At 44.4% G+C, this 144,179-nt stretch overlaps 1 pseudogene; it reads right to left on the reverse strand.

Moving 5' to 3' along the window:
• Positions 1-10,598: 10,598 nt before the first annotated feature.
• Positions 10,599-119,304, reverse strand: LOC144102492 (uncharacterized; annotated as a pseudogene).
• Positions 119,305-144,179: the final 24,875 nt, after the last annotated feature.

Here is a 144,179-nt window from a genome sequence, read left to right on the forward strand (position 1 = left end):
ATATTATGTTTGATTTTTGCGGTGGAAAACTGACAGGCTGTCTTCATAAAAACCTCAATATATTATTTAGGTTGAAAAATATTCCATTTCAATTAAACAACAAATGGTGCATTCCATACATAACCATTTTTGTTGCAAAAACTACAGTGTAACTGTGAGCTAACACTGCCCAACAAAGTGAAAACATCGATGCCAGTTAAACATTTATCGTGTGCATACAAATCGAGCTACACTCTAGTCATACCACATTGCATTTGTCCACAAATTTTTCACACAGGAGTAACGCAACCAGATCATGGGGAATAATTTTTAATTGTGCGGTTCTGGTTGCTGCTCATATAAATGTTAATTACCCTAACTTACGTAAACGACTACTGAAGTACAGAATGAACACTTGGCATATTTCTCCAAACCAACAAACAAAACATCTGCCCACTGTTGTGACACTAGTGAGGGAATGCAACTACACAGAGTAGTACTCTTGAAGGCAAAGCGCTGAACAGTGCAACAAGTGATGCCAGAAATCATTTTCTGGGGGGTGGGGGTGCTAAAAGTCACACAAATGGCAAACGAAGGAGTGCCAGTGCTATGGAGTTTTAAAGTACAGAAACAAATAAAGGGCATTAGTACTACAACAAACAGTCAGTATGTCAAGACCTGTTTTTGGCAGCAGGTTTAACAAAATACTCATGGGAAGCAACCAACAACACACAGGAAGAAATAGAATGGAATCTGAAAACACACTGAAAGATTTCTCGCCACAGTGCAGTGAATGTTTCTAAAAGCACATCAGCTGAACAGCTTATTATGAATCGCAGCAATTACAACACTGACATCAGTGGTGACAGACCCAATAGCCTTCTTGTCATTAAAACCCAATGAAAATATGACAAGGCTAGGTTCAGTAACATGTGCAGCTTACAAAGAAGCTAACTCAAACCACAATTTCAGCACAAGTGCTATTCTGACAAAATGGCTGAATATAGTGAGGACACAATATTCCACAAAATATGCCATTTGCATGCAACACAGGAACAGTGATCTGTCAAGTGACACCAGTTCTTCAAATTTTTTGTTCAAAAAACGTAATTCTTAAAGCCTAAATACAAAAGCAAGCCACGTAATCTCGAGGCTCAACTTTTGTTCTCCCCTCTCATACGTTTTGCTAGCAGTATTCCAATGCCAAATTGAAAACTCAACACATCCGCAGTTTTCAATTTTGACAGTAAGCAAACAAAGCTGCAGTGATATACGGCAGCACTCCAAAACCATTTTTAAAAATTTCGGGGCAATCAATTGGGCTGATGTGGAGGGCATGTGATAGCCTTTGCTTTTTCATTCTCCAATGTATTCCATTAATAATAATAATAATTGGTTTTTTGAAGAAAGGAAATGGCACAGTATCTGTCTCATATATCGGACACCTGAACTGCGCCCTAAGGGAAGGGATAACGGAGGGAGTGAAAGAAGAAAGGAAGAAAGAGGTGCCGTAGTGGAGGGCTCCGGAATAATTTCGACCAGCTGGGGATATTTAATGTGCACTGACATCGCACAGCACACAGGCGCCTTAGCGTTTTGCCACCATAAAAACGCAGCCGCCGCGGTTGGGTTCGAACCCGGGAACTTTGGATCAGTAGCCGAGCACCCTAACCACTGAGGCACCGCGGCGGGGCAATGTATTCCATTCCGACTCTATTTTTTCACTCACCAACACTCCAATTCTGATTACATTCCAATTACGCACAATCTGCCAATATTATATTGCAGCAATGCCATCTCTTTAAAAACACAAGTACACTTGGGACAATAAAATTCAACAGACAGTCAGGCCACCCTCTTTTTTCCCCATCTTCATCATTAGCCTGAGAACTAGTACCAGCAATAAATATATTAGACACACTGCCGCTGAATGCCTTTCTTCAATGGGAAGTGATGCCACCCCATATGTCAGATTATTTTTTTTTTCGTTGACGTAAGTCTGCAAGTCCAATATACTTGTGGCTCTGGAAGAAGAAATGAAATAGCCCAGCACCAGTGCAGTACAAGGGCATGTCAGCGTCCCATTCCGGCAAGGAGCGCGTCAACATTAAAGAATTGCCGCAAATAAAACTAGCTACCGACATAGCTTAAAAAGGAACACTTGTCACAGGTCACCTAGCTAGCATGCTGCCAGCTGGTTGTCGACAGGACCGCTACCAAAATGCGTTCCAAAGGGCACCAGGGAACTCAGCTGTTCCGTTAGTGTCCTGGCTCTTTGTGGTGTTTTAAACTGCACTTAACTGAGAACGCCTTAGAGCACAAGTCACAATGGAATGGTTTTTCATGCCTGTGGGACCGCACGTGCACCATAAGGGTTAGCTTTTGTTCAAAGGCCATGGGGCACAACTGGCACTAGAAAGACTTCTCACCAGTGTGAATGCAGACGTGTCTTACCAAGTTATCTTTTCTAGAAAAGGCACTGTCACAAAAGCTGCAACGGTATGGACGATCACCTGTATGGGTGCACAGGTGTCTGACCAGGCTGTTCCTTGTTGCGAACGCGCTATCACAGTTACTGCAATGATACGGGCGATCGCCTGTGTGGGTGCGAATATGCGCTACGAGGTCAGATCTCTTCTGGAAAATCTTGCCGCAGTGGGTGCACTGTTGAATCTGCGTGCCTGTGGGCTTGTCCCGGTGAGTACCATTGCTTGTACTAATGGATGGCACACTGTGGTTGTAAGGGTGCTTTTCATCAGGTGGACTATGTCCAGGAAACACGCCAACGTTGTGGTCTGCCATGACTGATCCTGCATTTCAAAACCAGAGTACTTTCATCAAAACCTCAGGCCCAAGATGCCACAGCTTGCTTGCAACTAGAGAACAAAAGCCATATTTAGTATGCAGAGTCTAGGCCCTTCAGTCGAGAAGAACTGTCCAGTGGAAGTAAATCTTCAAACTTTTTGGATTCATGTAAGGGACATGGCAACATAGCAAAGAAATAATTCCCCCCAACTTAGATGCCCACTTATTAGGAGTCTGCGAATATTTAAATTGCAAATATGAATAAAATTTTTTAAGATAAAAAAACAAACATTGCACAGACTTCTTTTTGAAAAAAAAAGTGTATATCCTTTGCAACCAAAAGATAAAACACTATACTGACTCAGCACTATACAATATAAAATGGTGTGCACAGAAGTGTATATTGTATGATTAGACAGCATTAACCCAGGTTTTTAGTAATTTCGTGATTTCTAGCTCTGATCCTTTTTATATGTAAAGGAGGAGAGATCGAGCTAACGGAAACAGTACTTAAAAGTATGCCACAGGTGGAGAAACAAAATGAGAAACAAAATGAAATCAATGAATTCATATGAAGCAACAATTAAAGGTAACATTATGGGTAGCAATACCTAATTAATTTGAATTTCCAGGGACTGGAAGAAACTACCGATTTATCCAACGGGTGAGTTTTAAAACGCCCCCTCCCACATTACTGATAAAAAAAATTGCGGTAAATCCTTGTGAGGAGGCTCACAGTGCAAACAGTGATAAGCCCGTGACAAATGTGCAGTTTCGGCGTACTGGAAGAACAACACAGACACAATGTTTCCCTAATTTCCTCACAAATCAGTTTTCCTTTTCCATATTATTAATATGTTAAGTTGCAGAAGTATTTCTCACATGTTGCGAGGCATATTTTGGGAATATTTTCTGGATGCAATAACTGCTAGGACCTGATTCGTCCAATCTGTTGGTCCAGTTGGATCCAGCGAGGTTGAATTGGTCGGGTGGCTAAAAACACAGCTAGAACCAATTCGAAGATCCAAATGAAACCAGTTCGAATGTCCAATTGGATCCAAAAAAAAATTCCCAAACTTTTTTTTTCTGACTGTGGTTAGTGTAGCAGGGGGTGGTAGAAAGTTAGATGGCCTGATGAGATACAGAAGTTTGCGGGCATACAGTGGACACAGCTGGCAAAAGACAGGGATAATTGGAGAGACACGGCAGAGGCCTTTGGCCTGCAGTGGGCGTAGTCAGGCTGCTGCTGCTGATGATTAAAAGATGTGTTCTCATTCTGTGATAGTTTGAAGCAGGTGGTCACCCATCATGCTCTCAGCTCGTGTGATGTGACCAGCCCACCTGCCGAAATTTGCTAAACATCCAAGAAAATTGGTGCCTGGGTGATAACAGTCGACCTGATGAATGACAGAAACAAATGTCATTGTACAGTTTACCTGACACCTTAAACTTAATGTTTGGATAATTTGTCCAGATATTTTGGTTCTGCCATGAATGGATTAATGAAAGTCAGCACAATAATCAATTCCTGCTAACTAAATATTTCAAAACTTTCGAAAATAAAAAACTCAGATACTAAATTCTCGAACTGAGTACGAGCCGAATAACAAACATGTTCAATTCGATACAGGAATTTCGAATATTTACACTCCCATCCTTATTTTCAATATCGACATCCTCTCATAAGTCTGTATCTGACACAACTTCAAGGCCTCAAACCGTTCCGACTCATTCCTGTCACTAGAGTACCATTTTAGAACTAAGGTATCAAAACAAGCAAATGAAAGCACACATGAAGTACTCTTGGCAGAGCTATTATAAATATTATTAATGAAGATGGTTTATGGTATAGGGGAGTTTAACATCCAAAAGCAACTCAGGCTATCAGGGACACTCTAGTGAAGGGCTTCGGAAATATCGACCACCTGGGGTTCTTTAACGTGCACTGACATCGCATAGTACACATATTAATAAACAAGAGGCATACACCAAAAACTTTTTCGTTAATTTTAAATGACTGGCTTGGGACGGTTCTCGCAGCCATCTGTAGAGGGTTCCATATATGTAGGTAGCAGCCATTATCAGCAAAAAAATTCACGGGAGTAGGAAAAACAGACACAAATTCAATGTGCACAGATGAATGAACTGTGACTGGAGGGATTAAAAAGTGCACACTTGTGAAGTGAAATTTACTTCTTTGATTTCTGCATACAGTTCGCATTTCACCTGGCAAAAAGCTCATGTTACCGGGAGACCGTAAGAGTGCAAAACCCTCCTATCTCAAAGCTGGTTCATACCTCGTCGCATACCAAACTAACATACACTTAGTAATAGACATAAACATAGTTTCCATGTTCAGACAAAACTTTTTTAAAATAACACGTAAAGATAAGGAAGATTTTTAAAAATTACAGGTAAAGATGAGGAAGCTACAGTTCATTCTGCAAACAGACACGTGCTGTTAACACAAACCGAAAAACGGAATTGACGTCAAGGTTTGAGTTAAACTCATGTAGCAACAGATACTGTTTAGCCAGCTAGTGTCAGCAGTGTCATACACATAAAAAATATCATCAGACTTTTATGTGCACTTCGAATAAGCAACCATTTATGGCTTTCGCTCGAGAGCAGGTAAAACAGAACTGGTTAAAGTTCAACACCGAAAATCTGCTTGAACAGTAATAAAAGCTGTTGCTGTAGCTTTGGTAGAGATACTTCATCATACGGTCTCAGACATGACTAAAGCAAAAACAAGAAACAGCAGAGAAAATAAACAAAATAATCAGAAATGTGCATGGTACTATAACAACAAAGTCAAGTAAGGCAAGACATTTCCAAAAACTAAAAGCCCTTTAGCACCACAAGCCAGATCAAGGATGGTTCACCACACATACATCCATTCAATGGCTCATCATTGCACAGAATGTATTACTTTTACTGCACCTTATTAATTCAGCAAAAATCTTGAAATATTGCGGAAAAAAAAATATTCTGCTTGCTCTATCAAATGACAACAAGGTGACCTGCATATTTATATCCTTATTTATGCTTAGGCCATCTTGCCCATGGTATCTTAAAACAATAACCGTTATTGATGTCTCGGCATCTGTGCTCTCAATAAACGTGTTATTATCTACCCCACTTTGTCCGTATAGACCATGAACTAAGGTCTGTAAACAAGCTTTTTTACAGGCTATGAACATCAGGCAATTGAGTCTATGAGGGTTGGGAAGATTTGTAATTGCAGGTTTCTTCATCTGGTAGCATATATTCCTTGGCTCGTTGATATTACCCTGCAAAATTAACAGAGAAAAGCAGCGGAAGTAAAATAAAAACTGTAATGCCCAAAGCAGCAATGTTAATATGCTTCCTTTATATATGACTGCACTTTGGACAACACATAAAAAAAACACGGGACCATTCATTACTTACACAGTCAAAAGATATGGAAGAATCTGGACAAGAAAAATATGCAAACAGGCACTGTGCTTAACATACAACTACCTAGCCTATAGTATGGTTTGGTTTAAAGGGGTTTAACGTCCCAAAGCAACTCAGGCTATGAGAGACGCCGTAGTGAAAGGCTCCGGAAATTTCGACCACCTGGGGTTCTTTAACGTGCACTGTCATCGCACAGTACACGGGCCTCTAGAATTTCGCCTCCATCGAAATTCCACCGCTGCCGCGGGGATCGAACCCGCGTCTTTCAGTCCGGCAGCCAAATGCCATAACCACTTAGCCGTCGCGGCGGCCCATACTATGATTGGAAATCAGTGCCTAGAGCCGCCCTAGGCCGCACCTCACTTTTGAAGGTCAGTGGCTGCAAATTGGGATCTTGGAGCTGGGAAACAGTGAGGCTTCGTTTCTGCCAAAACATGGTACCTATTAGTTTCAAATAATTTGTCACGTGGGGTTCTTTGATGTGCATTGACACCACACAGCACATAACTTCTTTGCATTCAACTTCTGTCGAAATGCAGCCGTAGTAGCCAGGATTTTATTCCACAACATTGCACTCGGTAGCCAAACGCCACAGCCACTTAGCCATCGCGACAGTTTGCATGAATATGTACGTTTTATCGCATACCACACCATCTCTAACAAGGTGCATACTAGCATAGCAGGAAGACAGGACACTATGAACAAACATGTACGGCATGAACAGAGCGAAACAAGTCAAATGTGTTTCTTCGTTGCATCCAGTCCTCTTCGCGCAAGTACGTACCTTATTAGAAATGAACCTGCTCACCTAAACAGAAGTATTAAAGGGGCTGTGAAGGGTGCTCTAATAAAGTTGTGGCATGCATGGGATATTGAAGCGCGTCACTGCATGAATAGCGTTTCGCAAGGCATATTTAAATGCGCTTTGTAGGGGCTGAGTTATCTGTAGTTAAAATTCGAATTTCAGCACCTTGGCGCCTTTCCCTCTCCTCTCGTCACTTTTTGCACGCTGGAAGGTAGGCGCTCCTTCGCCGACCCCCTCTGGGAGCGAAGCTTCCCGACACACAGGAGCAAAGCGGCTTATTGGCCGTGGCCACTGTAGCTGCCTGAAGTCTGCAAGAATCTAACCAATGGCCACCTCTCACCTTGTCTACGCAGATGCGGGGGACGCAGGAGGGTGCTAGGATGAAAAAGTCGCCGGGAAGGGCTCGCCAACTTTTAAGCGTGATTGTGGGTCGCCTGCTGCGTGTAGAAGAGCAGTATTTGGCTCGTGTTTTCATGACAACACAGTGGAGTCATTAAGCGAGTTAATGTGCTCTCCTCGGAAGACGTTTCGGAGCCCCTTTAATACCACACCAATACCCAAAAAAAATGACCAGATCTTCTATTTAGCTTAAAGAATAGTGTGAATAGCATATCTTGCCTCAAAAGATAACACAGTGTTAAGGTGATGACTAGAAGGATGTGAAGTGAATCATTTGAAAAATTGTAGGAAACTGGTCACAATGTACTCAGCATGTCAGGCAAGCATTGTCAGATTTTTTTTGTGCAGGGAATAAAGTTTTCCACAGTAATCATTTGAAACTGAATGGGAATCAATGCACAAAGTATTGAGGAATTTTCAAAACATAGTTCAAATTTTGTCAAGCAGAAATGGGAGATGCTTAAACATAGAAAAATGGTGAAGCATAAAGTGCCACAATAATGATCTGGTATCTCTCCGTTTCCTATTTTTTATCCCTGTCTGCTACAAAGTGGAATAGCAACTCGCTCTAAAATACACTTTAACCTTCCGACACGTTAAGGGCACGATTGCGTATAAAGCGAACTCTTAGCTTTTGCAGAGAGTGGGCAGCATCTAACAGTGACTTCTTTGTTTCAGGTGAATTTCGAATCCTTCAAGTTACAAATAAGCTAGATTGTTTATGCCACATAGTGAATGCAGTAAATATTATTTCACAAAACAGTGAGTGTGGTAGGAAGCCATTTGCCATTTTTCTACGTACATATTTTGTGGGCAGTTGTAAAACGATTTGTTTACTCTCAATGTCAAGCGTAATGTGCACTTTTGAAAAAGAAATTACTTCCTTAACAATTCGGATGTTTACTTCACAAATCGCAGCTTATCTACGTTGCTGTTTTCAATTACGACACTTTGTCTACAATTTCTCACATTTCCGCAATAAACACCCAGTGCTTTGCGCAGAAAAACTAACAAATTGTCTTTCTTAGGACATGAACATACTATTTAGGCTGAAAAATATATAATTCTGATGAAAACAAGAAATAGCACACCAAAGGGACACATGAGACAATTTGAAGCCGACCCAAATAGATATATCACCACACTCTACCGACATGAAAAATAGGTGTCACTACTAGCAGCCGTCTTTGCAAGCAAACATGCAGTGCATCAAGAAAATTTTTTTCATGTGGATCGCTGAGGATACACTGCCATTCACTTATGAAAAGAAACGGCGGATCTGTTTTGATCCTGATATCTTGAGTTTGGATCAGGTGGAGGGAACATTTTTCATCCAATTTTCTTGGCAATAAATGCATTTTTTTCCTCGTGGAGAAACATCAGTACAGCAAGAAAAAGCCACATAACCATTTTTATTGCAAACAATACAGCGCAACTGTGAGCTAAACTTGCCCGATAAAAGAAAGACAATTATGCCAGATGAACCTTTATGACCAGCATACATGTCAAACAAGATTAGAGCTCCACTCTAGAAATGCCGCACTGTGTTTCTCGACAAGTGTTTCAGACAACAGTAATGCAACCACTTAGGGAATAGTTTTTAAGTAGGCAGTTTATAATTGCTGCCCATTCAATTGTTACCAATCCTAACTCATGTAAATGACTCCTGATGCAAAGAATGAAAGCATCTTTCTCCAAGCCAACCAACAAAACAATTGTTCACTGTTGTGTCAGTAGTGAGGGAATGCAACCACACAGAGTAGTAATCTTGCAGGCACAGAGCTGAATAATGCAGCTAGTGATGCCACAAATCATGGGGAGGGCTAAAACCTACACAGATGGGAAACCAAAGAGTACCAATGGTTTTCAGTTTTAAAGTACAGAGCATAAATAAAGGAAAAAAGCACTGCAAACAGCCAAAATGTTGAGACCACTTTTTGACACCAGGTGCAACAAAATATTCATACGAAGGAACAAAGAACACACAAGAAGAAATAAAACGCAATCTGAAGACACACCGATAGACTTCTCGCTGCCACGAAGTGATTGTTTCTACAAGCACATCGGCTGAACAGCCTATGATGAATCAAAGAAATTACAGCAACACTGGCATCAGTGGTGACAAACCCAATAGCCTTCTTGTCATAAATACCTTGAGAAAATGCAACAAGGCTAGCTTCCGTAATATGTATGCCTTACGAAGAAGCTAACTCAAAGCACAATTCCAGCACTACAGCTACTCCGACAAAAAGGCTGAAAATAGGCCACGATATTCCACAAAATATGCCATTTGCACGCCGCACAGAAAGAGCAATCTGACAAGTGATACCAGTGCAGTGAACCTCTTTCAATGTTTTTGGTTAAAAAAAAGTAGTTCTTAAAACCTAAAAACAAAAGCTAGCCATGCAATCTTTTGTTCTCTTCTCTCATACATTCTGCTAGAACTAGAATGCCGCACTGAAAAAATCACACAGCAGCATGTTTTCTTTTGACGTTATGCAAATAGAGCTGCTGCAATAGGAATCTGTAAAGTGATAAAACATTTATTTAACACAAGTGTGCTTAGGGATAAATCTCAATAAACAATAAGGCCAGATTTTCTTCTTCTGATCTTCATCAGAAAGTTGGGAACACGAGGTATAAATCCTGGATACATTATCACTGAAAACCTTTCTTTAATGGGAAGTGATGTCATCCCTATGTGTCACAATTACCTCTACTCCACACATGTCTGGAAGCATAGTAGGCTAGTGGTTCCAAAAGAAGATACGGACTAGCCCAGTGCCAGTGTAGTGTCAGCATTAAAGAATGCTTGCAAATTAAATTAACTACGGACATAAGGTATCATTTGGTTTATGGAGTTTAACATCCCAAAGCGACTCACGCTATGAGCGACGCTGTAGTTAAGGGCTCTGGTATTTTCGACCACCTGGGGTCCTTTAAACATGCACCGACATTGCACAGTACACATGCCTTCAACATTTCGCCTCCACTGAAATGCGGCTGTCGCAGCTGGGATCGAACCCGCATGTTTCGGGACAGTAGTCGAGTACCATGTTAGGATAGAACACTTCTCATAGGTCACTTAGCTAGCATGCTGTTATCTGTTTGCCAACAGGATAGCTACCAAAACGTGTTCCAAAGGGCACCATGGAACAATGCTATTCCTTTAGTGTCTTGTCTCTTTGTGGTGTTTTAACTTCCACTTAACTGAGAACGCCTTTGAGCACGAGTCACACTGGAATGGTTTTTCACCCTTGTGGGACCGCACGTGTGCCACAAGGGTTTCCTTTTTTGCAAATGCCATGGGGCACAGCTGGCACTGGTATGGCTTCTCACCAGTATGGATGCGGACGTGCTTTACCAGGTGGCTCCTTTGTACAAATGCACTGCCACAGTGGTCACAACGGTACGGACGATCACCCGTATGGGTGCGCACGTGATTGTCCAAACTGCTCTTTACTGAAAATTTTCTGTCACAGTGGTCACAACGGTACGGTCGATCACCCGTATGCGTGCGCTGGTGTTTGTCCAAACTGCTCTTTACTGAAAATGTGCTGTCACAGTGGTCACAACGGTACGGTCGATCACCCGTATGCGTGCGCAGGTGTCTGACCAGGCTGTCCTTATAAGCGAATGTGCTATCACAGTCACTGCAATGATACGGGCGGTCGCCTGTGTGGGTGCGAATGTGCTGCACTAGGTATGATCTCTTCTTGAAAACGTTGCCGCAGTGGGTGCACTGGTAAATCTGCTTGCCTGTGGGCTTGTCCCGGTGAGTATTCACGCTTGTACTAGTGGATGGCACACTGTGGTTGAGAAGGCGCTGTTCATCAGGTGGACTTTGTCCAGGAAACACGCCAAAGTTGTGGTCTGCCATGACTGATCCTGCATTTCAAAACCAGAGCATTTTCAATAAAACCTAAGGCCCAAGATGAAAGAGCTTGTTTATATAACAAAGGAACAAACGCCAAATTTAGTATTAACCAAATAAAATCATATTTATTTTTCAGCAAACATCTGGATGCCGAGTTTAGGCCCTTCGGTCGAGAATAACTGTCCAGTGGAAGTAAATCTTTAAACTTTTTGGATTTCTGCTAGAAACATGGCAACATGGCAAAGAAATAATTCCCACCAACCCAAATGCGCAATTATTAGGAGTCTGCAAATATTGAATATGAATAAAAAGTTTTTATGAAATATTATTAACAAACATTAGCCAGAGTTCTTTTTCAAAAAAAGTGTAAGGCCTTTGCAAACAAAATATAGAACACTATACTGACTCAGCATGATACAAAATAAAATGGTGTGCACAGAAATGTAGTGTTTGATTAGATAGCATTAACCTAGTTTTTTATTAATTTCTGTGTAATTTACAGCTCTGAACTTTTTATATGTAAAAGAGGAGATGAAAGTTATGGACACAGTGAAAAAAAATAAATTGAATTTTTTTAAATGAAAATTTCCGCTTTTTGACTCACATCTCCCCTTAGCAATCTGCAACAGGTGATTTGATCATGAAAAATATCAACAGAAAGACGCATCAAAAATACCAACACACATCTATGTCCAACCACAATAAAACAGATTATAATGTGCACTTTGAATTAGCAACCAATTATGGCTTTCACTCAATATCAGGTAAAACAGAACAGGTTAAAATTCAACACCAAATATCTGGCTGAGCACTAATAAAAGCTGTTACTGCAGCTTTGGTACAGATTCTTTGCTCATAAAGCCTCAAACATGATTGAAGCAAAAAAATAAAACAAGAAACAACAGATTAAATAAACAAAATAATGAGAAATGCACTCACATGACATTGTAACAAGAAAGTCAAGACATTTCCAAAAACTGAAGGCCCTTTAGCACCAGAAGCGAGATCTCAAGGATGGTTGACCAAAGGCACATGCATTCAATGGCTACTCACTACTCAGAATGTATTACTTTTGCTGCACCTTATTCTTTCAGCAAATATCTTGAAAGATTATGGGAAAAAAAATGTTCTGCATGCACTGTGCTCCATCAAATGATAACAAGGTGACCTGCAGACGTATACCCTTCTTTATGCTTAGACAATGCTGCCCATGGTATCATAAACAATAACCATCACTGATGTCCCAGTATCTGTGCTCTCGATAGATGGGGCAATATGCACCCCATTTTGTCCATATACACCATGCACAGAGGTGCATGCAACAAGCTATTTTACAGACTATGAACATCAGGCCATTGAGTCTATGAGGAAAGGTATTGAAGATTTCTTCTTGTGGTAGCATGTATCCCTTGGCTCGTTGATATTAGCCTGCAAAATTAAGCAGAGAAAAGCAGTGTAAGTAAAATACAAACTGCAGTACTGCAAAAATGCTTGCTTTAGAAATGACTGCACAACAAACAACACGCAAAAACTACTCTGGATTCACCATTAGTTCTCGATGGAAAAAGATAGGAAAGATAACGGACAATAAAAAAAGTACTACAGGCGTCTTGCTTATGATATGCCTACGTAGCTTTGACGATAACAATTGCTGTATGCTTAAGTGCAATGCCACATATTGCATCTTCTACAATGCTCGTAATTTAGGCCTTAGTGATTGGGGACGTTGGATATGAAGACCGATTTGGTTTTCCTCCAGTTTCACCTCTTTGGATCACTGAATATACTCTTCTACAGAATGTGAGCAATAAGCTATATGCATTTGCGTATAGGTTGACTGCAGTTGATCTGAAACATTCTTCTAGCATCTTGTCTTCTCAGCATTGGTTATAATGCCTGCAAAATAAAGAACAGCAAAATAGCTCATGCAGAAGCAAAGCTTCAAAGCCATAGCAGCATTCTTTGTGTATTCCAATACTCAAGTTCATAGTGAACTTGGAAGAAGAAGGGATCTTTCTGTACTCATGGTTCAAAAAAGACAAGGCCTGATGTACTGTGCTTTGCATGCAAACACAAGGCAATGATTACCCAGGATGTATTTGAATGGCCAAGAACACTGAAACACTTAGAAATGTTAATGTTCACAAAAGTTGTTCGGAAAGGTGCTTTGCCGACAGCAGGTGCTTCTTGGCTTGTCTGCACTGTTTTGTAAAATAGGCAGAGCAAAGCAGCATAAGCCTCACACATTGCCACAAGCAGAGGTGCTTCCAGCATAAACAATCAATTTTTTAGTCATGTCCAAGAGATTCGGTACAAGCATATTCATTTGGTAGAGAGGAACTCTTCACTTTCAAAACCGCTCAGTGACAGACTGAAACCTGTGCCCGGTTTTAATGTTTTTCAGTGTCAACACCTGATTGGCGCTGTATTCTTCCAAGTAGAGACTGCTGACAATAAAGCATTACCAAAACAACACTTATGGTACACAGTGTATCACAGTTCTTCCTCGAAATCAGACCACTCTATCGAATTCTGCCCTGCAGTCCCTCTGCTTCCTGATCTAGAGTTTCAGCGCACGCACAGTAACATAACTCAAGAAGGTATTTACAGGAAAGACGAAGTGTGGGTGGGATGCATGCATTTAGAAAAAAAAAGTCTCCAGCTTTTCCACCTGCAGGCGAGAAGATGACAGTGATATTAACCCCAGAGCCCAATTGCAGCCACTAAAATCACTGGATGTCTGAGGTTCATACATCCAACACGAGTGCTTATAGACTGCAGTGTTCAAATAGTGCCACTTCATGGTGCATAACTTGCTTGGTTTACCTAGAAAGAAGTCAAGTGCAATGCCAACTGCAACAATGCCAGTGAAGAGACTCATACTCTCATTCTGCTCATAAATAAGGAGCACTGGCAGCTACAAAGAAGGCCCTTAATTGAATCCCCTGCACGGTGGTTGTTCTGCCTTTCCAGCCATAAGTGGTTCACCTTTCTTTCTGTGTACATTAATCAGTGGTGAGGCCAATACGGTACTTTAGTTGAATGCAGTAAAACTGCTAAGGCACCAGCATGAAAACAACATTGCAGTAGCCCTCGCAGTCTTACTCTAAACTTGAAACAGCTCCACTGTCTTTAAGGAAAGAGTGCATACACCAGTGGAAAGGTACACATGTAGACAGGACACACTCACTGTCAGGCCAATGAGGCCACTTTGTTGCCTCCTCAACACTTTTCTTGCAAGAAACGCCTTTGAGAGGCACCCATAGATTTAAAGCAAGGGGTTTCTTTGCTAGAGCGTTGGTACTCATTTCATGCCAGCAGCTAAGCTGGAAAAGAAGTCAGAACTAATTAGAGAAGTGGATGCACATTGTGACCAAATTAAAAGGTACAAAACACCGGTAGCAGACCAACAGAGCACCAGTGTGTGAGGTAAGGCCAGAAAAAAAGAGGAAATTTTTATGCAAGCCGTCTGCCACCTATACACTACCGTAGCGCATATGTTCATTCCTGAATTCACTCTGCAATGTCAACAGGACTGGTATTAAATCAATTCATGTAAGCAAAGCATCTGCTTCTGTGCACCACAGTGCGTGCCCCAAAACAATAACTTAAGCCAAAATTTTGGACTGCCTAGAGCAACAAGTTCTACCCGCAAAGCAAGCAAGCAGGTCTGCAGGAGCACCAGAGAAAGCTTGAAAAGGGTACTTTCTTTAGGTGTCATCACATTAATACAAAAAACACAGCCTGGCTTGAACAAGAATGACACATCGTGAGTGACAATTACATCACCTTTCAGTGTTTGACAAAACCAGTAAAAAAAAAAGGGTAACACTTTATTTGCATGGCAACTTAAATGTGTAATACAAAACACAAGGAAAAAAATTCCAACTACAGAGCATGGAACGACAACACTCTTAATAAGACCGACAACTAAATTTTAGGCATCAAATTTTTTTTCACCACAACAAAAAGCTTACTGTCTAAGCTGTTCGACTACGCAATGGTTTTGCAACAAATGCGATAAAAACTTTTTACCAAGAATTTTTCAAACAGTTGATGAGCGTGTTTCATGTGCCTCTATGCTAAAAACCATGATCAGCAAGCGTGAGAATTGCACACCTGAAAAAAAATTATGAACTAAAGCTGACATAGTTACAGCCAAAAAAACATTAATTAGGCACTTTTAGTATAGCATAGCGACCATTTCAGTCCCCACAGCCAGAGCTGTTATGGTATAGTGATGTGTACCTCGTTGTTGGAAATTTCAGTGGAACATGGTTACCATGTCAACCAAGAAATATAGAGCACTGTGGCACCATCTAGGAATAAAAGTTGAAAGCACAACATTAGTGATGCAAAAATTGAAAACTGAAAAATGGTTTCTGAGGAAACGAAATGCACAGTTATTGTCTCACTTATGTCATGGGCACCCAGACCACACCACAAGGGAAGGGAAGAATGTGGGAGTGAAAGAAGAAAGAGCTGCCATAGTCCTCTCCAGAATAATTTTGACCACTCGGCGATCTTTAATGTGCACTGACATTGCACAGTACACGGGCACTTCTGCCTTTCACTTCCATGGAAATGTGGCTGCTGCAGCGAGGTTCGATCCCGGGAACGGCGGCTTAACCAGTTTTTTCACATCTTCAATACGCCAACACGTTATTGAGGAGAGTTTGCTCACAACTGAAATGCCAAGCCTTCTTGAGTCAAGTGGTCTATTGTACAATGGTTCTGCTTCACAGAACTTCCTGACAACTATGCACGACTCTCAGTCAGACACTCTATGGGCAAAATTTTCTATGAGAATGACATCTTCACTGATTCGGCAGCAGCCGTCATTAGGTCTCAAGCTCAAAGTGAAGGATTGAAACCTGATTCCTTTGTACTGTGGGAGTCTACAGCTTGAAGGAGAGTTCCCACATCATCATTTTCGAGCAAGAATTCCCTTGGCCGCCTTTCAAAGTAACTTTGCTGTGCTTTTGAGGCACGTTTTTCCTCTAAGCGATTATATATCTGATTCAATGCACGACCAGGTTTACGAAGAAGTTTTTTGATTGCCTGTATGTTCTTCTCAAAAGAAAATGCAGGAAAAGAGTCAAGCGTTCCATACAAACGAACGTCTGCTGCTAGATGCAACAAACAGTGAACGTTGTACGATACCTCCTCCTGTTCATTAAGTCTACCAAAGCATTTCACAAAATGCTGAAGAAGTGTTTCTGCAGAGTCTGCATACTGTTGGCAAAGTGATGGAGTGCTGAGAATTGTTGCAGCTGCATGCAAAGTCAGAAAATTCAAAAGCATGGGACTTGGCAGTGACTCCCTTAGCACTAGTGGGCCAGTGTAATGCAGAAAAAGCCTACACTCTGTAGCCTTCCAGCGGTCTTTCTCATCCAGAGTCCTAGGTTTCCTAGCGAACTCAAGTGGAACACAACCCTCAAGGGCGACACCTTTGGCTATTTCTTTACGATCTGTGGGACCAAGGTGGACTGTCAGTGGCCTCGCAAACCACAAGTTTATCAACTTACGAACTACACCAAGGTACAGCAGATGCATGGGATCAAGTGGCACGTTGCTCACACAGTCAATAGGAAGTTCCGTCAACAATGACACACCGTGGTGGTGCTCAAAATCTTCCTGTTTCCGGAATGATTTATCCGTTCTTAGCATTGATTCTGAGGTAGGAAAAAACATCTTCTCATTGAAACTGCCTTCTGCAGTACATTTAGGGCACACTGCGTAGCCAGCATGTAATTTTGTCAAGAATATAAATGCGTGCGCAGGTGCGTCGCAGATAAAGCTTCTCATTTCAACCTTAACCAGTTTGCCAGAGATCATTAGACCTACCCGAGCTAAATTTTTTAGCTTGAGAACAAAAGGGTGAAGGAATTCATGCGCAGAGTTTGGATTTGCAGGGCCCAGAAAAGCACCAACGATCACTGGCTCTGGTAATTTAAGGGTGGCACTAAGTTGAATCTGGCATTGAATTGGCCAGAGCTGCAGACGGGAGCTCTTTGACAAAGGCATGCCATCTATGTTGAAAGAAAGGCCAAACAACTGTGGCGGGTGCTTTGCGGGACACAGAACATATCCTCCAAGCCTTTCTTAAGCCCGAAATTGCAGTAGTGTCCAGGAGGCAATTCAGTAACGCCAGCTATAACTGCAGTTCTACGAGGAGTTTTAAGTCGCGTTCGTGCGTCTGTTGGCAAATCAGAAAAGCAGCTGTGACCTCTCAAAAGACGCAGCAAGTCCGTTAGAGAGCGATGGGATATGTTGTGTTCAAGTGGCGCCCAACCAACCAGCCGAGAACGAAACTCGTCAACCGTTCCAACGCTTTCAATTGTCGGGACGTCGTGTCCCAATTCTTGGGAAGCAGCGACCAGTGTACACTGAGAACTGCCACTCGCCACACTGCTCATTATGTCGGCATCGCTAGAGTCACTTAATTGAGCCTGCAGTGTGCTCCGAAGGCAAGTCGAGGGGAGCGTACGTACGAAGAATCAGCAGCTTGCTCAAAAACGCTGGCGCAAGGGTCGTCTGTCGAACCGCTGGCACCGCTTGCATTGTCGCAAGGGAGTGCAAATTAAGTAGTCGGCATCACTCGCTTCGCGCCGAGTTTCGCCATAAGGTTCACCTGAATGACTCGGAATTGAGCTCGTAAAGCGAACCCGCAAAGAGCTCGGCACTTCCGATGCTTGGAAAAGCGCCTGAACTTCTAACCGGGCTTTGTTCCGAACAGACCGCGCTTTGCTTAGTTTTGGCATCGCAACAAAACCGTGCTACTCAGCAGACACACCAATTATCCTTTGTGGGCATCTAAAATCAACCTACACCGCTACATAAAGACAAGGATAGTCTTAAATAGTGCAGCACAAATCGTCCGATGCTGCAACAAAAAAGCAAGGTCTAAGCCTTTTCAATCAAACGTTAGACAACTCACAGCAAACGGCGGCACGGCATGCCGAACACATGGAAAGAAACCGCTATGCAAACGGGGCCATTACACATACTTTTGATGGATGTCGAGCCATATGTGGAGTGCAGAAACGGTACAACACGCAAAAATATTGTGTGGTAAACCGCCAGAACCCAACAAACCGACAACTTCAGCGCTACCGCTGGCAAAGCTAAAGCAGCTGAAGCTGAGCTACCACGCCGAGTCGAAGACCGCGCTACCACGCAATATGCGGAGCCGCGAGTACTACTGGTACTACTATGTGCCGATAGGTGCCGTTAGGTGAGGCTGGCATGAGTTTTTCCTGTTTCCTGTTGTGGCTTTTTGTGTGCTCATACATAACCTTTCAGGCCAGAAAATATGTTTGTGTTGTCTTTCTCATGCACCATTTATGCAAAAAAAGAGTGATTGAAGTTTTTTTTTTTCGTGTCTGTGTGGACACGTGACAAACTCGCGCGCCCACGGGTGCCGAATGGCCTGCGCATGTCGCGGCCAGGCCCGTCGTCTGCTACGGTATGCACATCGCTCAACACGCCTTTCGATAACTGCCTTCACTGTAAAGCTGTTTGTCTAGATTGCCTATTTCGAACAACTCAGTTTGCAAGCAAATGCACCGCACGTATGCTTAAGAATTTTGGAATACGCAGGAATTAAGCTTCCGATTCGCCAGAAATGCACAGGTAACAGTATACTTTACAACTTAATAGCAAAGCGGCGGAAGACCCGTTAATAGCGCAGTAGCACTACTAGCCGCATTCCCGCATATTCAGCCTCATGACCGAGTGTATGTTTTGCCGAAACCAATAATTAAGGAGGAAGTTTAGGAAAGGAAAAGTGTGCGCGAGCGCCGCTCTAGAACACGTGCGGCGTAGCACGTGACTTTTTTTGCATGCCTCTCGCGCTTTCCTCTAGGTCACCCGGTCACAACACCGCCACTACCTCGTGGTTACATCACAAACGATGGGAATGTTTCGCATTATCAATGTTCCGCATTATCGCCAAAAAGCTCTTTAATTGCCCATGGAAAACCTTAATAAATTAATTCCATATGACATGCGTCTTAGGATTCGGGCTTTTCTTATGTTCGAATGCGGCACTAAAGCTGCCAGAGATATATGGGATATATTAATTGATAGTTTGTGCGTCCAATATCTGTGTTTGTTGGACATACATTAGAACATAACTTGCGCATCGAATGAATGAATGAAAAACTTTATTGGTTCCTTTAGGAAGTAGCGGTAGAGGACGAAGTCTTCATCTTGAAGCTTGGGTCCTCCTTGGCCGTGGGTGGGCCCCTAGTCCAGGGCTCCACTGAGTCAGGCCACCTCGCTTGCGTGTGCTATCAGGGCCCTTTGGACCCCTAGCTCGCAGCTGGTGAGCCGGCTCTCCCATTGCTCCGCACTTGGTGTTTTGTGTTTGTGGAATGCTTGATTTCTTCCGCACTCCCATGTGACATGATATAGTGTTGGTTTTGCTCCGCAACACGGACAGGTGGCGCTATACTGTGTGGGGAACATCTTGTTTAATATGTATAAGATTGGGAAGGAGCCTATTTGCAGTCTTCGCCATCCTGTGGCTTCCTCCTTGGATAATGCTTTATGTGGTGGGGGATATTGGAATCTTAGCCCCTTATATAGGTTTAATAATTCCGAATAGCTGTCCCCGCAATTAATCTGGGGCCCCTCCGGGGGTAATGACGTTCCTGTCCGGCTGGGCATTCCTCGAGCTAGGTTGTCTGCCCCTTCGTTGCCCCTGATCCCTGCGTGACTCGGTATCCAGATTATGTTGTGTATTGGTCGTCCCTCAGGGAGCAGAGCTCTACTGAGGATCTTGAGTGCCGTGCTGCTAATTCTGCCTCTAGTATAGTTCCGGCACGCCTCTTGTGAATCCGTTAAGATGTTAAGGGATCTCCCTGTCCTATATCCTTCATTCGCGTCCAGGGCGACAGCAATCTCCTCTGCCTCCGTTATGTTAGATACTTCGGCTGTGAGGCTTGTGATGTGTTCTCCGTGGTAATTTACAACTACTGCTACCGCGCATTTTTGTGTGCTTGGGGGTATAGGGAGGCATCAGTGTAGACTGTGTTGTCCCGATGCCCCATGTTCCTCTCATAAAATTCTGCCCTAACCTGTCTCCTGTTAGCATGGATGTTTGGATCCATGTTTCGGGGGATAGGTTGTATGCATAGCTTCTTTCTTAGCGGGTCCGGTATTGCGGCCCTGCTATTTTGTGGCTTTTCTATTTCCCGACCTAGCTTTGTCAGGAGCGCCCTTCCAGTCGTTGTGTTGCTAAGTCTTCGTATTTGTGCCTTGAGCTGGCATTCTCTTAATTCTTCGAAGGTGTTACTGATTACGAGTTGCATGAGCTTGTCGTTGGATGTATTTCTTGGGGGATGAAGAGCTGTTTTGTATGCCTTCCGGAATATTGTCTCCGCTTGCTCCTTCTCTGCTTTGATAGTCACATGGTACGGTAATGAATATGTTACCCGGATGACCACTAGGCTGTTGACTAGCCTGAGTGTGTCCTCCTCCATCATGCCATACCTCTTGTGCGCTACTCTGCTGATCATCCGGCTTACTTGTCCTGCCGCTTTGCTTAGCAGTCTGAGTTTATGACTGCACTTCCGGCTTTTTTGCAGCCACATGCAGAGGATTCTGATCATCTTTTGTTCCGGGATGTTCCGGCCCTCTAGTTTTATTTCGAGTGGAGCATCCGTAGGGTGCCTACCCACTCTGAGGAGCTCAGATTTTTCCGTGGAGCATTTAAGTCCTCTTTGTTTTGTGTATTCGTCAATGCAGGTGGCAGCCTCTTGTAGCGCCTCCTGCTTCTCCCCCAGTGAGCCTTGGGTGGTCCAGATGGTGAAATCGTCTGCGTACATTGCATGACTAATCCCCTGGACTTGGCTGAGTTTCTTGGCGAGGTTGACCATCGCTATGTTAAAGAGTATTGGCGACATTACTGAGCCTTGCGGAGTGCCCTTGCATGGCGTTTGAAAGGTGTCACTCCGCAGGTCTCCTAGGCCTACCGTCGCTGTTCTGTCCATGAGGAAGCTTCTAACGTAGTCATGGACCTTCTTCCCGCAGTTGGTGGTGTTAAGTCCTTCCATAATGGCGGCATGGGATACGTTGTCAAAGGCCTCTTTAATATCGATGGCCATGACAACGTTCTCCCCGTTCTTTGGCATTGTTTCGAGTACCTCTTCTTTTAGTTGTAGCAAGATGTCTTGGGTTGATAAATTTGCCCCGAATCCGAACATGGTGTTGGGGTACCATTCTCCGTCTTCTAAATGCGTTTGTATTCGTCGGGTTACTATTCTCTCGTACAGCTTGCCTAGGCATGATGTTAGCGAGATTGGTCTGAGATTTTCAATTTGGAGTTTCTTGCCGGGCTTGGGGATCATGACGACTACGGCGTGTTTCCACTCCGCTGGGACCGTCCCTTCTTCCCATTGTTTGTTTAGGTATAGGGTGAGTTGGCTGATTGCTTCGTCGCTTAAATTTCGGATTAACGAGTTATGAATCTTGTCCGCCCCTGCTGCCGAATTTTTCCTTGTTGCCCTTATGGCCTCGACGACCTCTTCTCTTGTGATGGGTCTGTCCGTGGTTGGGTTTTCTTCGCCCTGGTAGTCGCCTTGGTAGCCGTCTACCTGGTCCTACCCGTAGCAATTCTCTCGTACTGCCTGAAGCAGCTGTTCTTCTGTACCTTCGTACTGGTGAATTAGCCTTTGGATGGATTTGCTGCTTTCCGCCTTGCTTTTGCTCGGATCTATGAGTGTTCTGAGGATCTGCCACGTTCTAGCCGTGCTGAGGGTGCCATTCAGCGAGGTGCTTGCTGCCACCCTTGTCTTGCCAGCTGCGTTGCATATTCCTCTGCTTGCCTGGTGATTTCGGCAATCTTCTTCTTTAGCTTTCTGTTTAGCTTTTGGTGCTTCCACCACTTGGTCAGGCCTCGTCTTGCCTCCCAGAACCTGAGAAGTCGCTTGTCCACTTCTGGTGCTTGTTCTGCTCGATCCCTTCTTTTGTGTAGAGATCCCCGATTTGTCTAAGCTGTTGGCTCCAATCTTCTGCCGAAGTTATGTCGTCCTTAAGTTGTTTGCAGTAGGTGCGGAAGGCATCCCATGGAGTCAGTTAAGTTTGCCTTGCCGTTCTTCCTTTTGATGCTTTCTGCCTCTGTGCTGACCCTAATGATGTAGTGGTCGCTGCCGAGATTTTCTTGCAGGTTCTCCCATTCGACTTGCTTAGCGCCCCTGACAAAGGTTCGGTCGGGACATGTGTCCACGCTTACGCTATTACCCTGTCTAGTAGGCTGACTTTCATCTGTGAGTAACTCGCAGCCTATGTTTTCCGCTGCTGTGCAGATGCCGCGCCCCTTTTTATCTTCGATCCTGCTGCCCCATTGTGGGCTTTTCGCATTAAGGTACCCTGCTATTATTAGGGTATTCTGCCCTGCAAGCTTCTTTGCTTCCGCAAAAAACTTAATGAAGTCTCCTTTATTTTTAGGTGGGCTGTACAAATTTACTATAAAAGTGCTTTTAGCTTTTCTTTTTCTCTTGGGAATAACTTCAGTTATTATGTGTTCAAGCTGTGTGTCTTCAAACTCGTTATGAGCTATGCTTGTGATTTTGTTCCTAATGAGAGTTGCTGTTCTTCCGTTCTCCTGACATGAGTGTCCTTTTAGGGTTGGGGTGCAATTTGTCTCTTGTAGAAGTATTAGATCTGGTGGGTTTCCTCTAGTGTTAATGAATTGCTGTAGGAGCCCTTGCTTACGCCTGTAGCTCCGGCAATTCCACTGCCATATCTCTAGTTGTTGTTGTCCTGCCATGTTATCGTATTGGTACTGTTGTTTGTTCCCTGGGATTCTGATCCAAACCTGCGCTCATTGTAGAGGCGGTCCCTAGCGTCATTTACTGTCTTCCGTGTGTTTTGACTCTTTACATAGTTGCGGAAGCTCTGATCTTGCAGGGCTATCTTTTGATTTAGTTGCTGTATCTGCTGCTGCATCTGCTGCATTTGCTGCTGCATGAATGTCTTTAGATCGTCTATTGTTGAGTTTCCTCCTTCATTAGTTTGTAAACTTTCTACACTCTGTTGTGGGGGTGAGGGTGCCCTGACAGGCGAGCAGCCTGCCTTTCGCATCTCTTGCATTTCCGCTATTAATTCGCTTATTTGTTTCTTAAGCTGTCCGTTTTCCTCTCGGGTCTGCTCTTGTTCCTTCCTGATGTTATTAATTTCGGCAGTAAGCCTTTTTTCATTTTCTGTTCGTGTGTTTGTGTTGTTGTTGTGCGGAGCAAAAAGCGCCTTGGGAGGGCCGGCTCCCCAGGTCACCTTGACTCCGCCGCTCTTCTTCTGTTGCTGCTTCGGCTTCACCCAGGACTGCTGGCCGCCCAGGGGTGGGTAGGACTCGTCCCGCTCTCGGCTCCGGCCCTGGCCCTCGCTGCTGCTGCGCCCCCGGCTGCGACTCCTGGATTCGCTCCGGTAGTCACCTTGCCGCTCCTGGTCCTCGTTCCGGAACCAGCGCGGTCTCCGTGCCCCGCCTCTGCTTCGGCTGCGGCCGCGTCGCTGCTGGCTCTGGGGTCCCCATCGCAGTTCGTTGATTGGCTTCAGTCGTTGTGCACAGTCCTTCGTGCCCGCCGCGTGGGAGCCCCCGCATAGCAGGCACTTGGGTGTACATTGATGTCGTTCTTCCGGATCTTTCTGGCCGCATTGTCTGCATGCCTTGATTCCCGGGTTCGGACAGTCGTCCGATCGATGTCCGTGTTGGCAACAAACGTAGCATATTTGCCGCGTCGGCCTATAGGGGTAGCACCACATCTCTCGATCCCCCGTATAGTACAAGACTTGCTTGGGGAGGATGGGGCCATCAAAGGTGATGACGACTGTGCTCGATCGGCCTAGCATCCTTGCCGCCAGGATCTTCACCCCTTGTGAGCGGGTTCGTAAATTCGCCTTGAGTTCTTCGGCCGGAGACCCCGGGTCCACTCCGTGGATGACCCCGCGCAGCGTTCCCTCCGGCGCCGCCACGTGTGCGTTGATTCCGTAGCTATGCTCTCCAAACTTCAGTTGCGTGATGCGCCTGATATGTTGAGCAGCGCTTTCGTTATCGGTACTGATTATTATGATATTCGAGCCGGTGCGCAGTCGGATGATGAGATCTTCTGCCTTGCATCCGTGTCCGGTAGCCGCGACCACCGCCCGCGCCACTTGGTGCGTCTGCAGGTTCTTCACTGCCAGTCCTTTCGGCCGAAGTACTACCTTTAAATCATCCCTGGGAAGCGGAGGCAGCCTTCTCCTCGGCGCTCCTTTCCCTCTCCTTGTTTAGGTGCAGTTGGCGTGCCACCTGTGCTCTTCGCCACGCCTAGGGAATTTTCGTTCCCTAGTGCTTTTCCCGTCAAATCTCCTGCTTGGCATCCACGTTGGCGTTTCTTTTGCCGCTTGGACATGGCTATCTCCCAGTCCGCGTCCAAAACGTTCTTCTGACTTGCCTGTAGCGTTGTTGTCGCTGGGGTGCTGCTTTTTAGGGCTTGAAAGGCTGTCGTTGGTCCGTGGGCGAAGGTCTCCCCGGTAGCGTCTTGATAGTCTTCGTCCATATTTTCTTGGGTTTCCGCCATAAAATTCGTCTGGTCTTTTAGCGGTGCGCGATATACGCTGGGATTTAGTGCATGGGTCATCGCTCCGTCGCTTCTACCGCTGGCCGAGGCCGGGAGGACCGCAGAGCCCCGCTACTGTGTTAGGCCTAATAGGCCTAGCTGCGGTCGGCCACGTGGGAGATCTTCAAAACCGTATAAATCCAAAAATATTGGACCCAGTAATTTGAAAGAGGTGTCCTCGTGGCCCGCTTCGCTTTCGACGTCGTCTCCCACCAAAAGTTTGGCAGTCCAGTCGAGTTAACCGGGTCAAAAGTCCCGAAAACTGCAGAGCGCATGTGAAGTGCGTCCGCTCTCCTCGGCTGCTCGCAGCGCCACTGAGTGTTCACGCTTGGTGGACATGTACTAGATTATATATTAGGCATCTAGTGTCCACGCTTTGCGGACGTGCTCTAGATATAAAAACAATCATATTATTGACGTCCTATCAACGTGTAGCACGTCCAAATGATGATCCTTATGATGTACATCTAGTAGACGCTCCTTTCATCACATGACGTTTGGATCTTTCCGGCACGTCGAATGGATATTTGTGGTTTACTGGGTGGTGAGAACACACAGCTTTAATCGTAGCAAGCGCCAACAAGCCCAGCAACAAAGCACTGCATTATACAGAACTTATATGAGAAACATAGACTCACGTTAGTATACAAACTGTTACTATGAGCTCATGCTTATATATACTCCCTCATTAAGGGCATCCCACAAGTGTTAGTGGGGAACAGTTAATAAACATAGTTTTCTCATTAAATTTCACCACTATTTTTGCAATTTACAGCACAAAAACACAAACAAATTTAAGTGAAAAATTTTCTTAATTGAGAAATAACATTGGAACATAAACAACAGCAAAAAGTTGTCAATCGAACAACAATAAGCTCTCTGTAGAAGCCAGTAGGTTCCACTTCAGAACCAGAAGCCCAGCAGGTACCAGAAGAGGCTCCTTACAGGGACCATTTCAACCAGCAGCGCAAACCAGAAGGCTTCCTTCTGGGACCAGTAGACAGCACAAAGCCCGAAGGCTTCCTTCTGAAACCAGTAGACCCCAGCACAAAACCAGAAGGCATTCCTTCTGGGACCAGTAGATCAAAGCAAAAAACAAGTTGGTGCACTACAGGGACCGTTTCAGCCATCGGCAAACCGTAGAAAAAAAAAGCAGGTGCTCATAAAGCTTGCGTTCTGCACAGTTGCATACAGGACAGTGTCCTCGGGACAAAAGCGCTGGCATACGGGCTTTGCAGAAAAGGTGGCTCGAGCCACACAATTTCTTTATGATCGGCTGCTGAGAAAAATGTGTTCTATATAACAAACAAAAAATGGCTTGAAATTTGCAAGAAATAGAAAACAAAAAGTTGTATCCGTAGTCCACAAGTTTAAAACATTGCAAACCTTGCAGGGAGCAACATATATGCAAAGGAAACTTAGAATCTATTCCAGTACTGGCGCAATTCTTTAAAAAGGTCTGGAACGTGGTAGAATATGTTCTCTCACTGCTTCAATATCGCCGCTTTCTCCTTTCTTTCACTCTGTCCCTCCGCCCCAACCCGAGTTTTTCCCCTTCAGTCTCCTTTTTTCCCTCTCTCTGATTTCTGATCGTTCTACTTTTTCCTTATGCCCTGAAGCTCTTGCTGTCATTTCTCAGGAACCCTTGGCTTCAGCAATAATTCCCTCCCCCTTCCTCTCACAATTCATCTAATCTCGCCCCCACTCTATCTCTTTTCCTCTAATTCCTTCTTTTTTTGTTCTCCCGCATTTCACTCTGCCACGCTGCTTCATTGTTTCATCATATTCTTTTCGTTTTACAGGTCAACGAAGCCAGTCGTGTCACGGTGCACCTGTTGCAGCTGGACACAAAGCCTCCACGTTCGCCACATCTCTCCACCCCCGTATGCCTTTCTGTTGAGCCGGCCTTTTTATTTCAAGCCGCTGTAGCAGCCACCAAGCCTGGACAAGATTCACCCTCCCCATTCTATAACACCCTTCCCACCTTTTCCCCCTCACTGGGCCTTTTTCCTCGGAGGCAAGGCGATACTCCACGCCATTGACGAATGCTTTACCCACACGACGACAACTCCTCTAGTTGAAACGTTGGCAAGCACTCCGAGGCTTTCCCCTCCCTTGATGGAAGCCAACAGTCACCGAAAACAAGGAGCGTGTTTTTTTTTACATTGTGGTGTTCAGTAATAGGAGATTCATAGGGTAATTATTTAAAGATAATTGTTTCGAAGCAGAAGGCCTTCTTCACTTTGTGAGTGCAAAGACACCATCTGCACACCCTCTCTCCACCATGTAAACATAAATGTTGCCGCATTACGTTCCACCTTCGCGTTGTTGTCGATCTACTCAGCGACCTCACAGTTGCAGGTTAGCAGTGGACGTGGTTCCTCTAGGACTGCAGTCGACCACGTGGTCTCCTGCCGTGCCCGAGGGGTTAACCATCACGCAGGGACCTTCGGCTGCCCAGGGATCCAGGGACAATCTGCGTGTGAGAGACGTACCTGATGAAGACGATTAGAGCGAAGCCGGCGAGAAGAGGAGAACGGCGTCCGGCGGCCTGCCGTGTTGCCCCTAAGAGCCGCATTTACTTGACATCTGTTCCGCGCCGTGTTCCCTGCTCCATATAAAACCTGTCCACTTAACACTATATAAAAATGTTTCTTTCATGCAGTTTGGTATCAGCAGTGAAGTGGTGTAACATGTAAATTTAGTGCTCCCGTCACATATGTACAAAGAGCTACAATAACTCCCTCGCGGTTTTATTAACCTGTGTCTCTTAACCGTACTAGCCTTCCCCATGAGCCGGAATGCGAGCGACCGAACAAACAGCTATGTCTTCGTGACCTCAATCACAGTCTGTTTACCGGGTACCTATAGTTGATTACCACGTAGTTATCTATATTTGCCAATGTATGAGAAAATGCGAAACACAAATTTTGTTCCTTCCCCTTTAAAGGTGCAGTTGTGGAGTTTTGGAGGCCCGCTCAAGCCGATTTAATATAGCCTTTTCCTTGACTCCTATTGGAAATGAATATTATTTATGTACAACATTTTCGAGTTAAAAACAATGAAGAATATCTACTTTAGCTGATTTTTCTTTCATTTCTACTGCACACGTGTATACGCTCTCATTATAGCCTGATATGTGCGGAGATAGGTGCTATTATGTCTAAATTACTGCGATCTTTTTCTTCGTGCAGTTAAGTGCAATGCGCCCATGCTTTTGAATAACGCTATCCTTGTTGCATACGCTGCACTGAAGTTCAACAAGGCGGCTTGATTGTACTTCTGAGTTCACTCATACTTTTACATTGACTAGAACGAAGTGTGCCCACTTTGTCGGTGAGCTAGCCGTCCATGCTTCGCAATCACGCAGCTCGCGCATCCATCGGCTGACATGTATAACCGGTGGCTGTAGGATCCTTAACAATGCAACGTTCGCTGCATTGTGTGCAGGGAGCCGCCGCCAAGTCTGAGCTGATCCAGTTGTGCTTTATTTTCCCTCTTCCACAAGCTGAAAGAAAACACTACAGTCACCTCGCAGACGAAAACTCCTTTCAGTGGTCGACAGCGTGCGTTTGCGTGACGCACTCTGCAGCTGGAAGACGTCAAGCTGAACGAAACAATTCCCAGCACGGTTTGAAGGGCGTGTTTGTAGTACTCATCTGCCAAAAGCACCTATTGGGGTTGGGAGAGTAAAGTCGTGGGTGCTATAAACGCGTATTCAAAAGTGGCGCTGCGAGGCACGGAGAGTCCACGGCAGCAGAAAGACGGCGCGGCACAAACTTCAGTTTCGGTTTCGGTTATTTTTCTTCTAGCTAGCACGGCTTGTTCATGCTTTGCCAAAGGCTGACATCCGGGACATGCTGCCCAACTTCAGGTGGCTTCACTTTCGGGCGCCCGATGCGGCATCCCAGTGGTTCTGCCGCCTCTAAAAAGGCACCTAGGCAAGGATAACGTGCGCAGCGCTCCAAGCGGAAATTACCTTTATTTTTTACCTAGATTTTGATACACAGGCGGCATAGGCGTTTGACACCCTCTCTTCTAGTTCACTTTACCCGCGCACCACACTCGACACGACCACCGACGACCACACGACGACCACACGAGACCCTCGAAAGAACGCAACGGCTGCCACGCCGCTGCTAACACAAGAAGGCAAAAACAACATTCGATCATGCCGCTGCCGCCGCTGCTGAAGCGGCGCTGTAAGCGGTTTTGAGATTAATTAATATTCTACAGGAAATATATCGAAAGAATAAAGTTGAAATACATGAGAAGGAATTAAGGGTACATCAACTGTCCAGGTACAAAAAAAAAATTAAGGCAAGGTTGTTCTCTATCACCGCTGCTGTTCATGCTTTATATGATAAGTATGGAGAGAAGGCTACAAGGAAGCAATCTAGGTTATGATCTTTGCCGGGTTCGAAGCCGACCGCGGCGGCTGCGTTTTTATGGAGGAAAAACGCTAAGGCGCCCGTGTGCTGTGCGATGTCAGTGCACGTTAAAGATCCCCAGGTGATCGGACGAGAACCGGCGTATTCAGCATGGTGTGGCCGATACCAGGTGGTCAAAATTATTCCGGAGCCCTCCACTACGGCACCTCTTCTTCCTTTCTTCTTTCACTCCCTCCTTTATCCCTTCCCTTACGGCGCGGTACAGGTGTCCAACGCTATATGAGACAGATACTGCGCCATTTCCTTCCCCCCAAAACCAGTTATTATTATTAGGTCATGATCTGTCATACACATTAGGCGGAAAGGTTGTTGAGCAACGACTACCGGGTTTAATGTATGCGGACGATATTGTACTGTTAGCGAATAACCAGAAAGATTTGCAAACTTTGGTGAACTTCTGTGGAGACGAAGGAGACAGTCTAGGTTTCAGTTTTAGCGCAACTAGGTCAGGTGTGATGGTTTTCAACGGCACAACTGATCAGGAGCTTACAATACAGGGCCATGAAATACCCAGAGTGGCCGAATACAAATATCTCGGGGTACGGGAAAAAAGGGCATATGTACACGGAAAAACACGAACAGTCTCTCATAGCAAAAGGGCGAAGAGATGCCGGGATGATGAAACATGGGGCCTTGTGGGGGTACAACAGGTATGAAGTCCTCAGAGGTATTTGGAAAAGAATAATGGTGCCGGGGCTTACTTTCGGGAATGCGGTTCTATGCTTAAGAGCTGAAGTTCAGTTGCGATTAGAAGTAAATCGGAGAACTGTTGGAAGATTAGCACTAGGTGCCCACGGGAAAACCACAAACGAGGCAGTACAGGGGGATATGGACTTGGCAATGTTCGAAGCACGGGAAGCTCAGAGTAAAGTACTATACGAAGAACGCCTGGGGAAATTGGACGATAACAGTTGGGCAGATAATGTATTTAAATACCTGTACAGAAAGAGCGATGAAACACAGTGGCGGAAACGAACTAGAAAGCTGACCAGTAAGTTTGCGAGGGACGAGGAAGGAGAAAGAAAGAGCATTAAACGGCAGGTTAAAAACGTCGAAGGTAAAAATTTGACACGTTCAATGAAAAAGAAGCATAGTGTAGAACTATATCGATGCTGGAAAAGGCAGATCAGGAAGGAAACGTTTTATGATAAGTCGAGGGGCAGGGCCCTCCTCTTTGAAGTTAGGTCAGGGAGTCTTAGAACGTTCAGCTACAAAAAGAAATTTAACGAAGAAGATGACACATGTGCTGTGTGTGGTAAATCTGTAGAAACAGACCACTTTTATTAAAACGTGGGGCCCAATACGCCGCAGCTCACATACTGCTAGGGCTGTGAGATTGTGACTGTAGACAACTGTGCTATGCAATAGCTGCGTTACTTGAGTAAAGCTAAAATTTCATATGTAGAGCTTAATCCCTTCAGTCAAGAACAACCGTCCACTAGAATTAAATTTTAGTTTTTAGATTTCTATAAGGAACATATCCAACAGCTCAGAAAAAATTCCCACCGTCGCAGATACCTTGATGTGTGAATATTTAAATTTTCAAATGCGAATAATAAGAAAAAAATACCTTGCAATATCGAATAGAGTGTACGTTTTCTAAAAAAAACAATTTAAAAATATAAACGTGCAAACATTGTTCCAAGTTCTTTTTCAATATAGTATCCCGCCTTTCGAACGAAAATATACAAAACTATACTGACTCTACCATACTAAAAAAAACAAGTCCTTAGAAATGTATATTGCTTGATTGAACAGCATTAACTGCATGCAATAGGTGATGTAGACATGCAGAATGAGTAACCATATGAAAACATGAATTCATACAATGCAACATTTAAAGGTAAGAGGATGGATAGTAAAACCTCATGAATTCAGACATCAAGGGACCGGAAGAAATTCCCAAATTATCCGAAGGTTGAGTTATGAATAGCCCCTTGCCTCCATTCTTCTCGAAGCTGGTTCATAGTTCATACCACAGTCATGGATTGTGTAACAAACACATACATCATGAGCAACAGACAAAAACAAGGTTTCCATTTTTGGACAGAAAATTCTAAATAATTACATGTAAATATAATATTGTTACACTTCATTCAGCAAAAAGTCACCTTCTGTTACCGCAAACATAAAAATAGAATAGACGTCATGGTGCGGGTTAAACCCACGTAGCAACAGATACTGTTCAGCCAGCCGGTGTGAGCTGTGTTATACACATGAAAAATAATGACAAGCTCCAATGCCCAGCCATGACACACCACACTGCACTGTGTACATTGAATTAGCAACTGCAGTGAAATGCACATTAAATGTGGCTTTCATTTCAGAGCAGTCGACATATAACGGATTAAATTGCCACCCTGAATGTCTGGCTGAACAGTAATAAAAGCTGTTGCTGCAGATTTGGTAGAGATGCTTCATCATAATGTCCCAAATGTGACTAAAGCAAAAACAAGAAACAGCAGAGAAAATAAACAAAATAATGAGAAATGCACTCGCATGGTACTGTAACAAGAAAGACAAGTAAGGCTAGACATTTCTTAAAGTTCCTATAGCACCAGAATGGAGATTAAGGATGGCCCACCAATAGCCCATTCATCCAATGGCTACTTATTGCACGGAATGTATTTTTGTTTCCAACAGTTTGCTCCATGAAGTCTTGAAAAATTGGGGAAAAATATTCTGCTTGCACTGTGCTCTACCAAATGATAACAAGGTGTCCTGTATACTCATACCCTTCTTTATGCTTATACCATGTTGCCCCATGATATCTTCAATAATAACCCTCATCGATGCTTAAAGTATCTGTGCTTTTCTTGGATGGGGCATTATGCACACCATTTCGTCCATGGACACCAGGCACTAAGGTCTATAAACAAGTTAATTCACAGGCTATGAACATCAGGACAAAGCATCCATGAAGGCAAGGATTTATATTGAAGGCTTCTTCCTGTGGTAGCATGTATTCCTTTGGCTTGTCAGTATTAGCCTGCAAAATTAACAGAGAAAAGCAGTGTAAGTGAATAAAAACTGCACTGCCATAAACAGCGATGCTTAAATTTTTTCTTTATAAATGACTGCATGTTGGACAACACACAAAAAGTACCCAGAACCATCCATGAGTTACAGAGAAAAAAGGATATGAAAGAATGTGGACAAGAAAGAAATATCAACAGACATTATGCTTATGATACAACTATTTAGCTTATACTATGGCTGGAAATCAATGCCTTGTGCAGCCCTAGGTTGCAGCTCACTTATGGAGGTCAGTGGTTGTAGCTCTGGACATGTGAGATGGGAAGCAGGGGGCTTGGCTTATGCCAAAACATGGTGACAATTTCGAAAAATTTCGATCAAATGAGGGTCTTTAATGCGCTCTGACACCGTATACCACATGGGTGTGCTTGCATCTAACTTCCATCGAAATGTAGTGACCGTTGCCAGGATTTCATTCGACAACATTGCACTCAGCAGCCAAACAAAAAAGCCATTGAACCAGTACAGCAGTTTGCATCAATATCCATGTTTCACATGTTGCCAGGTTGCTGCTTCTATTTGTTCACTTGTGAGAAAAGCGTTTCTGGCCTTGCAATGAAATAGGTACCGGATGTTGCATACACATTTGAAGATTTGCATGCACTGGAATGTTTGGCTCAGGTGTGTTCATGAAAGTCGACAGTTGTGCATAACATTGAAGTAATTGCAATCAAACTCCTCCCGAGCACGGGAGCTGGCTACAAATAAGGACATTTTTTGAAGCTCCTGGCTGCGCGGAGCTACATGTTGATTGCAGTTATGGCTAAACATGGTTGACAAAACACTGAAATAACCTGTTTCGTTACATCTGCAGAAAATTGCATTGTGTTGCATTTCAGAGGGTCTTATGTCTCCCAATTTCCTAGTGGCTGTTTCACCATATGGAAGTTATGTTTCATTTGCTTGTTTTGGAATCTGTTTCACATTGTGGAATTCCTTGAAAACACTCTCTAAAGCAAGGCCTGGTAGAATTCCAAGCACACTCTGAAGGCCTCAAATGCTCTATAGAGATATCTGTATATTTATGCAATGGATTGGGTCTAGTAGTAAGCTCCTCTAGTGCTGCATACAGCTCTGGGCAGACAAAGGAGTTGACAGGTACCGTTTACTTGATCTGTGTTTTCTACTTGCCATTACAGTGTGTGAAAGGCCCAACAATGGGAAGTTTTGTGGGGCGATAATTTTCTACAAAAGTGAGTAGCGCTTTCTGCTCTACCTGGTCCTGTGGAAACAATGCGCTGGTGTTAACGTGACCAGCAATGACGACCAAACAGGAAATTGTCATGTGCGTGTAACAGTACTATCCTCTCTCGTGCAAGTATCGCTAATCTCTCCCCTCAGTTTCCACCAATTGGCCCATTCTATGAAATGAAAAGTCTTCCAGACACAAGTACAAGGCTGACGTGACATGCAAGTTTAATACACTTGGCATTCCACGCCATCTCTAATCAGGTACGTACTTGTGCAAAGAGAATAGGTCACAGCGAAACTCGTCCAAACAATAGTAATAATACCATACCAATAACAGAGAAAAATGACTAGATCTTTTCTTTCAGTGTAATGAATCTCAGTGTGAACAGCAGATCCCACCTCAAAAGATAACACATAGTTAAGGTGATGACAAGAAGGATAGAAAGTGAACCATTTGAAAAGTTTCCGCAAAAAACTGAATATACCCTGTATGTCAGGCAAGCATTGCCAGATATTTTTTTTTCAGGGGATAAATTTCTGCAGAGTAATAATCTGGCACTGAAAGAGAAGAAATTCCCCAAGTATTTAGGAATTTCCGAAACAAAATTGAAACTTTGTAAAGCAGAAATGGGAGACGCTTAAACATACAAAAATGGTAAAGTAAAAAGCGCCTCAGTAGTGATCTGGTATCTCTCTGTATCCTCTTTCTTATCCATCTGCTGCAGAGTACAATAGCAATCACCCCAAAACACACCTTAACCCTTCGACACGTTATGTAACAGCACATAAAGCAAACTCGCAGATTTTTCCGAGAGTGGGCTGCATCTAGTAGCCTTTCTTTGTATTGAGGTGAACTTCACATCCTTCATAATGCAAATGCGCTAGATTTTTTTTATGCCATACAGTGAATGCAGTGAATATTTTGTGAAACAGTGAGCGGTATAGCATATCGTCCGCCATTCTTCTGCAAAAATATTTTGCCACCATTTTAGCATAACTCTTTGCCTCAATGTCAAATGTAATGCTCACCTTCGAAATAGAAATTATTTTCATGGACCTTCGGGAGTTTACCTTCTAAGCCAAAGCATATTTATGTCGCTATTTTAGTCAATTAGGACACTACAAAAATTCGCACCTTCCTGCCATAATATGTTCTAGAATTTTGCGCTGGAAAACTGACAGGCTGTCTTCATAAAAACCTGAATATATTATTTAGGCTGAAAAACGTTCCATTTTGATGAAACAAGAAATGGTGCATTCCATACATAACCATTTTCGTTGCAAACAATACAGTGTAACTGTGAGCTAACACTGCCCAACAAATTGAAAACATCGATGCCAGTTAAACATTTATCGTGTGCATACAAATCGAGCTGCACTCTAGTAATACCACATTGCATTTGTCAAATTTTTCACACAGCAGTAATGCAACCAGATCATGGGGAATAATTTTTAAGTGTGCAGTTTTGGTTGCTGCTCATATAAATGTTAATTACCCTAACTTACGTAAACGACTACTGATATACAAAATGAACACTTGGCATATTTCTCCGAACCAACCAACAAAACATCTGTCCTCTATTGTGACACTAGTGAGGGAATGCAACCACACACAGTAGTACTCTTGAAGGTACAATGCTGAGCAGTGCAACAAGTGATGCCAGAAATATTTTCTGGGGGTGGGGGTGCTAAAACTCACACAAATGGCAAACAAAAGAGTGCCAGTACTATGGGGTTTAGAGTACAGAACACAAATAAAGGGCATTAGAACTACAACAAACAGTCAGTATGTCAATACCACTTTTCGGCAGCAGGTGTAACAAAATAGTCATGGGAAGCAACCAACAACGCACAGGAATAAATAAAATGGAATCTGAAAACACACTGAAAGATTTCTCACCACAGTGCAGTGAATGTTTCTAAAAGCACATCAGCTGAACAGCTTATAATGAATTGCAGCAATTACAACACTGACATCAGTGGTGACAGACCGAATAGACTTCTTATCATTAACACCCAATGTAAATATGACAAGGCTAGCTTCAGTAACATGTGCAGCTTACAAAGAAGCTTACTCAAACCACAATTTCAGAACAAGTGCTATTAAAACATAATTCTTAAAGCCTAAAAACAAAAGCAAGCCACGTAATCTTGAGGCTCAAGTTTTTTTCTTCCCCCTCATACGTTTTCCTAGCACTATTAAAATGCCAAATTGAAAACACAACACATCCGAAGTTTTCAATTTTGACGCTAAGCAAACAAAGCTGCAGTGATAAATGGCAGTACTCCAAAACCATTTTTAAAAATTTAGGGGTCATCAATTGGACTGATGTGGAGGGCATGTGATAGCCTTTGCGTTTCATTCACCAATGTATTACATTAATAATAATAATAATTTGTTTTCGAAAGAAAGGAAATGGCACAGTATCTGTCTGCAGTATCTGTCCCGTATATCTTTGAAAACCTTAACTGTGCCGTAAGGAAAGGGATAAAGGAGGGAGTGAAAGAAGAAAGGAAGAAAGATGTGCCGTAGTGGAGGGCTCCGGAATAATTTCGACCACCTGGGGATCTTTAACGTGCACTGAGATCGCACAGCACACGGGCACCTTAGCGTTTTGCCTCCATAAAAACGCAGCTGCCGCGGTCGGGTTCGAAGCCCGGAACTCCGGTTCAGTAGCCGAGCGCCCCAAACACTGAGCCGCTGCGGCACGGCAATGTATTCAATTCCGATTCTATTTTTTCACTCACCAACACTCCAATCATGATTACATTCCAATTATGCAAAATCTGTCACAATATTATATTGCAGAAATGCCATCTCTAAAAATACAAGTACACTTGGGACAACAAAATTCAACAGAGAGTCAGGCCACATTTTTTTCCCCATCTTCATCATAAACCTGAGAACTAGTACCAGCAATAAATATATTAGACACACTGCCGCTGAATGCTTTTCTTCAATGGGAAGTGATGCCACCCCATATGTCAGATTATTTTTTTTTCGTTCACGCAAGTCTGGAAGTCCAATATACTTGTGGCTCTAGAAGAAGAAATGGAATAGCTCAGTACCAGTGCAGTACAAGAGCATGTGTCAGTGTCTCCTTCAGGCAAGGAGCGCGTCAACATCAAAGAATGGCTGCAAATCAAACTAGCTACCGACCTAGCTTAAAAAGGAACACTTGTCATAGGTCACCTAGTTAGCATGCTGCCAGCTGGTTGTCAACAGGACAGCTACCAAAATGCGTTCCAAAGGGCACCAGAGAACTCAGCTGTTCCTTTAGTGTCCTGGCTCTTTGTGGTGTTTTAAACTGCACTTAACTGAGAACGCCTTAGAGCACAAGTCACAATGGAATGGTTTTTCATGCCTATGGGACCGCACGTGCACCATAAGGGTTACCTTTTGTTCAAAGGCCATGGGGCACAGCTGGCACTAGAAAGGCTTCTCACCAGTGTGAATGCAGACGTGTCTTACCAAAGTATCTTTTCTAGAAAAGGCACTGTCACGAAAACTGCAACGGTATGGACGATCACTTGTATGGGTGCGCAGGTGTCTGACCAGGCTGTCCCTTGTTGCGAACGCGCTATCCCAGTTACTGCAATGATACGGGCGTTCGCCTGTGTGGGTGCGAATATGCGCTACGAGGTCAGATCTCTCCTGGAAAATCTTGCCGCAGTGGGTGCACTGGTGAATTTGCTTGCCTGTGGGCTTGTCCTGGTGAGTACTCATGCTTGTACTAATGGATGGCACACTGTGGTTGACAGGATGCTTTTCATCAGGTGGACTTTGTCCAGGAAACATGCAAACGTTGTGGTCTCCCATGACTGATCCTGCATTTCAAAACCACAGCACTTTCATCAAAACCTTGCGCCCAAGATGCCACAGCTTGCTTAAAACTAGTGAAGAAAAGCCATATTTAGTATGCAGAGTCTAGGCCCCTCAGTCGAGAAGAACTGTCCAGTGAAAGTAAATCTTCAAACTTTTTGGGTTTATGTCAGGGACATGGCAACATAGCAAAGAAATAATTCCCACCAACTTTGATGCCCAATTATTAGGAGTCTGCAAATATTTAAATTGCAAATATGAACAAAAAATTTTAAGATATAAATAAGCAAACATTGCACAGACTTCTTTTTAAAAAAAAAAGTGTATAGCCTTTGCAACCAGAAGATAAAACACTATACTGACTCAGCACTACACAATATAAAATGGTGTGCACAGAACTGTATATTGTGTGATTAGAAAGCATTAACCAAGGTTTTTAAATATTTCATGATTTCCAGCTCTGATCCTTTTTATGTGTAAAGGAGGAGAGATCAAGCTAACAGAAACAGTACTTAAAAGGATACCATAGGTGATGTGATCACGCAACATGAGAAACAAAATGAAATCAATGAATTCATATGAAGCAACAATTAAAGGTAACATGATGGGTAGCAAAACATAATTCGAATTTCCAGGGATTGGAAGATACTACCAATTTATCCAAAGCTGGAGTTATAAAATGCCCTCTCCCACATCACTGATAAAAAAATTGCGGTAAATCCTTGAGAGGAGGCTCACAGTGCAAACAGTGATAAGCCCGTGACAAATGTGCAGTTTCGGCATACTGGAAGAACAACACAGACAAAATTGTTTCCCTAAAGTCCTCACAAATCAGTTTTCCTTTTCCTATTAATAATATGTTAAGTTGCAGAGGTATTTCTCACATATTGTGAGGCATATTTTGGGAATATTTTCTGGATGCAATAATTGCTAGGGCCTGATACGTCCAATCTATTGGTTCAGTTGGATCCAGTGAGGTTCAAGTGGTCGGTTGGCTACAACACAACTGGAACCAATTCGAACATCCAAATGGAACCAGTTGGAATGTCCAATTTGTTCCAAACAAAATTCCCAAACTTTTTTTTTTTGACTGTGGATAGTGTAGCAGGGGGTGGTAGAAAGTTAGATGGCCTGATGAGATTCAGAAGTTTGCGGGCATACAGTCGGCACAGCTGGCAAAGGACAGGGATAATTGGAGAGGAATGGGAGAGGCCTTTGGCCTGCAATGGTCGTAGTCAGGCTGTTGCTGCTGCTGCTGATGATGAAAAGATGTGTTCTCATTCTGTGATAGTTTGAAGCAGGTGGTCACGCATCATGTTCACAGCTCGTGTGATGTGACCAACCCACCTGCAGAAATTTGCTAAACATCCAAGACAATCGGTGCCCGCGTGATAACGGTCGACCCGATGAATGACAGAAACAAATGCCTTTGTATAGTTTACCAGACACTTTAAACTTAATGTTTGGATAATTTGCTCAGATATTTTGGTTCTGCCATGAAACGAAAGTCAGCACAATATTCGATTGCTGCTGACTAAATATTTCAAAATTTTTGAAAATTAGAAACTCTCAGATACTAAATTCTCGAACTGAGTACGAGCCGAATAACAAACATGTTCAATTCGAAATAGAAATTCCGAATATTTACACTCCCACCCTTATTTTCAATATCGACATCCTCTCATAAGTCTGTATCTGACGCAACTTCAAGGCCTCAAACCGTTCCGACTCATTCCTGTCACTAGAGTACCATTTTAGAACTAAGGTATCAAAACAAGCAAATGAAAGCACACATGAAGTACTCTTGCCAGAGCTATTATTAATATTATTAAAGAAGATTATTAATGTATAGGGGAGTTTAACATCCCAAAGCAACTCAGGCTATCAGGGAGACTCTAGTGAAGGGCTTCAGAAATATCGACCACCTGGGGTTCTTTAACGTGCACTGACATCGCATAGTACACATATTAATAAACAAGAGGCATACATCAAACACTTTTCCGTTAATTTTATGACTGGCTTGAGACGGTTCTCAAAGCGTGCTGCAAAGGGTACCATATATATAGGTAGCAGCCATTTTCAGCAAAAAAATTCACAGCAGTAGTAAAAACAGACACAAATTTAATGTGCGCACATGAATGAACTGTGACTGGAGGGATTAAAAGGTGCACAGTTGTGAAGTGAAATTTCCTTCTTTTAATTCTGCATACAGTTCGCATTTCACCTGGCAAAAAGCGCATGTTACCGGCAGACCGTAAGAGTGCAAAACCCTCCTATCTCAAAGCTGGTTCATACCTCGTCGCATACCAAACTAACATACACTTAGTAATAGACGTAAACATAGTTTCCATGCTCAGACACAAACTTTTTAAAAATTACACTTAAGGATAAGGACAATTTATAAAATTACAGGTAAAGATGAGGACGCTACAGTTCATTCCGCAGACACGTGCTATTAACACAAACCGAAAAATGGAATTGACGTCAAGGTTTGAGTTAAACTCGTGTAGCAACACATACTGGTTACCCAGGTGGTGTTAGTAGTGCTATACACATAAGAATATCATCAGACTTCTATGTGCACTTTGAATTAGCAACCAATTATGGCTTTTGCTCAAGAGCAGGTAAAACAGAATAGGTTAAAGTTCCACACCGAAAATCTGCTTGAACAGTAATAAAAGTTGTTGCTGTAGCTTTGGTAGAGATACTTCATCATAAAGCCTCAGACATGACTCAAGCAAAAACAAAAAACAGCAGAGAAAATAAACAAAATAATCAGAAATGTGCATGGTACTGTAACAACAAAGTCAAGTAAGGCAAGACATTTCCAAAAACTAAAAGCCCTTTAGCACCAGAAGTGAGATCAAGGATGGTTCACCACACATGCATCCATTCAACGGCTACTCACTGCACAGAACGTATTACTTTTACTGCACCTTCTTAATTCAGCAAAAATCTTGAAATATTACGGAAAAAAATATTCTGCTTGCTCTATCAAATGACAACAAGGTGACCTGCATACTTATATCCTTATTTATGCTTAGCCCATCTTGCTCATGGTATCTTAAACAATAGCCATCATTGATCTCCCAGTATCTGTGCTCTCAAAAAATGGGGCATCATGCACTCCGCTTTGTCCGTATAGACAACGATCTGAGGCCTGTAAGCAAGCTCTTTTACAGACTATGAACATCAGGCCATTGAGGCTATGAGGGTTGGGAAGATTTGTAATTGCAGGCTTCTTCATCTGGTAGCATGTATTCCTTGGCTCATTGATATTAGCCTGCAAAGTTAAGAGAGAAAAGCAGGATAAGTAAAATAAAAACTGCAATGCCCTAAGCAGCGATTTTAATATGCTTTCTTTATATATGACTCCACATTGGACAACACATAAAAAGAACTCGGGACCATTCATTACTTAAAGAAGCAAAAGAAATGAAAGAATCTGGACAAGAAAAATATGCAAACAGGCACTGTGCTCAGCAACTACTCAGCTTATACTATGGTCACAAATCTGTGCCTAGAGCAGCCCTAGGCTGCAGCCAACATTTGGAGGTGTGTGGTTGTAACTCTAGACTTGGGAGATGGGGAGCAGTGGGGCTTAGTTTCTGCCAAAACAAGGTACCTATTAGTTTCCAATAATTTGTTACGTTGGTTTTCTTTGATGTGCACCGACACCACACAGCACATAATTTCTTTGTATTCAACTTCTTTCACAATGTAGCCACAGTAGCCAGGATTTAATTGCACTTGGCAGCCAAACGCCACAGCCACTTTGCCATCGCGGCAGTTTGCATATGTGTTTTATCGCATACCACACCACCTCTAATAAGGAACATACTAGCAGGAAGACAGGACACTATGAACAAACATGTACGACATGAACAGAGCGAAACATGCCAAATGTGTTTCTTTGTTGCATCCAGTTCTCTTCGTGCAAGTACGTATTTTAATAGAAATGTGCCCGCTCACCCAAACAGAAGTATTAAAGGGGCTGTGAAGGATGCTCTAATAAAGTTGTGGCATGCATGGGATATTGAAGCACGTCACTCCACGAATAGTGTTTAGCAAGGCATATTTAAATGTGCTTTGTAGAGGCTGAGTTATCTGTAGTTAAATTCGAATTTCAGCGCCTTTCCCCCTCCTCTCGTCACTTTTTGCACGCTGGAAGGTAGGCGCTCCTTCGCCGACCCCCCTCTGAGAGCGAAGCTTCCCGACACACAGGAGCAAAGCGGCTTATTGGCCGCCGCCACTGCCTGACGTCTGCAAGAATCTAGCCAATGGCCACCTCTCACCTTGTCTGCACAGATGCGGGGGACGCAGGAGGGTGCTAGGATGAAAATGTCGCCGGGAAGGGCTCGTCAATTTTGATGCGTGATTGTGGGTCGTCTGCTGCGTGTAGAAGAGCAGTATTTGGCTCGTGTTTTCATGGCAACACAGTGCAGTGATTAAGCGCGTTAATGTGCTCTCCTCGGAAGACGTTTCGGAGCCCCTTTAATACCACAGCAATACCCGGAAAAAATGACCAGATCTTCAATTTAGCTTAAAGAATAGTGTGAATAGCACATCTCGCCTCAAAAGATAACACAGTGTTAACGTGATGACTAGAAGGATGTGAAGTGAATGATTTGAAAAATTGTAGGAAACTGGTCACAATGTACTCAGCATGTCAGGCAAGCATTGTCAGATTTTTTTTTTCCGGGGAATAAATTTTTCCACACTAATCATTTGAAACTGAATGGGAATCAATGCACAAAGTATTGAGGAATTTCCGAAACATATTTGTTCAAATTTTGTCAAGCAGAAATGGGAAATGCTTAAACACTGAAAAATGGTGAAGCATAAAGTGCCACAATAATGATCTGGTATCTCTCCGTTTCCTATTTTTTATCCCTGTCTGCTACAAAGTGGAATAGCAACTCGCTCTAAAATACACTTTAACCTTCCGACACGTTAAGGGCACGATTGCGTATAAAGCGAACTCAGTTTTTTCAGAGAGTGGACAGCATCTAACAGCAATTTCTTTGTTTCAGGTGATTTTCGAATCCTTCAAGTTACAAATAAGCTAGATTGTTTATGCCACATAATGAATTATTTCACAAAACAGTGAGCGGGGTAGCAAGTCATCTGCCATTTTTCTGCGTACATATTTTGTGGCCAGTTGTAAAACGATTTGTTTACTCTCAACGTCAAGCGTAATGTGCACTTGCAAAAAAAATTTATTTACGCAACGCGTTGCATATTCACTTTATGAGTCGCGGCTTATGTGCGTTGCCGTTTTCATTAATTACGACAGTGTGTACACAACTTCCCACATTTCCGCAATAAAACATCCAGTGGTTTGCACTGAAGAACTAACAAATTGTCTTTCTTAAGGCATGAAAATACTATTGAGGCTGAAAATTACTTAATTTTGATGATAACAAGAAATAGCACACCAAAGGGACACATAAGACAATTTGAATCCGACACAAATCGATATATCACCACACTACCAACATAACATATAGGTGTCACCACTAGCAGCCGTCTTTGCAAGCAAACACGCAGCGCATCAAGACAATTTTTTTCATGTGGATCGCTGAGGGTACACTGCCATTCTCTTATAAGCAGTCACTGCGGATCTGTTTTGATCCTGATGTCTTGAGTATGGATCAGGTGGAGAGAACATTTTTCATCACATTTTCTTGGCAATAAATGCATTTTTTTTGCTGCTGGAGACACATCAGTATAGCAAGAAAGAGCCACATAACCCGTTTTATTACAAACAATACAGCGCAACTGTCAGCTAACACTGCCCAATAAAGTAAAGACAATGATGCTAGTTTATGACCAGCATACATGTCAAACAAGATTATAGCTGCACTCTACAAATGCTGCACTGTATTTCTCCACAAGTGTTTCAGACTACAGTAATGAAACCACAGTTTGGGGAGTAATTTTTAAGTACGCAGTTCTGATTGCTGCTCGTCCAAATGTTACCAACCCTAACTCAAGTAAATGACTGCTGATGGAAAGAATGAAAGCATCTTTCTCCAAGCCAACCAACAAAACAACTGTCCACTGTTGTGTCACTAGTGAGGGAATGCAACCACAGAGTAGTAATCTTGCAGGCATAGTGCTGACCAATGCAGCTAGTGACACCAGAAATCATGGGGAGGGCTAAAACTTACACAGATGGGAAACCAAAGAGTACTAATGCTTTTGAGTTTTAATGTACAGAGCACAAATAAGGAAATAAGCACTGCAAACAGCAAGAATGCCGAGACGACATTTGGCAGCAGGTGTAACAAAACACTCATACAAAGGAACCAAGAACACACAAGAAATAAAATGTAAACAGAAAACATGCTGAAAGACTTCTCGATGCTACGAAGTGATTGTTTCTACAAGCACATCAGCTGAACAGCCTATGATGATTCACAGCAATTACAGAAACACTGACATCAGTGGTGACAAACCGTATAGCCTTCTTGTCATAAACACCCAATGAAAATATGACAAGGCTAGCTTCAGTAACACAAACACCTTACGAAGAAGCTAACTCAAAGCACAATTCCAGCACAACTGCTATTCTGACAAAAAGGCTGAGAATAGGCTGCAATATTCCACAAAATATGCCATTTGCACGCAGCACAGAAAGAGCAATCTGACAAGTGACACCAGTGCAGTGAAACTTTTTCGTGCTTTTGGTTAAAAAGATTAGTTCTTAAAGCCTAAAAACTGAAGCAAGCCATGCAATCTTTTGTTCTCTTCTCTCATACATTCTGCTAGCACTACCAGAGTGCCACACTGAAAAAACAACACAGCAGATTTTCTTTTGACGTTATGTCAATAGAGCTGCTTCAATAGGAATCCGTAAAGTGATAAAACATCTAAGCAACACAAGTGTGCTGAGGGGAATAAATTTCAATAAACAATAAGGCCAGATTTTCTTCTGATCTTCATTGGAAAGCTGCGAACACGAGGTATAAATCCTGGACACATTATCACTGAAAACCTTTCTTTAATGGGAAGTGATGTCATCCCTATGTGTCACAATTTCCTCTACTCCACACATGTCTGGAAGCATAGTAGGCTAGTGGTTCCAAAAGAAGATACGAAATAGCCCAGTGCCAGTGTAGTGTCCGCATTAAAAATTAAACAATGCTTGCAAATTAAACTAACTACGGACATAGAGTATGATTTGGTTTATGGAGTTTAACATCCAAAAGCGACTCAGGCTACGAGCGACGCCGCAGTGAAGACTCCGGTAGCTTCGACTGCCTGGGGTCCTTTAAACGTGCACCGACATCGCACAATACACATGCGTTCAACATTTCGGCTCCATTGAAATGCGGCCATCACAGCCAGGATCAAACCCTGGTCTTTCGGGACAGCAGTCGAGCACCATGACAGCATAGCACGCTTCTCATAGGTCACCCAGATAGCATGCTGTTATCTGGTTACAACAGGATAGCTACCAAAACGCGTTCCAAAGGGCATCATGGAACACTGCTATTCCTTCAGTGTCTTGTCTCTTTGTGGTGTTTTAACTTCCACTTAACTGAGAACGCCTTTGAGCACAAGTCACACTGGAATGGTTTTTCACCCTTGTGCAACCGCACATGTGCCACAAGGGATCCCTTTTGTGCAAAGGCCATGGGGCACAGCTGACACTGGAATGGCTTCTCACCAGTGTGGATGCGGACGTGTGTTACGAGGTGGCCCTTTTCTACAAATGTGCTGCCACAGTGGTCACAACGGTATGGACGATCACCCGTATGCGTGCGCTGGTGTCTGTCCAAATTGCTCTTTATTGAAAATGTGCTGCCACAGTGGTCACAACGGTATGGACGATCACCCGTATGCGTGCGCTGGTGTCTGTCCAAATTGCTCTTTATTGAAAATGTGCTGCCACAGTGGTCACAACGGTATGGACGATCACCCGTATGGGTACGCAGGTGTCTGACCAGGCTGCCCCTAGAAACGAATGCGCTATCACAGTAACTGCAACGATACGGGCGGTCGCCTGCGTGGGTGCGAATGTGCTCCACCAGGTGTGATCTCTGCTTGAAAATGTTGCCGCAGTGGGTGCACTGGTGAATCTGCTTGCCTGTGGGCTTGTCCCGGTGAGTACGCATGCTTGTACTAATGAATGGCACACTGTAGTTGACCGGGCACTTTTCATCAGGTGGAATTTCTCCAGGAAACACACCAACGTTCTGGTCTGCCATGACTGATCCTGCATTTCAAAACAAGAGCACTTTCATTAAAACCTAGGGCCCAAGATGCCAGAGCTTGTTTATGACAAGGAAACAAAAGCCAAATTTAGTATCAAGTCATATCTTATTTTCCAGCAAACATCTGGATGCAGAGTTTGGGCCCTTCAGTTGAGAAGAACAGTCCAGTGGAAGTAAATCTTCCAACTTCTTGGATATATGTAAGGAACATGGCAAAGAAATAATTCCCACCAACCCAAATGCGCAATTATTAGTAGTCTGCAAATATTTAAATATTGAATATGAATAAAAGATGTTATGAAATATTAATAAGCAAACATTGCCCGGAGTTCTTTTTCAAAAAAGTTCAGGCCTTTGCAACCAAAATATAAAACACTATACTGACTCAACACTGTACAAAATACGATGGTGTGCACAGAAATGTATAGTGTTTTATTAGACAGCATTAACCGAGTGTTTTAATAATTTCTGGATGATTTCCAGCTCTGAACTTTTTATATGTAAAAGAGGAGAGATGAAAGTTAGACACAGTAAAAAAAATAAATTGAATTTTTAAAATGAAAATCGCCGCTTTTTGACAAACATGTCCCCTTAATAATACGCAACAGGTGATGTGATCATGCAATATGAGTAACAAAATGAAATCAGTGAATTCATATGATCCAACAATTGAAGGTAACATTATGGGTAGCAAAACCTCATTAATTCCAATTTCGAGGGACTGGAAGAAATTAGATTTATTCAAAGGTTGAGTTATAAAATGCCCCCTTCCACATCACTGACAAAAAAAATGCAGTGAAGCCTTGCAACGAAGCTCAATGTGCAGTGATAAGCCTGTGACAACTGTGCAGTTTCGGTGTACTGGAAGAACAAGAGACACAGTGTCTCTCTAATATAATCACAAATCAGTTTTTGTTTATCATATTCATAATATGTTAAGTTGTAGAAATATTTTGCACCTATTGTGAGGTATATTTCGTGAATATTTTCTGGATGCACTAACTGCTAGGGCCTAATGCATCCAATTTGTTGGTCCAGTTGGATTTAGCGAGGTTGATTGGTTGGTTGGATAAAAACACGACTGGAACCGATTGGAAGATCCAACTAAAACCAGTTGGAATGTCCAATCAGTTCCAACGGAAATTTCCATAGCTTTTTTTTTTTACTGTTGCTACAGTAGCAGGGGGCAGTAGAAAGTTAGGTGGGCTGATGAGATTCAGCAGCTTGCAGATATATCATGGGCACAGCCGGCAAAGGAGAGGGTTAATTCGAGAGACATGGGAGAGGCCTTTGGCCTGCAGTGGGCGTAGTCAGGCTGCTGCTGCTGGTGATGAAAAGATGTGTTCTCAATCTATGATAGTTTGAAGCAGGTGGTTACCCGTCATGTACTCAGTTCATGTGATGTGACCAACCCACCAGCAGAATTTTGCCTGATGTCCAAGCCAATCAGTGCCCACATGATAACGGTCCACCCGATGAAGGACAGAAACAAATTCCATTGCACAGTTTACCTGACAGACACCTTAAACTTAATATTCAGATAATTTGGCAATATTTTGGTTTTGCCATGAATGGATTAACGAAAGTCAGCATAGTATTCGATTTCTGCTAAGTATTTCAAAATTTTCCAACATTCAAAAACTGTTAGATACTAATTTCTTGAACTGAATATAAACCGAATAACATATTATATTTATAATAGAAATTTCAAATATTTACACAACCATTCCTATTTGCAATATCTACAGCTTCTCATATGTCTGTACCATGACTTAACTTCAAGGCCTCAAACTCATTCCTGTCACAAGATGAGTAACTATCTAAACAAATCACAATTTAGGCCTTTAGAGGACTAAAGGTAGCAAAACAAGCAAATGAAAGCACACAAAAAAGGCTGTGGTTATGGTCTGGATAAACCTGAAGTGACGTGATAGCTACAGCTGGCCGAGTGGAACTGGCTCAGTCGAATTGCAAAGTCAGTCCTTCGCTGCTCCGTTTCACTGGACACCAGACACCAAATATAATGTGCATATAAAAACGAACTGTGACTGGAGGGATTAAAGATAGCATAGTTGTGAAGCGAAATTTCCTTCTTTGAATTCTCCCTACAGTTGGCATTTGAGCCAGCAAAAAGCTCATGGTTACTAGCAGACCGTAAGAGTGCAAAACCCTCTCATCTCAAAGCTGGTTCATACTTTGTCACATATGAAACTAACATACACATTGTAATAGAAATAAGCACGGTTCATGTTAACACAAAAAATTTAATAAAAATGCATCTAAAGATAAGAATGCAACACTTCATTACACAAGCAGACACATATTGCCAAAAACCTAGAAATGAAATAAATGTCAAGGTTTGTGTTAAACGCATGTAGGAATAGATATTACTTAGCCAGCTAGTGTCAGCAATGTTATACAGATGAAAAATATCAACAGACTTCTATGTCCAACCACAAAAAAGCAGATTATATTGCAAACATTGAATTAGCAACCAATTATGGCTTTCAGGTAAAACAGAACAGGTTAAAATTCAACACCGAATTTCTGGCTGAGCAGCAATAAAAGCTGTTACTGCAGCTTTGGCAGAGATGCTCTGATCATAAAGCCTCAACCATGGCTAAAGGAAAAAAACAAGAAACAGCAGAGAAAATTAACAAAATAAAGAGAAATGCACACACATAGCACTGTAACACGAAAGACAAGGCGAGACATTTCGAAAAATTAAAGGCCCTTAAGCACCAGAAGCGAGATCTCAAGGATGGTTGACCAAAGGCACATGCATTCAATGGCTACTCACTGCACAGAATGTATTTCTTTTACTGAACCTTATTCTTTCAGCAAATATCTTGAAAGATTATGAAAAAAAAATGTTCTGCTTGCATTGTGCTCCATCAAATGACAACAAGGTGACCTGTATACGTATACCCTTCTTTATGCTTAGACCATGTTGCCCATAATATCTTAAACAATAACCATCGTTGATGTCCCAGTATCTGTGCTCTCGATAGAAAGGGCATCATGCACCCCATTTGTCCATATACACCACGCACTGAGGTCTGTAAACAAGCTATTTTACAGACTATGAACATCAGGCCATTGAGCCTATGAGGATAGGTATTGAAGATTTCTTCCTGTGGTAGCATATACCCCTTGGCTCGATATCAGCCTGCAAAATTAAGCAGAGAAGAACAGTGGAAGTAAAATACAAACTGCAGTGCCACAAGAAGAGATGTTTGAACACTTGCTTTAGAAATGACTGTACAACAAAACACAAAAAAATTACTCTGAACTAACCATTAGTTCTCAACGCAAAAAGATAGGAAAGATAATGGACAAGAAAAAAAAAGTACTATAGGCATCTTGCTTATGATATGCCTACGTAGGTTTGAACATGACATTTGCTGTATGCTTTAGTGCCATGCCACATAAGGTATCTTCTACAATGTTTGTAATTTAAGCCTTGGTGACTGGGCATGCTGGATTTGAAGACTGATTTGGTTTGCCTGCAGAGTTTCACTCCTTTGGATCACTGAATATGCTCTTCTACAGAATGTGAGCAATAAGCTATATGCATTTGCATACAGCTTGACCGCAGTTGATTTCAAAACATTCTTCCGCAAGCATCTTGTCTTCTCAGCATTGATTATAATGCTGCAAAATAAAGAACAGCAAATTAGCTCATGCAGAAGCAAAGCTTCAAAGCCATAGCAGCATTCTTTGTATGCATGCTTTGTGTATTCCAATACTCAAGTTCATATTGAACTTGGAAGGGGAAGGGATCTGGCTGTATTCATAGAGCAAAAAAGACAAGGCCTGATGTACTGTTTTGTGTGCAAACCCCAGACAATGATTGCCCAGACAATGCATTTGAACGGCCAAGAACACTGAAACACTTGGAAATGTTAATGTTCGCAAGAGTTGTTCAGAAAGGCGCATTGCCGACAGCAGGCGCTTCTTGGCGTGTCTGCACTGTCTTGTAAAATAGGCAGAGCAAAGCAGCATAAGCCTCACACGATGCCGCAAGCAGAGCTGCTTCCAGTATAAACAATGATAATATCTTAGTCATGTCCAATAGAAGTGGTAGAAGCATATTTCTTGTGGCATAATAGTGGATAACAAAACAAATTCATTTGGTAGAAAGGAACTCTTCACTTTCAAAACTGCTCAGTGGTAGACTGTAACCTGTGCCCGCTCTTAACGTTTTTCAGTGTCAACACCTGACTGGTGCTGCAAGTAGGGACTGCTGACAATAAAGCATTACCGAAACGACACTCATGGTACACACTGCATCAGACGGTTGTTCCTCAAAGTCACGCCACTCTATCGAATTCTGCTCTGCAGTCCCTATGCTTCCTGATCTACTAGAGTTTTAGCACACGCACAGTAACCTAACTCATGCAGATATTTACAGGACAGATTTGAAGTGTAGAAGCACGCATTTAAAAAAAAAAATTCTCCAACTTTCCCCATCTCCAGGGGAGAACATAACAGTGATATCCTAACCAAAGTCCCTTAGCAGCCACTTAAATCACTGGACAGCTGCCGTTCATACATCCAACACGAGTGCTTAATGACTGGAATGTTCGAATAGTGCCACTTCACGGTGCACAACTTGCTTGGTTTACCTAGAAAGAAGTCAAGTGCAATGCCAACTGCAACAATGCCAGCGAAGAGACTCATTTCTCATTGTGCACATAAATAAAGGGCACCAGCAGCTAGAAAGAAGGCCCTTAATTGAATCCCCTGCACGGTGGTTGTTCTGCCTTTCCAGTCATAAGTGGTTCACTGTTCCTTCTGCCACATGAATCAGTGGTGAGGCCAATACAGTACTTTAGTTGAATGCAGTAAAACTGCTAAGGCACCAGCATGAAAACAACAAACAATACAGGAGCCCTTGCAGTCTTACCGGAAACAGGAAACAGCTCCATTGCCTTTAAAGTGAGAGTGCATACACTAGAGGAAAGATACACAGGTAGAAAGGACGCACTCACTGTTAGGCCAATGAGGCCATTTTGTTGCCCCCTCAACACGTTTGTTGCAAGAAGGGAAGGCCTTTGAGTGGAACCCCGTTTTAAAGCAAGAGGTTTATTTGCTAGAGCGTTGGTACTTATCTGATGCCAGCAACTAAGCTGTAAAAGAACTCATAAGGAATTAGAGAAGTGGATGCACCTTGTAACCAAATTAAAAGGTACAAAACACCGGTAGCAGACCGACAGAGACCCAGTGTGGGGTAAGGCCCAAAAAAACCCAATTTTTATCCAATTCACCTGCAACCTATACACTACCGTAGCGCATATGTTCATTCCTGAATTCGCTCTGCAGTGTCATCAGGATTGGTATTAAACCAATTCATGTAAGCAAAGTATCTGTTTGTGTGCACCACATTATGTCCCCCAACACAATACCTTAAGCCAAAATTTCGGCCTGCCTAGAGCAAAAACTGGTAATGGCGCAAGAAACGGGGACACAGAAGGCACACAAAAGACAAGACTGACGCCAACTCAGACTTGAGTATCTTGCAGACGCGCCTGACGTGCCCCCAAGATGGCTGCAGAACTCCGAATAATGACTGAACCTCCAAAGGAACTATTTTCCGTTTCAAGCAGTAGGAGACCACTCGAGACTGGCACTTTGAGACGGCAATCAGGTTGAGACACGTAATGGCAGGTTTGGTGCGGAAGCTTCGAAAGAGGAAAGGGCCCATTGTAGGAGAAATATGGTCAAGTAAAACTCTAGTTTGGGCGAGTTGGTTCATGTTGAAAGAAACAACAAGTTCTACTAGCAACAAGTTCTACTAGCAAAGCAAGCAGATCTGCAGCACCACCAGAGAAAGCTTGAAAAAGGTACTTTCTTTAGGTGTCATCACATTAATACAAAAAACACAGCCTGGCTTGAACTAGAATGACACATTTTGAGTGACAATTACATTACCTTTCAGGGGTTTGACAAAACCAGTAAAAAAAGGTAACAGTTTATTTGCATTGAACAGAAAAATGTAGCCCATGGCAACTTAAATGTGTAATACAAAACACGAGGAAAAGAATTCCACCTACAGAGCATGGAAAGACAGACACTCTTAATAAGACCGACAGCTTAATTTTAGGCATCAATACTTTTTCACCACAACAAAAAGCTTACTGTCTAAGGTGTTCGACTCCACAATGATTTTGTGACAAATGCGATAAAAAGTTTTTACCAGGAATTTTTCAAACAGTCAATGAGCCTGTTTCATGTGCCCCTATGCTGGAAACAATGATCAGTGAGCATGACGACAATCATGCACCAGAAAAAAATAATGAACTAAAGCTGACACAGTTACAGCCGTCAAATATTAATTAGGCAGTGATGGTAGAGCATAGCGACCATTTCAGTCTCCACACCCAGAGTTGTTATGTACAGTGATGTGTACCTCCTTGGAAATTTCAGTGGAACATGGCTACCATGTCAACCAAGAAATGTAAAGCACTGTGGCACCATCTAGGAATGAAAGTTGAAAGCACATCATTAGTGATGCAAAAATTGAAAACTGAGAAATGGTTTCTGAGGAAAGGAAATGCACAGTAATTGTCTCACTTATGTCATGGACACCTAGGACCACACCACAAGGGAAGGAAGGAATGTGAGAGTGAAAGAAGAAAGAGAAAGAGCTGCCATAGTCCTGTCCAGAATAATTTTGACCACTCGGCGATCTTTAATGTGCACTGACATTGCACAGTACATGGGCACTCCTGCCTTTCACCTCCATCGAAACGTGGCTGCCGCAGCCAGGTTCGAAACCATGAACTTCGGCTCAGTAGCCGAGCGCCCTCACCACTAAGCCACCGTGGTGAAGGGAGCATTGCTCAAAAGGTGCATTGGAGAGAGCATAAATTATAATCAGATATGATGGACACATCTTATCCAGAAATAAGTAATAGTTTACAGAGGTGTGGTCATGTTATGGGATATACCGAAAACAGCAAGGTTTCACCACGGGATGGTGCTTCAGTAGGTATGATGCGTTCTCATCGCGACAGGGCTAAAGGCCCCGTTCACCCAAAAATCAATTATCTGTGCTGCCGGCGTTGTGAGCGAAAAGTCACGGGCATGGGTCTGCCAGGCAGTCCCCAGAAAATAACCTAGGAGACAGCTGGGCCACCTAGGTCATGTGACCTTATGGCATCATCACAACCTGCCCACTGGGTATTGAGAAAACTGCATACCATGGCACATGGCAGCTAAATTAATTATTGGTCACTCGGAAGGCAGAGCTTAAGTGTCCCCTACAATTTATTCCTATGCCAATTTTACACTACAGATCCTTATTTCTCTAATTACAGTGCTTAAGTTTTACAATATGAATAGAGATCTTTTAATTCCCATCATACTCTCATGATATGTTTTGTTTTTGGTGAGTTGTCGGTTCGTTTAACACGTTGCTGCCAATGCTACGGATACAATTAAACGTGCCGAGAGAACACAAGAAAAATTACAACCAGCAGTGTTTACACAGAATATTTACAAACACTAATCCCAAAACAAAATAAAATAAAGCATATATCCTATTCAGTAGCAGCAGAGAAAATGCTTCTGCTCCCAATGTATCACTCAATATTTGATTACAACTGTGAAACTCTTAGAGGGGCCATGACATGGTCGTTCTTCATATTGCAGCTTTATGCTTCAGTAACTAATACAAGAGCTTATGATTCAGTTTCTGAAATTTGGCGTTAATAATAGTAACGCAGTTATTCTTCGGAATAGGTATAGGGTCCGGCTACACTAGGCCGATGGGGCGGCGATCGGCGGTCGGTTGGCTGGTCGGTATGCAAATGTCATCACTGACGCACTGGTCTGTCAAGCTAAACCGACGACGACGCCAGCACGACAGACGACCCCGTATCGCAGTAGTGTAAGAGTGAACTTAGTGTGAACTGGCAGAGTGTGGTGGGGGACTAGCTGGTACGACATTATATAAACTTAAGAATTTTATAACTTATTGTACCTGATGCTAGCCGCGGCGACATATGCGATGTGCGTGCACCAGCAAAGATGTGCTTTCATTTGGCGCCTGCGCATAGAACATATCAGCGAGGCAATTGAGCGACACGGGCAGAAAACGCCGCACGACGGTGCCGCTCGTCGCCGTCGCCTGGGCTTGTGCGGCCGAGTGAAAGCTTCCCGCCCGGTGAATAGACGGCCAAAAAAAAAACTGCGCTTGTGCACCTTATCCTTATCGAAAAAAGCGAACCGAGCAGCTGCATTTCATATCTCCACACTTTCTTAGAATGGCCTGCTTACGAGCGAGGTGAGCAGGCATTGTTTTTTTAAAGGTGCGTCTCAGGCTCGATACGAGTGATGTGCCTGATGGATGCGGTACAGTGGAGACACTGCAGCACCTGCTACTTCGCATGGCCATGTTCGCTGACGCTCGTCGCGATATGCTCGCAACTACAGGGTGCTGGGCATACTCCCGGACTCGCTCAAGACGCTGTTGTGGCCGCAGGGCAGTGCGCGCACCCGTGAGCAAGCCTTGGTGAGCCTCTGAGCATTTCTCGAACAGACGGGCTTGACATCCCGTCTATTTTGCGCCACGTAGTGACGCGCACTGACCGAACCGAACCCTCCGCGTGCACTACCTAGGACGAGAAACAGCTGGGAGCCCCAACCCAGCTGTTGTGTGCAGTGTTGTGCGCGCGTTTTTATTTTTTCTTTCTTGACTGTACATGCGCACAACCTGGACAACTTTATTGTTACCCTTTGTAAATAGTGTCTCAATGACCACTCCCTATGTCATTTCTTGCTGTCCCCTCACTTCTTTCATCTCACTTCTTTATACAGCTGCCTGCTATCCTTTATTTCCGCTGCCCCAGCTCAGGTGCCATCAGCACAGTGATGGCAGATGCCAGGGTCACCAAAAATCTTTTAACTTCCATTTTTATTATTATTTTTAGAAAAGACTTACTACTACTTTCTTATTAATCAGTGGGGAACTCCTGCCAGATGCTTGAATTTTGGTCGACAGTGGACTGCCCGCACCTTTCGTGACGAGGCCTAGTGGGTACGGAGGATTCGTGTGTGCGATTTCGGCGATTGCGGACAGCGAATTCGCAAGCTTTAGCATCTGAAAATAGCTGTCAAGCGTAATTTTGGCCACAGAACCCTAAACGCAACGGCAGCCTACATCGCAGGGTGCAAGTACAATAAGGGGAAAGTGCCGATATGCGCTGAAGGCAGCCGGCAGCAGCCGTCGGCGTCGACTGTGGACAACAAATCTGGTTGTTTTCATTGATTCAAGTGATGTCCGAACGTATTTTTAGCTAAAGCGCTTTTAAATCAAATACTGACGACATAACAGGAAGCAGATACAATTTGCGGAAAGCGCCGGTACTACGCGAAGCGTTTCCCAGGCAGGCGATATAGCATCAGCGGTGCTTATTGCAGTGTTATCATAGCGTGTAAATGAGTAAAACTACAATTTGTGAGCAATACTATGTAATATTTAAGATAAGGAGAGCCCACCTTGCGTTTTATGCCAAGCAAACGAGCAGTAGTGTTTGCACACAGCTATGTAAACAACCCCAGCCCGGGGCTGCAGTTGTCGTGATCGTCGCATTCCTAGGCCACAATGTGCACGCACAGTAAACGCTAAATGATGTACTATTGTATTCAAGAGCTCATTTAGATGGTGGAGATTATTCATCGGCGCGGGCAGTGAAAGCATTCGAGTCGCTTAGGGTTTTGCAAGCGGCTTGGTTCCTGCAAAAGGGTTTTACGAGCCGAAAAGAATGTATGTTTGACTTACAAATGCACACATGCAGGGAGGAAGTTGTCTCATTCGGTACTTTTCTCTGCTCCTTTCGTGCCTCAAGGTTACTCTAGTGCCACCTTGTGATGATTCGAGTTTAATTATCGAGCCGAAGAATAGCGGACAAGAAATTGGGAGCCAGCTACAAAACGCAGCGGCTATCATGGCGCACATTGACGACGGCATGCACGACACATGCCGCTTTTCACATACAGGAGAGCTTGACTGCTCAAAAGAAACTACACTCATAACATAAAAATAACATGTTTATGAGCGTAAATAATACAGCAAGGGTCCACCGATTTCTCTTTCCTCAACAAACAGAAAAGGGGTGCCACGAGTAAGTCCGCTTTTTTAAGGATCACTCAGGTCGCGTACTAAGCTGAGGGCTACCAAAAAGAAAACACTGAAAATGCATTTTATTTCGATAAGCTAAAAAAGAGAAAAATTCCGAGCGACCGCCATGTACGGTGTGTATGCAAGCACCTCAACAGCACAACAGCACGCAGCAGACGACGCGGGATGGGTATGTCCTTGTGACGTGAGCAATCACAAGTTGCCAGACCAGCAAGCAGTTCGCTGAAGAAACGGCAAAAAATCATTTTAAAAATATTTACCCCACAGAATCAACTGAAACTTGGGAGAATTTTAATTTAACAAGTTGAGAATTAACTGTAGTAAGCAGGGTATGTGTGAAAATAGGCTGTCATGGCCCCTTTAATGTAATTCCATCATGACATATAGTCTCATCAGAAGGTTCCAAGGATGTTGTTAAGCTAAAAAGAAAACCAGAAACAAACAGCAGTGAAACAAGTTGGAGCTTGATCCCGGTACATGAGCAAAGACAGGATATGAGCAATACTAAAGGGTCTAATGAATAAAAGGCGAGGTCAAGAACAGCCTTAGCACATGTAGCTGCCCATTTCTCCTCTTTCAGGCAGAGTTCAAATAACAAGGATAAAAAAAGTACAACTGGCACTGTGCTTCAGGATATGATAACAAAGTTCTAAACATGATGTTTTTCTACGGGATCCAAATAATATCACGCATGGCATTTCTCAATCCCTGCCATGGCATTTTAGCCACGGTAATGCAATGCGAAGGCATGATAACCACTGGTCCTTAAAGGTAACAGTGGATTCCAAGACAACGCAAGTGTAGCAAAGGTCGGCAGAAAGTTAGGTGGGTGGTTGAGATTAACAAGCTTGCTGGCATACGGTGGCAGAAGCTGGCAAACAACAGGGTCAGTTGGAGAGGCATGCGACAGGCCTTTGCCCTGAAGTGGGTGCAATCAGGCTAATGATGATGATGAAGTAATCCTGCCCAAAGCGCCACCACATTTCTTGTTACACACTCATCTTTGCGCACGCAAATCACTGAATATGCAGCGATAAAGGATACGAGCAAAACGTTGTGGGACAGCGTAGTTGGCAGCAGTTGTTTTGGAGGACCTCCCTTAGGCTTCCTGTATTCCTTGAACTCTCGCTGTTGGCTACGATGCCTGCAAAGTGAAGCAAAGCATAGTCGCATATGCAGGTGAAAAGCCCCAAAGACACAAGGGCATTGTTCATCTGCAAACGCAGGTAATCGTGCATTGGAAAGGCATCATGAGGTAGTGCTAATGATGCAGGTGTGTGCATACACCACACATTACTGCAACTACAGATGTAAATTTACACGCCTTGAATATCAATGTACTCATAACAGAAAGGTCATTTCTCAACAGCTTGCGATAGTTTGCCTAGATTGGACTGTAAACTCAAGAACAAAGGCTAAAAAGTCTAATAAAACCCAAATTCCGTTCGCTCAGATGTTTACCTACTTTAAGAGCAAACGATGATAATATGGCAGAACTATGTTGATTTCAAGAGCGGATTAGTGAAGTTAAGATAGCCTTGGGTAATAACAGTTCTTCACAGTCAAGTATGTACTAGAGGGTCCCTGGAATGACTCTGATGGTCACATTCTAATGCAACAGATCTGTAGAGATGATCTTTGTGAGTATTCGAATCAAATTTATAAGCTCTGTGTGGACCTTATAATTTACAAATAGATTTTTTTAAATGTTTATCGCAGCAGCTCAGAACCGATTACGGCGACTGTTCACCACATATCCCCTACCTCAATGACGTTAAAGGGCAGTCTGGACAAGCCTACTGACGTCATCGGGCATGCTGAGAGAGCGTATGTGGGCGAGTGGGCAGGATGGGGTACAGAGGTAGAGTCAAAGCCTGTTTTTATTATCTTTTTTTTTCTGGAACATCGGCGTGTATGAATTGAGGGATACGAAGTGGAGCACCATTTTTAATCGCCGATACCTTCAGTTTTGGTTTGATCATAGAAGGTTGTGGCCAAGTACTACACCAGGGTGGCCAAATCCTGCTCTGGTGCGAGAATGCATTGTCGGTTCTGGTCACCGAGATCAGGCCGCACTCCAGGCCTGGTTATGCAATTCCATCGACACGCGGATTTTTTTTTTAGGATAGTGTTATTTGGAGACACATGGGAGAGGCCTTTGCCCTGCAGTGGGTGTAGTAAGGCTGGTGATGATGATGATGATGACCTTCAGTTTTAACGAAGGTGGCTTAAAAATATTTGCGGTGCGATGATGACTGATAGAATACCTATCACTCGTGCTTTTCTTAACCTCAGTATGTGTCATTTCATGGTCCCTTTAAGACGTAGAAATGAATTTGGTAGGAGACATGCATGATTTCTATGCCAAAGAGTTTTGTGGAATGCTGAAACTGCTTCCTTTTTACGCAACGGTTCGACAGGAACCAGTGGTTTGTGCTGCACATTTCTGAAGGACACCTGACCACAGAAGAGAATTGGGACAGTATACATTCAACACACACTAATTCGCTCATTTGTTTCCCGAAGAGGCCCTCTGTCTAATCGTGCCTTGCTAGAACTCTTGCTTCTCATGCAGATGGCTTATAGTTCATGAGGGTTTAACGCCCGAAGAGACTCAGGCTATGAGGTACGCCGTAGTGAAGGGCTTCTGAAATTTCGACCACCTGGGGTTATCTAATGTGCACTGACGTCGCACAGCACACGGGCCTCTATAATTTCGCCTCCATCGAAATTCAATTGCCGTGGCCGGCATTGAACCCACGTCTTTTGGGTCAGCAGCCAAGCGCCATAGCCACTGAGCCACCGCGGCGCTTTGCTTCTCATGCAGAGGTTCAGCACATGCATGCACAGTGGGTTAATGCGCACAGATACAAAGAGCAGAATCAGCCTTCAACTAGCTCGAGACAAGTTACTCCAGACCAGAACTCAAATAATTACAGGTGTTTCAACGAAGCTCGTCACTAATTTAATAAAATGGGTTTTTTGAGATATAAAGATGGCTTCTGCAGCATAGAAATAGTGTTGATAGACATAAGAAAACAAGCGAAGCATGTTGACTATGTCTACAGTGAAGCTTCGCCCCATTCAGGACCACCGCACGAAATTTCTCTATGACAAAAAAAATAGTCCGTAGTTAAAAGCTATCTTGTTACCTAAACAAGAAGCTAATCACAAGAAAAAGAAATTGTATGCTCGAGTGTTTTGATATCAGGTTCTTTAATGATAACAAACTTTAAAAAGCTCATTTCATGTATTGTTGTGATCGGTTAGCCAAGTAATATGTGATGGCACGGACCATGGCCAAGTGTTATTTTTTTTAGTTGTAGCATCGTACCATTGTACCAACTTCGTCAAATGATTCTAATTTATGATGGCTCATAGCTAACCTTTGAACTTTCCCGATTAGACATGTGGTTACGATGATTTGTGCCGGGCCGTTAGATCTGGCAAAAATGCAATCACCCTCAGCATTGTTGCTGAACAAATTTTGGCCACCTTGCGTCAAAGGATGCACGAATGCCATTAGAGTCACGAGTTGAAAACAACGCCCCTAGCATATGTAACTTTAGAGCAGAAGAGTGGTATATTGAGCGAGTTGGTAATCCATAACGAGCTTTTTTCAGTAGCACAGGACAGCAGGACAAAGAACGTGGAGACTAACACGGCACTGAACCTACAACTGGATTTTGAGAAGTTGTATTGTTCTGCCAGGTTTGCGTTCTTTTCCAAAGAAGTCTCGTGTTCTATGAGCCTGACAATGCGACGGCCTGTCTGGTTCATGTAAGCGAGGCTATAAACCAAAGGGAATATGATGTATTACGCCCACCTGCAGGAAACGAAATTATTCGCATGGTTTATATTGCAGGCGCTTTTTGTCTCAAATCTTCTCGCTTTCTCTTCCCCACCTTACCAAGTTTATTAGGAGCTGAGAAAAGTACATTTACATCATTTATGCCACTAGACCAGTAATTAAGAAATTCTATGACTCCAAAGAAAAAGACAGTGCTTTTAAGAACTGTCAGAAACGTAAAGGCACATCTGTTAGCATCAGCAATGACGATGCAAAAGATATTGTACAAGTTGTACAAGAAATTGTGGAAGACTGTTGCTGTCAAAAATTGAACGGACAAAAGGTATCGTTGGTTAACGATAAGCTAAGATCGATGACCATTTGTATTCTCTGGATGACACTCGAAACAAGCGTTTGCTTTGCCGGACCCAACGTAAGGGTGCTTGGAAAAACCATAACGAATCAGCAACAGCAGGTGACTACCATAATGAATCACTTTCCAAAAGTGAAAATAATTTGTAGCTCGGCATAGTTCTGCTGAATGCTGGCAGCATTCTTAACAAGGTAACAAAATTAGAATTTTTATTGTTCTCAGAGCAAGAAAAGACCGAGCCACTTTCCATATAAACAGCAGCACATGTGCATGAGTGGAACATTAAAAGGTAGCACATAAGACAAACTGCAGTCCAACGCTCCAAGCGCATACAAGAACTGGGTAGGCGCCCACAGAGCAAAAAACTAAAGCGCAAAGATGCTAAAATTTTAGGACCAGAATATAGCTTATCTAGCTGAGTCCCAGCATAAATACTGGTGCTAAGCATCCTTATGCTTTAGACATGCTGAACGGTCCTTCACCACAAAAACTGTAAGAAACGATCAAATGAAAGGAGTTATAAAGCTGTCACAATGAAAATACAGAGCACACTGTGCAACGAAATTCAAGGAGCCATCAGACCAGATGAAGATCCCAAATGATATCCAAGTCCATGCTTGTTTCAAAAAACAGCCTTTCTTAGGAAGCTTTAGACCCTTCGTACATGCACTACCAGAAATTATGCTGTGTGCAAAAGCGGCAAGGCTTTGTACAAACTTGCCTTTGTACGGCATCTTCACCAGTTTTTTCACATTTTCAATAGGCCAACACATTATTGAGGAGAGTTTGCTCACAACTGAAATGCCAACCCGTCTAGAGTCAAGCGGGCTTTTGTACAATGGTTCCGTTTCACAGAACTTCCTGCCAACTATGCACGGCTCTCCATCAGACACTCTATGGGCAAAATTTTCTATGAGAATGACATCTTCATTGATTTGGCAGCAGCCGTCATTAGGCCTCAAGGTCAGAGTGAAGGATTTAAACCGGCTTCCTTTGTACCGCGGGAGTGTACAGCTTAGAGGGAGAGTTCCCACATTATCATTTTCCAGCAAGAATTCCCTTGGCCGCCTTTCAAAGTAACTTTGCTGTGCTTTGGAGGTAACTTTGCTGTGCTTTGAAGCTGAAGCTCGCCCTGCGGGCGCTCAGGTCCCTGCTTCCAGAGGGATCAGAAGAACGCCGGGCCTGCTTAGAAGCTGCAGGCTTTCTTCGACAGGATGCCGAAAAGCATGGCTAGTCGCCGGGATCCACCACGGATCCCCACAATCCTTCAGTGGAACGTCTACTCTCTTGCAGCACGGTACTCTGAGCTCCGCATGTGAATCGCTGAAAGCACCGGAGGTTATCGCGCTGCAGGAGACATATGTGCGGGTCCACAATGGGGAGCCCCAACGACGGCTACCCGGCTATGTCGGCTACCATTCGGCAACGACTTGTGAGGAGATGTCCTGTGCTGAAGTGCCGTGTGGACTGCTCCCACGGGCCTGGGAAATTGCTGTGTGCGGTGTATGTGCGGCGGGATGTACAACTAACTCTCATCGGCTCAGCTGCGGCGACAACCGATGCCCAGGAGTGTGTTGTGGTGACAGTGCGCATCGGTGGTGTTGACATGTCGATGGCCTGCGTTTACGTGCGCCCAGCTGTCTCGTGGAACGCGCTATGTTTTCGTGCAGTGAATTCGTGCTGTGCCTCGCACCAAATCATCTGCGGTGACTTCACAGTGCGTGGGGCAGTGCGCGCCACTCTGCGCAAGGAGACGGCCTGCATGACGCAGCAACGCAGCTGGGACTCACTCCATTGAACACCAGCGAGCCCACCTTTCGACGACGCGGAACACCCAACTCCTGCATCAACGTTGCCTTTGCATCCAGAAGCATCGAGGTGACATGACATGGCACCAATCATCATCTCTTTGCGGCTCGGACCACTACTCAATTCTGATTGAACCCACTGCGGCGGAGGCGCACGCCACACACTCATACTCCATCGTCAACTGGAGTGCGTTCAGACAGGCTGTAGACCAGGTGGCCGCCTCAGACACCCCCTTTTTCAATAGTTTGGTCCAGAGCGCCCTTGCAGCCACCAGAAGAGCAGGGGTGAGAGCGGGGTAGTCCACACCAGACAACAAACTGCTCGAGCTGCGCGAGAAAAGGGACTGTGCTGAGCGAAGGGCGCGACGGACTGACAGAACTGCCAACTGGACGGTCTACAACCGCATGGACACGGCAGCGCGCCGCCACGCCAACAAACTACCGTCGGCAGTGGGCTTCATTATGCCAAAAGATGGAGGAAGACGCCAGATTGCGGATGCTGTTTGACACCATGCGGTGCATCCCAGAACCGAAGGCGAACCATCAACTGATTGCTGACCTGGCTATATCCAGAAGGCAAAGCTACGAAGACCTCGCAGAGCGGTTTGCCGACCGGTTCATGCCGCACAGCCCCGCAGGTGCAGCTAGCAAGGCTGCACCCGAGAGCCTCAGAAGCGGTGCCACTCCCTCTCCCGTCACCTTGGAAGGTCCCTGTGACGTGCCTTTCACCGTGACGGAACTGAACAACGTGCTGTAGCGCTGTCGCCGCCGATCGGCGACTGGACTGAACGGGGTGACCTACCAAATGCTGCGAAACCTGGATGCGGAGCAACGACAGATCCTCCTGCAGCAGATTAACGTGGTGTGGGAACGCCGGGAGCTACCGGAGGACTGGCGCACCGCTGTCGTCTGTCCTATTCGAAAGCCACGGCGCTCACCTACGGAACTGAACGGATACCGACCAGTGGCACTAACATCAGCGGCGGGTAAGCTCATGGAGCATATGGCGTTGCAGCGTTTGAACGAGTGAGCTGCAGATGGTTGGTTTGTTTGAGGAGCGGCAGACGGGTTTCCGTGGGATGCGGTGTACGGCTGATTCGATGTCGGACGTCACAGCGGTGGAGCACGCCAGGGTGGCAGGACAGGTCACGCTGCTGCTGCTACTGGACGTCTCGAGAGCTTTTGACAATGTCCACCGATCACCAATTCTCGCGGTGCTTGAGGGAGCCGGTGTGAACGGGAACCATTTGCAATATGCTCATGCTTCCTGAGCGGGCGCACCATGCGAGTACGAGTATGGGGTAAGTTCTCCGAGCCTCGTCTGGTGGAACTGGGCGTGCCGCAGGGCTCTGTCTTATCACCGTTTCTGTTTAATGTGGCCATGTCAGCGGTGCCGGCCTGCCTCCCCACGAGCGGCCGACACCATGTGTACATGTACACATACGTGGACAACATTGCTCTGTGGTGCCGGGGGCCGGCCACCGGGCGAGGCGCTCCATGTGCAGGAGTGCCTTCAGGGAGTGCTGGCAGCAAATGGCGCCTGCTTGCACGGCCTAGGTCTGTCGCTGGACGCGCACAGATCGGTAACCATGGCTTGCGTTTCGCGCTCGCGCGCGCACCTTACGCCACAGTCACTGGACGGGACTTCGATTCTTTGGCGTAAATCGGCGCGGTACCTTGGCCTGGCCATCGACCGGCGCCTTTCCTTCCGCCCCGCTGCAACCAAGTCCTCTTTGCAGATGAAGAGGATCACCGCCGCCGTGCACGAGCTTACCGCTCAAGGACAGGGCATCACCCAGCAAGCCGCGCTGCGACTGTACAACGCCGCAGGATTGGGGGCTGCACTCTACGTGCTACCGCTCGTCTTGGTGCGCAAACCCTGCTGGAGAAAACTGGAGCTCCAGCACTGCAAGTCCCTGCGCGTGTGAATCGGCGTGCTGAAAAATTCCTAGTGCACAGCAACACTGGCAAAGGCAGAAGCGTGGCCGCTCCAGCTCCAAGCAGCGTGAAGAACGTGGCATTACATAGACCGGCTCCCATGCGCACCAGACGGCGGCTCGCTACTGCAGTGGATGCGCACGCACCCACGCTCACATATGGCTGCGGCGCTGCAGGAATATGAGCGCCTAACAGAAGCCGCACCCCCCTACGGCCATTGCCCGCCCTGGCCTGCTGCATCGGAGATACAGCAAGAGATTGTCGGCATCACGGGAAAGTGGAGCAAACCCCTCCTGTGCAGCAGCTGACCAGAGCCGTCATACACGAGGAGCTTCATGACCATCTCCTCGTGTACACCGACGGCTCAGTGGGCCGTGACAGCCGCTCCTCGCAGTGGCGGCTACCATACACACCCTGCAGCTGCACAGCCAGCAACACGCAACCTTCCTGGGCTCCTACACTATGGCGGAATTCATGGGAATCTGGGTCGGGCTGGACATGCTGCTCTCCATCGTCCCTCCGCCACCCAGGAGTGCTCTGCTATGCGACTCCCGCACCACCCTCACCCGCCTGCAGTGCAATGGCCGTGGTACCCCACTAGTGGGTGGCGTTCGCACAAGCATCGAGTGCCCAGCACAGAGAAGGTACGTTGTGCGTGCACAGTGGGTGCCCGGCCACTGCGGCATCGCTGGCAATGAGGAGGCCAACCAACTCACGACCGTCGCGCACCAACTACTTCCAAGTGATCTCCCCCTTGTGCTGGAGGACGTGCGTGCGCTCATCCATGAACATCTCCGATGGCAGCACCCCGACCCACGCACCGCCGCAGGTGAGCGTATTACCAACATCAACGGCTGCCGAGCTCTTTCGCGGTCCCAACGCGTAATGATCCTCAGCGCGCGCATAGGCTGCGCGTGGCCTGGGGAACGAAGAGTGCGTCACGGGCTCGCGACGAGTGATATGTGTGATAGATGCAGTGCAGTGGAGACACTGGAGCACCTGCTCCTTTGCTGTGCCGCGTTTCGCCGACGCTCGTCGTGATATGCTCGCAGCCTACAGGGCACTGGGCATACTCCTGGACTCGCTCAATACGCTATTGTGGCCGCAGGGCAGTGTGCGCACCCGTGAGCGAACCTTGGTGAGCCTCTGTGCATTTCTTGAAGAGACGGGCTTGACGTCCCGTCTGTTTGCGCCAGGTAGTGACGTGCAGTGACCAAACGCTCCTGATACACTGCCTAGGACGATTAACAGCTGGGCACCCAACTTCAGGTGTTGCGGGCAAAGTGTTGTGCACGCGTTCTTATTTTTTCTTTCTTGACTGTACATACGCACAACCTGGACACCTTTATTGTTACCCTTTGTAAATAGTGTATATATGACCACTCCCTATGCCCTTTCTCGCTATCCCCTCACTTCTAACATTCAATTCCTTCATACTGCTTGCTATCCTTTATTTCCACTGCCCCAGCTCAGGTGCTGCCGCCACCGTGATGGCAGATACAGGGTAATAAACACTTACTACTACTTCCTTACTAATCAGTGGGGAAATCCTCCAGATGCTTGAATTTCGGCCAACGGTGGACCGCCAGCCCCTTTTGTGACGAGGCCTAGCGAGTAAACAGGATTCGTGTGTGCGATTTCGGTGATTGCGGAGAGCGAATTCGCAAGTTTTAGCGCCTGAAAAGAGCTGTCGAGCATAGTTTTGGCCACAGTGCCCTCAAAGCGACAACTGCCTACATCGCAGGGTGCGAGTACAATAAGGCGGAAGTGCCGATATGTAACCCAGTCTGTATAGCATGTGCTGAAAACCAGCCGGTAGCAGCCGCCGGCGACGACTGTGGACAACAAATCTGGTTGCTTAAATTAATTCAAGTAATGTCTGAACATAACTTTAGCAAAAGCGCATTAAAATCAAATATACTGATGACACAAAAGGATGCAGATACAATTTGCGGGAAGCGCCGGTCCTATGCGAAGCGTTTCCCAGGCAGGCGATATAGCATCAGCAGCACTTATTGCAGTGTTATCATAGCATGTAAATGAGTAAAACTACAATTTGTGAGCAATACTATGTAATATTTAAGATAAGGAGAGCCCACCTTGCGTTTTATGCCAAGCAAACGAGCCATACTATTTGCACACAGCTATGTAAACAACCCCAGCGCGGCACTGCAGTTGTCGTGATCGTCGCATTCCCAGGACACAATGCGCACGCACAGTAAACGCTAAATGATGTACTATTATTTCCAAGCACTCATTTAGACGGCGGAGATTATTCATCGGTGTGGGCAGTGAAAGCATTCAAGTTGCCTAGGGTTTTGCAAGCGACTTGGTTCCTGCAAAAGGGTTCTACGAGCCGAAGGGAATGTGTGTTCGACTTACAAATGCACACATGCAGAGGGAAGTCGTCTCATTCGGCACTTTCCTCTGCTCTTTTCGCGCCCCAAGGTTACTCTAGTGCCACCTTGTGATGATTTGAGCTTAATTATCGAGCCGATGCATAGCGGACAAGAAATTGGGAGCCAGCTACAAAACGCAGTGGCTTTCATGGCGCACATCGGCGACGGCATGCACGGCACATGCCGCTTTTCACATACAGGAGAGCTTGACTGCTCAAAAGAAACTACACTCATAACATAAAAATAACATGTTTATGAGCGTAAATAATACAGCAAGGGTCCACCGATTTCTCTTTCCTCAACAAACAGAAAAGGGGTGCCACGAGTAAGTCCGCTTTTTTAAGGATCACTCAGGTCGCGTACTAAGCTGAGGGCTACCAAAAAGAAAACACTGAAAATGCATTTTATTTCGATAAGCTAAAAAAGAGAAAAATTCCGAGCGACCGCCGTGTACGGTGTGTATGCAAGCACCTCAACAGCACAACAGCACGCAGCAGACGACGCGGGATGGGTATGTCCCTGTGACGTGAGCAATCACAAGTTCCCAGACCAGCAAGCAGTTCGCTGAAGAAACGGCAAAAATTCATTTTAAAAATATTTATCCCACAGAATCAACTGAAGCTTGGGGGAATTTTAAATTAACAAGTTGATAATTAAATGTAGTAAGCAGGGTATGTGTGAAAATAGGCTGTCATGGCCCCTTTAATGTAATTCCATCATGACATATAGTCACATCAGAAGGTTCCAAAGATGCTAAAAAGAAAACCAGAAACAAAAAGCAGTGAAACAAGATGGAGCTTGATCCCGGTACATGAGCAAAGACAGGATATGAGCAATACTAAAGGGTCTAATGAATAAAAGGCGAGGTCAAGAACAGCCTTAGCACATGTAGCTGCCCATTTGTTCTCTTTCAGGCAGATTTCAAATAAGGATAGAAAACAAAAGTACACCTGGTACTGTGCTTCAGGATATGATAACAAAGTTCTAAACATGATGTTTTTCTACGGGCTCCAAATAATATCACACACGATATCATTCTCAATCCTTGCCATGGCATTTTAGCCACGGTAATGCAATGCGAAGGCATGATAACCACTGGTCCTTAAGGGTAACAGAGTGTACTCCAAGAGAAGGCAAGTGTAGCAAAGGTCGGCAGAAAGTTAGGTGGGTGGTTGAGATTAACATGTGTGCTGGCATAAGGTGGCAGAAGCTGGCAAAGGACAGGGTGAATTGGAGAAGCATGGGAGAGGCCTTTGCCCTGAAGTGGGTGCAATCAGGCTAATGACGATGATGAAGTAATCCTGCCCAAAGCGCCACCACATTTTTTGTTATGCACTCATCTTTGCACATGCAAATCACTGAATATGCAACAATAAAGGATACGAGCAAAACATTGTGGGACAGCGTAGTTGGCAGCAGCTGTTTTGGAGGACCTCCCTTAGGCTTCCTGTATTCCTTTAACTCTCTCTGTTGGCCCTGACACCTGCAAAGTGAAGCAAAGCATAGTCACATATGCAGGTGAAAAGCCCCAAAGACACAAGGGCATTGTTCATCTGCAAACGCAGGCAATCGTGCATTGGAAAGGCATCTGGAGGTAGTGCTAATGGTGCAGGTGTGTGCATACACCACACATTACTGCAACTGCAGATGTAAATTTACACGCCTTGAATATCAATGTACTCATAACAGAAAGGTCATTTCTCAACAGCTTGCGATTGTTGGCCTAGATTGGACTGTAAACTCAAGAACAAAGGCTAAAAAGTCTAATAAAACCCAAATTCCGTTCGCTCAGATGTTTACCTACTGTAAGAGCAAACGATGATAATATGGCAGAACTATGTTGATTTCAAGGGCGGATTAGTGAAGCTATGATGGCCTTGGGTAATAACAGTTCTTCACAGTCAAGTATGTACTAGAGGGTCCCTGGAATGACTCTGATGGTCATATTCTAATGCAACAGATCTGTAGAGATGGTCTTTGTGAGTATTTGAATCAAATCTGCGTGGACCTTATAATTTACAAATAATATTTTTAATTGTTTATCGCAGCAGCTCGAAACCGATTACGGCGACTGTTCACCACATATCCCCTACCTCAATGACGTTAAAGGGCAGTCTGGACAAGCCTACTGACGTCATCGGGCATGCTGAGAGAGCGTATGTGGGCGAGTGGGCAGGATGGGGTGCAGGGGTAGAGTCCAAGCCTGTTTTTATTATCTTTTTTTCTCTGGAACATTGGCGTGTATGAGTTGAGGGATACGAAGTGGAGCACCATTTTTAATCGCCGATACCTTCAGTTTTGGTTTGATCATAGAAGGTTGTGGCCAAATACTACACCAGGGTGGCCAAATCCTGCTCTGGTGCGAGAGTGCGTTGTCGGTTCTGGTCACCAAGATCAGGCCGCACTCCAGGCCTGGTTATGCAATTCCATCGACACGCGGATTTTTTTTCTTTAGGATAGTGTTAATTGGAGAGACATGGGAGAGGCCTTTGCCCTGCAGTGGGTGTAGTAAGGCTGGTGATGATGATGATGATGACCTTCAGTTTTAACGAAGGTGGCTTAAAAATATTTGCGGTGCGATGACGACTGATAGAATACCTATCACTCGTGCTTTTCTTAACCTCGGTATGTCAATTCATGGTCCCTTTAAGATGTAGAAATGCATTTGGTAGGAGACATGCATGATTTCTATGCCAAAGAGTTTTGTGGAATGCTGAAACTGCTTCCTGTTTACGCAACGGTTCGACAGGAACCAGTGGTTTGTGCTGCACATTTCTGAAGGACACCTGACCACAGAAGAGAATTGGGACAGTATACATTCAACACACACTAATTCGCTCATTTGTTTCCCAAAGAGGCCCTCTGTCTAATCGTGCCTTGCTAGAACTCTTGCTTATCATGCAGATGGCTAATAGTTTATGAGGGTTTAACGCCCGAAGAGACTCAGGCTATGAGGTACGCCATAGTGAAGGACTTCTGAAATTTCGACCACCTGGGGTTCTTTAACGTGCACTGACGTCGCTCAGCACACAGGCCTCTATAATTTCGCCTCCATCAAAATTCAATTGCCGTGGCCGGCATTGAACCCACGTCTTTTGGGTCAGCAGCCAAGCGCCATAGCCACTGAGCCACCGCGGCGGCTTGCTTCTCATGCAGAGGTTCAGCACATGCATGCACAGTGGGTTAATGCGCACAGATCCAAAGAGCAGAATCAGCCTTCAACTAGCTCGAGACAAGTTACTCCAGACCAGAACTCAAATAATTACAGGTGTTTCAACGAAGCTCGTCACTAATTTATTAAAATGGGTTTTTTGAGATATAAAGATGGCTTCTGCAGCATAGAAATAGTGTTGATAGACATAAGAAAACAAGCGAAGCATGTTGACTATGTCTACAGTGAAGCTTCGCCCCATTCAGGACCACCGCATGAAATTTCTCTATGACAAAAAAAATAGTCCGTAGTTAAAAGCTATCTTGTTACCTAAACAAGAAGCTAATCGCAAGAAAAAGAAATTGTATGCTCGAGTGTTTTGATATCAGGTTCTTTAATGATTTCAAACTTTAAAAAGCTCAGTTCATGTATTGTTGTGATCAGTTAGCCAAGTAATATGTGATGGCACGGGCCATGGCCAAGTGTTAACTGCTATTTTTTTTAGTTGTAGCATCGTACCATTGTACCAAGTTCGTCAAATGATTCTAATTTATGATGGCTCATAGCTAACCTTTGGACTTCCCCGATTAGACATGTGGTTACGATGATTTGTGCCGGGCCGTTAGATCTGGCAAAAATGCAATCACCCTCGGCATTGTTGCTCAACAAATTTTGGCCACCTTGCGCCAAAGGATGCACGAATGCCATTAGAGTCGCGAGTTGAAAACAACGCCCCTAGCATATGTAACTTTAGAGCAGAAGAGTGGTATATTGAGCGAGTTGGTAATCCATAACGAGCTTTTTTCAGCAGCACAGGACAGCAGGACAAAGAACGTGGAGACTAACACGGCACTGACCCTACAACTGGATTTTATTCGAAGTAAGCAAGTCAATTTATACACGCGAAAAGCGATCCCACATGCGTATAATCACACATAGATGCATTGATTAAAAGATAAAAATATGAAGTCGCCCTAACATACTTGGTAACCCCACCTAACATGCTACCCTTTGTGAAGCAGGCCATTTGTCTTTCAGATAAAACTAAATTGGTTTGCTAATGCATCCACTGCATTTCCTTATAATATGGAAGGCCTCCGCAACTTCTCTGGTGGTCTAGCCACTATGAAAAAATAACAATTCAGTACCATCCAAGAATGGTACATGTTGACATGTTGTATTGTTCTGCCAGGTTTGCATTCTTTTCCAAAGAAGTCGTGTGTTCCATGAGCTTGACAAGCAACGGCCTGTCTGGCCCATGTAAGCGAGGCTATAAGACAAAGGAAATTTGATATACTACGCCCATCTGGCAGGAAACGAACCTATTCGCATGGTTTATATTGCAGGCGCTTTTTCGTCTCAAATCTTCCCGCTTTCTCTTCCCCACCTTACCAAGTTTATTAGGAGCTGAGAAAAGTACATTTACATCATTTATGCCACTAGACCAGAAATTATGAAATTCTATGACTCCAAAGAAAAAGGCAGTGTTCTTAAGAACTGTCAGAAACGTAAAGGCACATCTGTTAGCATCAGCAATGACGATGCAAAAGATATTGTACAAGTTGTACAAGAAATTGTGGAAGACTGTTGCTGTCAAAGATTGAACGGACAAATGGTATCGTTGGTTAACGATAAGCTGAAGATCGATGACCATTTGTATTCTCTGGACGACACCCAAAACAAGCGCTTGCTCTGCTGGACCCAAAGTAAGGGTGCTTGGAAAAACCATAACGAATCAGCAACGCCAGGTGACTACCATAATGAATCACATTCCAAAGTGAAAATAATTCGTAGCTCAGCATAGTTCTGCTGAATGCTTGCAGCATTCTTAACAAGGTAACAAAATTAGAATTTTTATTGTTCTCAGAGCAAGAAAAGACTGAGCCACTTTCCATATAAACAGCAGCACATGTGCACGAGTGGAACATTAAAAGGTAGCACATAAGACAAACTGCAGTCCAATGCTCCAAGTGCATGCAAGAACTGGGTAGGCGCCCAGAGAGCAAAAAACTAAAGCGCAAAGATGCTAAAATTTTAGGACCAGAATACAGCTTATCTAACTGAGTCCCAGCATAAATGCTGGTGCTAAGCATCCTTATGCTTTAGACATGCTGAACGGTCCTTCACCACAAAAACTGTAAGAAACGATCAAATGAAAGGAGTTATAAAGCTGTCACAATGAAAATACAGAGCACACTGTGCAACGAAATTCAAGAAGCCATCAGACCAGATTAACATCCCAAATGATATCCAAGTCCATGCTTGTTTCAAAAAACAGCCTTTCTTAGGAAGCTTTAGACCCTTCGTACATGCACTACCAGAAATTATGCTGTGTGCAAAAGCAGCAACACTTCGTGCAAACTTGCCTTTGTACGGCATCTTCACCAGTTTTTTCACATTTTCAATAGGCCAACACATTATTGAGGAGAGTTTGCTCACAACTGAAATGCCAACCCGTCTAGAGTCAAGCGGGCTATTGTACAATGGTTCCGTTTCCCAGAACTTCCTGCCAACTATGCACGGCTCTCCATCAGACACTCTATGGGCAAAATTTTCTATGAGAATGACATCTTCATTGATTTGGCAGCAGCCGTCATTAGGTCTCAAGCTTAGAGTGAAGGATGTAAACCTGCTTCCTTTGTACTGCGGGAGTCTACAGCTTGGAGGGCGAGTTTCCACATCGTCATTTTCCAGCAAGAATTCCCTTGGCCGCCTTTCAAAGTAACATTGCTGTGCTTTGGAGGCACGTATTTCCTCTAACCGATTATATATCTGATTCGATGCACAACCATATTTACGAAGAAGTTTTTTGATTGCCTGCATGTTGTTCTCAAAAGAAAATGCAGAAAAAGAGTCAAGCGTTCCATACAAACGAACGTCTGCTGCTAGATACAACATACAGTGAACGTTGTACAAAACTTCCTCCTGTCCATAAACTCCAGCAAAGTATTTCACAAAATGCTGAAGCAGTGTTTCTACATAGTCTGCATACTGTTGGCAAAGTGATGGAGTGCTGAGAATAGTTGCACCTGCATGCAATGTCAAAAAATTCAAAAGCATGGGACTTGGCAGTGACTCCCTTAGCACTAGCGGGCCAGTATAATGCAGAAAAAGCCTACACTCCGTAGCCTTCCAGCGGTCTTTCTCATCAAAAGTCCTAGTTTCCTAGCGAACTCAAGTGGAACACAACCCTCAAGGGCGGCACTTTTGGCTGATATTTCTTTACGATTTGTGGGACCAAGGCAGACTGTCAGTGGTCCTGCAAATTACAAGTTTATCAGCTTACAAACTACACCAAGGTACAGCAAATGCATGAGATCAAGTGGCACGTTGCTCACACAGTCAATAGGAAGTTCCGTCAACAATGACACACCGTGGTGGTGCTCAAAATCTTCCTGTTTCCGGAATGACTTATCAGTTCTTAGTGTGGATTCTCAGGTAGGAAGAAGCATCTTCTCATTGAAACTGCCATCTGCAGCACATTTAGGGCAACCCGAGTAGCCAGCATGTCCTTTTGTCAAGAATTAAATGCGCGCGCAGGTGCGTCACAGATAAAGCTTCTGATTTCTACCTTAACCAGTTTGCCAGAGATCATTAGACCTACCCGAACTAAGTTTTTAGCTAGAGAACAAAAGCGCAAAGGAATTCATTGGCAGAGTTTGGCTTTGCAGGGCCCAGAAAAGCCTCAACGATCATCGCGCTCTAATAATTTATGGTTGGCACAAAGTTGAATCTGGCATTGAATTGGCCAGAGCTGTAGACGGGAGCTCTTTGACCAAGGCAGGCCATCTATGTTGTAAGAAAGGCCAACAACCTGTGGCGGGTGCTTTGCGGGACACAGAACATTCTCCAAGACTTTCTTAAGCCCGAAATGGCAGTAGTGTCCTGAAGGAAATTCAGTAACACCAGCTATAACTGCAGTTCTACGAGGAGTTTTAAGCAACGTTCGTGCATCTGTTGGGAAATCAGAAAAGCAGCTGTGACCTTTCAAAAGACGCAGCAAGTCCGTTATAGAGCGATTAGGATATGTTGTGTTCAGGTGGCGCCCAACCAACCAGCCGAGAACGAAACTCGTCTACCGTTCAAACGCTTTCAATCTGCCTTTTTCATTTTCCTGTGCTGCCACCTCGTGTACAACGCTGGAAGCTCACTGGTAGGGTACTGCGCGCCCAACCCGGCCGGACTGAGTGCCGCTCCGGAGCACGTCTTGTTGGAATCTGTCGACGATGGCATGTCCTGGGCAGCACCTGTAAAGTGGAGGATTTCTAGCGTTGACTTATGGCTGGGTGCGAAGTCCGAGGCAGGCTGCTGTACCCACTGAAGAGCAAATTCTTAAGTATCTCCGATCATCCGGCATGCGATGCGAACACCAGCTGAGCAAGGGCCGCCGCTTCAGAGATGAAGGCTACATTCGTAACATAATGTTCAATGAAATATCCCCGATCAGTGAGGTTGGCGTTTTCCGCTGTATATGCCTGCCATTCGTGAAAGGTGGATACTACATCGTGCACGCCGTAGTACAGAAAACGACTGGGGACAACAGTTTTCACAAGCAATCGTTGTGCTTAAGCGCTTCCGAATAGCTACACGAACTACAAAAGCACAAGCGTACTCGCAACAAAGCAGCTCTGATAGCATTTCACTGTATTTTCCCACAGCACACCACTGCATAGGTTAAACAAGCTTGCACGTCCATAAAGACGAGCGCGAGAGGCGCACATTGATCCATTCCGGCGATACCACGCAGAGCTCTTCATCATGGATATGATGCAAACACACGCATAACACACCTTCTTCTTCTGTCTCTTAATACATGGCACATACCCGCACGGGGGGATTGGCCAGGGTGTAGTGCCATAAACATGGAAATTTAAACAGGAGATTATGACAGAATTTTAGCACCATGCGTGAATGCTCTCGTAGCTTCTTTTTCGTTGCCCGCTCCATCGCGCGTTGAAAGCGGCTGACAGCACTTGCCCATTCGTCCTTCTTGCTTGAGAAAGCAAAAAGCGTCGGAACGAAGTCTGGGTGCCGCGGTGACATTCGAGGCCTTCCTGCTCATGAATAAAACACTTCGTGATAGACTGCACACGAATTTAATCACAGTATTTCGTCCGTACCTGTCACAAAGTGATTCTCGCAGTCTAATTTATTTGCTTGGCGGTGCCAAGGGCGGCCACGATCGTCGAGCCGGCGAACTGCTTCTGTCCACGCTTCGCGTCGAAGGCGGTCCCAAGAAGCGTTCGGAAAGCGAAAAAGTCCGAGTTTGCTTCCCTTTACATATTGGGCATTGCAGCCGTATGCAACACATGTCGTAGGCATCGCCAAATGCGTCGCGCTGAACGCCCGACGGCTGCAGCAACGCACACCGCGTAGGTATCCGATTTGTTTACACTTCCACGGCCGGTCTCGAGTGGAGCGCGCGACACTTCCAATATGTTTCGCGACACCGCCGCCAGGGGATGGGCGCATGCGCAGCGCGGATTCTTGGGAAGCAGCGACCAGTGCACACTGAGAAATGCCACTCGCCACACTGCTCATTATGTCGGCATCGCTAGAGTCACTTAATTGAGCCTTCAGTGTGCTCCGAGGGCAAGTAGATACGAGCGTACGAAGAATCAGCAGCTTGCTCAAAAACGCTGGCGCAAGGGTCATCTGAAGAACCGCTGGCACCGCTTGCATTGTCGCAAGGAAGTGCGAAGTAGTCGGCATCACTCGCTTCGCGCCGAGTTTCGCCATCCGGTTCACCTGAATGACTAGGAATTGAGCTCGTAAAGCGAGTCCGCAAAGAGCTCGGCGCTTCCAATGCTTGGAAAAGAGCCCGAACTTCTAACCGGGCTTTGTTCCGAACAGACCGCGCTTTGCTTAGTTTTGGAATCGCAACAAAACCGTGCTACTCAGCAGACACACCAATTATCCTTCGTGGGCATCTACAATCAACCTACACCGCTACCTAAAGACAAGGATAGTCTTAAATAGTTCGGCACAAATCGTCCGATGCTGCAACAAAGAAGCAAGGTCTAAGCCTTTTCAATCAAACGTTAGTCAACTGACAGCAAACGGCGGCACGGCATGCCGAACACATGGAAAGAAACCGCTATGCAAACGGGGCCATCACACATACTTTTGATGGATGTCGAGCCATATGTGGAGTGCAGAAACGGTAGAACAAGCAAAAATATTGCGTGGTAGGCCGCCAGAACCCAACAAACCGACAACTTCAGCGCTACCGCTGGCAAAGCTAAAGCAGCTAAAGCTGAGCTACCGCGCCGAGTCGAAGACCGCGCTACCACGCAACATGCGGAGCAGCGAGTACTACTGGTACTACTATGTACCGATAGGTGCCGTTAGGTGAGGCTGTCATGAGTTTTTCCTGTTGTGGCTTTTTGTGCTCATACATGACCTTTCAGGCCAGAAAATATGTTTGTGTTGTCTTTCTCATGCACTATTTATGCAAAAAAAGTGATTGAAGTTTTTTTTTCGTTTCTGTGTGGACACGTGACAAACTCGCGCGCCCACGGGTGCCGAATGGCCTGCGCATGTCGCGGCCAGGCCCGTCGTCTGCTACGGTATGCACTTCGCTCAACACGCCTTTCGATAACTGCCTTCACTGTAAAGCTGTTTCTCTAGATTGCCTATTTCGAACAACTCAGTTTGCAAGCAAATGCACCGCACGTATGCTTAAGAATTTTGGAATATGCAGGAATTAAGCTTCCGATTCGCAAGAAATGCACAGGTAACAGTATACTTTACAACTTAATCGCAAAGCGGCGGAAGGCCTGTTAATAGCGCAGTAGCACTACTAGCCGCATTCCTGCATATTCAGCCTCATGACCGAGTGTATGTTTTGCCGAAACCAATAATTAAGGAGGAAGTTTAGGAAAGGAAAAGTGTGCGCGAGCGCCGCTCTAGAACACGTGCGGCGTAGCACGTGACTGTTTCTGTATGCCTGTCGCGCTTTCCTCTAGGTCACCCGGTCACAACACCGCCACTACCTCGTGGTTACATCACAAACGATGGGAATGTTTCGCATTATCGCCAAAAAGTTCTTTAATTGCCCATGGAAAACCTTAATAAATTAATTACATATGACATGCGTCTTAGGATTCAGGCTTTTCTTATGTTCGAATGTGGCACTAAAGCTGCCAGAGATATATGGGATATATTAATTGATAGTTTGTGCGTCCAATATCTGTGTTTGTTGGACATACATTAAAACATAACTTGCGCATCGAATGTATGAATGAAAAACTTTATTGGTTCCTTTAGGAAGTAGCGGTAGAGGACGAAGTCTTCATCTTGAAGCTTGGGTCCTCCTTGGCCGTGGGTGGGCCCCTAGTCCAGGGCTCCACTGAGTCAGGCCACCTCGCTTGAGTGTGCTATGAGGGCCCTTTGGACCCCTAGCTCGCAGCTGGTGAGCCGGCTCTCCCATTGCTCCGCACTTGGTGTTTTGTGTTTGTGGAATGCTTGATTTCTTCCGCACTCCCATGTGACATGATATAGTGTTGGTTTTGCTCCGCAACACGGACAGGTGGCGCTATACTGTGTGGGGAACATCTTGTTTAATATGTATAAGATTGGGAAGGAGCCTGTTTGCAGTCTTCGCCATCCTGTGGCTTCCTCCTTGGATAATGCGTTATGTGGTGGGGGGTATTGGAATCTTAGCCCCTTATATAGGTTTAATAATTCCGAATAGCTGTCCCCGCAATTAATCTGGGGCCCCTCCGGGGGTAATGACGTTCCTGTTCGGCTGGGCATTCCTCGAGCGAGGTTGTCTGCCCCTTCGTTGCCCCTGATCCCTGCGTGACTCGGTATCCAGATTATGTTGTGTATTTGTCGTCCCTCAGGGAGCAGAGCTCTACTGAGGATCTTGAGTGCCGTGCTGCCAATTCTGCCTCTAGTATAGTTCCGGCACGCCTCTTGTGAAACCGTTAAGATGTTAAGGGATCTCCCTGTCCTATATCCTTCATTCGCGGCCAGGGCGACAGCAATCTCCTCTGCCTCCGTTATGTTAGATACTTCGGCTGTGAGGCTTGTGATGTGTTCTCCGTGGTAATTTACAACTACTGCTACCGCGCTATTTTTGTGTGCTTGGGGGTATAGGGAGGCATCAGTGTAGACTGTGTTGTCCCGATGCCCCATGTTCCTCTCATAAAATTCTGCCCTAACCTGTCGCCTGTTAGCATGGAGGTTTGGATCCATGTTTCGGGGGATAGGTTGTAGCATAGCTTCTTTCTTAGCGGGTCCGGTATTGCGGCCCTGCTATTTTGTGGCTTTTCTATTTCCCGACCTAGCTTTGTCAGGAGTGCCCTTCCAGTCGTTGTGTTGCTAAGTCTTCGTATTTGTGCCTTGAGCTGGCATTCTCTTAATTCTTCGAAGGTGTTACTGATTCCGAGTTGCATGAGCTTGTCGTTGGATGTATTTCTTGGGGGATGAAGAGCTGTTTTGTAAGCCTTTCAGAATATTGTCTCCGCTTGCTCCTTCTCTGCTTTGATAGTCACATGGTGCGGTAATGAATATGTTACCCGGATGACCACTAGGCTGTTGACTAGCCTGAGTGTGTCCTCCTCCATCATGCCATACCTCTTGTGCGCTACTCTGCTGATCATTCGGCTTACTTGTCCTGCCGCTTTGCTTAGCAGTCTGAGTTTATGACTGCACTTCCGGCTTCCTTGCAGCCACATGCCGAGGATTCTGATCATCTTTTGTTCCGGGATGTTCCGGCCCTCTAGTTTTATTTCGAGTGGAGCATCCGTAGGGTGCCTACCCACTCTGAGGAGCTCAGATTTTTTCGTGGAGCATTTAAGTCCTCTTTGTTTTGTGTATTCTTCAATGCAGGTGGCAGCCTCTTGTAGCACCTCCTGCTTCTCCCCCAGTGAGTCTTGGGTGGTCCAGATTGTGAAATCGTCTGCGTACATTGCATGACTAATCCCCTGGCCTTGGCTGAGTTTCTTGGCGAGGTTGACCATCGCTATGTTAAAGTGTATTGGCGAGATTACTGAGCCTTGCGGAGTGCCCTTGCATGGCGTTTGAAAGGTGTCACTCCGCAGGTCTCCTAGGCCTACCGTCGCTGTTCTGTCCATGAGGAAGCTTCTAACGTAGTCATGGACCTTCTTCCCGCAGTTGGTGGTGTTAAGTCCTTCCATAATGGCGGCATGGGATACGTTGTCGAAGGCCTCTTTAATATCGATGGCCATGACAACGTTCTCTCCGTTCTTTGGCATTGTTTCGAGTACCTCTTCTTTTAGTTGTAGCAAGATGTCTTGGGTTGATAAATTTGCCCTGAATCCGAACATGGTGTTGGGGTACCATTCTCCGTCTTCTAGATGCGTTTGTATTCGTCTGGTTACTATTCTCTCGTACAGCTTGCCTAGGCATGATGTTAGCGAGATCGGTCTGAGGTTTTCAATTTGGAGTTTCTTGCCGGGCTTGGGGATCATGACGACTACGGCGTGTTTCCACTCCGCTGGGACCGTCCCTTCTTCCCATTGTTTGTTTAGGTATAGGGTGAGTTCGCTGATTGCTTCGTCGCTTAAATTTCGGATTAACGAGTTATGAATCTTGTCCGCCCCTGCTGCCGAATTTTTCGTTGTTGCCCTTATGGCCTCGACGACCTCTTCTCTTGTGATGTGTCTGTCCGTGGTTGGGTTTTCTTCGCCCTGGTAGTCACCTTGGTAGCCGTCTACCTCGTCCTTCCCGTAGCGTTTCTCTCGTACTGCCTGGAGCAGCTGTTCTTCTGTACCTTCGTACTGGTGAATTAGCCTTTGGATGGATTTGCTGCTTCCCGCCTTGCTTTTGCTCGGATCTATGAGTGTTCTGAGGATCTGCCACGTTCTAGCCGTGCTGAGGGTGCCATTCAGCGAGGTACTTGCTGCCACCCTTGTCTTGCCAGCTGCGTTGCATATTCCTCTGCTTGCCTGGTGATTTTGGCAATCTTCTTCTTTTGATTTTGGCGCTTTCACCACTTGGTCAGGCCTCGTATTGCCTCCCAGAGCCTGAGAAGTCGCTTGTCCACAATTCTGGTGCTTGTTCTGTTCGATCCACTTCTTTAGTGTAGAGATCCCCGATTTGTCTAAGCTGTTGGCTCCAATCTTCTGCCGAAGTTATGTCGTCCTTAAGTTGTTTGCAGTAGGTGCGGCAGGCATCCCATGGAGTCAGTTAAGTTTGCCTTGCCGTTCTTCCTTTTGATGCTTTCTGCCTCTGTGCTGACCCTAATGATGTAGGGGTCGCTGCCGAGATTTTCTTGCAGGTTCTCCCATTAGACTTGCTTAGCGCCCCTGACAAAGGAAAGGTTCGGTCGGGACATGTGTCCACGCTTACGCTATTACCCTGTCTAGTAGGCTGACTTTCATCTGTGAGTAACTCGCAGCCTATGTTTTCCGCTGATGTGCACATGTCGCGCCCCTTTTTTTCTTCGATCCTGCTGCCCCAATGTGGGCTTTTCGCATTAAAGTCCCCTGCTATTATTAGGGTATTCTGCCCTGGAAGCTTCTTTGCTTCCGCAAAAAGCTTAATGAAGTCTCCTTTATTTTTAGGTGGGCTGTACAAATTTACTATAAAAGTGATTTTAGCTTTTCTTTTTCTCTTGGGAATCACTTCAGTTATTATGTGTTCTAGCTGTGTGTCTTCAAACTCCTTATGAGCTATGCTTGTGATTTTGTTCCTAATGAGAGTTGCTGTTCTTCCGTTCTCCTGACATGAGTGTCCTTTTAGGGTTGGGGTGCAATTGGTCTCTTGTAGAAGTATTAGATCTGGTGGGTTTCCTCTAGTGTAATGAATTGCTGTAAGAGCACTTGCTTACGACTGTAGCTCCTGCAATTCCACTGCCATATCTCTAGTCGTTGTCCTGCCATGTTTACGTATTGGTACTGTTGTTTGTTCCCTGGGATTCTGATCCAAACCGGCGCTCATTATAGAGGCGGTCCCTAGCGTCATTTACTGTCTTCCGTGTGTTTTGACTCTTTACATAGTTGCGGAAGCTCTGATCTTGCAGGGCTATCTTTTGATTTAGTTGCTGTATCTGCTGCTTCATGAATGTCTTTAGATCGTCTATTGTTGGGTTTCCTCCTTCATTAGTTTGTAAGCTTTCTACACTCTGTTGTGGGGGTGAGGGTGCCCTGACAGGCGAGCAGCCTGCCTTTCGCATCTCTTGTATTTCCGCTATTAATTCGCTTATTTGTTTCTTAAGCTGTCTGTTTTCTTCTCGGGTCTGCTCTTGTTCCTTCCTGATGTTATTAATTTCGGCAGTAAGCCTTTTTTCATTTTCTGTTCGTGTGTTTGTGTTGTTGTTGTTGTGCGGAGCAAAAAGCGCCTTGGGAGGGCCGGCTCCCCAGCTCACCTTGACTCCGCCGCTCTTCTTCTGTTGCTGCTTCGGCTTCACCCAGGACTGCTGGCCGCCCAGGGGTGGGTAGGACTAGTCGCGCTCCCGGCTCCGGCCCTGGCTGCTGCTGCGCCCCCGGCTGCGACTCCTGGATTCGCTCCGGTAGTCACCTTGCCGCTCCTGGTCCTCGTTCCGGAACCAGCGCGGTCTCCGTGCCCCGCCTCTGCTTCGGCTGCGGCCGCGTCGCTGCTGGCTCTGGGGTCCCCATCGCAGTTCGTTGATTGGCTTCAGTCGTGCACAGTCCTTCGTGCCCGCCGCGTGGGAGCCCCCGCATAACAGGCACTTGGGTGTACATTGATGTCGTTCTTCCGGATCTTTCTGGCCGCATTGTCTGCATGCCTTGATTCCCGGGTTCGGACAGACGTCCGATCGATGTCCGTGTTGGCAACAAACGTAGAATATTTGCCGCGTCGGCCTATAGTGGTAGCACCACATCTCTCGATCCCCCGTATAGTACAAGACTTGCTTGGGGAGGATGGGGCCATCAAAGGTGATGACGACTGTGCTCGATCGGCCTAGCATCCTTGCCGCCAGGATCTTCACCCCTTGTGAGCGGGTTCGTAAATTCGCCTTGAGTTCTTCGGCCGGAGACCCCGGGTCCACTCCGTGGATGACCCCGCGCAGCGTTCCCTCCGGCGCCGCCACGTGTGCGTTGATTCCGTAGCTATGCTCTCCAAACTTCAGTTGCGTGATGCGCCTGATATGTTGAGCAGCGCTTTCGTTATCGGTACTGATTATTATGATATTCGAGCCGGTGCGCAGTCGGATGATGAGATCTTCTGCCTTGCATCCGTGTCCGGTAGCCGCGACCACCGCCCGCGCCCCTTGGTGCGTCTGCAGGTTCTTCACTGCCAGTCCTTTCGGCCGAAGTACTACTTTTAAATCATCCCTGGGAAGCGGAGGCAGCCTTCTCCTCGGCGCTCCTTTCCCTCTCCTTGTTTAGGTGCAGTTGGCGTGCCACCTGTGATCTTCGCCGCGCCTAGGGAATTTTCGTTCCCTAGCGCTTTTCCCGCCAAATCTCCTGCTTGGCCCCCACGTTGGCGTTTCTTTGGCCGCTTGGACATGGGTATCTCCCAGTCCGCGTCCAAAACCTTGTTCTGACTTGCCTGTAGCGTTGTTGTCGCTGGGGTGCTGCTTTTTAGGGCTTGAAAGGATGTCGTTGGTCCGTGGGCGAAGGTCTCCCCGGTAGCGTCTTGATAGTCTTCGTCCATATTTTCTTGGGTTTCCGCCATAAATTTCGTCTGGTCTTTTAGCGGTGCGCGATATACGCTGGGATTTAGTGCATGGGTCATCGCTCCGTCGCTTCTACCGCTGGCCGAGGCCGGGAGGGCCGCAGAGCCCCGCTACTGTGTTAGGCCTAATAGCTTCGGTCGGCCACGTGGGAGATCTTCAAAACCGTATAAATCCAAAAATATTGGACCCAGTGGTTTGAAAGAGGTGTCCTCGTGGCCCGCTTCGCTTTCGACGTCGTCTCCCACCAATATTTTGGCAGTCCAGTCGAGTTAACCGGGTCAAAAGTCCCGAAAACTGCAGAGCGCATGTGAAGTGCGTCCGCTCTAATCGGCTGCTCACAGCGCCACCGAGTGTTCACGCTTTGTGGACATGTACTAGATTATATATTAGGCATCTAGTGGTCACGCTTTGCGGACGTGCTCTAGATATAAAAACATTCATATTATTGACGTCCTATCAACGTGTAGCACGTCCAAATGATGATCCTTATGATGTACATCTAATAGACGCTCCTTTCATAGCATGACGTTTGGATCTTTCCGGCACGTTGAATGGATATTTGTGGTTTACTGGGTGGTGAGAACACACAGCTTTAATCGTAGCAAGTGCCAACAAGCCCAGCAACAAAGCACTGCATTATACATAACTTATATCAGAAACATACACTCACGTTAGTAACAAACTGTTACTATGAGCTCATGCTTATATATACTCCCTCATTAAGGGCATCCCACAAGTGTTGGTGGAGAACAGTTAATAAACATAGTTTTCTCATTAAATTTCACCACTATTTTTGCAATTTACAGTAGAAAAACACAAACAAATTTAAGTGAAAATTTTTCTTAATTGAGAAATAACATTGGAACATAAAGAACAGCAAAAAAGTTGTCAATCGAACAACAAAAAGCTCTCTGTAGGAGCCAGTAGGTCCCACTTCAGAACCAGAAGCCCAGCAGGTACAAAAAGAGGCTCCTTACAGGGACCATTTCAACCAGCAGTGCAAACCAGAAGGCTTCCTTCTGGGCCAGTAGACAGCACAAAGCCCGAAGGGTTCTTTCTGAAACCAGTAGACCCCAGCACAAAACCAAAAGGCATTCCTTCTGGGACCAGCAGATCAAAGCCAAAAACCAGTTGGTGCCCTACAGAGACCGTTTCAGCCAGCGGCAAACCGTAGAAAAAAAAGCAGGTGCTCATAAAGCTTGCGTTCTGTACAGCTGCATACAGGACGGAGTCCTCGGGACAAAAGCGCTGGCATACGGTCTTTGCAGAAAAGGTGGCTCGAGCCACACACCTTGTTTATGATCGGCTGCTGAGAAAAATGTGCTCTATATAACAAGCAAGAAATGACTTGAAATTTGCAAGAAATAGAAAACAAAAAGTTGTATCCGTAGTCCACAAGTTTAAAACATTGCAAACCTTGCAGGGAGCAACATATATGCAAAGGAAACTTAGAATCTATTCCAGTACTGGCGTAATTCTTTAAAAAGGTCTGGAACGTGGTAGAATATGTTCTCTCACTGCTTCAATATCGCCGCTTTCTCCTTTCTTTCACTCCGTCCCTCCGCCCCAACCCGAGTTTTTCCCCTTCAGTCTCCTTTTTTCCCTCTCTCTGATTTCTGATCGTTCTACTTTTTCCTTATGCCCTGAAGCTCTTGCTGTCATTTCTCAGGAACCCTTGGCTTCAGCATTAATTCCCTCCCCCTTCCTCTCACAATTCATCTAATCTCGCCCCCATTCTCTCTCTTATCCTCTAATTCCTTCTTTTTTTGTTCTCCCGCATTTCACTCTGCCATGCTGCTTCATTGTTTCATCATATTCTTTTCGTTTTTCAGGTCAACGAAGCCAGTCGTGTCACGGTGCACCTGTTGCAGCTGGACACAAAGCCTCCACGTTCGCCACATCTTTCCACGCTCAATACCCCCGATTTCCTTTCTGTTGAGCCGGCCTTTTTATTTCAAGCCGCTGTAGCAGCCACCAAGCCTGGACAAGATTCACCCTCCCCATTCTATAACACCCTTCCCACCTTTTCCCCCTCACTGGGCCTTTTTCCTCGGAGGCAATGCGATACTCCACGCCATTGACGAATGCTTTACCCACACGACGACAACTCCTCTAGTTCAAACGTTGGCAAGCACTCTGAGGCTTTCCCCTCCCTTGATGGAAGCCAAAAGCCACCGAAAACAAGGAGCATATGTTTTTTATTTAATTGTGGTGTTCAGTAATTGTTGTTAAGTAAGGTAATTATTTAACAATAACTGTTTCAAAGCAGTTCTTCACTTTGTGAGTTCCAAACCCCATCTGCGCACCCTCTCTCTACCATGTAAACATAAATGTTTCCGCATTACGTTCCACCTTCGCGTTGTTGTCGATCTAGTCGGCGGCCTCACAGTTGCAGGTTACATGCAGAGGCTCAATTAATAGCAGTGGACGTGGCTCCACTAGGAATGCAGTCAACCACGTGTTTATGCTTGCCGTGCCCAAGGGGTTAACCATCACGCAGGGACCTTCGGCTGCCCAGGGAGAACCTGCATACGTGTGAGACCTGATGAAGAATTAGAGCAGAGCCGGCGAGAAGAGACGGACGGCGTCTGGCGGGCCGCCGTGTTGCCCCTAAGAGCGGCATTTACTTGACATCTGTTCCGCGCTGTGTTCCCTGCTCCATATAAAACCTGTCCACTTAACACTATATTAAAATGTTTCTTTCATGCACTTTGGTTTCAGCAGTGACGCGGTGTAACATGTAAATTTACTGCTCACGTAACATATATATGTACAAAGAGCTACGACTCCCTCGCGGTTTTATTAACCTGTGCCTAGGTCTTAACCGTACTAGCCTTCCCGATGAGCCGGAATGCGAGCGACCGAACAAACAGCTATGTCTTCGTGACCACGCAGTCATAGTCTGTTTACCGGGCGCCTATAGTTGATTACCAAGTACCTATATTTACCAATGTAGGAAAATTCCGAAACACAAAAATTTTGTTCCTTTCCCCTTTTAAGGTGCGGTTTTGGAGTTTTGGGAGCCTGCTCAAGACGACTGAAAATAGCCTTTTCCTTGCCTCCTATTGGAAATAAAGATTATTTATGTAGAACATTTTCGAGTTAAAAACAATGAAGAATATCTACTTTAGCTGATTTTTTTTTCATTTCTACTGCACACGTGTATACGCTCTCATTATAGCCTGATATGTGCGGAGATGGTGCTATTATGTCTAAATTACTGCAATCTTTTTCTTCGCGCAGTTAAGTGTATAACTGCCCCCATGCTTTTGAATAAAGCTATCCTTGTTGCATACTCTGCACTGCAGTACAGCAAGGCGGCTTGATTATACTTCTGAGTTCACTCATACTTTTACTGCGACTAGATCGAACGAAGTCTTTTAATAAACTGCACATCTCCAAGCAAAAATTTTAACTTTAACCCAACGTTTCGAAGCCAACTCGACACCTTCATGAGGGGTGACTGAGGCTAGCGTCTTTTATGTATAGAGGGAACGGGGGGGAGGGGGGGGTGTCAAATCAAGGAACGGCAGCTGTGATGCGAAAGGTGCGGGGGAGGAGGAGGTTTAGGCTGTTAGTCATGCTGGCGCACTGCAGGGAGGTGCTGAATGGCGACTTTTTCGTTGAGTTGAAGAGCGAAGTCCCTGGGTATATAACCCTCAATACTTAAAAGACGCTAGCTACTGCCCTCAGTCACCCCTGATGGAGCCGAGTCGGCTTCGAAGCATTGAGTTATGCTAAAATTTTTCGTTGGAGATGTGCAGCTTATTACTAGTCTTCAAACCCAACCATACAGGCAATCAGCTCGCGCATCCATCAGCTGTCATGTTTAAACAATAGCAGTAGGATCTTTGACAACGCAACGTTCGCTGCATTGTGTGCAGTGAGCCGCCGCCAAGTCTGAGCTGATCCAGTAGTGCTTTATTTTCCCTCTTTCACAAGCTGAAAGAAAACACTACAGTCACCTTGCAGACAAAAACTCCGTTCAGTGATTGACATCGTACGTCTGCGTTACGCACTCTGCAGCTGGCAGACGTCAAGCTGAACGAAACAATTCCCAGCACTGTTTGAAGGGCGTTTGTACTGCTCATCTGCTAAAAGCACAGATCGCAAATTGGAGAGTAACGTGGTGCATGCTCTAAACGCGCATTCAAAATTCGTGCTGCGTGGCACGGAGAGTCACGTAAAGTCCACGGCAGAAGCAAGGCGGCGCTGCACAAACTTCAGTTTCGGTTCTTTTTTTTTTGTAGCCAGCACGGCTTGTTTGCACTAAAATAAACTGTGAATTAAAATAAAACAAAATAAAATCAATTGCTCGTTCAGCGGGAATTGAACTCCAGTCTTCCGCATGTGAAGCGAGTTCACTAACCACAGCGCTACGCATCGCGCAGGTTTTGCCTGCTCTAAAGAGGCACCTAGGCAAGGTTAACGTTCGCAGCGCTACAAGCGGAATATACCCTTTTTACCTCACTTTTGTTACACAGGCGGCATAGGCGTTTGACACACTCTCTTCTAGTTCACTCTGCCCGCGCACCACACTCGACACGACCACCGACAGAGCCTTCAAACAACACAGCAACGGCCACACCGCTGCTAACACTAAAAGGCAAAAACAACAGCCGATCACGCCGTTGCCGCCGCTGTCAGCGGTTGTGAGATACGGACGATTTATTTGGCTGTCAACTCTCGATGCCGAGCGCCTGCGAGGTCGTCCTGAACGTTTCCTGCGCCGCACAACAAACCGGTAGTGAAACCTGCCGCCGGCTATTAAAGTGAGGTAGGGCTTGGCGTCGCGAAGTTCGTTATATCCGTTTAATGCCAAACCGTGTTTGCTATAGGAAGTTAAAAAGTACACGTTCGAGCAAAATTTTTGGAAGAGTTTGATATATTAAATAATTCGTTATATGTGTGTTTGTTATATCGAAGTTTGACTACATGTCTCATTCAGGCATCTCTAATATCTGCACTTTGTTTCCATTGTCGCAAATAAAGCAAAGTCATCATGTCAAACGACAACTCTTCTAGCTACAAGTGAAAGCAAAGCAAAACCAGTAAGGTTGATATAGATGCAAGTTTAATACAGTTCACATATATCAATAAAAAAAATGACCAGATCTTTCCAAAATTGGCTGTAAAAATGCCTCAATACAAATGGAAAATCTTGCCTCAAAAGACAACACAGTGTTAAGGTGATGACAAGGCTGTAAAGGGAATCATTAGAGAAATAACGGCAGAAAACTAAATACCCTGTAACCAGCAAGTATGTTAGGCAATCATTGACATATTTTTTTTCTTGGAATCAATATTTCCACAGTAATTATCAGCCACCGAAAGCGAAGCATTATCTAAGGAATGTAGGAATTTCAATAACATAGTTCTAGTTCTGTGAAGCAGACAGTAGAAGAACAAGACTAAGGAAGATCGCTGGTCCTGTCGTGTTTGTTTCTCTTTTGTCCCCATATTTCGTGCCCTTTTCTTTGTGTAAGGGAGATGCTTAAACGTAAAGATAGTAAAGCATTAAACGGTAAAGCATAGTGGTCTGGTTTCTCTACATCTCCTTTTCTATCCTTGTCTGCTATAAAGTGGACTAGGAACTCACCCCGAAATACACCCTTTGGCACTGTATGTATACTATTGTGTACATATAAAGTAAACTTTCAGCTTTTTCTGATAGTGGGCTACATCTAGCAGTGATTACTTTGTATCGGATGAATTTTATATCCTTCATCTCGCAAATAAGGCTGCTTTTTATGCTATATAGTCAACGTAGCTAATGATATTTTCCAAAGCAGGAAGCGGTGTAGCTCATCGTTCACCATATTTGTGCGCACATAATTAGCCACCAGTTGCAGCATTATTTTCATCGCAATTTCCAGTATAAAGTGCACATTCATAATAGAAATTATTTCTACAATCCTTTGGGTGTTTAGCTGCGGGTGTGATAAGTCCCAGCATTTGACAATGAAAATTGGATTTGAGGAAAGGCAATGACTCAGTAATCCTCTCACTTATCATGGTGGACACCACATAAGAGAAAAGACAAAGGAGGAAGTGGAAGAAGAAAAGAAGAGAGAGGTGCTGTTGTGGAGGGGTCCGACCACCTGGGCATCTTTAATCCACGAATATCACACAGCACACAGCGCCTTATGTGTTTTGCCTCTATCGAAACATGGCCGCCGCGGTCGGGTTCTAACCCTGGGATTTTCTGGACCACCTGAGAGTACACTAACACGTGCTGCTGGTGTTTCTCACAATGAGACAGGCAATGCTTTTGCATTAAAAAAAAATATACATGTTGCCACAACAAGCTGCTTTTGCAAGCAATCTGCAGTGCATCAAGACAGTTCTCTTCATATGACCCCTGAGGTGATGCCGCTATTCACTTATAAACAGTCATCGTGGAGTTTTTCTTGATCTTGATGTCACAAGTTTGAATTCGGTTGTGGGACAAATGTTTATAACCCAATTTTCCCAGCAATAAATGCATTTTTTTTGCCGCTGAACACACATCATCATAGCTAGAAAGAGCCACATAGCTATTTTTATTGCGAACAATACAGTGTAACTGTGCTAAGACTGCCCCGATAAAGTAAAAACATTGATGCCATTTGAACCTCCATGCCCTGCATACATGTCGAACAAAATTAGAGCAATCAAGGGATGCTGCACTGTTTTTCTCCGGAAATTTTTCAGACACACCTCAAGACGAATGCAACCAGATCTTGGGGAATAACTTTTAAGTACCCAGTTCTGGTTAGCACTTGTTTATTTGTTAACAACCCTAAATTAAGTAAACAACTGTTGATGTGCAGAACGAAAAGTAAACAAATTTCTCCAAACTAACCAACAAAACATGTGCACAATGTAGTGTCACTACAGAGGGAATACAGTGACACAAATTCGTAGTGTTGCAGGCATAGCACTGAGGAATGCAACTAGTGATGCCAAAAATTCTTTTCGGGGTGGGGGGGAGGCTAGAACTTCCTGTCAACATAAAAGCTCAGTTTAGGGAGAAGAGCACCTTAGCTATTCACACAAATGGAAAACCAGAGTACCAATGTATTTGAGTATCAATGTACAGATTAGTAATAAATGGAATTAGTACTGCAAACAACCAGACTGTCGAGGCCACTTTATGACAGCAGGTGTGACAAAATACTCATAAGAAGAAACCAACACGCAAGAAGTAATAAAATGCAATCTCAAAACACACTGAAATACTTCTCGCTGCTACGAAGTGATTGTTTCTACAAACACATCAGCTGAACAGCCTATGATGAATCGCAGCAATTACAGCAACACTGATATCAGTGGTGACAAACCCAATAGCATTCTTGTCATAAGCACCCTATGAAAATGGAACAAGGCTAGCTTTAGCTTACAAATATGCAAAATTGAAGAATTACAACACAACTCCTATTGCGACAAAAGGCTGGAAATAGGCCACAATATTCAACAAAATATGGCATTTGCATGCAGCACAGAAACAGCAATCTGAAAAGTGAGACCGGTGCAGTGAAGCTCTTTTAAGGAGGGAAGCTGCTCTTAGAAAAAAAAATTTATTAATGAAATCACGATTATAAAATCTTCAGGGAACAAGTATTTTTGCCTGCCGATTCCAAATGTGGAATTTATTTTAATGTGCATTAAGTCTTTGTGGACTTGATGCAATATATTATGTAACCCTTGTGGAGAGCTTTAATGAAATTTTGCTGCAGTGAACTTGCTAGAATGTATGCCTTCCACTTGTCTTGACAACAATCTATGCAATAAGGATAAAATTATTATCCTGCCTATCACAGAAGTTGAGTTACAGGGTTTTGAACTTCGTACTTCACGAACGGGAAGAAAAATTTGCCTTCCTGTTTCTGATGTGACAAGTTCAAAATTCTATACCTCAACTTCTATGACAGGCAGGATGATAATTGTAGCTTTATTGCATAGCTTAATGTCAAGAGAAACCAATGGCATGCATTCTAGCAAGTTCTCTGTAGCAGGATTTCTTGAAAGCTCTCCACAAAAAGTTACATAACAAATTACATAAGTGCTCAACAATTTGTTGCACATGAAATTAAATTCCATGTATAGAATCAGCATGCAAAAATACATGTTCCCTTAAGATTTCATAAATGTGACTTCATTAATAAATTTTTTTTCTAAGACCCTCTTCCCCCTTTAATATTTTTGCTTTTTTAAAAAATTAATTCTTAAAGCTTTTTTTAAAAACCAAACCAAGCCACACAATCTTGAGAGTGGAGCCAATGGAATAGGAATCTGTAAATTGATAAAACATTTAAGTAACACAAGTGCGCTTAGGGCAATAAATTTCAATAAATAATCAGTCCACCTTGCCTTCTGATCTTCATCAGAAAGCTGAGAACACGAGAAATATATATTGGACACATCATCACTGAAAACCTTCCTTCAATGGGAAGTGATGTTATCCTTATGTATCAATTTTTTTCCTCTCCACAGAAGTCTGCAAGCATAGTAGGCTCGTGGTTCAGAAAGAAGATACGGAAAGCCCAGTGCCAGTGCAGTGTCAACACTAAAGATTACTTGCAAATCAAACTAACTACGGACATAGGGTTTCAGTTGGTTTATAAAGTTTAACGCACCGATGCGACTCAGGCTACGAGCGGCGCCGTAGTGAAGGGCTCTGGCAATTTTCGACCACCTGGGGTCCTTTAAACGTGTATCGATATCGCACAGGGGCCTTGAGCATTTCACCTCCATCGAAATGTGGCCGACGCGGCTCGATCGAACCCGCGTCTTTCAGAACAGCAGTCGAGCGCCATTTTAACATGGTACACTTGTCACAGGCCACCTAACTAGCATGCCGTTATCTGGTTCCCAACAAGATTGCTACCAAAACTTTCTCCAAAGGAAACCAGGGAACACTCTTATTCCTTTAGTGCCTCGTCTCTTTGTGGTGTTTTAAACTGCACTTAACTGAGAACGCCTTTGTGCACAAGTCACACTGAAATGGTTTTTCACCCTTGTGGGACCGCATGTGCACCACAAGGGCTGCGTTTTGTGCAAACGCCATGGGGCACAGCTGGCACTGGAATGGCTTCTCACCAGTGTGGATGCGGACATGTTGTACCAAATGGATCTTTTGTACAAACGCATTGTCACAGTGGTCACAACGGTACGGACGATCACCCGTATGGGTGCGCACGTGATTGTCCAAACTGCTCTTTAGTGCAAATTTGCTGTCACAGTGGTCACAAGGGTACGGACGATCACCCGTATGCATGCGCTGGTGTCTGTCCAAACTGCTCTTTGCTGCAAATGTGCTACCGCAATGGTCGCAACAGTATGGACGATCACCCGTATGGGTGCGCAGATGTCTGACCAGATAGCTCTTATAAGCAAATGTGCTATCACAGTAACATCAATGATATGGGCGGTCGCCTGTGTGGGTGCAAACGTGCGCCGCCAGGTCAGCTCTCTTCTTTAAAATGTTGCCGCAGTGGGTGCACTGGTGAGCCTGCTTGCCTGTAGGCTTGTCCCGGTGATTACTCATGCTGGTGCTGATAGTTGGCACACAGTGGTTTACAGGGCACTTTTGATGAGGTAAATTTTGTCCGAGAATCACACCAGCCTTGCAGTCTGTGGTGGCCATTCCTGCATTACAAGACCAGACCACTTTTATTAAAACGTGGGGCCCAATACGCCGCAGCTCACATACTGCTAGGGCTGTAAGATTGTGACTGTAGACAACAGTGCCATGCTATAGCTGCGTTACTTGAGTAAAGTTAAATTTCATATGTAGAGCTTAATCCCTTCAGTCAAGAACAACCGTCCACTAGAATTAAATTTTAGTTTTTAGATTTCTATAAGGAACATATCCAACAGCTGAGAAAAAATTCCCACCGTCGCAGATACCTTGGTGTGTGAATATATAAATTTTCAAATGCGAATAATAAGAAAAAAATACCTTGCAATATCGAATGGAGTGTACATTTTGTAAAAAAAAACAATTTAAAAATATAAACGTGCAAACATTGTTCCAAGTTCTTTTTCAAAATAGTATCCCGCCTTTCGAACCAAAATATACAAAATTACACTGACTCTACCATACTAAAAAAAAAACATGATGTCCTTAGAAATGTATATTGCTTGATTGAACAGCATTAACTGCATGCAATAGGTGATGCACACACGCAGAGTGAGTAACCATATGAAACCATGAATTCATACAATGCAACATTTAAAGGTAACAGGATGGATAGTAAAACCTCATGAATTCGGACATCAAGGGACGAAGAAATTCCCGAATTTTCCGAAGGTTTAGTTATGAACAGCCCCTTGCCTCAATTCTTCTCGAAGCTGGTTCATAGTTCATACCACAGTCATGGATTGTGTAACAAACACATACATCATGAGCAATAGACAAAAACAAGGTTTCCATTTTGGGACAGAAAATTCTAAAAAATTACATGTAAATATAGTATAGTTACACTTCATTCAGCAAAAAGTCACCTTCTGTTACCGCAAACATAAAAATAGAATAGACGTCATGGTGCGAGTTAAACCCATGTAGCAACAGATACTGTTCAGCCAGCCGGTGTGAGCTGTGTTATACACATGAAAAATAATGACAAGCTCCGATGCCCAGCCATGACAAACCACACTACACTGTGTACATTGAATTAGCAACTGCAGTGAAATGCGCATTAAATATGGCTTTCATTTCAGAGCAGTCGACATATAACGGATTAAATTGCCACCCTGAATGTCTGGCTGAACAGTAATAAAAGCTGTTGCTGCAGCTTTGGTAGACATGCTTCATCATAAGGTCCCAAACGTGACTAAAGCAAAAACAAGAAAGAGCAAAGAAAATAAACAAAATAATGAGAAATGCACTCGCATGGTACTGTAACAAGAAAGACAAGTAAGGCTAGACATTTCTTAAATTTCCTCTAGCACCAGAATGGAGATTAAGGATGGCCCACCAATAGCACATTCATCCAATAGCTACTTATTGCACAGACTGTATTTTTGTTTCCAACACCTTGCTCCGTGAAAATCTTAAAAAATTGGGGAAAAAAATATTCTGCTTGCATTGTGCTCTACCAAATGATAACAAGGTGTCCTGTATACTCATACCCTTCTTTATGCTTATACCACATTGCCCCATGGCATCTTCATGCTTCAAGTATCTATGCTTTTGATGGATGGGGCATTCATTATGCACACCATTTTGTCCATGGACACAGGCTATGAACATCAGGACAAAGCATCTATGAAGGCGAGGATTTATATTGAAGGCTTCTTCCTGTGGTAGCATGTATTCCTTTGGCTTGTCAATATTAGCCTGCAAAATTAACAGAGAAAAGCAGGGTTAAGTGAATAAAAACTGCACTGCCATAAACAACGATGCTTAAATTTTTTCTTTACAAATGACTGCACGTTGGACAACACACAAAAAGTACCCGGAACCATCCATCAGTTACAGTGAAAAAAGGATATGAAAGAATGTGGAAATACCAGCAGACATCATGCTTATGATACAACTATCTAGCTTATACTATGGCTGGAAATCAACGCCTAGTGCAGCCCTAGGTTGCAGCTCACTTATGGAGGTCAGTGGCTGTAGCTCTGGACTTGGGAGATGGGAAGCAGTGGGGCTTGGCTTATGCCAAAACATGGTGATAGCTTCGAATAATTTCGATCACATGAGGTTCTTTAATGCGCTCTGACACCGCATACCACATGGGTGTGCTTGCATCTAACTTCCGTCGAAATGAAGTGACCGTTGCCAGGATTTCATTCGACAACATTGCACTCACCAGCCAAACAAAAAAGCCATTGAGCCAGTACAGCAGTTCGCATGAATGTCGATGTTTCACATGTTGCCAGGTTGCTGCTTCTATTTGTTCACTTATGAGAAAAGCGTTTCTGGCCTTGCAATGAAATAGGTACCGGATGTTGCATACACATTTGAAGATTTGCATGCACTGGAATGTTTGGATCAGGCGTGTTCATGAAAGTCCACAGTTGTGCATAACATTGAAGTAATTGCAATCAAACTCCTCTCGAGCACGGGAGCTGGCTACAAACAAGGACATTTTTTAGCTCTTGGCTGCGCCGAGCTACATGCTGATTGCAGTTATGGCTAAACATGGTTGACAGGGCACTGAAAAAACCCGTTTCGTTACATCTGCAGAAAATTGCATTGTGTTGCATTTCAGGGGGTCTTATGTCTCCTAATTTCCTGGAGGCTGTTTCACCATGTGGAAGTTATGTTTCATTTGCTTGTTTTGGAATCTGTTTCACATTCTGGAATTACTTGAAAGCACTCTCTAAAGCAAGGCCTGGTAGCATTCCAAGCACACTCTGAGTGCCTCCGATGCTCTATAGAAATATCTGTATATTTATGCAATGGATAGGGTCTAGTAGTAAGCATATCTGCTTCCTCTAGTGCTGCATACAGCTCTGGGCAGACAAAGGAGTTGACAGGTACCGTTTACTTGATCTGTGTTTTCTACTTGCCATTACAGTGTGTGAAAGGCCCAACAATGGGAAGTTTCGCGGGGCGATAATTTTCAAGAGAAGTGAGTAGCGCTTTCCGCTCTAGCTGGTCCTGTGGAAGCAAAGCACTGGTGCTAACGTGACCAGCAATGATGACCAAACAGGGAATTGTCATGTGCGTGTAACAGTACTGTCCTCTCTCGTGCAAGTATCACTAATGTCTCAGTTTCCATTATTGTGACAAAATCAAAGCACCAATTGGCCATCCTGTGAAACGAAGTCTTCCAGACACAAGTACAAGGCTGACGTGACATGCAAGTTTAATACACTTGGCATACCATGCCATCTCTAATCAGGTACGTACTTGTGCAAAGAAAATAAGTCACAGTGAAACTCGTCCAAACAATAGTATTAATACCATACCAATAACAGAGAAAAATGACTAGATATTTTCTTTCGGTGTAAAAAATTATTGTGAACAGCAGATCCCACCTCAAAAGACAACACATAGTTAAGGTGATGACAAGAAGGATATAAAGTGAATCATTTGAAAAGTTTCCGCAGAAAACTGAATATACCCAGTAATGTCAGGCAAGCATTGCTAGATATATATTTTTTTTTTCAGGGGATAAATTTCTGCACAGTAATAATCTGGCACTGAAAGTGAAGAAATTGCCCAAGTATTTAGGAATTTCCGAAACATAATTCAAACTTTGTGAAGCAGAAATGGGAGACGCTTAAACATACCACAATGGTAAAGCATAAAGTGCCTCAGTTGTGATCTGTATCTCTGTATCCTCTTTCTTATTCATCTCCTACAGAATACAATCGAAAATCACCCCAAAACACACCTTAACCCTTCGACACGTTATGTGCACAACAGCACATAAAGCAAACTCGCAGCTTTTTCCGAGAGTGGGCTGCATCTAGTAGCCTTTCTTTGTTTTGAGGTGAACTTCACATCCTTTATAATGCAAATACGCTAGATATTTTTTTATGCCATACAGTGAATGCAGTGAATATTTTGTGAAACAATGAGCGGTGTAGTATATCATCAGCCATTCTTCTGCAAAAATATTTTGCCACAATTTTAGCATAACTTTTTGCCTCAATTTCAAATGTAATGCACACCTTCGAAAAAGAAATTAATTTCATGAACCCTCGCGAGTTTACCTTCTAAGTCAAAGCATATTTATGTCGCTATTTTAGTCAATTAGGACACTACAAAAATTCGCACCTTCCTGCCATAATATGTTCTAGAATTTTGCGCCGGAAAACTGACAGGCTGTCTTCATAAAAACCTGAATATATTATTTAGGCTGAAAAACGTTCCATTTTGATGAAACAAGAAATGGCGCATTCCATACATAACCATTTTCATTGCAAACAATACAGTGTAACTGTGAGCTAACACTGCCCAACAAATTGAAAACATCGATGCCAGTTAAACATTTATCGTGTGCATACAAATCGAGCTGCACTCTAGTAATACCACATTGCATTTGTCAAATTTTTCACACAGCAGTAATGCAACCAGATCATGGGGAATAATTTTTAAGTGTGCAGTTCTGGTTGCTGCTCATATAAATGTTAATTACCCTAACTTACATAAACGACTACTGAAGTACAGAATGAATACTTGGCATATTTCTCCAAACCAACAAACAAAACATCTGCCCACTGTTGTGACACTAGTGGGGGAATGCTACCACACACAGTATTACTCTTGAAGGCACAGCTCTGAGCAGTGCAAAGAGTGATGCCAGAAATCATTTTCTTGGGGTTGGGGTGCTAAAACTCACACAAATGGCAAACAAAACAGTGCCAGTACTGTGGAGTTTTAAAGTACAAGACACAAATAAAGGGCATTAGTACTACAACAAACAGTCAATATGTCAAGACCTGTTTTTGGCAGCAGGTTTAACAAAATACTCATGGGAAGCAACCGACAACACACAGGAAGAAATAAAATAGAATCTGAAAACACACTGAAAGATTTCTCGCCACAGTGCAGTGAATGTTTCTAAAAGCACATCAGCTGAACAGCTTATAATGAATCGCACCAATTACAACACTGACATCAGTGGTGACAGACCCAATAGCCTTCTTGTCATTAACACCCAATGAAAATATGACAAGGCTAGCTTCAGTAACATGTGCAGCTTACAAAGAAGCTAACTCAAACCACAATATCAGCACAAGTGCTATTCTGACAAAATGGCTGAATATAGTGAGGACACAATATTCCACAAAATATGCCATTTGCATGCAACACAGGAACAGTGATCTGTCAAGTGACACCAGTTCTTCAAATTTTTTGTTCAAAAAACGTAATTCTTAAAGCCTAAATACAAAAGCAAGCCACGTAATCTTGAGGCTCAACTTTTGTTCTCCCCTCTCATACGTTTTGCTAGCAGTATTCCAATGCCAAATTGAAAACACAACACATCCACAGTTTTCAATTTTGACAGTAAGCAAACAAAGCTGCAGTGATATACGGCAGCACTCCAAAACCATTTTTAAAAATTTCGGGGCAATCAATTGGACTGATGTGGAGGGCATGTGATAGCCTTTGCTTTCCATTCTCCAATGTATTCCATTAATAATAACAATAATTGGTGTTTCGAAGAAAGGAAATGGCACAGTATCTGTCTCATATATCCTTGAACACCTGAACTGCGCCCTAAGGGAAGGGATAACGGAGGGAGTGAAAGAAGAAAGGAGGAAAGATGTGCCGTAGTGGAGGGCTCTGGAATAATTTTGACCAGCTGGGGATCTTTAACGTGCACTGACATCGCACAGCACACAGGCGCCTTAGCATTTTGGCGCCATAAAAACGCAGCCGCCGCGGTCGGGTTCGAACCCGGGAACTCCCGATCAGTAGCCGAGCACCCCAACCACTGAGGCACCGCGGCGGCGCAATGTATTCCATTCCGACTCTATTTTTTCACTCACCAACACTCCAAATATGATTACATTCCGATTACGCAAAACCCGTCACAATATTATATTGCAGCAATGCCATCTCTTTAAAAACACAAGTACACCTGGGACAATAAAATTACACAGACAGTCAGGCCACCCTTTTTTTTCCCCATCTTCATCATAAACCTGAGAACTAGTACCAGCAATAAATATATTAGACAAACTGTCGTTGAATTCCTTTCTTCAATGGGAAGTGATGCCACCCCATATGTCAGATTATTTTTTTTTTCGTTCACGTAAGTCTGGAAGTCCAATATACTTGTGGCTCTGGAAGAAGAAATGAAAAAGCCCAGCACCAGTGACGTACAAGGGCATGTCAGTGTCCCATTCAGGCAAGGAGCGCGTCAACATTAAAGAATGGCCGCAAATCAAACTAGCTACCGACATAGCTTAAAAAGGAACACTTGTCACAGGTCACCTAGCTAGCATGCTGCCAGCTGGTTGTCGACAGGACAGCTACCAAAATGCGTTCCAAAGGGCACCAGAGAACTCAGCTGTTCCTTTAGTGTCCTGGCTCTTTATGGTGTTTTAAACTGCACTTAACTGAGAACGCTTTAGAGCACAAGTCACAACGGAATGGTTTTTCATGCCTGTGTGACCGCACGTGCACCATAAGGGTTAGCTTTTGTTCAAAGGCCATGGGGCACAGTTGGCACTAGAAAAGCTTCTCACCAGTGTGAATCCAGACGTGTCTTACCAAGTTATCTTTTCTAGAAAAGGCACTACCACGAAAACTGCAACGGTATGGACGATCACTTGTATGGGTGCGCAGGTGTCTGACCAGGCTGTTCCTTGAGAAGCGTTTGCGGGTCGGTGGGCTGGAAACGCCGATTGGTAGGTGGGATGCGTGTCTGCGTGACGTTTTTTCGCTTCGCCCTCGTTCTCAACCGGATGTGGGGTCGCCGCGCCTCTCTCGGCCTGTCCCTAGAGTGCCTAGGGAATCGCCAGGGCCAGTCGGCCGGCCGCCGGCTGTACAGCATGAAGTGCTGTACTGCCTACCTACATGCCTTGCGCATTCCAGGACCTCGTTTTCCTGCTGCAGGAGCACGTCGTGCTGGTGTTCAAAATTTTGCAACTCCATTACGACGACCCACATAAGGTGCGGTTTGAGGACCGCCGGCGTCGCCATCTGAACCGCCGTCTGACAGCCACGATGAAGCGCTTGTCGGGCGTGCACGTTCTCAATCACGAGGTAAGGGTTGAACAACGTTTTCGCAAGTTTTCTCGTGCAGAACTCGCCAAATTGCGGCGCTTGTAACGTAACTTTTTTTGCAGCATCGTTTCCTGGATGTTTCTGGCGAGCCGATGCTGTCCTTATTTGCCGCGGACCGATACCACGTGGTTAGACGCCAGGGCATCGACCCCAGTGCGCCTTTGTTCCTTTGCAGTGGCAAGTCCAGGGTAAAAGTGGCCACGATAATTCTGCCACTACAATCTGCCCTTTAGGATCGCTATCAGCTGTAACGGTAAGTCCAGAAGTTCCGACTCGCGCATTGTGGAAATCGCGCCTGGCCCTAAGTGTCCAGCATTCACCCAGTGCAGTGCAGCTTTGTTTAATTCCTTAGAGACTTCTCGCGCTTTGTCGAAATCGACGGCAGCCGTGAAAATTTACATATTAGACCTCGCTACAGCATTATCTCAGCGCAGCGCGCCTTTGTTTCTTCGCGTCGGCAAGCGTTAGAAGCGCGCGCCGTCTCGCGCTTTGTCCAAGTCGGATCTAAAACTCGCGCTAGGCCTCGTTGCCTGGTTGACAAAGTGCACGGCTTTGTTCCTTTCAATGGCAAGCCTCTGTCACTACAGTCGGCGGCCTTAATTTTTATGATCGCTGTCAGCTTCAACAGCAAGTCCAAGAAAAGTTATGACGATCGCGCGGTGTGGAAATCGGCGGTAGCGACAAAAAACTCGTGCTTGTAGCTGCAGACTTACCCAGCTCCAGTGCGCCTTTGTTTATTTCCGTAGCGACTACCCGCGCTTTGTAGAAATCGACGCCAGCCGTGAAATTTTACATATTAGACCTCGCTACAGCATTAGCGCAGAGTGCCTTCGTTTCTTTGCGTTCTAACTTGTTTGCTCGTTACTTTTGTTCTTTTCAGTCGTTTCCTGAATCTGTCCAAAGAGCCGGGGTAGGTGGATGATTGTTCGCCGTCAGTGGAACCACATGGCGATCGCACTGCATACAGCACGACTTTGGTCCATGTGTTTTTTAAATAAAAAAATCAGATGTCGAAGGTCGTGCCCGAGGATTGCTTCGACAGCTGGGGTAAAACCATGGGGACCGCACACACTGTGTCGTCGCTGCCAAGTGAAGAGGCACAAAACGGCTGTCAACCTTAATAAAGGCCCTTCTCGGGGCCGCCTCAGTGTTTCCTGGCAGATCACACGCTTTCCACCCTGTGCACGTGTTCTCATTTTCAATTAAATAGGTCCTTCAAACCCTGCAGAAGGCTTGAATTAGGAACTGCTAATATCAAGATGGTACTTGAGAAACAATAGCGGCTACAATAACAAAGATGAAGAGGGGCTGGAGTTACACGCAAATAAAAAAGGTTGGAGGTACCCAGATAAGCTGAAATGGTTTTGGGCGGGAGTCCTAGTTATTCTATATAGGACTCAAATAATGCATATTCAGCGTTTATCAAGGTTTTTGTAGAAATATATAAAGAACATTAAGCAGTCTAAACGAATAAGAGAACCATGGATCACGCCAGAGCTCAGAAGAATGATAAAGAGCAAAAACAAGTACCATGCCTTTTTAAATAATCGCTCTCTTGAATCTCTTATTAAAAAAAACAAGAAATAATCTAAATTCTGAGCTTAAGCGTGCTAAGACTGTGTATCATCAAAAACTGTTCTCTGATGTTAGAATGAAAAATTCAGACACTGTGTGGAAAGTTGTAGATAACTTGTTACGTCGCAATACGAAAAATGCGCCAGCTCAACAAATAATTTATAAGGGCTCTGAATTATCCGGTCAGGCTCTTGCTGGCCATTTAAACAGCAATTTTTTAACCACCCATTTACCTATGATGCATCTACCAGAAGTTCCTTCATCTTGTAGCCCTTTCGAAAGCCTTTTCCTTGAGCCCACCAATGAGACCTTTATGAATTTGAATAATAGCAAAGCCTTAGATGTTGACAATATTCAGATAAAACCAGTCAAATATGTACTATCATATATTGCACCTGTGCTTGCATACATCTTCAATTTGTTAATTGAAACGGGAGTTTACTCGGAATAAATGAAGAAAGCAAGAGTGACAGTTGTGTTTAAAGGGGGAGATAAAGATGTAGTGTCCAATTACAGACCAATATCTGTGATTCCAGTCTTTTCAAAGGGCTTGGAAAAAGTAATCTTTTCCCGTGTAGTGAACTTTTTTAATCCAAAACAAATCCTGTCTGATGCTCAATTTGGCTTCCGAAGAGGAAAGTCGACGGAAACGGCTTTGTTATCACTTAAGGAATGTATCCTGCAAAACACTGAAGCAGGTATTCTCACTGTCGGACTCTTCATTGATTTTAGTAAGGCTTTCGATTCCCTAAACCATCAAATTTTAACTCATAAACTTTCTCAAAACGGAGTTCATGGAACACCTTTAGACCTCATGAAATCATACCTGCAAAATCGAAAACAATCTGTCTATATCCACAACCATCAGTCTTTTTTTCTGACGGTACGAAATGGTGTGCCTCAAGGCAGCATTCTGGGCCCGATGCTTTTTAACATCTATATAAATGACATTGTGCATATTTATGACAAAGCGAAATTTATTATATACGCCGATGATAGCAGTTTACTAATCCCTGGTCACGACATAAACAAGTTAATTGAAGAGTGCAACGTAATCCTTACGAAACTAGAGAACTGGTCCTCTTCTAATTGCCTCCAAATAAACCCTACAAAGACTAAGGTAATGATTTTCCGTGCAAGGAACAAGCCAGTCGAACTACAACGCGCTCCTAAATACGCAGGTCAAGATATTCAAATTGTAGACAGCCACAAAATCCTTGAAGTTACTTTCTCGTCGCATCTCAGGTGGGATCGACATGTGGAAAATATTTGCAAAAAGCTCTCTTCAGTAGCAGGTGTTCTAACATGATGTCCATGGCTCCTTCCCACTCACGTGAAAATTCAAATTTATCATGCTCTTTTCGGTTCCGTAGCTCTGTTTGGGCAACACCACAAAAACAAATGTGATAAAAATACAGGTTCTGCAGAAGAAAATGATCCGCTACATTGCAAACCTTCCTTATCTGTCTCTCCAACGCAAACTGCTTTTAGAAATTATAACGTCATTCGTTTTGAACATATATATGTTTTTCGCATTTTGAGGTTCCTTTACCATTCTTCTCCTGCTTATAGAGATTTCTTAATACGTACTACACATTTAAGGACCGCTTCGAATCGACTCTACACCTGAAATACCGATCTCTGGTATATTCCATATTTTCGAAATAATTATAAACTACAAACGCTTGAACACAATTTACCGACCACTCTTAATAAGCACAAAGTTTTGGATAGTGTTAAACCAAGCGAGTTAAAAATGTATTTTGTTAATATATAGCCAGGTTGCATTTAATGTTCCTTTGTTGTCTGCCGGTGCCATGTATGCCTATTGAGTGTTTCTTTTCTCTTTATTTTTCTCGGGTCTTCTCTTTGTTTTCATGCGTATGTAAACTATTGTTAGTGAACATACATGCTCATTGTTTTCATTGCATCGAATCTATATGTCACTTGCTTCGTTGTTTTTGTGGTTGTTCTAATATATATAGAGAGAGATTTTAGAGAAGTGGGCACTTCTACAGCGACACATTTATTTATCAACGTTTCGACCGCGGTGCGGTCTTCTTCAGGACTGTAGTGGTCTCGCGTCAAATGGACGTTTTAAGTTTGTGAGCTTCAGAGGAGGGCAAAAGGAGTGTAACAAGCAAATAGCAACAACAGTTCAAAAAATTGAATAAAAAAGTAAAACAATAAAGATAGGGGTGCGGGGAGCAGACAGGGACAAGATTGGGGCAGGCAGCAAGAAATAGAAAGAAAAGAGAAAAAAGTGGGGAACTATTATAGTAAAGAAGGACGGGGTAAAAAAAGGAGATGGCGAAACGAGAGAAAAGGAGAGGAAGACAGTGCCCGCGATATGGGCAGCGCGGCAACGACAGGCGTACGAAAGCAAAACGTGCAAACAAGACACAAACAAAATGCACAAACACAAAGATGGGCGCCGCTGCAGATGCGTGGCCAGAGGCGCCACTGCGCAAATGACACTGGCAGCGACGAACAGGCCAAACCAGGCGCCTTTTGGGGGGGTCTTACTAATTTCCGGTGAGCCGAGGGCTAGAACGTTAAGGAAGGAGTGGGCTACGTTAACGAGCACATGTGTAAGAACTTACTCAGGGGGTCTGGGTTTCACTGAACGGTGCACCCCTCTCCCTGGGCGGGTCGTTCAACCGACTTCGTCGGGAATACTTGGTTGTAGTGGAGGAGGGCTGGGCTAGCTGTGTATGAAGATTTCAAATTGTCGGAAAAAAGTAAGGAAAGAACGTCAAAGCTTATTAATACTACACGAGGCAGGATAGTGTAAGTAAGGAGGGGTATGACTGCCTGGGATATACATTAGGAGTTATAAAGAGTATATCTGAGTTAGCCAATTAACGAGAGGTGCAGTATTATTTTGTTTGGAGGGCGTGAATAAAAGAAAGGATACCAGACTTTTCGTTAAGACATTCTTGAATAGTATTAAACTTGCGGATAAAATAGAATTCACGTTGTTCACGTTCTCGCCTATTTTTGAAGCGCCCTTGAATAATTGTTACTTTTAGTTGGTCAAATGGGTGTCGTTCTGAGTTTACATGCTTGGATAGGGGAATATTGGGGAGAGACTCGGTGTGTGATCGGTGGTTGTTAAATCGAATGCTGAATGCAGTGTTTGTCTCTCCTATGTATTGCTGGTTACACACAGTGTATTCAAGAAGGTAAATAATGTTTGATGAGTCGCAGTCAAACTTGCCGTTGATTGAATGCTGAAAAACTGACCTCGTACTAGTTGCGGAACATGTAGTCTTCATGTGCTTGCAAACTTTGCAGCGATCTTTACCAAGGTAGATGTACACTGGTAGCGAAGGCTCCATAAACGCCCATTGGTCCAAAAAATGGCGGCTCGTGGGCACTCCAGCGCCCCCTGGATTTTGGAAGCAAACTACGCAAACGTGACGTAGAATGACGTCACGCATACGTATGCTTTGGCGCGAATTATAAAGCGGTTTTTCTGTAGAATCCGCGTTTTCGAGCCCGTACCTCTCGAAGGTTGCTGCCTTTCAGCGCGCCCCAACCTTTGCCAGTAAAATTTGCTCGCCTTGTGTGCTCGAGTTCCTGCTAGTTATGGCCTTGTTAATGTGCAATTGGGAACGCAATGAAAGTGACTGGTAAAGGAGGGGCAGCATAGAAAGGCAGCAACACTTCCAGACACTGGCGTGGCCGGGTTAGCCGGGTATCGAAACAAGGCCTGCAAAGACGCGCTGTAATGCACCGCACACTCATGAATAGGGGGCAGGTCAAGAGTGTTGCAAAAATACAAAATTTGCCAGGTTTTAATAAAATGACTTACCTCTTTCATAAAACAAGGTGCTAATATATTTTTTCTTTTCTATTGGCAGATTACATTCCAATTTTGTAGCTTTATCATTTCTTTATATGAGTGTTTTGCCCCCCATCCTCTGGTTGTGCTGCAGTTGCGCTAAACCACTTTTCGGCCCAGCCTTCGCCACCACTTTAAATCCGCCTTGTCTTTACTACAGGGCTGGCATCCATATTTTGGGGTTTTGTGTTCCTTGGAGTGGACTAGATGGTTCTGAATGTTTTTGGCACGCCTGTAAATCACGCGGGGTGCGCATGTAAATATTTTCGATAGTCGTTGACTTTGCTGGGGAATATTAAAGTGCTTATTAAGAATTCTGTTTATGTTCGGTGCGTTACTGTTAAATGTGAGAATAAGGTTTGTAGTGTAATCATTTCGGTTATCTCTTCGGTGCCCCTGGAGTATTAGACTACGGTTCAGATTTGAAGCTCTGCTTATGGCGTCATCAATAAAAGAACGTGGATAGCGCTGCGTTAAGAGCACGTAAACATTTTTTAATGCTTTTTATACGTATATGTAAACATTTTTTTTTTTTCTTGAAGTGCGTTTGTCGTGTACTGCCATTTCAGAGGCGCTTGGGCCCAGTCAAGCTGCTTTTTAGCAGCTTTTAGCCCTTGCATCTCTGTAGTATGTAACTTGCATCTTGTAAAAATGAAATGAAATTGCATTTGGAAGAGAAAGACAAGGTTTCATTTTGCAGTGTAAGCTTGCGTCTCTAGAATGAACAGAGAACGTTGCCTCACACTGCTTGGGCCTGTCGTTTGACCCCTCGTTCACCGCAGGGAAAAAAAGGACCTCTCTAGGAAACTATTGGTGGGATCTTTCCTCTGCTTCAGGAGGGGAGGGGGAGGGGAAGGGGGTTGATGGCCTCCCCTTCCACGGACCTTTCGTGGGGAAAGCTGCCTTTCCTAAATTAACCGTGACTTGCAGGTGCCTATAGCTGTGTTTGGATTCCAGGGAAGTAGCAGCCGACCTCTGAATCCTCCTCGCCCATTCCCATGGGGCTCCGCGTGCCATGTCGCCATGTGCGGTGAAAAGAGCAGTGTGCAGAGTTTAAATTAAACAAGTATGAAGCTATACAATGAAGCCAATTACAGACAGCTAGAGGAATTTCAAGAGCATGCTGTGTGATGCTAGTTATCTCAGTGAAAACTAATGCAGCCAACTATTATTTCGTGTTTTTTTTTACCCAACAGACATGAAAGGTCTGAAGATGAATTAGTACCAAACACATCGGTACATCAGTTGTAATGCCTGAAAAAAGTTGTACCAACATATAGATGCCCATGTCGTGATAATCAGGAATACTGAAGAATTAAGGAAAATTAAAACATTTATTTTTGTTCGGGCTCACACACCTGCTACAAACATCTTTATACGTAGCAATTTAAATGACTCTGTGGGAAGCCTTTTGGGTAAAAAGTACAGTATGCCAGAAAGGAGTCTTTAGGAAATGCACTGTGTAGAAATAGCCATACCAATTCCATCTCATCGTTCGATAAATATAACAAATACCGTGCAAAGAAGCTTCCTGCATAGTATAGTTGCAAGTTACTGGTTGCAGACTGCTCTGCAGTCACTGAACTGTGATTGTGTATGTACTGCATGACAGTGCGTGGATAGCAAAGCAGTTAACCAACAAAGAGATGCTTGTTCATATCGTTTACCACACATATAAACAACATCAATGAAACAGGATGCTATGTGTAACTTTTTGACATGTTCCTTTTTGGCAGCCTCTAAAAATGTTTCCGCCTAAATGAGCTGGCTTGTTTTGCAACAATATAACCACGGGACTGCTGTAAATTGCCACATTTTCAAATTGTATGAAAATCATTGCATGTGAGGGGTCACAACTCTATCCTGTTTCTTGAAGGTCCCGTTGCTTTGTTGGCAATGCTTGGACAACCATGGCCAGCTTTCCGCATTCATGTGCACAGGGTATGTCCATTACGTGCATGCCTTTCCACCTAGTAATGGCTTACATTGCAAACTGACAAAAAAAAAACACATAGAGCACAAGTACAGATAGTATTTGTAGTCCACACTCTTCTTCTTCACCTCAGTAAATATGGCACATACCCACGCGGGGGAATTGGCCAAGGTACAGTGGAGATTTGCCAATGAAGTATTTGCACGGGAAAAAAGTCGTGAGGCGGCGGCGTAGAAAACTGAATCAAGATAAAGATAGGAAAATTCAATTAAATTTAAGAAATATGAATTACCAGGAATAGAACCAAGCATTTCGGACATGAGACAGAATTTTGTATACAGCTAACAAGGTAACCGATCAGTTGCACTTATGTAATCATGAAGGTAGCCACAAACACTGCTTAACGGGAATTCCTTGGCGCTCGCACCGAACGAGAGAAGAACTGGAAGAGACTGGAAGAGGGACCTCCAAATACTGATTTCCTTGAACAACCGCCGGCAAGAGAGGAGAAAATGGTCTAATGTTTCACCTTGCCCACATGAGACAAAAAGGTTTGTCGCAGGGAACCCGTATCTGCGTAAGTACAAATTTAAGTGAGGGATTCTGCATCGCAGAAGCGTCATTACACCTCAAAATGCCTTGATTTACACCACCGGACATCCCATGGGTACTTTAAGTGGTGAAAATCTACGGTATTGAGCAACGGATCACTCAAGCTGGCTGAAATATGTTGGAAGCACTGGAAACGTGAAGTTTCCAACAGAATGAGGTGAGGGACGGGATAGATTAAGATTACAGGAGCGCTGAGAGCTGACCTTGCCAATAAATCATCCACCTCGTTAAAATAGACACCCGAATGCCTGCAGGTACCCGGACAAAGCGGATCTCACGCACTGTGCACGGAACAAAAAACCTAAGCGGCCGATTCAATAAAGATTTTCCGGAGTTTTGGAGAGAGCCTAAAACTGAAAGGCAGTCTGCAAGAATATGAACCCGTGCTACATGTCTGGGAATTTTGAGAAGAACCAAACCAATAGCCAAAAACTCTACGAAGAATTTAGAAGTATAATCAGGGATACGAACGGAATAGCTCCAAGCCAGATCCTGCGAATATATCCCAATCGCCGCCTTCTGACAGCTGCCGGAGGCATCAGTGGAGAGAACAGTATGATGAGAAAAATTGTGTAGGTGTTCTGAAAGAAGACCATTTAGGATATTTGCGGGCATATGTTTCGCATGGAACGGGTAAATATGGTCGTAATAGAAGACGGGGTCAGCCTGCGTATCAGCAACTCGTTGCAAGGAGATCAGATCAACCTGAAGCGGAGCTTACGTGAACCTAACTTGCGGAAGCTGATAGCCTGGCCAATGTTGCTGTTGTTGTTAGCCTATCAAAAGATCGCACATACCCACACTGGGCGATCGGCGAAGAATCCGGTGGCCTTTCATCTGTACTCAATTAACAAAAAAGAAAACCACGCGGGAACGCAACACTGGCGAATGTGCTGAATTTCAGGAACAAACCATGCGACAAGTAACAAAATATTCCTAAATCAGATTTTACATTGCATAATGAACCATGACTGTACCAAAGCAATGAGACATAAGTGAAGCATTTCATTCCTTTCGTGACATAAATGAGTTATGAGGTTTGCTGAACAATTAAAAAAGTGATTTTTCATGGCAGCCAGCATGGGTCATTTCAAGTCATAGCTCAAGATTACAATCACATCTGATATAGATGACACGCATGCTATGAAAGCAAGATAATTTTTTTTCCTTTTTTTTGAGAAATGCACAGGCAGTTTTAAGGCTTGCTTCACAATTTAATTTCTGGCGTATACACAAAGGCATGTCTATAAATTATTCGTGCGTTACACCAGAACCAACACTACTTAAGTTGGTAAATCATGTTCATTACCTGGGTGTCATTAATAGCAAACATATGCTAATGCTGCTAATGTTATAGACGAACAAACAGTGGTTTTATGAAGACGTTAAGCAATACATGATACTGTTGTGTCCATCAGGTAATGAACTGTGCGGCAGTTTCAGTTTCTCTTCTCTTATTTTCAAATTCAATTCTCTTACTTTCAGTTTCGCTTCTTCAGAGTTTCAGTTTTAGTCACATGCATGTTGCTTGACACCGCGTATACGTGACGCAGGAAAAGTAGAGGGGGGAGGGGGGGGTCGGAGGGAACTTGGCCTCAGCATGACATCGCTCGCTCCGGTGTGTCGTTCGATCTTGCATCTACAATACAACAGCGTGCCGACGAGGTAAACCTTTACTATGAGTTTCACGGGATCTTACGCCCCCTCGTACATTCCTGCAAACCCCGGATCAGCCACCAATACCATGGAACCAGTGGAAGGCACTGTTTTCTACCTACTTAGAGGCGTCTGGCGCCTGAGTTTCCTGCATCCCGGCGCAAAGCTATAGATGCTTCTGCAATCGCGCGGCGTCGGAGGTCAGCGTCGTTCCGGAACGCCTCCCGCCACGAGCGCAATTTTAAAACGAAGGAGACCTCAATTAAGTGAGGTTACGAAACGCGAAGATGCGTCGAAGGTGCCTCCGCCCACCTTCCGTCGCGGAGACAAAAAGAGGGCTCCTTCCTAAAAACTGAGAGAGAGGGGAGAGTAACAGAAAGAAAACGGGGAACGAAGGCGCGAAATCGCCCAAGTGTGCGTTATTGCAATGGGTTACTGCCCTATATGGAGCATCACGCTCTATTATCTGCAAAGCAGGAAAAAAGAAATAAATAAAATATATAAAAAATATAAAAAGTTGAGGGGGGGAATAGGCAATATGCTTTGCTCTTATAACTGTTTTCTCTGGTCATGAGCAAGAAAGACTGGCAGGGGGAGGAGAAGGGCGGCATGTGGAAGCAAGCACGCAAATTGGCATGACCTCAGGCGATGCAGTCCGGGTGCTGTGAATTTCAGTAGGGCTAGGACTATGATCTCTGAAGTGTGGAGAGAGTACCAGGGTTTTCATTCATACCGGCCTCCACAGTATTAAACTGATATATAAAGTATGACTCTCGTTGCTCACGCTCACGGGCATTTTGGAAGCCGCTCTGTAGCAGCGTAACTTTTAGTTTGTGAAACTCGTGACCTTCCTGGGAAAGATGTTTCGACAGGGGGAGGAGCCTGAGAAAGAGATCTGGTGTGCGCGCGGTGGTTGTTGAATCTAATTCGGAAGGAATTCTCTGTTTGGCCAATGTATTGCATCTGACAATCGCCACACTCGAGCATGCATACTACGTTACTACTGTCACAGTTCAAGTTTTCACGGATGGAGTGTTTGAAGTTAGAGTGTGTGCTTTGAGCTAGTGTTGTTGTCCGCATGTGCTGGCAAACTTGACAGCGATTCTTCCTGCATGTTTTTTGGTGGTCTGTAGGTAACCTGTAGAACTGTTTGAAAAATTTTTGACAGTCGATCGTTTTGTTCGATTATGTTGAAATGTTTTTTTTTAGAGTTTTGTTGACATTAGGAAGGTTGTTTGCGAAGGTTAAGACGAGATTAGAGCGGTGTTCATTTGCGGTTGCTAATGGGGGATCCCCAAACATTTCATTACGATCTGTTGCTTCCGCTTTCGTAACGGCATCATCAATAATGGAGGCCGGATAGCATTGGTCCCTCAGAACCTCCCACATACGGCTAGAATTTTTTTCGAAGTCTTCTGGTCGCGAGCAGGTCCGTTTGAATCTGATGGCTTGAGAATATGGAATTGAAGTTTTGCAGTGGCGTGGGTGGCAGCTCTTCTAATGAAGGTACTGTTGCCTATCCGTGGGCTTTCTATAGACACTGGTGATTAAGGTACCCTTCTCCATTCGAATTGAGACGTCGAAGAAATTAATTTGACTGGTGGAGTAAGGGTGTGTGAAAAAGATGTTTGGATGTACGTTGTTAAATGCTGAAATAAACTGGATGAATTGGTCCTCTGTTTTCGTCCATACCATGAATATGTTGTCTAGGAAGCGTTTGTAAAAAGCCGTTTTTGTTGGGTATGAGCGGATAAACTCCGATTCAATGCTATGCATATATATGTTGGCATAGTTTGGGGCCATTTTTGTTCCCATAGCGGTACCACTCGTTTGTAGGTAAAAGGAGTTGTTGAATTCAAAAAAGTGGAGCTTGAGGACCAGATCAGTAAGTGCAGCGATGGTACTTAATTTGGCTAGGAGCATCATCGTTTTTGTGTTTTCCATAGGATGCGACCAGAATCGGATGCCATCATCATGCGGTATGTTTGTGTACAGAGACACTACATCAAGGGTAACTAAATATATATATATATATATATATATATATATATATGCAAAGTTGAGAGACGCTTCATTTAGACAGATTTATTTTGAGTCGACGTTTCGGACAGAGCCTGTCCTTTCTCAAGATTGAAGTTACAGCGATCTTCCTCCCGTTCTTGAGGAGTTGTAATTGGCACACATGTCCGCCACATGAAAATAGCAACAAGCAATCGGGTGCTGGAAAGAAGATGGACAGAAAAGAAAAATACTAGAAAAGGGAGAAAGAGTAATAAATAGAAAAAGAATACGCGCTGTCGCACCCTGTCCACCGAAAAGCCGCTGGGAGCGTGCAGAAAAAAAAGAGAAAGAAGAAAAGGAAAACGAGGAGTGGGAGGGGAGACTGGTCGCCCCTCAAGGCAGAGCGGCGGCGAGTACAGAAACAGACGGCGGCGGATTCGCGGAGAAGCGTGTACTCGCGTGCCCCTGGCCAAAACAAGTAAAAAAAACAGAATAAAGCGCAGACATGGCAGGACACTTCCCTGGAGCCTCTTCGGCAGGAATAGTCAATGTGGAATCAGCGGCGCAGTTTGCTTAAGTAGAGACATGTGCACTGTGCATGCAAACACAAAAAATAAAAATAAAAAAGGCGACAAAACATCCGAGTTCGGGAAAGTGTCGTGGGGGAGGGGGGGGTAGGCGGGGGGTAAACGTGAATGGCGGGAGCATTTAGGCAAAGGTTCTTCAACTGCACCCCGCTCGGCAAAGTGGTCGAACTGGGTGGGGTGGAGGTAAAGATGCGCTTCTTTATCCCACGCACGCTGTCACAAACGTGGGGAATTCTGAGAAAACTCTAGGGAAAATGTGTCTGTCCCCAACCGGACATGACGTCATTAAAAGTCACGTGACCATGACGTTAGAGGCGTGACGTCACTTTTTTTTGGGACAATCAGCGTTTCCAGCCCACCGACCCGCAATCGCTTGTGTTCCTTGTTGCGAACGCGCTATCACAGTTACTGCAATGATACGGGCGATCGCATGTGTGGGTACGAATATGCGCTACGAGGTCAGATCTCTCCTGGAAAATTATGCCGCAGTGAGTGCACTGGTGCATCTGCTTGCCTGTGGGCTTGTCCTGGTGAGTACTCATGCTTGTACTAATGGATGGCACACTGTGGTTGGCAGGGTGCTTTTCATCAGCTGGACTTTGTCCAGGAAACACGCCAACGTTGTGTTCTGCCATGACTGATCCTGCATTTCAAAACCAGAGCACTTTCATCAAAACCTCAGGCTCAAGATGCCACAGCTTGCTTACGACTAGGGAACAAAAACCATATTTAGTATGCAGAGTCTAGGCCCTTCAGTCGAGAACTGTCCAGTGGAAGTAAATCTTCAAAATTTTTGGATTTACGTAACGGACATGGAAACATAGCAAAGAAATAATTCCCAGCAACTTCGATGTACAATTATTAGGAGTCTGCAAATATTTAAATTGCAAATATGAATAAAAAATTTTAAGAAGATATAAATAAGCAAACATTGCACAAACTTCTTTTTAAAAAAAAAAGTGTATATCCTTTGCAACCAAAAGATAAAACACTATATTGACCCAGCACTATACAATATAAAATGGTGTGCACAGAAGTGTATATTGTAAGATTAGACAGCATTAACCCAGGTTTTTAATAATTTCGTGATTTCCAGCTCTGATCCTTTTTATATGTAAATGAGAAGAGACCAAGCTAACAGAAACAGTACTTAAAAGTATGCCACAGGTGATGTTATCACGCAACATGAGAAACAAAATGAAATCAATGAATTCATATGAAGCAACAATTAAAGGTAACATTATGGGTAGCAAAACCTAGTTAAATTGAATTTCCAGGGACTGGAAGAAACTACCGATTTATCCAACGGTTGAGTTATAAAACGCCCCCTCCCACATCACTGATAAAAAAAATTGCGGTAAATCCTTGTGGGGAGGCTCACAGTGCAAACAGTGATAAGCCCGTGACAAATGTGCAGTTTCGGCGTACTGGAAGAACCACAAATACACAATGTTTCCCTAAATTCCTCACAAATCAGTTTTCCTTTTCCATATTATAATATGTTAAGTTGCAGAAGTATTTCTCACATGTTGTGAGGCATATTTTGGGAATATTTTCTGGATGCAACAACTGCTAGGACCTGATTCGTACAATCTGTTGGTCCAGTTGGATCCAGTGAGGTTCAATTGGTCGGGTGGCTTAAAACACAACTAGAACCAATTCGACGATCCAAATGAAACCAGTTCCAATGTCCAATTGGATCGAAAGAAAATTCCCAACCTTTTTTTTTTGGCTATGGTTAGTGTAGCATGGGGCGGTAGAAAGTTAGACAGCCTGATGAGATTCAGAAGTTTGCGGGCATACAGTGGGCACAGCTGGCAAAGGACAGGGATAATTGGAGAGACACGGGAGAGGCCTTTGGCCTGCAGCGGGTGTTGTCAGACTGCTGCTGCTGATGATTAAAAGATGTGTTCTGATTCTGTGATAGTTTGAAGCAGGTGGTAACCCATCATGCTCTCAGCTCGTGTGATGTGACCAACCCACCTGCAGAAATTTGCTAAACATCCAAGACAAGCGATGCCCGCGTGATAACGGTTGACCCAATGAATGACAGAAACAAATGCCTTTGTACAGTTTACCCGACACCTTAAACTTAATCTTTGGATAATTTGCCCAGATATTTTGGTTCTGGCATGAATGGATTAATGAAAGTCAGCACAATAATCGATTCCTGCTAACTAAATATTTCAAAACTTTCGAAAATAAAAACTCAGATACTAAATTCTCGAACTGAGTACGAGCCGAATAACAAACATGTTCAATTCGATATAAAAATTTCGAATATTTACACTCCCACCCTTATTTTCAATATCGACATCCTCTCATAAGTCTGTATCTGACACAACTTCAAGGCCTCAAACCGTTCTGACTCATTCCTGTCACTAGAGTACCATTTTAGAACTAAGGCATCAAAACAAGCAAATGAAAGCACGTATGAAGTACTCTTGCCAGAGCTATTATTAATATTATTAAAGAAGAAGGTTTGTGGTATAGGGGAGTTTAACATCCAAAAGCAACTCAGGCTATCAGGGATGCTCTAGTGAAGGGCTTCGGAACTATCGACCACCTGGGGTTCTGTAACGTGCACTGACATCGCATAGTACAAGAATTATTAAACAAGAGGCATACATCAAACACTTTTTCCTTAATTTTATGACTGGCATGAGACGGTTCTCAAAGCGTGCTGCAAAGGGTTCCATATATATAGGTAGCAGCCATTTTCAGCAAAGAAATTCACGGCAGTAGTAAAAACAGACACAAATTAACGTGCACACATGAATGAACTATGACTGGAGGGATTAAAATGAGCATAGATGTAAATTTCCTTCTTTGAATTCTGCATACAGTTCGCATTTCAGCTGGCAAAAAGCTCACGTTACCGGCAGACCGTAAGAGCGCAAAACCCTCCTATCTCAAAGCTGGTTCATACCTCGTCACATACCAAACTAACATACACTTAGTAATAGACAAACATAGTTTCCATGCTCAGCCACAAACTTTTTAAAAATTACACATGAAGATAAGGACGATTTTTAAAAATGACAGGTAAAGATGACGACACTACAGTTCATTCCACAAACAGACACGTGCTGTTAACACAAACCGAAAAATGGAATTGACATCAAGGTTTGAGTTAAACTCATGTAGCAACAGATACTCTTTAGCCAGCTAGTGTCCGCAGTGTTATACACATAAAAAATATCATCAGACTTCTATGTGCACTTTGAATTACAACCAATTATGGCTTTTGCTCAAGAGCAGGTAAAACAGAACAGGTTAAAGTTCAACACCGAAAATCTGCTTGAACAGTAATAAAAGCTGTTGCTGTAGCTTTGGTAGAGATACTTCATCATAAAGCCTCAGACATGACTAAAGCAAGAACAAGAAACGGCAGAGAAAATAAACAAAATTATCAGAAATGTGCATGGTACTGTAACAACAAAGTCAAGTAAGGCATGACATTTCCAAAAACTAAAAGCCCTTTAGCACCAGAAGCGAGATCAAGGATGCTTCACCACACATACATCCATTCAATGGCTCATCATTGCACAGAATGTATTACATTTACTGCACCTTATTAATTCAGCAAAAATCTTCTGGTAGCAAATATTCCTTGGCTCGTTGATATTACCCTGCAAAATTAACAAACAAAAGCAGCGGAAGTAAAATAAACTGTAATGCCCAAAGCAGCTATGTTAATATGCTTCCTTTATATATGACTGCACTTTGGACAACACATAAAAAAAACAAGGGACCATTCATTACAAAAAGAAGCAAAAGATATGAAAGAATCTGGACAAGAAAAATATGCAAACAGGCACTGTGCTTAACATACAACTACCTAGCCTATAGTATGGTTTGGTTTATCGGGGTTTAACGTCCCAAAGCAAGTCAGGCTATGAGAGACGCCGTAGTGAAGGGCTCCGGAAATTTCGACCACCTGGGGTTCTTTAACGTGCACTGACATCGCACAGTACACGGGCCTCTAGAATTTCGCCTCCATCGAAATTCGACCGTCGCCGCCGGGATCGAACCCGCGTCTTTCGGTCCGGCAGCCGAGCGCCATAACCACTTAGCCGCCGCGGCGGCCCATAGTATGATTGGAAATCAGTGCCTAGAGCCGCCCTAGGCCGCAGCTCACTTTTAAAGGTCAGTGGCTGCAAATTGGGATCTTGGAGCTGGGAAACAGTGAGGCTTCGTTTCTGCCAAAACATGGTACCTATTAGTTTCAAATAATTTGTCACGTGGGGTTCTTTGATGTGCATTGACACCACACAGATAACTTCTTTGCATTCAACTTCTGTCGAAAAGCAGCCGTAGTAGCCAGGATTTTATTCCACAACATTGCACTCGGTAGCCAAACGCCACAGCCACTTAGCCATCACGACAGTTTGCATGAATATGTACGTTTTATCGCATACCACACCATCTCTAATAAGGTACATACTAGCAGGAAGACAGGACACTATGAACAAACATGTACGGCATGTACAGAGCGAAACAAGTCAAATGTGTTTCTTCGTTGCATCCAGTCCTCTTCGCGCAAGTACGTACCTTATTAGAAATGAACCCACTCACCCAAACAGAAGTATTAAAGGGGCTGTGAAGGGTGCTCTAATAAAGTTGTGGCATGCATGTGATATTGAAGCACGTCACTTCACGAATAGTGTTTAGCAAGGCATATTTAAATGCGCTTTGTAGAGGCTGAGTTATCCGTAGTTAAAATTCGAATTTCACCATTTTGGCGCCTTTCCCTCTCCTCGTCACTTTTTGCACGCTGGAAGGTAGGCGCTCATTCGCCGACCCCCCTCTGGGAGCAGGGCTTCCCGACCCGCCGGAGCAAAGCGGCTTATTGGCCGCCGCCACGGTAGCTGCCTGAAGTCTGCAAGAATCTAACCAATGGCCACCTCTCACCTTGTCTACGCAGATGCGGGGGACGCAGGAGGGTGCTAGGATGAAAAAGTCGCCGGGAAGGGCTCGTCAACTTTTAAGCGTGATTGTGGGTCGTCTGCTGCATGTAGAAGAGTATTATTTGGCTCTTGTTTTCATGGCAACACAGTGCAGTGATTAAGCTCGTTAATGTGCTCTCCTCGGAAGACGTTTCGGAGCCCCTTTCATACCACAGCAATACCCGGAAAAAATAACCAGATCTTCTATTTAGCTTAAAGAATAGTGTGAATAGCACATCTCGCCTCAAAAGATAACACAGTGTTAAGGTGATGACTAGAAGGATGTGAAGTGAATGATTTGGAAAATTGTAGGAAACTGGTCACAATGTACTCAGCATGTCAGGCAAGCATTGTCAGATTTTTTTTTTCCAGGGAATAAATTTTTCCACAGTAATTATTTGAAACTGAATGGGAAGCAATGCACAAAGTATTGAGGAATTTCCGAAACATTGTTCAAATTTTGCCAAGCAGAAATGGGAGATGCTTAAACATTGAAAAATGGTGAAGCATAAAGTGCCACAATAATGATCTGGTATCTCTCGGTTTCCTATTTTTTATCCCTGTCTGCTACAAAGTGGAATAGCAACTCGCTCTAAAATACACTTTAACCTTCCGACACGTTAAGGGCACGATTGCGTATAAAGCGAACTCATAGCTTTTGCAGAGAGTGGGCAGCATCTAACAGTGACTTCTTTGTTTCAGTTGAATTTCGAATCCTTCAAGTTACAAATAAGCTAGATTGTTAACGCCACATAGTGAATGCAGTAAATATTATTTCACAAAACAGTGAGTGTGGTAGGAAGCCATTTGCCATTTTTCTGCGTACATATTTTGCGGGCAGTTGTAAAACGATTTGTTTACTCTCAATGTCAAGCGTAATGTGCACTTTTGAAAAAGAAATTACTTCCTTGACAATTCGGATGTTTACTTTACAAATCGCAGCTTATCTACGTTGCTGTTTTCAATTACGACACTTTGTATACAATTTCTCACATTTCCGCAATAAACACCCAGTGCTTTGCGCAGAAAAACTAACAAATTGTCTTTCTTAGGGCATGAACATACTATTTAGGCTGAAAAATATATAATTCTGATGAAAACAAGAAATAGCACACCAAAGGGACACATGAGACAATTTGAAGCCGACCCAAATAGATACATCACCACACTCTACCGACATGAAATATAGGTGTCACTACTAGCAGCCGTCTTTGCAAGCAAACATGCAGTGCACCAAGAAAATTTTTTTCATGTGGATCGCTGAGGATACACTGCCATTCACTTATGAAAAGAAACGGCGGATCTGTTTTGATCCTGATATCTTGAGTTTGGATCAGGTGGAGGGAACATTTTTCATCCAATTTTCTTGGCAATAAATGCATTTTTTTCCTGGTGGAGAAACATCAGTACAGCAAGAAAAAGCCACATAACCATTTTTATTGCAAACAATACATCGCAACTGTGAGCTAAACTTGTCCGATAAAAGAAAGACAATTATGCCAGATGAACCTTTATGACCAGCATACATGTCAAACAAGATTAGAGCTGCACTCTAGAAATGCCGCACTGTGTTTCTCCACAAGTGTTTCAGACAACAGTAATGCAACCACTTAGGGAATAGTTTTTAAGTAGGCAGTTCTAATTGCTGCCCATCCAATTGTTACCAATCCTAACTCATGTAAACGACTCCTGATGCGACGAATGAAAGCATCTTTCTCCAAGCCAACAAACAAACCAACTGTCCGCTGTTGTGTCAGTGGTGAGGGAATGCAACCACACAGAGTGGTAATCTTGCAGGCACAGAGCTGACTAATGCAGCTAGTGATGCCAGAAATCATGGGGAGGACTAAAACCTACACAGATGGGAAACCAAAGAGTACCAATGGTTTTCAGTTTTAAAAGTACAGAGCACAAATAAAGGAAAAAAGCACTGCAAACAGCCAAAATGTTGAGACCACTTTTTGACACCAGGTGCAACAAAATATTCATACGAAGGAACAAAGAACACACAAGAAGAAATAAAACGCAATCTGAAGACACACCGATAGACTTCTCGCTGCCACGAAGTGATTGTTTCTACAAGCACATCGGCTGAACAGCCTATGATGAATCAAAGAAATTACAGCAACACTGGCATCAGTGGTGACAAATCCAATAGCCTTCTTGTCATAAACACCTTGAGAAAATGCAACAAGGCTAGCTTCCGTAATATGTATGCCTTACGAAGAAGCTAACTCAAAGCACAATTCCAGCACTACAGCTACTCCGACAAAAAGGCTGAAAATAGGCCACGATATTCCACAAAATATGCCATTTGCACGCCGCACAGAAAGAGCAATCTGACAAGTGATACCAGTGCAGTGAACCTCTTTCAATGTTTTTGGTAAAAAAAGTAGTTCTTAAAACCTAAAAAAAAAAGCTAGCCATGCAATCTTTTGTTCTCTTCTCTCATACATTCTGCTAGAACTAGAATGCCGCACTGAAAAAATCACACAGCAGCATGTTTTCTTTTGACGTTATGCAAATAGAGCTGCTGCAATAGGAATCTAAAAAACGATAAAACATTTAATTAACACAAGTGTGCTTAGGGCAACAAATCTCAATAAATAATAAGGCCAGATTTTCTTCTTCTGATCTTCATCAGAAAGCTGAGAACACGAGGTATAAATCCTGGATACATTATCACTGAAAACCTTTCTTTAATGGGAAGTGATGTCATCCCTATGTGTCACAATTACCTCTACTCCACACATGTCTGGAAGCACAGTAGGCTAGTGGTTCCAAAAGAAGATACGGAATAGCCCTGTGCCAGTGTAGTGTCAGCATTAAAAATTAATGCTTGAAATTAAATTAACTACGGACATAGGGTATCATTTGGTTTATGGAGTTTAACATCCCAAAGCGACTCACGCTATGAGCGACGCTGTAGTTAAGGACTCTGGTAATTTCGACCACCTGGGGTCCTTTAAACATGCACCGACATTGCACAGTACACATGCCTTCAACATTTCGCCTCCACTGAAATGCGGCTGTCGCAGCCGGGATCAAACCCGCATGTTTCGGGACAGTAATCGAGTACCATGTTAGGACAGAACACTTTTCATAGGTCACTTAGCTAGCATGCTGTTATCTGGTTGCCAACAGGATAGCTACCAAAACGTGTTCCAAAGGGCACCAGGGAACACTCTTATTCCTTTAGTGCCTCGTCTCTTTGTGGTGTTTTAAATTCCACTTAACTGAGAACGCCTTTGAGCACGAGTCACACTGGAATGGTTTTTCACCCTTGTGGGACCGCACGTGTGCCACAAGGGTTCCCTTTAGTGCAAATGCCATGGGGCACAGCTGGCACTGGTATGGCTTCTCACCAGTGTGGATGCGGATGTGCTTTACCAGGTGGCTCCTTTCTACAAATGCACTGCCACAGTGGTCACAACGGTACGGACGATCACCCGTATGGGTGCGCAGGTGATTGTCCAAACTGCTCTTTACTGAAAATTTTCTGTCACAGTGGTCACAACGGTACGGTCGATCACCCGTATGCGTGCGCTGGTGTCTGTCCAAACTGCTCTTTACTGAAAATGTGCTGCCACAATGGTCACAACAGTATGGACGATCATCCGTATGGGTGCGCAGGTGTCTGACCAGGCTGTTCTTATAAGCGAATGTGCTATCACAGTCACTGCAATGATACGGGCGGTCGCCTGTGTGGGTGCGAATGTGCTCCACTAGGTATGATCTCTTCTTGAAAACGTTGCCGCAGTGGGTGCACTGGTGAATCTGCTTGCCTGTGGGCTTGTCCCGGTGAGTATTCACGCTTGTACTAGTGGATGGCACACTGTGGTTGAGAAGGCGCTTTTCATCAGGTGGACTTTGTCCAGGAAACACGCCAAAGTTGTGGTCTGCCATGACTGATCCTGCATTTCAAAACCAGAGCACTTTCATTAAAACCTAGGGCCCAAGATGCCAGAGCTTGTTTATAACTAAGGAACAAACGCCAAATTTAGTATTAACCAAATAAAATCATTTATTTTTCAGAACACGTCTGGATGCCGAGTTTAGGTCCTTCGGTCGAGAAGAACTGACCAGTGGAAGTAAATCTTTAAACTTTTTGGATTTATGCTAGAAACATGGCAACATGGCAAAGAAATAATTCCCACCAACCCAGATGCACAATTATTAGGAGTCTACAAATATTGAATGTGAATAAGAAGTTTTTATGAAATATTAATAAACAAACATTAGCCAGAGTTCTTTTTCAAAAAAGTGTAAGGCCTTTGCAAACAAAATATAGAACACTATACTGACTCAGCATGATACAAAATAAAATGGTGTGCACAGAAATGTAGTGTTTGATTAGACAGCATTAACCTAGTTTTTTAATAATTTCTGTGTGATTTACAGCTCTGAACTTTTTATATGTAAAAGAGGAGATAAAAGTTATGGACACAGTGAAAAAAAATAAATTGAATTTTTTTAAATGAAAATCGCCGCTTTTTGACTCACATCTCCCCTTAGCAATCTGCAACAGGTGATTTGATCACGAAAAATATCAACAGAAAGACACATCAAAAATACCAACACACATCTATGTCCAACCACAATAAAACAGATTATAATGTGTACTTTCAATTATCAACCAATTACGGCTTTCACTCAATATCACGTAAAACAGAAAAGGTTAAAATTCAACACCGAATATCTGGCTGAGCACTAATAAAAGCTGTTACTGCAGCTTTGGCAGAGATGCTGTGACCATAAAGCCTCAAATATGATTGAAGCAAAAAAAAACAAGAAACAACAGATTAAATGAACAAAATAATGAGAAATGCACTCGCATGACATTGTAACAAGAAAGACAAGAAAGTCAAGACATTTCCAAAAACTGAAGGCCCTTTAGCACAAGAAGCGAGATCTCAAGGATGGTTGACCAAAGGCACATGCATTCAATGGCTACTCATTGCACAGAATGTATTACTTTTGCTGCATCTTATTCTTTCAGCAAATATCTTGAAAGATTATGGGAAAAAAAATGTTCTGCATGCACTGTGCTCCATCAAATGATAACAAGGTGACCTGAATACGTATACCCTTCTTTATGCTTAGACCATGCTGCCCATGGTATCAAACAATAACCATCATTGATGCCCCAGTATCTGAGCTCTCGATAGAAGGGGCATTATGCACCACATTTTGTCCATATACACCATGCACAGAGGTCTGTAAACAAGCTATTTTACAGACTATGAACATTAGGCCATTGAGTCTATGAGGAAAGGTATTGAAGATTTCTTTCTGTGGTAGCATATATCCCTTGGCTTATTGATATTAGCCTGCAAAATTAAGCAGAGAAAAGCAGTGTAAGTAAAATACAAACTGCAGTACCGCAAGAAGCAATGCAAAAATGCTTGCTTTAGAAATGACTGCACAACAAACAACACGCAAAAACTACTCTGGATTACCATTAGTTCGCGATAGAAAAAGATAGGAAAGATAACGGACAATAAAAAAAAGTAATACAGGCGTCTTGCTTATGATATGCCTACGTAGCTTTGACCATGACAACTGCTGTATGCTTAAGTGCAATGCCACATATTGCATCATCTACAATGCTCGTAATTTAGGCCTTAGTGATTGGGGACGTTGGATATGAAGACCGATTCGGTTTTCCTGCAGAGTTTCACCCCTTTGGATCACTGAATATACTCTTCTACAGAATGTGAGCAATAAGCTATATGCATTTGCGTATAGGTTGACTGCAGTTGATTTAAAACATTCTTCCAGCATCTTGTCTTCTCAGCACTGGTTATAATGCCTGCAAAATAAAGAACAGCAAATTAGCTCATGCAGAAGCAAAGCTTCAAAGCCATAGCAGCATTCTTTGTGTATTCCAATACTCAAGTTCATAGTGAACTTGGAAGAAGAAGAGATCTTTCTGTACTCAAGGTTCAAAAAAGACAAGGCCTGATGTACTGTGCTTTGCATGCCAACACAAGGCAATGATTACCCAGGATGTATTTGAATGGCCAAGAACACTGAAACACTTAGAAATGTTAATGTTCACAAAAGTTGTTCGGAAGGGTGCTTTGCCGACAGCAGGTGCTTCTTGGCTTGTCTGCGCTGTCTTGTAAAATAGGCAGAGCAAAGCAGCATAAGCCTCACACATTGCCGCAAGCAGAGGTGCTTCCAGCATAAACAATCAATTTTTTAGTCATGTCCAAGAGATTCGGTACAAGCATATTCATTTGGTAGAGAGGAACTCTTCACTTTCAAAACCGCTCAGTGACAGACTGAAACCTGTGCCCGGTCTTAATGTTTTTCAAAGTCAACACCTGATTGGCGCTGTATTCTTCCAAGTAGAGACTGCTCACAATAAAGCATTACAAAAACAACACTTATGGTACTCATTGTATCAGACAGTTCTTCCTCGAAGTCAGACCACTCTATCTAATTCTGCCCTGCAGTCCCTATGCTTCCTGATCTAGAGTTTCAGCGCACGCACAGTAACCTAACTCAAGAAGGTATTTACAGGAAAGACGAAGTGTGGGTGGGATGCATGCATTTAGAAAAAAAAGTCTCCAGCTTTCCCATCTGCAGGGGAGAAGATGACAGTGATATTAAAACCAGAGCCCAATTGCAGCCACTAAAATCACTGGATGTCTGAGGTTCATACATCCAACACGAGTGCTTATAGACTGCAGTGTTCGAATAGTGCCACTTCATGGAGCATAACTTGCTTGGTTTACCTAGAAAGAAGTCAAGTGCAATGCCAACTGCAACAATGCCAGTGAAGAGACTCATACTCTCATTCTGCTCATAAATAAGGAGCACTGGCAGCTACAAAGAAGGCCCTTAATTGAATCCCCTGCACGGTGGTTGTTCTGCCTTTCCAGTCATAAGTGGTTCACCTTTCTTTCTGTGTACATTAATCAGTGGTGAGGCCAATACGGTACTTTAGTTGAATGCAGTAAAACTGCTAAGGCACCAGCATGAAAACAACATTACAGTAGCCCTCGCAGTCTTACTCGAAACATGAAACAGCTCCACTGTCTTTAAGAAAAGAGTGCATACACCAGTGGAAAGGTACACATGTAGACAGGACACACTCACTGTCAGGCCAATGAGGCCACATTGTTGCCTCCTCAACACTTTTCTTGGAAGAAGAAAGGTTTTTGAGAGGCGCCCCTAGTTTTAAAGCAAGAGGTTTCTTTGCTAGAGTGTTGGTACGTATTTCATGCCAGCAGCTAAGCTGGAAAAGAAGTCAGAACTAATTAGAGAAGTGGATGCACATTGTGACCAAATTAAAAGGTACAAAACACCGGTAGCAGACCAACAGAGCACCAGTGTGTGTGAGGTAAGGCCAGAAAAAATGAGGAAATTTTTATGCAAGCCGTCTGCCACCTATACACTACCGTAGGGCATATGTTCATTCCTGAATTCACTCTGCAATGTCAAAAGGACTGGTATTAAATCAATTCATGTAAGCAAAGCATCTGCTTCTGTGCACCACAGTGCGTCCCCCAAAACAATAACTTAAGCCAAAATTTTGGACTGCCTAGAGCAACAAGTTCTACCCGCAAAGCAAGCAAGCAGGACTGCAGGAGCACCAGAGAAAGCTTGAAAAGGGCACTTTCTTTAGGTGTCATCACATTAATACAAAAAACACAGCCTGGCTTGAACTAGAATGACACATCGTGAGTGACAATTACATCACCTTTCAGTGTTTGACAAAACCAGTAAAAAAAAAAGGGTAACACTTTATTTGCATGGCAACTTAAATGTGTAATACAAAACACAAGGAAAAGAATTCCAACTACAGAGCATGGAACGACAGGCACTCTTAATAAGACCGACAACTAAATTTTAGGCATCAAATTTTTTTTCACCACAACAAAAAGCTTACTGTCTAAGCTGTTCGACTACGCAATGGTTTTGCAACAAATGCGATAAAAACTTTTTACCAAGAATTTTTCAAACAGTCGATGAGCGTGTTTCATGTGCCTCTATGCTAAAAACCATGATCAGCAAGCGTGAGAATTGCGCACCTGAAAAAAAATTATGAACTAAAGCTGACATAGTTACAGCCAAAAAAACATTAATTAGGCACTTTTAGTATAGCATAGCGACCATTTCAGTCTCCACACCCAGAGCTGTTATGGTACAGTGATGTGTACCTCGTTATTGGAAATTTCAGTGGAACATGGTTACCATGTCAACCAAGAAATATAGAGCACTGTGGCACCATCTAGGAATAAAAGTTGAAAGCACAACATTAGTGATGCAAAAATTGAAAACTGAAAAATGGTTTCTGAGGAAACGAAATGCACAGTTATTGTCTCACTTATGTCATGGGTACCCAGACCACATCACAAGGGAAGGGAAGAATGTGGGAGTGAAAGAAGAAAGAGCTGCCATAGTCCTCTCCAGAATAATTTTGACCACTCGGCTATCTTTATTGTGCACTGACATTGCACAGTACACGGGCACTTCTGCCTTTCACTTCCATGGAAACGTGGCTGCTGCAGCAAGGTTCGATCCCGGGAACGGCGGCTTAACCAGTTTTTTCACATCTTCAATACGCCAACACGTTATTGAGGAGAGTTTGCTCACAACTGAAATGCCAAGCCTTCTTGAGTCAAGTGGTCTATTGTACAATGGTTCTGCTTCACAGAACTTCCTGACAACTATGCACGACTCTCAGTCAGACACTCTATGGGCAAAATTTTCTATGAGAATGACATCTTCACTGATTCGGCAACAGCCGTCATTAGGTCTCAAGCTCAAAATGAAGGATTGAAAACTGATTCCTTTGTACTGTGGGTGTCTACAGCTTGAAGGGAGAGTTCCCACATCATCATTTTCAAGCAAGAATTCCCTTGGCCGCCTTTCAAAGTAACTTTGCTGTGCTTTTGAGGCACGTTTTTCCTCTAAGGGATTATATATCTGATTCAATGCACGACCAGGTTTACGAAGAAGTTTTTTGATTGCCTGTATGTTCTTCTCAAAATAAAATGGAGGAAAAGAGTCAAGCGTTCCATACAAACGAACATCTGCTGCTAGATGCAACGAACAGTGAATGTTGTACGATACCTCCTCCTGTTCATTAAGTCTACCAAAGCATTTCACAAAATGCTGAAGAAGTGTTTCTGCAGAGTCTGCATACTGTTGGCAAAGTGATGGAGTGCTGAGAATTGTTGCAGCTGCATGCAAAGTCAGAAAATTCAAAAGCATGGGACTTGGCAGTGACTCCCTTAGCACTAGTGGGCCAGTGTAATGCAGAAAAAGCCTAAACTCTGTAGCCTTCCAGCGGTCTTTCTCATCCAGAGTCCTAGGTTTCCTAGCGAACTCAAGTGGAACACAACCCTCAAGGGCGACACCTTTGGCTATTTCTTTACGATCTGTGGGACCAAGGTGGACTGTCAGTGGCCTCGCAAAACACAAGTTTATCAACTTACGAACTACACCAAGGTACAGCAAATGCATGGGATCAAGCGGCACGTTGCTCACACAGTCAATAGGAAGTTCCGTCAACAATGACACGCCGTGGTGGTGCTCAAAATCTTCCTGTTTCCGGAATGATTTATCCGTTCCTAGCGTCGATTCTGAGGTAGGAAAAAACATCTTCTCATTGAAACTGCCTTCTGCAGTACATTTAGGGCACACTGCGTAGCCAGCATGTAATTTTGTCAAGAATATAAATGCGCGCGCCAGTGCGTCGCAGATAAAGCTTCTCATTTCTACCTTAACCAGTTTGCCAGAGATCATTAGACCTACCCGAACTAAATTCTTTAGCTCGAGAACAAAAGGGTGAAGGAATTCATGGGCACAGTTTGGCTTTGCAGGGCCCAGAAAAGCACCAACGATCACTGGCTCTGGCAATTTATGGGTGGCATTAAGTTGAATGTGGCATTGAATTGGCCAGAGCTGCAGACGGGAGCTCTTTGACAAAGGCATGCCATCTATGTTGAAAGAAAGGCCAACAACCTGTGGCGGGTGCTTAGCGGGACACAGAACATATCCTCCAAGTCTTTCTTAAGCCCGAGATGGCAGTAGTGTCCAGGAGGCAATTCAGTAACGCCAGCTATAACTGCAGTTCTACGAGGAGTTTTAAGCAACGTTCGTGCGTCTGTTGGCAAATCAGAAAAGCAGCTGTGACCTTTCAAAAGACGCAGCAAATCCGTTAGAGAGCGATGGGATATGTTGTGTTCAAGTGGCGCCCAACCAACCAGCCGAGAACGAAACTCGTCAACCGTTCCAACGCTTTCAATTGTCGGGACGTCGTGTCCCAATTCTTGGGAACCAGCGACCAGTGCACACTGAGAACTGCCACTCGCCACACTGCTCATTATGTCGGCATCGCTAGAGTCACTTAATTGAGCCTGCAGTGTGCTCCGAAGGCAAGTCGAGGGGAGCGTACGTACGAAGAATCAGCAGCTTGCTCAAAAACGCTGGCGCAAGGGTCGTCTGTCGAACCGCTGGCACCGCTTGCATTGTCGCAAGGGAGTGCAAATTAAGTAGTCGGCATCACTCGCTTCGCGCCGAGTTTCGCCATCCGGTTCACCTGAATGACTCGGAATTGAGCTCGTAAAGCGAGCCCGCAAAGAGCTCGGCACTTCCGATGCTTGGAAAAGCGCCTGAACTTCTAACCGGGCTTTGATCCGAACAGACCGCGCTTTGCTTAGTTTTGGCATCGCAACAAAACCGTGCTACTCAGCAGACACACCAATTATCCTTCGTGGGCATCTACAATCAACCTACACCGCTACCTAAAGACAAGGATAGTCTTAAATAGTTCGGCACAAATCGTCCGATGCTGCAACAAAGAAGCAAGGTCTAAGCCTTTTCAATCAAACGTTAGTCAACTGACAGCAAACGGCGGCACGGCATGCCGAACACATGGAAAGAAACCGTTATGCAAACGGGGCCATCGTACATACTTTTGATGGATGTCGAGCCATATGTGGAGTGCAGAAACGGTAGAACACGCAAAAATATTGTGTGGTAGGCCGCCAGAACCCAACAAACCGACAACTTCAGCGTTACCGCTGGCAAAGCTAAAGCAGCTAAAGCTGAGCTACCACGCCGAGTCGAAGACCGCGCTACCACGCAACATGCGGAGCAGCGAGTACTACTGGTACTACTATGTACCGATAGGTGCCGTTAGGTGAGGCTGGCATGAGTTTTTCCTGTTGTGGCTTTTTGTGCTCATACATAACCTTTCAGGCCAGAAAATATGTTTGTGTTGTCTTTCTCATGCACCGTTTATGCAAAAAAAGAGTGATTGAAGTTTTTTTTTTTTCGTGTCTGTGTGGACACGTGACAAACTCGCGCGCCCACGGGTGCCGAATGGCCTGCGCATGTCGCGGCCAGGCCCGTCGTCTGCTACGGTATGCACTTCGCTCAACACGCCTTTCGATAACTGCCTTCACTGTAAAGCTGTTTCTCTAGATTGCCTATTTCGAACAACTCAGTTTGCAAGCAAATGCACCGCACGTATGCTTAAGAATTTTGGAATATGCAGGAATTAAGCTTCCGATTCGCAAGAAATGCACAGGTAACAGTATACATAAAACTTAATAGCAAAGCGGCGGAAGACCCGTTAATAGCGCAGTAGCACTACTAGCCGCATTCCTGCATATTCAGCCTCATGACCGAGTGTATGTTTTGCCGAAACCAATAATTAAGGAGGAAGTTTAGGAAAGGAAAAGTGTGCGCGAGCGCCGCTCTAGAACACGTGCGGCGTAGCACGTGACATTTTTTGCATGCCTCTCGCGCTTTCCTCTAGGTCACCCGGTCACAACACCGCCACTACCTCGTGGTTACATCACAAACGATGGGAATGTTTCGCATTATCAATGTTCCGCATTATCGCCAAAAAGCTCTTTTTTGCCCATGGAAAACCTTAATAAATTAATTCCATATGACATGCGTCTTAGGATTCAGGCTTTTCTTATGTTCGAATGCGGCACTAAAGCTGCCAGAGATATATGGGATATATTAATTGATAGTTTGTGCGTCCAATATCTGCGTTTGTTGGACATACATTAGAACATAACTTGCGCATCGAATGAATGAATGAAAAACTTTATTGGTTCCTTTAGGAAGTAGCGGTAGAGGACGAAGTCTTCATCTTGAAGCTTGGGTCCTCCTTGGCCGTGGGTGGGCCCCTAGTCCAGGGCTCCACTGAGTCAGGCCACCTCGCTTGCGTGTTCTATGAGGGCCCTTTGGACCCCTAGCTCGCAGCTGGTGAGCCGGCTCTCCCATTGCTCCGCACTTGGTGTTTTGTGTTTGTGGAATGCTTGATTTCTTCCGCACTCCCATGTGACATGATATAGTGTTGATTTTTCTCCGCAACACGGACAGGTGGCGCTATACTGTGTGGGGAACATCTTGTTTAATATGTATAAGATTGGAAAGGAGCCTGTTTGCAGTCATCGCCATCCTGTGGCTTCCTCCTTGGATAATGCTTTATGTGGTGGGGGGTATTGGAATCTTAGCCCCTTATATAGGTTTAATAATTCCGAATAGCTGTCCCCGCAATTAATCTGGGGCCCCTCCGGGGGTAATGACATTCCTGTTCGGCTGGGCATTCCTCGAGCTAGGTTGTCTGCCCCTTCGTTGCCCCTGATCCCTGTGTGACTCGGTATCCAGATATGTTGTGTATTGGTCGTCCCTCAGGGAGCAGAGCTCTACTGAGGATCTTGAGTGCTGTGCTGCTAATTCTGCCTCTAGTATAGTTCCGGCACGCCTCTTGTGAATCCGTTAAGATGTTAAGGGATCTCCCTGTCCTATATCCTTCATTCGCCTCCAGGGCGACAGCAATCTCCTCTGCCTCCGTTATGTTAGATACTTCGGCTGTGAGGCTTGTGATGTGTTCTCCGTGGTGATTTACAACTACTGCTACCGCGCTATTTTTGTGTGCTTGGGGGTATAGGGAGGCATCAGTGTAGACTGTGTTGTCCCGATGCCCCATGTTCCTCTCATAAAATTCAGCCCTAACCTGTCTCCTGTTAGCATGGAGGTTTGGATCCATGTTTCGGGGGATAGGTTGTATGCATAGCTTCTTTCTTAGCGGGTCCGGTATTGCGGCCCTGCTATTTTGTGGCTTTTCTATTTCCCGACCTAGCTTTGTCAGGAGCGCACTTCCAGTCGTTGTGTTGCTAAGTCTTCGTATTTGTGCCTTGAGCTGGCATTCTCTTAATTCTTCGAAGGTGTTACTGATTCCGAGTTGCATGAGCTTGTCGTTGGATGTATTTCTTGGGAGGTGAAGAGCTGTTTTGTATGCCTTCCGGGATATTGTCTCCGCTTGCTCCTTCTCTGCTTTGATAGTCACATGGTACGGTAATGAATATGTTACCCGGATGACCACTAGGCTGTTGACTAGCCTGAGTGTGTCCTCCTCCATCATGCCATACCTCTTGTGCGCTACTCTGCTGATCATCCGGCTTACTTGTCCTGCCGCTTTGCTTAGCAGTCTGAGTTTATGACTGCACTTCCGGCTTCCTTGCAGCCACATGCCGAGGATTCTGATCATCTTTTGTTCCGGGATGTTCCGGCCCTCTAGTTTTATTTCGAGTGGAGCATCCGTAGGGTGCCTACCCACTCTGAGGAGCTCAGATTTTTCCGTGGAGCATTTAAGTCCTCTTTGTTTTGTGTATTCTTCAATGCAGGTGGCAGCCTCTTGTAGCGCCTCCTGCTTCTCCCCCAGTGAGTCTTGGGTAGTCCAGATGGTGAAATCGTCTGCGTACATTGCATGACTAATCCCCTGGACTTGGCTGAGTTTCTTGGCGAGGTTGACCATCGCTATGTTAAAGAGTATTGGCGAGATTACTGAGCCTTAAGGAGTGCCCTTGCATGGCGTTTGAAAGGTGTCACTCCGCAGGTCTCCTAGGCCTACCGTCGCTGTTCTGTCCATGAGGAAGCTTCTAACGTAGTCATGGACCTTCTTCCTGCAGTTGGTGGTGTTAAGTCCTTCCATAATGGCGGCATGGGATACGTTGTCAAAGGCCTCTTTAATATCGATGGCCATGACAACGTTCTCCCCGTTCTTTGGCATTGTTTCGAGTACCTCTTCTTTTAGTTGTAGCAAGATGTCTTGGGTTGATAAATTTGCCCTGAATCCGAACATGGTGTTGGGGTACCATTCTCCGTCTTCTAGATGCGTTTGTATTCGTCGGGTTACTATTCTCTCGTACAGCTTGCCTAGGCATGATGTTAGCGAGATCGGTCTGAGGTTTTCAATTTGGAGTTTCTTGCCGGGCTTGGGGATCACGACGACTACGGCGTGTTTCCACTCCGCTGGGACCGTCCCTTCTTCCCATTGTTTGTTTAGGTATAGGGTGTGTTGGCTGATTGCTTCGTGGCTTAAATTTCGGATTAACGAGTTATGAATCTTGTCCGCTCCTGCTGCCGAATTTTTCGTTGTTGCCCTTATGGCCTCGACGACCTCTTCTCTTGTGATGGGTCTGTCCGTGGTTGGGTTTTCTTCGCCCTGGTAGTCGCCTTGGTAGCCGTCTACCTGGTCCTACCCGTAGCAATTCTCTCGTACTGCCTGGAGCAGCTGTTCTTCTGTACCTTCGTACTGGTGAATTAGCCTTTGGATGGATTTGCTGCTTCTTGCCTTGCTTTTGCTCGGATCTATGAGTGTTCTGAGGATCTGCCACGTTCTAGCCGTGCTGAGGGTGCCATTCAGCGAGGTACTTGATGCCACCCTTGTCTTGCCAGCTGCGTTGCATATTCCTCTGCTTGCCTGGTGATTTCGGCAATCTTCTTCTTTAGCTTTCTGTTTAGCTTTTGGCGCTTCCACCACTTGGTCAGGCCTCGTCTTGCCTCCCAGAGCCTGAGAAGTCGCTTGTCCACTTCTGGTGCTTGTTCTGTTCGATCCACTTCTTTAGTGTAGAGATCCCCGATTTGTCTAAGCTGTTGGCTCCAATCTTCTGCCGAAGTTATGTCGTCCTTAAGTTGTTTGCAGTAGGTGCGGAAGGCATCCCATGGAGTCAGTTAAGTTTGCCTTGCCGTTCTTCCTTTTGATGCTTTCTGCCTCTGTGCTGACCCTAATGATGTAGTGGTCGCTGCCGAGATTTTCTTGCAGGTTCTCCCATTCGACTTGCTTAGCGCCCCTGACAAAGGTTCGGTCGGGACATGTGTCCACGCTTACGCTATTACCCTGTCTAGTAGGCTGACTTTCATCTGCGAGTAACTCGCAGCCTATGTTCTCCGCTGCTGTGCAGATGCCGCGCCCCTTTTTATCTTCGATCCTGCTGCCCCATTGTGGGCTTTTCGCATTAAAGTCCCCTGCTATTATTAGGGTATTCTGCCCTGCAAGCTTCTTTGCTTCCGCAAAAAGCTTAATGAAGTCTCCTTTATTTTTAGGTGGGCTGTACAAATTTACTATAAAAGTGCTTTTAGCTTTTCTTTTTCCCTTGGGAATCACTTCAGTTATTATGTGTTCTAGCTGTGTGTCTTCAAACTCCTTATGAGCTATGCTTGTGATTTTGATCCTAATGAGAGTTGCTGTTCTTCCGTTCTCCTGACATGAGTGTCCTTTTAGGGTTGGGGTGCAATTTGTCTCTTGTAGATGTATTAGATCTGGTGGGTTTCCTCTAGTGTTAATGAATTGCTGTAAGAGCCCTTGCTTACGCCTGTAGCTCCGGCAATTCCACTGCCATATCTCTAGTTGTTGTTGTCCTGCCATGTTATGGTATTGGTACTGTTGTTTGTTCCCTGGGATTCTGATCCAAACCTGCGCTCATTATAGAGGCGGTCCCTAGCGTCATTTACTGTCTTCCGTGTGTTTTAACTCTTTACATAGTTGCGGAAGCTCTGATCTTGCAGGGCTATCTTTTGATTTAGTTGCTGTATCTGCTGCTGCATCTGCTGCATTTGCTGCTGCATGAATGTCTTTAGATCCTCTATTGTTGAGTTTCCTCCTTCATTAGTTTGTAAACTTTCTACACTCTGTTGTGGGGGTGAGGGTGCCCTGACAGGCGAGCAGCCTGCCTTTCGCATCTCTTGCATTTCCGCTATTAATTCGCTTATTTGTTTCTTAAGCTGTCTGTTTTCCTCTCGGGTCTGCTCTTGTTCCTTCCTGATGTTATTAATTTCGGCAGTAAGCCTTTTTTCATTTTCTGTTCGTGTGTTTGTGTTGTTGTTGTTGTGCGGAGCAAAAAGCGCCTTGGGAGGGCCGGCTCCCCAGGTCACCTTGACTCCGCCGCTCTTCTTCTGTTGCTGCTTCGGCTTCACCCAGGACTGCTGGCCGCCCAGGGGTGGGTAGGACTCGTCCCGCTCCCGGCTCCGGCCCTGGCCCTGGCTGCTGCTGCGCCCCCGGCTGCGACTCCTGGATTCGCTCCGGTAGTCACCTTGCCGCTCCTGGTCCTCGTTCCGGAACCAGCGCGGTCTCCGTGCCCCGCCTCTGCTTCGGCTGCGGCCGCGTCGCTGCTGGCTCTGGGGTCCCCATCGCAGTTCGTTGATTGTCTTCAGTCGTTGTGCACAGTCCTTCGTGCCCGCCGCGTGGGAGCCCCCGCATAGCAGGCACTTGGGTGTACATTGATGTCGTTCTTCCGGATCTTTCTGGCCGCATTGTCTGCATGCCTTGATTCCCGGGTTCGGACATACGTCCGATCGATGTCCGTGTTGGCAACAAACGTAGCATATTTGCCGCGTCGGCCTATAGGGGTAGCACCACATCTCTCGATCCCCCGTATAGTACAAGACTTGCTTGGGGAGGATGGGGCCATCAAAGGTGATGACGACTGTGCTCGATCGGCCTAGCATCCTTGCCGCCAGGATCTTCACCCCTTGTGAGCGGGTTCGTAAATTCGCCTTGAGTTCTTCGGCCGGAGACCCCGGGTCCACTCCGTGGATGACCCCGCGCAGCGTTCCCTCCGGCGCCGCCACGTGTGCGTTGATTCCGTAGCTATGCTCTCCAAACTTCAGTTGCGTGATGCGCCTGATATGTTGAGCAGCGCTTTCGTTATCGGTACTGATTATTATGATATTCGAGCCGGTGCGCAGTCGGATGATGAGATCTTCTGCCTTGTATCCGTGTCCGGTAGCCGCGACCACCGCCCGCGCCACTTGGTGCGTCTGCAGGTTCTTCACTGCCAGTCCTTTCGGCCGAAGTACAACTTTTAAATCATCCCTGGGAAGCGGAGGTAGCCTTCTCCTCGGCGCTCCTTCCCCCTCTCCTTGTTTCGGTGCAGTTGGCGTGCCACCTGTGCTCTTCGCCGCGCCTAGGGAATTTTCGTTCCCTAGTGCTTTTCCCGCCACATCTCCTGCTTGGCTTCCACGTTAGCGTTTCTTTTGCCGCTTGGACATGGCTATCTCCCAGTCCGGGTCCAAAACCTTGTTCTGACTTGCCTGTAGCGTTGTTGTCGCTGGGGTGCTGCTTTTTAGGGCTTGAGAGGATGTCGTTGGTCCGTGGGCGAAGGTCTCCCCGGTAGCGTCTTGATAGTCTTCGTCCATATTTTCTTGGGTTTCCGCCATAAAATTCGTCTGGTCTTTTAGCGGTGCGCGATATACGCTGGGATTTAGTGCATGGGTCATCGCTCCGTCGCTTCTACCGCTGGCCGAGGCCGGGAGGGCCGCAAAGCCCCGCTACTATGTTAGGCCTAATAGGCCTAGCTTCGGTCGGCAACGTGGGAGATCTTCAAAACCGTATAAATCCAAAAATATTGGACCCAGCGGTTTGAAAGAGGTGTCCTCGTGGCCCGCTTCGCTTTCGACGTCGTCTCCCACCAAAATTTGGGCAGTCCAGTCGAGTTAACCGGGTCAAAAGTCCCGAAAACTGCAGAGCGCATGTGAAGTGCGTCCGCTCTCCTCGGCTGCTTGCAGCGCCACCGAGTGTTCACGCTTGGTGGACATGTACTAGATTATATATTAGGCATCTAGTGTCCCCGCTTTGCGGACGTGCTCTAGATATAAAAACATTCATATTATTGACGTCCTATCAACGTGTAGCACGCCCAAATGATGATCCTTATGATGTACATCTAATAGATGCTCCTTTCATGACATGACGTTTGGATCTTTCCGGCACGTCGAATGGATATTAGTGGTTTACTGGGTGGTGAGAACACACAGCTTTAATTGTAGCAAGCGCCAACAAGCCCAGCAACAAAGCACTGCATTATACATAACTTATATGAGAAACATACAATCACGTTAGTATACAAACTGTTACTATGAGCTCATGCTTATATATACTCCCTCATTAAGGGCATCCCACAAGTGTTAGTGGGGAACAGTTAATAAACATAGTTTTCTCATTAAATTTCACCACTATTTTTGCAATTTACAGCAGAAAAACACAAACAAATTTAGGTGAAAAATTTTCTTAACTGAGAAATAACATTGGAACATAAACAACAGCAAAAAGTTGTCAATCGAACAACAAAAAGCTCTCTGTAGGAAGCCAGTAGGTCCCACTTCAGAACCAGAAGCCCAGCAGGTACCAGAAGAGGCTCCTTACAGGGACCATTTCAACCAGCAGCGCAAACCAGAAGGCTTCCTTCTGAGACCAGTAGACAGCACAAAGCCCGAAGGCTTCCTTCTGAAACCAGTAGACCCCAGCACAAAACCAGAAAGCATTCCTTCTGGGACCAGTAGATCAAAGCAAAAAACCAGTTGGTGCCCTACAGGGACCGTTTCAGAAGCGGCAAACCGTAGAAAAAAAAAGCAGGTGCTCACAAAGCTTGCGTTCTGCATAGCTGCATACAGGACGGAGTCCTCGGGACAAAAGCGCTGGCATACGGGCTTTGCAGAAAAGATGGCTCGAGCCACACACCTTCTTTATGATCGCCTGCTGATAAAAATGTGTTCTATATAACAAGCAAAAAAAGGCTTGAAATTTGCAATAGAAAACAAAAAGTTGTATCCGTAATCCACAAGTTTAAAACATTGCAAACCTTGCAGGGAGCAACATATATGCAAAGGAAGCTTAGAATTTATTCCAGTACTGGCGTAATTCTTTAAAAAGGTATGGAACGTGGTAGAATATTTTCTCTCACTGCTTCAATATCGCCGCTTTCTCCTTTCTTTCACTCTGTCCCTCCGCCCCAACCCGAGTTTTTCTCCTTCAGTCTCCTTTTTTCCCTCTCTCTGATTTCTGATCGTTCTACTTTTTCCTTATGCCCTGAAGCTCTTGCTGTCATTTCTCAGGAACCCTTGGCTTCAGCAGTAATTCCCTCCCCCTTCCTCTCACAATTCATCTAATCTCGCCCCATTCGCTCTCTTTTCCTCTAATTCCTTCTTTTTTTGTTCTCCCGCATTTCACTCTGCCATGCTGCTTCATTGTTTCATCATATTCTTTTCGTTTTACAGGTCAACGAAGCCAGTCGTGTCACTGTGCACCTGTTGCAGCTGGACACAAAGCCTCCACGTTCGCCACATCTCTCCACGCTCAATACCCCCGTATTCCTTTCTGTTGAGCCGGCCTTTTTATTTCAAGCCGCTGAAGCAGCCACCAAGCCTGGACAAGATTCACCCTCCCCATTCTATAACACCCTTCCCACCTTTTCCCCCTCACTGGGCCTTTTTCCTCGGAGGCAAGGCGATACTCCACGCCATTGACGAATGCTTTACCCACACGACGACAACTCCTCTAGTTGAAACGTTGGCAAGCACTCTGAGGCTTTCCCCTCCTTTGATGGAAGCCAGCAGTCACCGAAAACAAGGAGCGTATGTTTTTTTTTACATTGTGGTGTTCAGTAATTGGAGATAATAGGGTAATTATATAAAGATAATTGTTTCGAAGCAGAAGGCCTTCTTCACTTTGTGAGTGCAAAGACACCATCTGCACACCCTCTCTTCACCATGTAAACATAAACGTTGCCGCATTACGTTCCATCTTCGCGTTGCTGTCGATCTACTTAGCGACCTCACAGTTGCAGGTTAGCAGTGGACGTGGTTCCTCTAGGACTGCAGTCGACCACGTGGTCCTGCCTGCCGTGCCCGAGGGGTTAACCATCACGCAGGGACCTTCGGCTGCCCAGGGATCCAGGGAGAACCTGCGTGTGAGAGACGTACCTGATGAAGACGATTAGAGCGAAGCCGGTGAGAAGAGGAGAACGGCGTCCGGCGGCCTGCCGTGTTGCCCCTAAGAGCGGCATTTACTTGACATCTGTTCCGCGCCGTGTTCCCTGCTCCATATAAAACCTGTCCACTTAACACTATATAAAAATGTATCTTTCATGCAGTTTGGTATCAGCAGTGAAGTGGTGTAACATGTAAATTTAGTGCTCCCGTCACATATGTACAAAGAGCTACAATAACTCCCTCACGGTTTTATTAACCTGTGTCTCTTAACCGTACTAGCCTTCCCCATGAGCCGGAATGCGAGCGACCGAACAAACAGCTGTCTTCGTGACCTCAATCACAGTCTGTTTACCGGGTACCTATAGTTGATTACCACGTAGTTATCTATCTTTGCCAATGTATGAGAAAATGCGAAACACAAATTTTGTTCCTTCCCCCTTTAAAGGTGCAGTTGTGGAGTTTTGGAGGCCCGCTCAAGCCGATTTAATATAGCCTTTTCCTTGCCTCCTATTGGAAATGAATATTATTTATGTACAACATTTTCGAGTTAAAAACAATGAAGAATATCTACTTTAGCTGATTTTTCTTTCATTTCTACTGCACACGTGTATACGCTCTCATTATAGCCTGATATGTGCGGAGATAGGTGCTATTATGTCTAAATTACTGCAATCTTTTTCATCGTGCAGTTAAGTGCAATGCGCCCAAGCTTTTGAATAACGCTATCCTCGTTGCATACGCTGCACTGAAGTTCAACAAGGCGGCTTGATTGTACTTCTGAGTTCACTCATACTTTTACATTGACTAGAACGAAGTGTGCCCACTTTGTCGATGAGCTAGCCGTCCATGGTTCGCAATCATGCAGCTCGCGCATCCATCGGCTGACATGTATAACCGGTGGCTGTAGGATCCTTAACAATGCAACGTTCGCTGCATTGTGTGCAGGGAGCCGCCGCCAAGTCTGAGCTGATCCAGTTGTGCTTTATTTTCCCTCTTCCACAAGCTGAAAGAAAACACTACAGTCACCTCGCAGACGAAAACTCCTTTCAGTGGTCGACAACGTGCGTTTGCGTGACGCACTCTGCAGCTGGAAGATGTCAAGCTGAACGAAACAATTCCCAGCACGGTTTGAAGGGCGTGTTTGTAGTACTCATCTGCCAAAAGCACCTATTGGGGTTGGGAGAGTAAAGTCGTGGGTGCTCTAAACGCGGATTCAAAAGTGGCGCTGCGTGGCACGGAGAGTCAAAGTCCACGGCAGCAGCAAGACGGCGCGGCACAAACTTCAGTTTCGGTTTCGGTTATTTTTTTTTTAGCTAGCACGGCTTGTTCATGCACTGCCAAAAGCTGACATCCGGGACATGCTGCCCAACTTAAGGTGGCTTCACTTTCGGGCGCCCGATGCGGCATCCCAGTGGTTCTGCCGCCTCTAAAAAGGCACCTAAGCAAGGAATACGTGCGCAGCGCTCCAAGCGGAAATTACCTTTTTTTTTTACCTAGATTTTGATACACAGGCGGCATAGGCGTTTGACACCCCCTCTTCTAGTTCACTTTACCCGCGCACCACACTCGACACGACCACCGACGACCACACGACGACCACACGAGACCCTCTAAAGAACGCAACGCCTGCCACGCCGCTGCTAACACAAGAAGGCAAAAACAACATTCGATCATGCCGCTGCCGCCGCTGCTGAAGCGGCGCTGTACGCGGTTTTGAGATTAATTAATTTTCTACAGGAAATATATCGAAAGAATAAAGTTGAAATACATGAGAAGGAATTAAGGGTACATCAACTGTCCAGGTACAAAAAAAATTAGGGCAAGGTTGTTCTCTATCACCGCTGCTGTTCATGCTTTATATGATAAGTAAGGAGAGAAGGCTACAAGGAAGCAATCTAGGCTATGATCTGTGCCGGGTTCGAACCCGACCGCGGCGGCTGCGTTTTTATGGAGGAAAAACGCTAAGGCGCCCGTGTGCTGTGCGATGTCAGTGCACGTTAAAGATCCCCAGGTGGTCAAAATTATTCCGGAGCCCTCCACTACGGCACCTCTTCTTCCTTTCTTCTTTCACTCCCTCCTTTATCCCTTCCCTTACGGCGCGGTACAGGTGTCCAACGCTATACGAGACAGATACTGCGCCATTTCCTTCCCCCCAAAACAAATTATTATTATTAGGTTATGATCTGTCATACACATTAGGCAGAAAGGTTGTTGAGCAACGACTACCGGGTTTAATGTATGCGGACGATATTGTACTGTTAGCAAATAACCAGGAAGATTTGCAAACTTTGGTGAACTTCTGTGGAGACGAAGGAGACAGTCTAGGTTTCAGTTTTAGCGCAACTAGGTCAGGTGTGATGGTTTTCAACGGCACAACTGATCAGGAGCTTACAATACAGGGCCATGAAATACCCAGAGTGGCCGAATACAAATACCTCGGGGTATGGGCAAACAAAGGGCATATGTACACGGAAAAGCACGAACAGTCTCTCATAGCAAAAGGGCGAAGAGATGCCGGGATAATGAAACATAGGGCCTTGTGGGGGTATTTGGAAAAGAATAATGGTGCCGGGGCTTACAATGCAGTTCTATGCTTAAGAGCTGAAGTTCAGCTGCGATTAGAAGTAAATCAGAGAACTGTTGGAAGATTAGCACTAGGTGCGCACGGGAAAACCACAAACGAGGCAGTACGGGGGGATATGGGCTGGGCAACGTTCGAAGCACGGGAAGCTCAGAGTAAAGTACTATACGAAGAACGCCTGGGGAAATTGGACGCTAACAGTTGGGCAGGTAATGTATTTAAATACCTGTACAGAAAGAGCGATGACACACAGTGGCGGAAACGAACTAGAAAGCTGACCAGTAAGTTTGCCAGGGACGAGGAAGGAGAAAGAAAGAGCATTAAACGGCAGGTTAAAAACGTCGAAGGTAAAAATTTGACAGATTCAATGGAAAAGAAGCATAGTGTAGAACTATATCGATGCTGGAAAAGGCAGATCAGGAAGGAAACGTTTTATGATAACTCAAGGGGCAGTGCCCTCCTCTTTGAAGTATAGGTCAAGGAGTCTTAGAACGTTCAGCTACAAAAAGAAATTTAACGAAGAAGATGACACATGTGCTGTGTGTGGTAAATCTGTAGAAACAACAGAACACCTCATTCTAAATTGTGATGATATCCATCCAGTTGTCGATGCATGCACAGTCACTCTTCCTGAGGCCTTAGGGTTTAGAGACAAAAATAGTCATGTAAATAAATCAGCGGTGGAAATTAGCAAAAAGAGATTGGAGGATTGGTGGCACAAAAGCAGAGCCGTGACATAAGTTTTAAGGGGAAAGAAATCGTATTTTAAAGAAAATGGCGAATTTTATTAACAACTTACAGCAGAGTTAAACAAAAATAAAGGAAAAAAACTGAGCATGGTGGCAACTACCACTGCCCAGTTTCAAAGGGGACGCTTCTACCTTCCATCCATCCATCCATCGCCCTTCGGCATCTTCCCATGGCAGCCACCTTCCGTTTGTCCTTCCTTTTGCTTAAACGTAAAGATAGTAAAGCATAAGACGGTAAAGCATAGTGGTCTGGTTTCTCTACATCTCCTTTTCTATCCTTGTCTGCTACAAAGTGGACTAGCAACTCACCCCAATATACACCCTCTGGCACTGTATGTATGTAGGTACACTATTGTTTACATAGTAAGTAAACTCGCACCTTTTTCCGATAGTGGGCTACATCTAGTGGTGATTTTTTTGTATCACATTAAGTTTATATCCTTCATCCCGCAAACAAGGTTGTTTTTTATGCTGTGCAGTCAACGTACGTAGCCGATGACATTTTGCAAAACAGTAAGCGGTGTAGCTCATCTTTCACCATATTTGTGTGCACATATTTAGCTACCAGTTGCAGCATTATTTTCATCACAATTTCAAGTATAAAGTGCACATTCATAATAGAAATTATTTCTACAATCCTTCGGGTGTTTAGCTGTGGGTGTGATAAGTCCCAGCATTTGAAAATCAAAATTGGATATGAGGAAAGGAAATGACTCAGTAATTGTCTCACTTATCTTGGCGGACACCACATAAGAGAAGGGATAAAGAAGGCAGCGGAAGAAGAAAAGAGAGAGGTGCTGTTGTGGAGGGCTCGGACCACCTGGGCATCTTTAATCCACCAATATCACACAGCACACGGCGCCTTTTGTGTTTCGCCTCTGTTGAAACATGGCCGCCGCGGTAGGGTTCCAACCCTGGGATTTTCTGTACCACCTGCGAGTACACTAGCACTTGCTGCTGGTGATTCTCATAATGGGACAAGCAATGCTTTTGTATTAAAAAAAATACTGAAATATACGTCGCCACAACCAGCGGCTTTTGCAAGCAGTCTGCAGTGCATAGAGACAGTTCTTTTCATGCGATCCCCGAGGCTACGCCGCCATTCACCTATAAACAGTCATTGTGGAGTTTTTCTTGATCTTGATGTCACGAGTATTGAATTCAGGCGCGGGACAAATTTTTATATTCCAATTTTCTTGGCAATAAATGCATTTTTTGCTGCTGAACAGACGTCATCATAGCCAGAAAGAGCCACATAACAATTTTTATTGCGAACAATACAGTGTAACTTTGAGCTAACACTGCCCCGATAGAGTAAAAACATTGATGCTAGTTGAGCCTCTATGACCTGCAAACATGTCGAACAAGATTAGAGCTGCCATCAAGGAATGCTGCACTGTTTTTCTCCACAAATTTTTCAGACAGCCCTATAGACGGACGCAACCAGAACTTGGGGAATAATTTATAAGTGCCCAGTTCTGGTTGCCGCATGTTTATTTGTTAACAACCCTAACTTAAGTAAACATCCGTTGATGTGGAGAATGAAAAGTAACCAAATTCCACCAAACAAACCAACAAAACCTCTGTACAATGTTGTGTTGATAGGCAGGGAATGCAACCACACAGAGTAGTATAGTTGCGGGCATTGCGCAGAGCAAAACACTAGTGATGCCAAAAATTAGTTTCGAGGGGGAAACTAGAACTGCCTGTCAACATAAAAGCTCAGTTTAGGGAGAGGAGCAGCTTAGCTGTTCACAGAAATGGGAAACCAACGAGTACCAATGCTTTTGAGTTTTAATGCATAGAATAGTAATAAAAGGAATTAGTACTGCAAACAGCCAACATGTTGAGACCACTTTTTGACACCAGGGGTAACAAAATATTCATACGAAGGAACCAAGAACACACAAGAAATAAAATAGAATCTGAAAATACACTGAAAGACTTTTTGCCTTAGTGGAGTGAATGTTTCCAAAAGCACATCAGCTGAACAGCTTATAATGAATCGGATCAATTAGAACAACACTGACATCAATGGTGACAAACCCAATAGCCTTCTTGCCATTAACACCCAATGAAAATGTGACAAAGATAGCTTCCGTAATACATACACCTTACAAAGAAGCTAACTCAAAGCACAATTCCAGCACAACTGCTATTCTGACCAAAGAGGCTGAAAAAAGGCTGAAATATTCCACCAAATTTAGCATTTGCATGCAGCACAGAAAGTGTTCTGAGAAGTGGTACTGGTGCAGTTAAACTCTTTTAACGTTTATGATTAAAGAAAGTTGTTCTTAAAGAATAAAAACAAAAGCAAGCCATGCAAGCAATCCATGCAATCTTTTGTTCTCTTCTCTCATACATTCTGCTAGTACCACTGGTACACCACACCGAAAAAACATCACAGCAGCATATTATCTTTTGATGTTATGCAAATAGAGCTGCTGCAATAGGAATCCGTAAAGTGATAAAACATTTAAGTAACACAAGTGTGCTTAGGGCACTAAATCTCAATAAACAATAAGGCCAGATTTTCTTCTTCTGATCTTCATCAGAAAGCTGAGAACACGAGGTAAAAATCCTGGACATATTATCACTGAAAACCTTTCATTAATGGGAAGTGATGTCATCCCTATGTGTCACAATTTCCTCTAGTCCACATAAGTCTGGAAGCACAGTAGGCTAGCGGTTCCGAAAGAGGATACGAGCCAAGTGACAGTGTAGTGTCAACATTAAAGAATGCTTGCAAATTAAACTAACTACGGACATACAGTTTCATTTGCTTTATGGAGCTTAACGACCCAAAGCGACGCCAAAGTGAAGAGCTCTGGTAATTTCGACCACCTAGGGTGGTCGACATCGCACAGTACACATGCCTTCAACATTTCGCCTCCACTGAAATACGGCCGTCGCAGCCAGGATCGAACTTGTGCGCTTCGAGACAACAGTCGAGCTCCATTTTAGGATAGAACACTTGTCACAAGACACCTAGCTAGCACGCCCTTATCTGGTTGCCAGCAAGATTGCTACCAAAACTTCCTCCAAAGGGCACCATGGAACACTATTATTCCTTTAGTGTCGTGTCTTTTTGTGGTGTTTTAAATTCCACTTAACTGAGAACGCCTTTGAGCACAAATCACACAGGAATTGTTTTTCACCCTTGTGGGAGTGCACATGTGCCACAAGGGTTGCCTTTCGTGCAAATGCCATGGGGCACAGCTGGCATTGGAATGGCTTCTCACCAGTGTGGATGCGGAAATGATCTACCAGGTGGCTCTTTTGTACAAATGCATTGCCACAGTGGTCACAACGGTATGGACGATCACCCGTATGGGTGCGCAGGTGATTGTCCAAATTGTTCTTTACTGAAAATTTTCTGTCACAGTGGTCACAATGATATGGACGCTCACCCGTATGCGTGCGCAGGTGTCTGTCCAAATTGCTCTTCACAGCAAATGTGCTGCCACAGTGGTCACAACAGTATGGACGATCACCGGTATGGGTGCGCAGGTGTCTGACCAGGCCGTTCTTATAAGCGAATGTGCTATCACAGTCACTGCAATGATACGGGCGGTCGCCTGCGTGGGTGCGAACGTGCGCAGCCAGGACAGATCTCTTCTTGAAAATGTTGCCGCAGTGGGTGCACTGGTGAATCTGCTTTCCTGTGGGCTTGTCCCGGTGAGTACTCGTGCTTGCACTAATGGATGGCACGCTGTGGTTGACTGGGCACTCTTGATCAGGTGAATTTTGTCCGAGAAACACGCCAGCCTTGAAGTCTGTGGTGGCCATTCCTGCATTACAAAACCAGACCACTTTTATTAAAACGTGGGGCCCAATACGCCACAGCTCACATACTGCTAGGGCTATCAGATTGTGACTGTAGACAAGAGTGCTGTGCAATAGCTGCGTTACTTGATTAGAGTTACATTTCATATGTAGAGCTTAATCCCTTCAGTCAAGAACAACCATCCACTAGAGGTAAATTTTTAGTTTCTATATTTCTATAAGGAACATATCCAACAGCTCAGAAAAAATTCCCACCGTTCCAGTTACCCAATTATTAGGGGTGTGTGAATGCTTAAATTTCAAATGTGAATATTAAGAAAAAAATACCTTCCAATATCGAATCGAATGTACGTTTTGTATAAAAACAATTTAAAAATATAAACGTGCAAACGTAACTCCATGTTCTTTATCAAAATAGTATCTGGTCTTTGCAACCAAAATATACAAAACTATACTGACTCTACCATACTAAAAAAATCATAATGTCCATAGAAATGTAGATTTCTTGATTGGACAGCATTAACAGCATGCAATAGGTGATGTAGACATGCAGAATAAGTAACAATACGAAACCATGAATTCATATGATGCAACATTTAAAGCTAACAGGAAGAATAGTAAAACCTCATTAAATTGGACTTCAAGGGGCCGGAAGATATTCCCTAATTATTCAAAGGTTAAGCTATAAATAGCCCCCTGCCTCATTTCTTCTCAAAGCTGGTTCATAGTTCATACCACAGTCATGGATTGCATAACAAACACATACATCATGAGCAATGGACATAAACAAGGTTTCCATTTTTGGTCAGAAAATTATAAAGAATTACATGTAAATATAATAATATTATACTTCATTCAGCAAAAAGTCACCTTCTGTTACCGCAAACCTAAAAATAGAATAGATGTCATGGTGCGAGTTAAACCTATGTAGCAACAGATACTGTTCAGCGAACCTGTGTGAGCTGTGTTATACACATGAAAAATAATGCCAAGCTCCCATGCCCAGCCACAACAAGCCACGCTACACTGTGTACTTTGAATTAGCAACTGCAGTGAAATGCACATTAAATGTGGCTTTCATTTCAGAGCAGTTGACATATAATGGATTAAAATGCCACCCTGAATGTCTGGCTGAACAGTAATAAAAGCTGTTGCTGCAGCTTTGGTAGACATGCTTCATCATAAGGTCCCAAATGTGACTAAAGCAAAAAAAAAAAAACAGAGAAAATAACCAAATAATAAGAAATGCACTCGCATGGCACTGTAACAACAAAGACAAGTAAGGCTAGACATTTCTTAAAGTCCATTTAGCACCAGAAGGGAGATTAAGGATGGCCACCAATGG

This window comes from Amblyomma americanum, chromosome 8 (assembly GCF_052857255.1).
Source record: "Amblyomma americanum isolate KBUSLIRL-KWMA chromosome 8, ASM5285725v1, whole genome shotgun sequence".
NCBI lineage: Eukaryota > Metazoa > Arthropoda > Arachnida > Ixodida > Ixodidae > Amblyomma > Amblyomma americanum.